Here is a 144179-nt window from a genome sequence, read left to right as displayed (position 1 = left end):
GGCGTAAATGATGCTTTTTACTTGTCATGATTTAAGTGTCCTTCTCTTCCTGTATAACGGTTCTTTCTGAGGATCTCTTTAATATTTAAATTGAGATCATCCTCATGCCAAATCATTTGAGAGTCAGAGTTAACTCTAGTATTCGCTAAACAGTCAACAACATTGTTTTGCTCTCTGAAGGCATGTTGTATAATAATTTCTTTGAAACTGGTGATGATCTCTCTAGCTTTCATGATGATATTCTCAATAGACCAAGAAGGCTCTGATTCCCCCTTTAAGCACTTAATAATATTAAGTGAATCCCCCTCAAGCCATATTTTATCATAATTAAGATTTTTGGCTATAATTAAGGTATTTAAGGTAGCAGAGGCTTCAGCAAAATGGCTAGTTTGATTCCCCAGAGGACCAACCACCGCCTTAAGACAACTTCCAGCAAAATTTCTGACAATGCCCCCATATCCAGGTTTACCTGGATTCCCTTTAGAAGCCCCATCGAAGTTAGCCTTAATCCATCCCTGCGGGGGAAAACACCAGACAAGACCTTCTTTGCCTTTCTCCTTGCTAGTAGTAGTAGTAGAAAGGTTCCACCTGTCTTTGAAATCATCTTTAGGAGAAAGTCCCTGATCAGTACAATAGAGGCATTCAAAAATACTCCTAAAGATTTTATTTGCAACCACTTCAGGAATAACCCTTTTATCTCTGAAAAACCTATTGTTGCGCTCTTTCCATATATTCCAAATAACAATCGGCAGAGTAAGTCTCCAGGTCTCCACAATTTTATGATTAGAGTTAGGACAATGTCATTGAAGCCAGGTGTCACTAAGAGTGTTCGGGAAGACCCAACTCAGGTTCCACCTGGAAAGGATGATTTTCTAGATATCCTGGCTAAAAGAGCATTGATTGAGAATATAGCAAGCAGTCTCTTCTTCCCTGCAACAAAGAGAACACCTATTAGGAAAAATAATGCCTCTTTTATGAAGATTATCCAGGGTTAATATCTTGTTTTGGATGAAAATCCAAAAGAAGATGTTGACTTTGGGAACTAATTTCTTATTCCAAACTTTAGCCCAGATGGGAATATCTTCCACCGGGACATTGTGAATAGCCACAACAGAGGAAACAAAGTATTTCCCATCCAGAGTTTCCCCCCATATCAGTATGTCATCTTTGTTGTCTCTAGGGATTTTGGCAGAGAGAGCAATCTGAAGGAACTTGAGATCCGGACACTGCTGGCTAAAGTCAATCCAGTCCCCATTTCTCCAGTAATCTCTTACCATTTCACCATACCTGCATTTGAAACTGTCTTTCCAATCTTTGAGGATAGGAATTTCCTCCAGAGGTTTATCCAAGATCCATCTATCTTCCCAAAATCTTATTTTCCTCCCATCCCCAAGGTTTCAGGTTTTGCTAGCAGCAGCCCAGCCTTTAGCAGATTGCACGACATTCCAAATGGCAGATCCATCAACAGAGAAAGAGTTGTCAAAGAATTCTTCCTCAGAAGGTTGCATATAGAGATATTTGTTTTTCCAAATAGAGTACCATTCTCTTTCCTCCCCTTTGAATCTCCATATTTGCTTGGCTAATAAAGCTTTATTCATAGAACCAATGTTCCTTAAGCCCAGCCCACCTGAGGCCTTAGGGGAACAAATGTTATTCTAGGCAATAAGGGGGATTCTGTTTTTAACTTCCACACCCGACCAAAGGAACTTTTTTTGGATTCTTTCAATAGCTTTTGCAAACTTTGAGGGGATTTTGAACAAGCTAAGAGCATACACAGGAAGATTTTGGAGAGTGGCTTTGAGCAGAGTGACTTTACCAGCTTGACTAAGGACAACCCCTTTCCAGCCAACAAGTTTCAAGTTAAGTCTGTCTATTAACTTATTCCAGAAGGAATCCTCGGGCTTGAGACATAGAGGAAGCCCCAAATAGGTAGAAGGAAACTCAGATATGTTGCAGCCAAGAATCCTACCAATCCTTAATTGCCTTTGGGCTGGGGTGTTGATGAAAAACAGAGAGCTTTTATCTCAGTTAATTTTTTGACCAGAGGCAGATTCATAGGTATTCAGAATAATCTTCATATTTTTGGCTTCCAAGATGGTGGCTTCCCCCATGGTGATGGAGTCATCAACGAATTGTTCATGGGAGCAGATAACATAGGATGAAGAAGGTTTTAGACCCTTAATATTACCTTCTTCCACATTTTTAAGGATGAATCTACCCAGGCATTCAACAAGAATGGTGAACAGGATAGGGGAGATGGGGTCTCCCTGTCTGAGACCTCTGGAGCTTTTGAAGAAACTAGATGGGGAGCCATTAACAATAACAACAAAGGAGGAAGTTTCAATGTGTTGAGAACAAAGCTGGATAACTTTGTCACCAAAACCAAACAATTTCATGATCCTAAGGAGAAATTGCCAGTTCACTCTATCAAAAGCTTTAGCCATGTCTAACTTAAGGAAGAATCCCTGGTTATTCGCCACTTTCAGGGAGTGGATATTTTCATGAACGAAGATAATAGAGTCCAAAATCTGTCTTCCGGGGACAAAGCCATTCTGTTGGATAGAGATAATCCTTGGGAGAACATCCAACAATCTGGAAGTCAAAACCTTGGAAAGGATCTTGTAGACAGAGTTACACAAACTGATGGGTCTAAACTTGTTAATAGTATTAGCTTCGGGGTTCTTTGGGATTAGGACAATGAAGGTGGCATTCAGTTCCTTAAGAAGTCTTCTGGAGCCAAAGAATTCCTTAACACCATTGCATATTTCAAATAAATGTTAATCTATACATATTCGTAATATATTAACGCTTTCTTGAATGTTCTTCATATTCTCACACAAGTCTTATAGTCTTTTATTCTTTTACCTTTTCACTTGTGGATCCTCTACCATTGCTAAACCATATTTGAAAACATTTCTTTTAGAGGCAGATTTAAGATTATAGTTATATTGGACATATTTATCAACATCAAACTTAACTATGATCATCCATAACCATTTTGTCAATTATTATCAAGTATTATTTTTATTTCGTTTATTATTATTATTTATAATATTTAATTAAAAAATTATTATTATCATAATATCATTTTTATTATTATATTATCATTATTATTATATAATTAATATATTTTACTTATTTTTATACTATTAATATTATAATTATATTAATCTTTTTATTATTAATTCTATACTCTATCAAAATAAGCATTTTGTGAATAAATTTAATCAATTTAAATGAAAGGAGGATATATGAGGACATCTTAAATGATTAAATTTAATATTTTGTATATTTATTCTAATTATAGATATTGAGTGATAATCTTTGTTTTGTTGTTAATTATTAATAATATCACATTATTAATTTTACACTCCTCTTAAGGAAATACACATTTTGTCAATAGATATTGAGTGATAATCTTTGTTTTGTCAATATATCATTATTAACTATACAATAACTTTTAATATATCTTAATAAACACGTTGCATCTAATATGTTAAATAGTGTTTTAGATTTGATAAATAATAATAAATATCTTTTCCAAAATCTTAAATTTTATACACATTTTACAATTACATTATATTTTTTGTAACATCATAATGTATTATTTGTAAGATATTTGAACTAACTTAAATATATGTTTTATTTAAACTGAGCATACAACATAATATGATAATATGATAAGTCTAAAAAAATTGTTATACTTGCATTAAAATTGTAAATATATCGATTTTTCTCAGTAAAATTACACAATACTCTACTTCTAAGAGATAAATAGATCTAATAAATTGTTCAATTATATAAAAAATGTATAAATATTAAATTAAATAATAACATATATTTGCCCATGCATTTGCAAGAGATGTCGTTAGGAACGCGAGTGCAGACAATGGCCATGTCTTTGGATGAAAAAGAGGAAGCACAAGATTCCAATACCGTAGTGGAAATGGACACAATGGTTTAATATTACTTGCAAATGGAATGTTTCTTACTTTTTTATTTTTCTCTACTTACAAGTGACTTTGTGAGTGCTCAACGACAAATTAAATTTTCGAGATTAATTTTGTTATCTTGGGCAATTTTTTCTTGGCATAAAATAGTCTTAGTTTACCCAGATGTATATAGTCATTGATGTATATCTGGGTAAACTAGTCTTAGTTTAATAGTCTTAGCTTATAAGAGACATGCTTGTAATGACTGTCCAAACAAGGATTAGATTATATACATTTGGAAGGAAATGATGTTAATGCGTTGCTAATCAACCTATTTTTTATTAGTCGCTCACATCATCAAGTTTGGTGATAAAATAAAGTTTATGGGGGGTGTTAAAAATATAGCCTATATTTTAATCACAGTCATTACAAGCATGTCTCTTGTAAGAGACATCTCTCTATTGATGTACCTATTTAAGGATATTTGGATCCACCTATTTGAAATATACTAAAAATATTATTATATTGTTCACCATTATCCATAACAAATGTTTCCTATATATTTCTTTGTGCATTCTCTTGTCTGAAACCCCCTTAATTACTATTGTTTGTCATTATCCATAACAAGATGTCTTTCATGGTTATTCCATAAGGAAGGTAAAGCATTTCCAAAGATCTTTATGATCAAAAAATTCATAGGAATCAACAAAATATAGTGAAACATTTAATAAGATCTTTGTGATTAGCAACTTCATGAATATCAACAAAGAAAGCAAAATGTTTACAAAGAGTTTTGCAATCAAAACCTTCACAAATATCACTAAAGAAAGTGAAGTGTTTCCAAAGATATTTATGATCAAAACCTTCATAGATATCAACAAAATAAGATAATATATACTCCTGTGCATCATGTATACGAAATTGTGTCACACATGGTAGCAATTCCTGTGTTTCACATCACCACCTATGTGATCCATTTAGTTTTAAAAAAAAGTAAGTTATTTCTGGTGAGTTTTGCATGGTTATGTATAGACATTATTATAGATAAACCAAAATAACCTTTTTCAAAGTAAGAAGTAAACATGAATTATTCCAATCAATTCAAACAAACTAACCATGTAAGTCTCCTTTATCATTTTGATCTATGGGATTAGTACAAACAAACAAGTCAACAAAGTTAATTCTCTAAATAATGTCTTTATTATAAGTTTTATTTCATTATTTATATAGGCATGCATTTTGCCTAACATATTAATTCTTCTCTTGTCTAATTTTTCAAGATCATGTTTGATAGTTCTGATACTTAATGTTAAGTATAGATGCCAAGCTAATAAGATGAGGGGGGGGGGTGTGTGAATCATACAAACTTAATCTTCCATAAAAACAACAGATTCGACCTCGGTAACATATGCTTCAGCAATATAACCAAAACTACTAAACATGCAAACTCATAAGCATATAAACATCATAACACTCATAACACCAAATTTAACGTGGAAACCCATATAGGGAAAAACCACAGTGGGATTTCAGACCCACTAAGAAATATACTCTTCTAGAGTATGCTCGATTAAAAGCAAATCCTGTTAAAGATTACAAACACATTGCTAGATGTGACCCGGTTAAGGGATTTCCCTCAGATCCGTTAGGATCTTCACCTTGTTATAAGTGACCTTGTTAAAGGATTTCAAACACTCAATCAGAATGTCACCTTGCTAGAGGGTTTTACAAATAAGACTGTTAAGTCCACTCGGTTAAGAGATTTTCTGTCACTTCACAAAATAACAGTAATAAAAATCTATCTGCAACTTCACATCTAAAAATGCTAAAGCAGATTCTTATTTGTTCAATACAATCTAGACATAGAACTAATCTTGTCCATCTGCTGGGCTCTATACTTTGTTATTCAAACAGGTCTTCAAGCTTTTGTGCTCAGTAATCACTATGTAGCATCCCTGTGCATACACTTGCCCGCATACATTGTTTATCAACAGTTCCTTATTTATAAACAATTTGCCAACCGCTTAATCTCCTTGATCACATATCCCATGATCAATCATAGCCATCAGATCTTCAAACTTGACCAGGTTCAATGTATCCTTCGATCTGAAAATGTTTTACCCCGTCTTGGAACTTGCATACATTTCTTGGAACTTGTGCTAGGGTATTGCGGTTCAATCCGAGTTGCAGATCTTCCTGCCGATTTTCCTTTGCCATAGATTCTTAACAAACTTCATTCACGACATACCAATCATTTAATCATAACCAGCTCATCAGCTTCCTTCATTAAATAATGCTTTTATTCATTCAATGCATTCTATTATTACTCGGTTGCAACTCGGTAAATACTAAACTTCACTCAGTAGACATTCTGCCTTCATTAATCGATAGCGATAACCTTAGGGTTTACCGATTAGGTTCTTTAGGGTTTACCGACTAGGTTCTTTGCTCGGTAACATAGTATAGTATTAACCTTACAATCAATAACATATGTAGGATATCAAAAACAATCTAAACATCATGATCTCATCATTGTCTAACTCAGTAATAGTTGCCCATTGAATAACTTATTCCTCCCCTTATTCATCACATTCTTTCAGTGTCTTTTACCGACATCTTTATACTCATCAAATCATACTTCTTAAGATATGGCAACATCATATTGAATTAGAAAATCAATTTCTTGACATCAATGACAAAATAATAATAGTAAGACAGTAAACATCCTTTAGTAGTTATATCCATAATCATCAACAACCTTCTCAATATCCTTATTGAAATGCCAACAATCTCTCTTGTTTGTTATAATGCCAACAATCTCTCTTTGTCTGTTATAATGCCAACAATGTTATATTTCCTCTCTATATCCAATGGAATTAATAATGCCACAAAAAGAAATATACAATGAAGGAATCTCTAGTTCAAGAGGCATAATGGCCTTAGTACATAAACCGACGAATAATGAATTTTTTATGATACATATAAGTGTGATAATCAAATATTTACAACTACCTTATGGATGTGAATACATGTTTTTTAGAACAATTAGGGGGAAATGCCTCTAAATCAAGATAAGTATCATGAAACCACTCCTCTTAAGCTAGGATAGTACAAACCAATAACATAATATCTTTAGCAAATGATTATTGTAATATATGAATAAGCAATGTAAAGTGGAGACAATTGTCATCCATAATTATTAAGTGGCACTACTAATAGAAACTACATGTCTATTTTCCTTGTGAGGAAGAGCATCAATAGTAAATAAATCAAAAGAATCAAGTAATTGTACAACAACCAAACGATGATGTGAAAGTGTAATTGTAATAGAGGAAATCTAACTCTAGAGAAGGAAAACTATGTTTCTTTGAGAGCCAATTTCACAACATAAATTCAAATATCTCCAACTCATTAAATTAGAGGAAATATCTAATTATAGAAATGAAATTAAGTTCTTGAATACAAAAATGGAAAGTGTGGATGATAGGGAGTCTTCAGCCAAAATATGATCGTCTCGACCAAGGATAATAGCAAGGTGCATAAATGTATATGTGGTGCATTGTCGTCTCATACAGACTGTGATAGAAAATATCCAACTCTATGCTTCAACTAACCTGCAAAACCCAAAAGTCAAAAATGCAACAACAAATACCACATAAAAGAGATAAATAGAAATGAAATAAATAGACACAAGTTGCATTTAGATGCCTCTAATAAACATGCACACATAGAAAAGGAAAAATGTGTGGGATTTTTTGTAGACTTGCCTCAGTCAAGTCCCTACCTCAGTGTTTCCACCTCCACAACAACTAGTTAGATAGTAGATAAAAAGACAAATAAAAAAATAAATTATTTGTAGACAAGAGATGTGATCAATCTAATAATTATCAAAGGCACCAAAGAGATATTACCAAATGGGCTTGAGGAAGCCAAGAGTGTTGCAAAGATTATTGTGAGAGATTGATACCCTCTCTCTATTGTGAGAGAGTGGGAGCTATGAGATTTCAAGAGATACCAATGTAACCTTAAAGTTAGATTGTAAGGACTAAAAGGATAGATTTAAAAGTGATAAGGGCAAGGAAAGAAAGAGTCGTCAAGTTGTTACTAGTCATTTTGGGCATATTTCACTAACCCAAGTAGGTGACAAGTGGTGGAAAACTCAAAAATGACAATTGAACATTAAAATGTAACAAGACACTAGCGTGATGTGCAAATGTCCACACAAGATACTAGTGTCCAAATAAATGACAAGAGATGAGAAAATTGCATAGTTAACACAAAACTAACATAAGAATGTAGTTGTTGAAAAGTGACCTTGAGCATCCTAAGAGGCAAAAGGTTGATGCAAGGGTTGAATTGAGCCTGCAAAAATGCTAGAGGAATGGACACTAAAGTAACTTCAAAAGTGTAAGTGAAATTGCAAAGGTTACGCAATTTTTGACTTTATTGTAATATATTTGGTCTTATACTCAAAAATAATTTGTCCAACCATCAACTATGAATCACCGTGAATGCCAATAGATTTAAATTTTAAAGAAACGGTGACATGTAATCTTGTAACCAATGCCTCATGCTAAACCATATTCTTAGAACCCAGAAAGTCTAACAAAAAAGATAAAGGGATCAAATCACATGAGGGTGGTATCAATTTCACACCACCCTAAATTAGTCACACATATAGTGTTGGAATCCAAGAACACTGAGAGGGGGGGTGAATCAGTGTTCTACCAGAATGGAGAAATTTAACCTTATTAATACAACAACTCAACAACTGGTAAACATAAAAGCATATAACAATAAGCAATAATGCAACCACAAAGATGAACACCATAACACCATAGAGTTATACGTGGAAAACCTCAAAGAGGAAAAACCACGATGGGATTCGAAAACCATGGTGGGATTCGAGACCCACAATATCTATCCACTGATCAGATGAATAAATATTACAATAAGGGGCCTGCACATGCAGGAAGGCACATTGTCTAGAGCACACTGCTCATCACAATGGAGTCTCACTGGCTACAAAAGAGGTTAACCACCTCAAAATATTTGGACAACAATCCGGAAAGAAGAACTGCCCATGATAGCATCAAACATGCCAGATTACAGTTCTGGTTAATCTCAATACCGGAGGTCTAAAACCTCTTGCATAAACCCAACTTGATCACCTATGATCAACCAAATCCTCTGCTCAAATGATTATTACATTATTCACTTTTTGCATATGATCTACAATGAGATCTTACAAATATTTATACAAACCCTGGACCTAAAAAATTAGGTCAGTCACCCAAATGATAATTCAATAGATCCATTACATAATCCTGAAATAAAATCATAAAACATGTCAGCCTAAGGCCAAACAAACACCATCCAATCAATAAAACATCCTGGAAGTGCATCAGAAGGATCCATCAACACGTTTCATGAAACCGATCCATAACCTAGATAGCACCAGACCTAAATTAGATCCACACACACCAAACAAATGACACCAATCAGTCGAGGCACGAACACAATCACCATCAGCATCCTGAATCCCTTCTAGAAGCTGCACCAATACCACTTATTGGATTCATCAAAAGATCTTCAACAAAGCGTTGTCAGTAAAACCCTTACCAGTAACCAAAAGGCTTACTAGAACATAAGATAGCATCTGATCATCAAGTCAATACCAACCGAATGTGATATGCATCATAACACATGAATAACCAATCCAAACCAATTTCACAAACCAGAGTATACTGGATCAATGTTGTAATCCAACCACTCTACCGGAACCAACTGGAAACCAGTAAACAACCAAAACAGTCAGTGTTTCCATCAATGACAAAACATCAATGCAACGCATAATCAATTCCTCCAAATTTCCAACATATAGAACCATAAAATAACATAGTACAAAGGAGTGAAGAATCAATATGTAGTGTATGTTATTCATATGTATACGAAAATGATCAGAATATGTTGTTGCAACTAATCAACTACTACTTGTTTGTTAAGAGATTTTGAGAAATAAAGTTGAGATCAACCTCTAAGTAGCATGAACCATCATTTTTCATGACCAAAATAATTAGTCGTAGAGAGCATATATTTCAATGGACCTTCCTTTACTATCACAAGTGTCTTAATATGCAACATATAGTGCCTCAACTTCTATGAAAGAAAAGACCATAGCCAAGCATATATTTTCCACAAAAGTATATCATGAATCAAACCAATAAAGTGGCATATATAAGCAAACACGTGGTTCATTATTCTTGATATTGTATGCTTAGACTCAATAGTAGATACATATAATAATAAATATGTTTACTATCAATAATAGGCATACAGACTAGTATTCAAAAAATAACATTCTTGATTTTATTTATATTTCATTAAGAAATTAATGATTTAAGTGAAAGGTAGAGTGGCATCTGATAACTATAAAATTAAGTGTCAAATAAGTCTATTATTTGGAGAATATAATGTTGTGTAAGATTTCAAGGTTGAGGCATCCCAACAATCCACCTTAGTACCTTGTCTATGTACAATAACTCCCAAAAGGTGACCATTGTTTATACCAAATATGAATGTACTAGGATTCAAGCAAACTAGATAGTGTATTAAAATTTAAAAGTTGTTCCCTAAGTATCATAAACGATCAAATTCATTTCTTAGATTTAGCCAAAACATCATCCAGGTAATATTTTAAGATATACACCAAATTATGAAAAAATTAAAGTCATTTCTCTTTAACAAGTAGTACTAGCATTTTTAGTAAAATTAGTCTTATATTGATCTTAGGGATGGGATTCTAATAACAACCTGATAATTCATTCATAGATGACATCACGCGTCCTAAGGTAGAATCAACAATTATACAATATTAAAAATATAAAATCATCTTTAAGCAATGCAGTGGATCTCTAAAATCAATACATATGCTAATGTGTTCAAGTTTGGTCACAATCACTGTTTTTTAAATCTGTGGAGAGTAGCCACTAGGTCTAATGAAAACCTATTAATTCATCTTTGATCATAAAATAATCTTTTGGATGCATCTTTCTATTTTTTATTTATAGATTTAGCATTTAGATCTAGAACAATATTATATATAATAATATCACTAAAGATTTTTAGCACATCCTTATAAGACCACGCAATCAAGTCGCTATAATCATGAAATAGCACAAAAAGATGTGGCATTCAAATATGTTCAAACATTTATCAATTTTTAAACACTTATAGTGTCACCAATAACAAGTGTATTTCTAGCCCCAATGAATGGTCTAGTAAGTAAACCCTTTAGTTAATTCTAGAAAATCTTCTAGTGTAAGGGAGGCTTGACCCATATAAGAATGAATCTCAAGAGCATATGGGAAACCTCTATCATGATGGAATTAGAATGAATTATTCACTAAAAGTAGTTAGGGATTTATCTCTACCTAGTACAAATCTTGTTTCAAATGATTTTCGACTTTGGCAGATTGTGTTCCTTTGATTTTATAATTTTGTGGCACAAAGTGACAATTAACTATAAATTTTAGTTAGTGTACACTATCTATTCCATGTCAACCTCATTCAATGATATGTGGGGTTCCTTCATACAATAATTTAGGTATTGGTTTTGAACCTTGGTATTGGTCCATGTCATTCAATAAATTGATTTTCTTTTATGATAAGTACTATTTGTTAACCCTTGAGTATCATATTGTATTCATGTCCAATTTCCTCTCTATTGTTTGTATCTTGACAATTCACTTACCTTGTATTGACTTGTGTAATGCTAGAAGATATGAGATTCATTATGTGAGGTAACTTTCACTCGTTTTAAGGTATTCCAACTATCAACAAGCCCATTCAAGGAATCAAACTTGTAATTGGTTCTTTCCTCCCATTGATTTCAAGTTCAAATCCAAACTTTTTGTAGGTTCAAATCTTTTTATGGGTTAGGTATTCTACCATCCATATTGTCTAGTGTGCCCATTTTTAGATAAGGTTCTATTTTATGTGGATGAGCTATTGAGATTTATGTGTAAAACCTTTTCTTCCAAGAGATCCTAGTGTTAGTAATATTAGATTGTATGTAATTGTTTAACACTATTAAATGTATTAATCTAAGAGATTATTATCCTTAAAGTTCTAACTCTTGATTATGTGTATGAATTTGTCTAATGCATGGCTTATTTTTGTTTACTATTACACCATGAGTTGTAATTTTTTTTCCATTATAAAAGAAAATACATTTAACATCAATCTTTTTATTTCATGTTGTTTACTTTCTTGCATCTCTTACTTGGAATAGATATTAATCTATCCTTGCAATCTATAAATTGACTCAAAAACATAACATTGATGAAGCTTTCCATGTTTGATGGTCATGCATTATGTTGTTATTCTAAACAAACATTTAGGGTCATTAATAGAAACCTGGGTAAATCTAAGTAAACACCAAAGAATTCAACAAAAGGTTCATCATTAGTAAAATTGTATAGAAGAGTAGAATTTGGTATGTTTGTATAAATTAACATAGAATGTATCAATATTAAGTCTATATCATGATTAATTGTACAAGTTGACGAAAGATTATTTGTTGTGAACCTTCGTGTTGTTATCCATAGTAGGGTAATAACCCAAACAACTAGTAATGTGCATTTGTGATTGTTGAATGGGTTCTACCTGTAGACACCCCAAATTCAACACTAATTTTCATCATACCAATATCTCATTATTAATAATATAATTTATTACTTAATTAAATATATTTTGAACTCACAATTGGTTAACCTCTCCATTCTAACATTAACCAATTAAAGCTAATTAACCAATCTTTACCAATTAACCTTACTTATTGATTCCTCCAACTCGATAAATTAAGTAATTCATGATTAGTTAACTAATAAGGCTTATTAATCATGCTTGTCATTTTCTTCTCTTTTAATTATAACTCATCGTATGACAAAATAATTTGTCATTTAATCCTAACCCTCCAATCTAGTCATATGGATCAATTTAAAGTCCCCAATCATCTAACATGTGTCCTTATCCTCTCCATGTGGAGTGTGCTTAATCGTCCTACTCTTTGCTTACACATGTGAGTATGCATGTCCTTTCACCATATTCCACTCACTCAAATCTCTTTCAGTCTTGTGATTTGATCATATCTTTTTGATAAAAAAAACCTTTGTTCCTTGTGAGAGTTGTCACAAAGCTATGAATCCTCTCCATGCAAATGCTTTAGATACATGATTAAAAGCACCCTCATTTTTAGTAATATCCTCATGAAAAGTTAGGCAGTTAACAATATATAGTGGGATCCATAATCAACCTGAGCACATAATGTTGTGAAACCAAGGGAAACATAATCAACCTGAGATCTAGATGGAGGAGAACTTCTTAATGATAATTTAATTGTAATCAATCAGTAAGAACAAACTAAGATATTTTATTTTCCAACCACTTAATAATACTAATTAAAATGATCATTTGTTATGAATATACACCTCATTTTACTACAAATAAACTTTTAAGTCCAATAAAGTGTATAAAGTATAGCACTTGTGGTATTGACCAAGAACTGTCCAAAAGAATATTATACACTAAATGACCAATCATCACACAAAACAAAATATTAAGTGTAATAGGTAATGGACAAAGTAACAATACTGAATTAGATTTGATCCAAATGTCCCCATACTTAACAATAATGTATAACAATTAATGCTCCTAAATAATATGGGGAGGAAACTCATGAGTTGAAAATGACATCTTCAAATTATTTTTGACAAATAGTTTCAAAGATGGTAACTACATTTCTAGGACTATCATCAAATAGAACAATGAATTTCGCTAAAGCTTGCCTAAGGACATTTATGTCTCAAATAAATACAATGAATCCCAGGATAATGTTTTAAGTAGAATACTTTTAAGTTGATCAAGTAATTCATATTGTGTGCAAATAAAATTCACGTTAATAAAATATCAATTAGAAGAAAAGAGAAATCACGAATCCCTATCTAATCAAAGAATTCTAACAAACAAATAATGAAATAATGCAATAAAAAACAAATAGGAATTAAAATCATTCAATGAAACTCCCTATTCCAAGATCGCATATAGCTTACATTGCTCTTCTCTTCTCTGAGCCATGCGCTGGTAACTTGCAAGTGACACAAAGATTCGAAGTTCGTGATTATTGAAAATGGAGATTGAATGCTCAATTTATAGATCTTTGGAGAAGATTGATTGAAAGGTGGAACATATTGATCAATAGGTGGAACTCAGGTGAGCTCTCATGTTGATTGATAGTTGAACTGCTAACTTGGAGGTGAAAGAGAATAGATTGAATAGATCAATTGAGTCAATTGATTGAGAAAAAGCTAACTGAGGGAAGAAAAATGACAATTGGAGGAAATAAAGAGGATGACAAAGAGAACTAGAAGATGGAAATAGAGACTGGAGAGATAAATGATTTAATTAATTAATTGATTTAATTAATTAATTTAGCATGTGCTTGCATTTTAACTTAGATTTTCAATTTAATCTTTGCATGATATTTATTCAAATAATTGAATTTATTAATTGAATTTAGCATTTGAATATATTTAGAACTTGACTTTGATTTTCAATTTGGTTTTTGAAATCATGCACATTTAATTGAATTTGGAAGAATTTAGAAGAATTAATTAGTTAATTAAATGAAATTAGAATTTAGGGATTTGGAATTGAAGAATTAATTAGTTAACTAAATAATTTAAAGAAACTATTTAATTATGCTAAAAATGGACTTTAATTAAATAATAAAGATTATTTATTTTAAAGGATAAAATCACAATTAATTAAATAATAAATATTTAATTAATATTTAGAAGAGGGTTGAATGATTAGATGATTAGAGATAAAAATTGAGAATTGATTTATTTAAATAATAAAGATTATTTAAATTAGGGAATTAACCATAATTAATTAAATAATAAATATTTAATTAACATTAGAAAATAGTTAAATGATTAAATGATGATAGAAATAGAAAATAGAATAATTAGTAAGATGATGAGGAAATATGAAATTAGAAGAATAAGATTAATTAACTTAATTAAAGAATTAAAGAATTATTTAATCAATTAGAGGAATAATTAGTACATGATCAATGAGATATTTTTAGGTGTCTACATTTGCCCCTCTTTGAGACAATGTCTTAATGACGTTGTTTCAAAGAAAATGAATTTTTTTTTGCCCCAGTATGCCTTGGTATTGTTGTATAGTGTAAAGATGCCCCCTCAAAAAAGGTGGTCGGAAAATTGAAAGATTGAGACCATGTTTTCGATACCAGTGTAACGAGCAAGCGTGTGAAATTTCATGCGATTTCGAGATCGTTTGAGTAGGTTACAAGTTGTTTGAAGCTGGCGAGGACCATGGGCATCGAGGTGTCAAAAAACCCTAATTTTGAGTTATAAATAGAGATTTTAGGTTTTCATTTGCTCATTTGATATTTGGTAAGTTCTTGGTTTTCTCTGCAATTTTTGTGCTTTCTTCCGAGTATTTGATCATCATGGCTGGTTATAGAGCTTGATTGCACCTGTCTGACCGAGTACGTTCATATCAGAGACCTCTTGGGACTGGCGGCATAGTATTTTTCCAAATTTTTCTTGATATTTTTGCCTGTTTTGTGCTATTTTCCAAAAAAAAAATCAGTGATAATTTTCCTTTGCGTCACGCATTAGCATATCGATGTTCATGCATTCGCTTTAAGTGTAAAGCAAACGCTTTAACTGTTACGCAATCACCTTAATTGTTACGCATTAGTGTAAAATGTGTCGCATTCGTTCATATCATCACGTATAAATGTTTAATGTTACACGTGCGCTCATATCATTACGCATCAGCTCTTAATGTCACACAAAAGCTAAAAGTATATCGCATTAGTAATAACTATCACACATTCGTTGTATGTGTAAATTTTGTCATGCATTTGAAAATATTTTTGTTTTTTGTGATCCGATATCTGATATTTTCAATATTTTCTCATTGCAGGAGAACATTGGAGTGTTATACTGCCGACAGAGCAGACCCAGTGGACTTGATCTTCGTGCTGACTTACTTGATGAGGAGATTGAGTATATTCGCCAGCTCGGTTTATATCATGTATTACACTTACCAAAGGTTACGACCAACAGGGCCATGATTATAACTTTGATAGAGCGGTGGCATTCTGAGACTTGTTCATTCCATCTTCCGATTGGGGATGCATCCATCACTTTAGAGGATGTATGGTGTATATTGCGTATTCCGATTCATGGTGAGAGAGTTGTGTATGACCATGACGATGGCATTGCGAGATTGTGTGCGTTTTTTGAGTGTGAGATACAGGACTTGCAGATCAGTGGCCGATATGACATCCCTTGGGCCCGGTCAGATTATGATGACATGACTATTGTACTATGCGGTGTTGCAGCCGTTTGTTGATACCTAACAAACGAGGTCACAGATTTCTAGTTGGATGGGGCAGAGTGTTCCATGATATGATTGTTCATCGACGAGTGTATGCATGGGGTCCATGTCTATTGGTCATGTTGTATTATCAGATGCATGGGATTGTATATCTTGGGTATCGGTCTATCAGTTGTGGTGTGACACTGCTCCAGACTTGGGCATGGGAGCATATTTCTATCTCGAGGCTTGTTATTCCTGTTGATTTGCAGCTTGGTGAGCCTTATACTTTTAGGTACACAACAGGTATTAGACACAGGGGTTCAGGTAACACCTTGTATTGGAGACATCAGTTGGACATACTGCAACATTTCATTTAGAGACCATACTTAGATTGCCCCTATTGGGCGGATGACGCAGTGCACTTGCCTTTTTAGCGACAACAGAGATATCTGATTGGTAAGACTTTCGAAACCCAACGGATTATTGAGATGTATCTTCCAGGGCAGGTACCGAGACAGTTTGGTGAGGTACAGATGACACCAGTGGTTACCACTTACTTTGCTCGTGTATCTCGAGAGGTATCTGATTGGGGGGTGTGCATACAACCACATGTTGCTTCTGTTGAGTTTGATGCTCTTCAGCCTTTACTCTGGAGTTGGGGTAAAGGTGTAGTGGACCCAGGGACAATGTCGGAGTATGATGCATGGCTTGTCAGACACAGGCCGATCTTGCTGTTTCGATTACAACACATCAGATTCGCCATCCCAGACAACGCTTGAGGATAGACGCAGGGGAGAGAGTCGAAGGAGGAGAGGAGGGTAGAGCCGAGGGAGGAGGTGAGGGAGATGAGGGAGAGGATGTAGACATTGGTGGAGACACTGATTCTATCAGCAGTGGGGATAGCGATTATTCTTCATAGTCATATAGCAACGAGGATGGAGATGATGATGATGATATGCCAGAGCTAGAGGATGTGCCTGTTGCAGAGGGTGGGAGAGGACAGGTGGGTGATGAGGACGATCCACAGATTCTTAGAGCGCGGATCCAAAGTTTGGAGGAGGAGGTCGCTAGATGATATGTCGAGCGAGAGGCCTATCGTGCAAATTATGGTGCGCTTGAGGCTGAGAGGGATCGTCTCCAGAGGGAGAGAGATAAGGTAGTCCGGAGAGGTCAAATTACCATGGATGCATTTGATCAACTTTTTAGACCAGGTACAAATGCGCGTGACCAGGCAGATAGATATTTCACTGCTGCATAGGAGGCTATATACTATCGGCAGGCTTATGAGAGATTTGTCTCTGAGGATCAGAGAGAGCCTAATTTTAGTGCCTTTATGGGGAGGAGATCGAGTAGATCTACTTCTCGATGAACTAGTAGTGGTGGTGTTATGGGACCACCTCAACATCCTGGGGCAAGATCTAGTGGACAGGATCCACCTGCTGACAGAGGCAGTGTTGGTTGAGACATTTTTTGATCATGTTAGCTGAGCCTTCTAGCCTGTTTATTGTATTCATACACATTATCATTTTTGAGTTATATATATATGATATGCAAGTTTTGGTAGTGATCTATTTATGTTTTGTTTTCTACATATGCTTATATCATGCTATGAGTTTTATGATGCATATCTATTTGATTCTATGTGATTCATAAATGCAATGGTAGTTATGTATGTATCAATGATGCTAATGAATGCAATGGTAGTTTAACTAATATTTATGAATGCAATGGAATCTATATGAATGTTTAATGAAATCTATATGGAATCATTTTTTTGTTTTTATATGATAATGCCAGAACAAATTTTTTAACTCAGATACACCATGAAGAAATGTTAGTCAGATGATAGATAGAATGTTAGAAAGAATGAGATTCAGAGAGAAGATGATAAATCAACAAACTATCAATAAATAAATGAGATGAGAATGAAATTGAAAGAATCACGAACCCGTGTCACATATTTTATTGCGCAATATATATTCATCACTGAGCCTTATTATTGAACAATGAAGCTTAGCACATCAGGGTATAAGGAACCAAGATGTAAAGATATCTCATTGTAGAAAGAAACACGTAGCAGACAAGGAGTGAACCCTCCATTCTGGGAATTACACTAGGGGTCGAGGTATGTGTGGCATCCAATAGCTGAATGCTCCTATCATAGACACCCACTAGAGCAATTTCCCTATAATTTCATCGGTTCACACCACAAATAGCAAACAAAGAAAAGATAATGCCCATCATAGCTCCTCTAGTCACTTGTGGACATAGCATAGGAACAATATTTGTCGCCAAATGATAAAAGATAAAGACTGACCCAGACGAAATTCAACAGCTATACTGATCTTGTGCCTTCGTTCTCAATTGCTTCATGTGATGGTTGATAATGTCTGATCTCAGAAAGTTGCGGACCCCGTTTAAGACTGACCTATCTAATTTTGAGTGTATCCTCTTCTGTTTAAAACAAGATAATGATCACTTTGATATGGATATGATACAATTGATAAGACAGTTTGATCAGTTGATTGCAGATGTTTGACTGGATAGTCGTATCCTTTGTCAACTTCGTGCGAAGTGTTTGCTGGATATCTGCTAGGGTATTTGTTTCTCACAATACATTTTATTGCAAGTTTTTTTGATTGATTGATTTTCGATTTTTAGTTCTTTTCCAAGAGTTTTTTCGATGTTTTTGGATTATGTAGATCGATATTTGAATGTTTTTGATTGATTTTTTCATGACTTTTTGCATATGTTTTTGGTGTTTTTTTAGGACATTATATGGATGTTTTTGGATTTTTTCAGGACTTTATATGGATGTTTTTGGTATTTCAATGGTTTGTCACTATTTTTGGATTTTTGAGTTTTTTCAATGTTTTTGGATTTTGTGTTTTTCAATGTTTTTGGATTTTGAGTTTTTCAATGTTTTTGGATTTTGAGTTTTTTAATGTTTTTTGGATTTTGTGTTTTTCAATGTTTTTGGATTTTGAGTTTTCTAATGTTTTTGGATTTTTTCAAGACTTTATCTAATTTTTAGGATTTTTTCAGGACTTTATATGATTTTTTGGATTTTTTCAGTTATGCCCCCAGTGTGCAGACCTGTATGACATGATGATCTGCAGAATGCATGTGGAGACAAATGAATTTTTGACATGACCTATGTTAATGCAATATGCATGATGAAGATGTATTTCCTATTCGAACAAGGTCGAGTGTGTTTGTTATAGCATTTGTAATACACCAATTGAAATGGAGGTGCAAAACATTTCATAGATAAGTAGTCAATCGATCCCTAAGGCCCTTTGGAACATTCAACTCAACACACTTAGTGACTAGGATTTACAAATGGAGACGTAGAAAACTTCTCCATTGGTTCTTGAAACTTTGATCTTCTTTTGCCCATGTGTGTGCGGATGAGTTAATTCCTGCTCTTGTGTTCACTAAAGATCCTTAGCATCCTATATGACTGGCTACATGGATTATCCTAACTTCAAAAGCATCCCGAATAGAGCCTCGTTGCCAGAAAGGTTTTAGAGCTCTGACAAGGTTATAGACTGTAATTTCTTAAATATTGCTCCATTGCTAGTAGGCATTCATAGCCCCGATGGAGTTACTTGCATGTTCCTATAGTCAAGCTTTTTATCGCATTTGCATGCGTGATATTTCAGTTATATATCATTGCTCTTTTTGCCTTAAGATGGATATTTGGCAGAGCTCTTTTTCTTTTTATTTTCTTGCCTTGACTTGTAAGTAATGAAACCTACTTGGGTGTGACAATTATAGCGGCGTTGAAGTAGAATTTTAGTTTTTTCACTAGTCATATGATCAACTAGGTGTCTAGAATGAATTAGAGATTTTCTTAATATGCTTGAGATATAGCAATTGATAGATTTTGGGTCAACAAGTCTCAAATAGTGAAATCAGTATCCAACCATAAGTAAAGCATCGTCACAGGGTAATGTTGAAAATGAATGACCTTAGGACCTCGAAGACTTCATGTCTGAATATCTAAGAAAGTAGATGACCCTTGTTTCTCTTGGATGCAAACGAATGATAAACTTGAACAATTGCCTTGTTTTATTGATGTTGCTATATGAAAATGCAGAAACTTTGAGAATGCGATACATTTAAAAAAGAAACTATATGTGATGAAATGCTTTGAATAATATGATATGCAATGCGGAAAATAAAACCTAAACTATACAACCCTTAGGTATAATATCCTTTAAGATGCATGTTGTTCATAGGGTCAGAGAGTGGATCTCCGTCCATGGTAGCCAAATTATATGCTCCATTGCCTATAACTTTTGTTATGATGAAAGGACCTAGCCAGTTAGGTTCGAATTTCCCTGGCTTTTCTCGTTCCGCTAGGTTCCTTTGATTCTCTTTAAGGACTAGATCTCCCACTTCAAAAGTTCATAGGCCGACTCTTTTATTATAAATTCATCTCAGTATATTTTGATATCATTGTAGATGATTGAACATTGTTTGTCTTTTTTCATCAAGCGTTTCTAGTTCTTGTAACCTTGCTACCCGGTATTCTTCTTCTAATATGATGTTCTATAAGGAAACTCTTAGAGACAGTATTTATATTTCAATAGGGATTATTGCTTCTGTACCATAGACCAAGGAATATGGTGTTGCTCCTGTAGGTGTGCATACTCTTGTTTTGTAAGCCCAAAGAGTGAGATTTAACTAGAGATGCCAGTCCCGTCTTGTGTCAGTGACAAATTTCTTAAGAATTTTCAATATTGTTTTATTTGTTGCCTTTGCTTGTCCATTGCTTTGTGGATAATATGGCGTGACAAATCTCTATTGTATGTGAAATTTGTCACACAACTCTTTCACTTCCTGGTTTTTAAATGGACATCCATTATCTATCACGAAGCACAATGGAATCCCGTATCTACATATAATGTAGTTGAGCATGAATTTTGATATCTGTTTTCCAGTGGTGTATGTAAGAGGAATTGCCTCAACCCATTTGGTAAATTACTCAGTGGCCGTCAAGATGAACTTGTGCCCATTGGAAGAAGTAGGGTTGATTTTACCTACTAGATCTAATCCCCATTGTGAAAATGGCCATGGTGATGTAATGGGTTGAAGATCTTGTGTTGGTGCATGAATGCGATCTCCATGAATTTGGCATTGTTTACATTTCTGTACATACTTATAAGTGTCCTTTTCCATAGTTGGCCAGTAATAACCCGTTCTCAACAATTTCTTTGACAATGGTGGACCACTTTGGTGAGCCCCACAAATTCCACCATGGACTTCCTTCAAAGCAAGGTGTGCTTCATTCTCATTGAGACATCGGAGAAGAGTTCCATCGAAGCCCTTTCTGTACAAAGTATCATCTATAATGGTGTATCTAGATGCCTGACAAATAAAGGTCTTCTTTTGATTTCTGGATAGATCCGTTGACATGTATTGAGTATGTAAATAAGTATATATTTCATTGTACCAAGGTGATTCTGGACCCACAATTGTACATACATATTCTGTTGGGGGAGTCTCATATGCAGGTAGCATCAACTGTTCTATGATGAACTCAAATCGAGTTTCGTTAGCAGGCATATTCATAAGAGATCATATGGTAGCCATTGCATCTATTGCCTTGTTTTGTATCCTTGGGATCTGTTCGAAGGTAATTTTTCTGAAGTGCTCTTTGTAATCTTCTACTAGCTTCTTATAAGGCATGAGTTTTTCATCCTTTGTGTTGTAATCATCATTGACCTGGTTTACAATCAATTGTGAATCACCATAGACCTGTAAGATTCATAGACCTATAATTCTTGTATTCTCCACTATATGGCTGTACGAAGTCCTATGAGAAGAGCTTCATATTCAGCTATATTGTTTGTGCATGGAAAATTTATCCTAAATGATTTAGGTATAGAATCCCCTTGGGGAGTAATGAAGAGAATCCCTGCTCCAAATCCATGACTTGTATATGACCCACCAAAGTATAATTTCTACATTAAAGATGTTGTCAATGTAAACACTAATTCGTCTGGAAAGTCTATGAGTAATGGATGACTGTCTTGTAAAGGAGCCTCTGCTATGATTTGTCCTTTAATGGCTTTTCTGTCTATGTACTCTATATCAAACTCACTCAAGATCATGACCCACTTGGCCAATCGCCCGATCAATATTGCTCTACTCAATAGGTACTTGAGTGGGTCAAAGCATGCAATGAGTTGTACCTTATGACTTAGCATGTAATGCCTGAGCTTTTGGGATGCAAAGATTACTGCTAAGCATGCTTGCTCTATAGGGGTATAATTAAGCTCATAGCCAATTAGAGTCCTACTTATGTAATAAATGGCTCTTTCTTTTCCTTTTTTGTCATGTTGTGCCAACAGAGCTCCTAGAGATGAGTTTGTTGCTGATAAGTATAACAATAGAGGTTTTCCTGGAGTAGGTGATACTAACACTGGTGTGTTTAAAAGATAATCTTTCAGAGCTTGGAAAGCTTCTTGGCATTGTTCTGTCCATTTAAAAGTAACTCCTTTCCTGAGTAAATATTGGAGTGGGTGACACTTATCTGCCAACTGTGCTATGAATCTCCTTATGGATTGCAGTCTTCCTTGTAACCCTCTCAGTTGTTTAAGTGTTGATGGAGGTTGCATATCAATTATTGCCTTGACCTTGGCAGGATCTACTTCAATTCCTCTATTTGACACTATAAACCCTAATAGTTTACCTGTCGTTACACCGAACACACACTTCTTCGGGTTTAATCTGACATTATACTGCTCCAACCGATCGAATATCTGTACAAGGACCATAAGGTGACCTTCTCTTGTTTGTGATTTAGCCAATATGTCATCCACCTAATCTTCCATTATGTTGTGGATCATGTCATGAAACAACGTTGTCATGGCTCTTTGGTATGTTGCTCCGATATTTTTGAGACCAAATGGCATCACATTCCAGCAGTATGTTCCCCATGGGCATGTAAAGGTCGTTTTATGTTGATCTTCTGGTGCAATTTTAATCTGGTTGTATCCTGAAAAACCATCCATTAAGGATGGCATTTCATTTCCAGCTATTAGGTCAACTATCATATCGATATTGGGTAGCACGAAGTCATCCTTAGGACAAGATTTATTTAGATCCCGGAAATCAGTACAAATTCTTATTCCTCCTGTGGGCTTAGTCACAAGTACCAGGTTGGATATCCATTCATCGTAATCAATAGGTGTAATGAAACCTACATCCAACAACTTTTGTAGTTCTATTTTAACCAATAACGCAATACTTGGATGCATTTTTCTCAAATTTTTCTTGTAAGGTTTAACTCCTGGTATCAAAGGTAAATGATGCAACACTAATTCAGAGTCTAAGCTTGGCATATCTGCATAGGACCAAGCAAATTTGATAGGTCGTTGCTTGAAAAAATGAATGAATCTTTCTTTTTCTTCTTTGCTTAGTGATTTTGCTAGATGGATGTTATGTACAACCTCTCCTTCTGCTATGTTTACTTCTTTTGTTTCTTCTATAAACAATGCTAAACTTTCTCTTTCAATAGGAAGGTTACCCAACTCGCTCTTGCCATTATGGCTAGTTTGATCTTTATCTTCTGTTGTAGAAGCACTTTCTTCTCCAAAGTATGTTGTTCTATCTAGGTCTACAACAAACCCTGCTTTGTGATCACCTTGTGGAAACCCTTCTCTGCCTCCGAGAAATTCTGCATTTGCTTCGTCGTTTTCAAACCAATCCAGCGTTGGTTTTCCATCTTGCCCCCAATCAATCAAGTGTGAATGTACCAGGGGTAAATCATTACTCCCTTGTATAGTAGACTCTGATAACATGAAGACTTGATTATTTGAATGACTTTGTGTATTTCATATTGTATAGGTTTTATTTGATACCTTAATATTACACTTGTTGGTGGGCTAGAATCATGGAGTGATAAGAACTCATAGTCATGAGATTTTGTCTCACTTTCAATGTATGTTTCATCATGTGAGCTATCATCACTTATTTCTTCTTGTTCTTGCCGTTGATTCTGTTGTAGATTGACTGGTCTTCTTTGGACATTAGTTACCCTTCTTAAGCCTAGTATAATCCTTTGCAATCTTTCTTCATCTGATTCGTTAGGTTGAGCGTCAGTCGTTTCTCATGGCAGAAATAGTGATAATAACCAAGGATGAGATTCAGCTGGTGGTGGTGAACCTACATCTATTGCAACATTAGCATGTACTGTTATATCAACAACTGCATCATTTTGTGACTCAGTGCTAGGTTCTTGTAGGAGTTGTCTCGTGTCTTCTCCATCTGATTCTGCACTAGGTGATGTGGGTACTTGATTATGTGTTTGAGATGAATATGGAAGCACCTGCATGGACAAATCTTTTTGTGGTATGTAGTCTGACAATTTGATTGGTCGATTTAGTATATCAAGGGTACGTTGTCTTTCTTCTGTGATATGTTGTACATGCTTATATCCTAATCCTTGATTCCCTGGATTATCATTATGAACAATAGGCTCTATTCTTCCTTGTTTATGTAACCCCAGGCCTGTGGTACCATCATATCCATGTCTCTGGAGCATTTTGAATCCATTGCCATTCTGATCTGTGGGTATTTTGGATATTGTCATATGATCTTCTTCTCTATATATCCAATGATTAACATCTTTGTTCAGGGATTCTTCTTGTAAGTCACCCCATCTAATGAAAGAGCATGAATCTGTGTATCTGATAGTTTCTTTTCCTTTGTTTTGTTTTTGTACCGTATTACGAGGTTTCCCAAAAGACTTAGGAGAAAGAGACAAATGTTTCCCACTTAAAGTATTTGCAATAGAATACTCTCCACAACCCATATCTTTTATTTGTAGGGAGGATGTTGTAGGCATATCCTTTTTTGTTTATGTGATTTTTAATGTCTCCAGTTGTGTAGTGAGAGGTGTTGCTTGATTAATAGGTACCCGATTATCCACACTTTCTTTCAAGTTATTGCAATGTTGGAAGGGATTTGGATCACCCCCTATGGCGATTTCAATACCATTATATGGGAATTTGACACACTCATGAAATGTGGATGGTACTGCTTGCATGGTGTGGATCCATGGTCGGCCCAATAACATGTTATATCTCAATTCTCTGTCCAAGACTTGAAAAGTGACTTCTATTGTTATAGGTCCCACTTGTACGGGTAATGTTACAATGCCTTTCGATGGGCGTTCTTCATTGTATGCCTTGATATTTATCCTCTTGGAAGAATCAATATGAAGTTTAGAATATCCTAGTGCCTTAACCAGTTTTAAAGTACAAATGTTAAGACTGGCTCCTCCATCTATGAGTACTCTTTTGATTCTTCTCTTATGGATGTAAGCTTCCAGATGTAGTGGGTCGTTATGAAGTAGTCTATCACTAGGAATATCTTGTTCTGTGAATGCAATACGTGTGCCTTGTGTCAAATTTCCTACCATAGACTGGAAGGCATTTTCATCTATATCTTTGTCCACTACTGAATCTTGAAGTGCTTTGTCCAGTATAGCTCTATGAGTGGGTGAAATACGCAAAAGTTCGAATAATGATATTTGTGCCAGAGTTTTCTTAAGTTGGTCAACAACATTATAGGTCCCTACTGCTGGTGGATGATTTTTTGGTATTCCTTGTAAAGTTACCTTTGATTTGCGAGTAACTACTGCACAGTCTCTGTCTCTGGGAGTTATGGTGATCGTAGCTACTATATCATTTGATTTACAGGTTTTGTTGGTATCATATGTTGTTTTATCAAGATTTATGTTAAATCCCTCTTCATAGTCTTTATGTGTATGTTTGACATCCATGATGTGTTCTATGAGTTCTTCAAACCAACCTGAATGAGATGGTTGATCATACCCCCAGTCTCTGAGACAAATATTTCTATCATCATCGTACTTTGGTGCCTCTGATATCATGCAAAGTTGGTTATCATCTATGTGAGTGTCTTGATATTGCTCATCTTGATCAAGTGTTTCTTGTGAATCATTGTTTGCTATATCTCCTGAGCTAATGGCATGAATAGTGTAGTCGTATGAGACCTTTGTGTAGTTAGTTGTATTGTCTTGGGTACCTGATGTGGTAGCTTTCCCTTTGTCATGCTTAACAAATGGATCCTTAAAAATTGTATGATTTGTGTTTGTTGAGGTTTTATCGATATCGATTTTGATGTCCCCTTGGTCTATCATATCTTGGACCAAGTTTTTCAATTTGTAGCAACTTGTTGTTTTATGACCTTTAGTCGGATGATAATCACATAAATCATTATCATTCCACCATGTGGGTTTGAAAGGACCTGGTTCATATACTCTTATTTCAGGTAAAGTGATCATGTTTGTCTGTATTAACTTTTTTAGTGCTGACTCGATAGGTTCTCCTAGAGGTGTGTAATTTCATCTTGGAGCATTTACCCTGGGGTATCTTGTGTTCATGTTTTGTGTGGCGTTTACATTTGTGGATGTCGTGTTATTCCCTATATGTGGATTATATGACTGACTCATTCCCAAAGATAAAACCGGTTGAGTTCGGTTTACCGTTTTGGCGTCTACAGTACCATCATTGGTCACATTTTTGTTTTTCGACCAAAACTTAGATTTGTCATTGTTGTTGGTGTTGCCATACTTAATAAGACCTTGTTCTACTAGTCCCTTCTCACATTTTAGATCTTTTTCCGTGATTTGTTTGAATGTGGTTAAACATTGCATTTGTATCGGATATTTAATCTTGGGAATCGAGTTTTCTGTGAACATGTCCACTTGCTTTGTTTCTGGGATAACTATCTTGCACCTCCTATAGAGATCCCTCCATCATTGTATGAAGGATGCAAATGTTTCATTCTCATATTGTTTAGCGACACACAAGTTCATCAAAGTAACCAGGGTGTCAATGTTATGCGAGAAGTTTGCAATAAATTGTTCAGCTAATTTTCCCCATGATGTGATGTTTGGTGGTAAATGTGAAAACCACTATAAAGTTGGACCTCCCAAACTCTTAGGAAATAGTCTCATTAAGTAAGTATCTTTTGTGGCAACCTCTATACATGCCGTAAAAAACTCTCTGATATGATCTCTAGGATCACCCTTCCCTCGATATCTATCAAATTTAGGCGTTTCAAAATGTTGTGGGAAAGGCGGCATGTATAATGTGTGATCGAATGAATAAGGATGTAAGTCCTTCATTGTGTAGCTCTTTTTATCGTTACCGGTCTGCATGGTCGTCATTTGTTGTTGCAAATTTTGTAATTATTGTGTCAGAATATATGTTTGTGTCAAAGGTATACCTTGTGTTTGTGTATGTCCCACAAAAGGATTCGTGGTTGCATAACTAGGAGGTTGTTGGAAGGTACCATGATTATAAGTTTGTGTGTTGTGCGTTCCACTAGGTACTGTGAAATAAGTGAGATGTGAACCCTTGTTTGGTTGAGTTGTACTTGTTGTATTGGTAAGACCTAGATTTGCATTTTGATGACCATATGTTGATCCTATAGAATAGGAAACTGGAGGTTGGGTTGCACTTGTTGCTTGTGTTTGAATAGGTGTTGAGACACTTGATATTATCGGTATGCTTTGTGTTGGTATACTAACATTGATCGCGGAAGATGACGCACTTGTTTGAAAGTTTGATTTTGTGTTGACATTTGTTTGGATAGGTACGTTTTGAGGAAAACTGGAGGTCGTTGCTTGTATTTGTGTTATGGGCGGTGTTTGACTGTTATCTTGACCTAAAGTTTTTCCCAGTGGTAAGATCTTTGTGACATCAAAATCTTCAGGTAGTTTCACCCCATTTTGTAATAACAACGATAGATATTTGTCCCTATCACTATGTATAAGTGCATCTAAGATCATAAGGACATGTGGATCTTGTTGAGCTGACTTAATTTCTTCTTTTGTTAAATGTTGTTGTAATTCATTTAGGGTAGACATTGTCTGAGAACCTGATTGTTGACTAGTTGATATGTCCATATTCCAAGTTGGGTTTATAGACTGGGCGTTGTTTGGGTCCATTATACCTTTTTCCTTTTGTGACCTCATGACAGACATTTAAGACTACTATATGAGGGTGGTTTTATGCAAGACGACGACTAATGCTAGATTGTAGATGTAGGTATGAGGTATGCAAAACTAGACTAGACTCTCTATTGAGGATTTTGACGCGAGACTTGTTGAGTATTTCTGGATTTCTCTAATGCAAGTTTTTCCATGTGTTCTCTTAGATGTTCTGCAAGAATTTCTCTGTCAATCCTACGAGCAATTTTAAACTCGATATTAATCTCGAACTCGACTCCTATATACTGAGGTGTGTTTCTCCTTGAGTCCCAAGCTAAGTTAGCTAGACCATCAATGATTTCTTGCATACCATTGTTTGGCACTAGATTAGGTTGCTCGAAGGGGAGCAAACCATCACTTGGGAGACCCATTACGACACATGCTATGACTCTGTAACTGATAATGGACTAAGACATACACATATGAAATCTAGATGAAGACGTATATGAGGATGATAATGCGGACTCAAAATTAGGACTATGCAACGACAATGGATGATAATGAATACGTGAATGAGGACTATGCAAGGACTTAGGACGATAATGAGGATGTAAGTGGGGACTATGCAAGGACTTAGGACGATAATGAGGACATAAGTGAGGACTATGCAAGGACTTAGGACGATAATGAGGATGTAAGTGAGGACTATGCAAGGACTTAGGATGATAATGAGGAAGTAAGTGGGGAATATGCAAGGACTTCCTAGGGTCACAAGTATGTAAAACTTTGAGTTTTTTTGTTTCAAAATGGACTTTGTTTTCAGTAATTCTGTGTGTATGACAAGTTTTGTGGTTTTCAAGTCTGAGAGCAATTGTTTGGAGGTAGATATAGCTGACTGAACTTGTTTCTTCAAACAATCTCAGAAAATTCAGAGATACGTAGGATAGCGCCTGAAATAGCCCAAAGGACTGACTCAATACTAGTCTGACACAACAATACATAAAAAAACACATAATACAATCTTAGGCTGGAAAGTGGATACCATTCAATGAGGCCCCCGTAGCAAAATATCGAAACAAGATGGATAGATAGAGAGTCTGGTAGCACTGGCTCTACTCTACGACACACACTTCTCGAGCATGTCAGCCTCTCTTACCCCGAAGATCTTATCACCGAGGGATTTCTATCTCATAATGTAAGGTACATGAGAGGTATCTATGGGGTATGATCCGCACTCCCAGAATCACTAAATGTAGGATTTTGGGCAACTAAATTGGTTCGTATATAAGGTTTCGAGGGGTCCTGATCCAACGATGGATTCTTAGAGCAAGCCACTTAAGACTTTAGTTGAATTTATCGGTGCAGGGAAGGCCCTCACATACATCGAATTCACTCAACACCCTAGTCGCATGACCAATATATTTATATATTGGCTCGAAAAATCCGCTCGAGAGTACGCTGGGAGAGATGATATCCCCAACGCATCCCAATTTGAAGTACCTCTGTGGGGTGATGAATTCCCCAGTCAAAGATACCACTCACTACGTGGAATAAAATAAAATTGGATGTCGTTGTCACCTCCTTCCTTTCTCCCAAGACCTCGAAGACGGGTGGAAAGTTAGTTAATGCAACTGTAGGTCCACCCCAAACACGATAAAAATTCTTTACCTTAAGAAAACCAAATATGATTTAATCTAATGCAGCCTGATTCACGTTCGCTTTATAGCCCAAATTGAGGTGTTGAATATGCATGTGCATGTCCATTTTAAACACCAAATTGAAATATGAAGGCATGCATGTCAATTTTAACCATTGTTGATTTTAAGCCCCAAAAGGCGAAGTGTGAGATACACGCACGTCAATTTTAGCCAATGTTAATTTTAAGCACCAAACGACAAAGTGTGAGATTATGCATGCATGTCCATTTTAACCGTTGTTGATTTTAAGCGCCAAAAGATGAAGTGTGAGATTATGCATGCAATTGATCTAATACTAATCCGATCCTTTCTGTAAACTCGCCACAAGCTGTAAATAGAAGATTAGTAGTAAAATCAAATCAACAGAAGACAAAAAAATCAAAATTTGACAGAAGCGAAAGCGTGACAATACTTGCGTGTTTGTGTGACAATGACAGATCAAATGCGTGAATATAACATATCATGTGCGTAATCCTGACAGCCCGAATGCGTGACAATAATAGATCGATTGCGTAATCTAAACAGGACGATTGTGTGACAGACAGGCATACAACACAAAAAAAATAAGAAATTAAGCTAAACCCGATCAGAAACCTGCAAAACCAATTGTGAAGCCCTAGCCAAATCTCTCATCATCCATTCAATATTGATTAGATCACATTTAACTTGATATGAAAGAAATAAGCTGTTATATCTATCAAAGGCGAGTTGATCTTCTGAATCTTGTATATGTTTTTCTGCTTGGAGAACCCTTTGATAGCGTTTGGCCTGTCTTCTTTGTTCCTTTGTCCTTCTTGCACCTGGAATCCTGAATTGTACCTTTCGTGCCATAAACTGTTATAATAAAATCATGCAATAGAAGTAATCTGTTTCCAGATTTACTCAATTTTAGAAAGAATTAAGTAGATCAGAGAACAAAAAGGATATGAGACTAGAAATAATCAAACAACAATTTCCCCCGCGAATGCATGATCTGGAAAGGGTGATTGCGTGATCTGGGAAGGGCGATTGTGTGACCCTGTCAGATCGAATGCGTGACCCCGAGGGGTTGAATGCGTAGCGCTGTCTATGCAATTGCGTGAAGATGTAAGTGCGATTGTGTGATGAAAAAATTATTCTCGAAATCCGTGCAAAATCTGTAAAAAAAATGAAAGATCCCTACGACCTGCAAAAATTACACAGAGAACAGAGAAGGTAAATTAGTTGTTGTTCATGTCGGGTTCACCAAAATGTGTGCAAGTAAAATTTATCTTAATAAAATATCAATTAGAAGAAAAGGAAAATCACGAATCCCTATCTAATAAAAAATTCTAACAAACAGACAATGAAATAATGCAATATCAAACAAATAGGAATTAAAATCATTCAATGAAACTCCCTATTCCAAAATCTCATATAGCTTCCATTTCTCTTCTCTTCTCTGTGGTATGATGGCTCTTAGATATTGCACTGGTAACCTACAAGTGACACAAAGATTCAAAGTTCGTGATTATTGAAAATGGAGATTGAATGCTCAATTTATAGATTTTTGGAGAAGATTGATTGAAAGGTGGAACAGATTGATCAATAGGTGGAACTCAGGTGAGCTCTCATGTTGATTGATAGTTGAATTGCTGACTTGAAGGTGAAACAAAATAGATTGAATAGATCAATTGAGTCAACTGATTGAGAAAAAGCTAACTGAGGGAAGAAAAATGATGATTGGAGGAAATAAAAAGGATGACAAAGAGAACTAGAAGATGGAAATAGAGACTGGAGAGATAAATGATTTAATTAATTAATTTAGCATGTGCTTGCATTTTAACTTAGATTTTCAATTTAATCTTTGCATGATATTTATTCAAATAACTGAATTTATTAATTCAATTTAGTATTTGAATATATTTAGAACTTGACTTTGATTTTCAATTTGGTTTTTGAAATCATGCACATATAATTGAATTTGGAAGAATTTAGAAGAATTAATTAGTTAATTAAATGAAATTAGAATTTAAGGATTTGGAATTGAAGAATTAATTAGTTAATTAAATAATTTAAAGAAACTATTTAATTATGCTAGAAATGGACTTTAATTAAATAATAAAGATTATTTAATTTAAAGGATAAAATCACAATTAATTAAATAATAAATATTTAATTAATATTTAGAAAAGGGTTGAATGATTAGATGATTAGAGATAGAAATTGAGAATTAATTTATTTAAATAATAAAAGATTATTTAAATTGGGGAATTAACCATAATTAATTAAATAATAAATATTTAATTAACATTAGAAAATAGTTAAATGATTAAAGGATGATAGAAATAGAAAATAGAATAATTAGTAAAATGATGAGGAAATATGAAATTAGAAGAATAAGATTAATTAACTTAATTAAAGAATTAAAGAATTATTTAATCAATTAGAGGAATAATTAGGACATGATCAATGAGACATTTTTAGGTGCCTACACATATCCCTTGCCCTTTTTTAATAAGCTTGTTCGCTTTTATGATAACTCAATGGTGTATTTAAGGCATGAGAAGTAGGAATGTATGAATGTTCTTGAGAAGAGATGGTGTAAGATGAAAGATTTGACATGACGATGAATAAACTAAATGAAAAAAAGGAAAAACTTATGCAACAATAAAATCACTGAAACATAAGAACATTGTTAAAAGATACCTAAAACATCATGGAAGGATGGAAAAGCGTCAAAAGAAGTAGCACATGCAATGATAGGGAGGACTCCCTCAGGTGCTCAAAGATATAGCCACTACAACAATAAATAATGAGCACCAAAGTAGATAGATAGCATATCATACAATCATATGAAACATCACATTTGATAGAAACTTAACAAGAGAAACATCTTTAGTTAGTTCATGGAAGCTCGCCCATTGTTCATGTCTCCTTTGTTTTAAGCATTTTGGGGGCCATTGATCTGTCTAGTGCATGCTTTTCCCTACTTATAATGAAAGTTGTTTCTCTGCCACGAGTCGGTGGTTTAGATTATTTGAGGTCTTCTGTGGTGTTTGTGGTGTCACGTTGCCCTCCCTTATGGATACCAGCAACGATCTGCCCCCGACTCGTGATGTTTTTGGTTACTGCGACTTTTGGGGTCATTAATGTTGCCACAAAGCTACAAATCCATGTTCCAATGCTTGGAGTTACTTCTACTAACCATGCTATTGTAATGTGAAGTCTATTGTTATGGGTTTTGGATGTCAACATTCCTATGCAACCATTGCAAGTTCTCGAGATGCTACTTGCCCTCAATGAGCTAAACTTCAACCCTATTATGTTCAGGCATTCTGCAAGTCCAATGAAGAAATCTTGATGAATGTTATAGTCCGCTAACATTTTATCATTTTCAAGCACCCTATTACCAAACAAGAGTGTCTGCTTTTCAGGGGGAATTCCCCCCTCCTGAATCTTTGCCTTCACCAGCATCATCATGAGGAGGAGGGAATTCCCAATGATGAAACGTTAGCGGACTATAACATTCGGAAGAATTTCTTCATCCGTCTTATGCAGGATTCACAGAATGCTCTGAACATAATATGGTGTCAGAGCCAAAATAAAGAATTTTGAAATTCTTTTTTAGACTTTCGGCCCTGTTGAAATTTTTGAAAAAAGGGGTTTTTTTTGTATATGCAGAGTTTCCAAAATAATGTTTCTACACATCGTGTTCGAGGGTTTTCATGAAGAATCGCAGGTCTATAAATTCTCATGCTTTGTTTCTCTTCGCATCGCATCAGGCTTGATTTTTTTTACCACGCGATTTTTATGATCGCGGCTTGTTGTCCGTATGCAACAACTTTTCTTATGCCTGCGACCCATAACGACTTGCATCGACTCTTCCACACTTGCAACGCGATTTCGCGTTTTATCTATGGTTTTCGTGTTTGTCGGTGATCTCTTTTTTTGTTGTGTTCTGCTTTTTTCATGACGGCACCAATTGTGCGAAGGGTTTTGGCGCCTTCTGTCTTCGTTCTTTGTTGGGTTTTTTCTCACGTGATTTCTGCATACTGTGGTTCTTTATGCAATTCGCGGCCTCTTTTTTCCGCGACCCGTCTTTGCCCTCTTTGTGCCTTGAACTTGAGATTTTTTTTTTTAATTTCGAAATTTAGTGGGCTTTTTTTAATTTGCGCATGACCTAGGGTTTTGTAGCATTCTCTCAGATTTTTTTTTGCTGGAATTAAGTTTTCATTGCAGATTCCTTGTGGGTTTCTCCCACATTATTTTGGGTCTACGAAAATTGTACCTTGGGCTTCGTGTCAATCATACTTCCCATTTGTTTAAAGTATATACCCGATCTGCCTTTATTTCTGCATTGGGATCTATACCTTAGATTTTGACTTCAGTGTTTTGCCTTTTTTAAATTTATCATTTTTCGTGCTTTGAAAAGTGTGCATGATGGCATCTTTGACCAACTTAATGTTGGAAGGCAGCCAGAGATTCAACGACACGAATTATAACACCTAGAAGCAGCGCATGCTGACGATTTTTGAATATCATCATCTTGATGAGATCATCCTGGGTACAAAACTTTGTCCTACTGCAGCTAGACGTTGTTGGTATTATGTTGTCATTGATGTCAATTGGTATAGGAAGGCTATCAGTACAAGAGATGTATGTGTAGCACTGTCATTGATGCATACTGGATGTGATGTCTTTGATACCACCTAGCTTTGTAGACCACCGATAAGGGAGAGAATGTCATTAAGCATAATGGCCGGAGGAGTCACCGGTACACAAATTAGTGTTTGACTTGTATGGAAGATATGGACAAGAGACCGGTATGATATAACAACCGGTAAATGATGACATCTACAAGAGAGCAAGATGTTGGTCGGTTGATTGTGATGAAGAGGGGGAATGTTATCTAAATCACATCAACACCGGAAGAGAAGGATGTACAGGTCACCGGTATGTTGTGTGGATGTCAAACAACAAGACTCCCATCGGATAAGGATGCAGTCACCATATGAAGAGAAGACTGACAGTGAATGTGCCCCAACTGGATCACATGTGTCTATTTAAAGATATGATGCACAAACAGGGAAGCCACATGAGTGCATTACAGGATGCAGATGACAAGGATCCACTCCCACTGGTAAGTGGAGCTTATCTCCTATTATGCATCTTAGTTATGTGAGATAAGATAGAAGTAGAAGGCAGGTGATTGAAGGCGCACACCAGATCTATCGGTGAAACAAAAAGGATGCCTCGGGTGCATGTAATCAGAGATGTGCACCGAATCAGAAAGGGTTGGCATATTGTGCCATCGGGACAAAAAATGACGAGTAAAGAAGTGATGGGTTTGTCACCTTGACAAACTGGCTAAGATGATGTTCGGTTTGATGATGAAGAAGGCAAAGTTGAGGAACTGCAGATAGAGAGTGCAACCAACATGTAGATGCCTCAGATGGAAACAACTGAAGGTTGATGACATGGTGTCATCAAGGTGCCTACCGATAAGTATGAGAACCAGTAAGAGAGCAAAGAGGCTAAGTGATGTGCTCCTACTTGATGAGAATGAGCATGCTATGGATAGGCATGTCTGGCGACCGGTTAAGGTGTTCCATCAGCAGAGCAACAAAGTGCAAACACGATGGTTAACCGGTAAAGTGTGCGATACTGGCAAGGTTAGATAACCAACAAAATAAAAGGATCGGTTGTGTGTTGATTGTCGGTGACCCGAGTCTAGCCGACACAAAGATCTTTGTTGAGGTGGATATTGACAAGGATGCCATGTGGAGTTGAAGTGGCAAGCTCGCAGAGGTCGACGAAGTGTCGTTTCGATGAGGTTGTTGGTATTTGGTCGACAATTAATGTTGACTGCAAAAATCATGGGAGGCATTGCAGAGGTGTGTGGCTCGAGGAAGGTCGAACAGAGGTGATCGAAGGGAGGCATCAATCAATGCGAAATGTCTAGGTGCAGAACGAGGTTGGTGATGCAATCTGATGAACCATTTATGGTGAGTGGCCAAGTGCCTTTCCGAAAGACTGTCTATGTTTGCTAAACTTAGCAAACGTGTATTAGAAGTCTCGAGATTGGCGGAGCTTGATTGATTTGTTGCAGGTGATCGATCTCTGGAAGGAGATCTGATTGGATTTGATGTTCCTTGTGATCAGTGGAAGAAACCCTAAGGCGCCAAGTTTGAATTTTGCTTTTGGCGGGAAAGTCTAATTATAAATATGCAGGTCGAAGACAGAATTTGATGATGCCTCAAAGAGAGATGTTGCCAAGTAATGCCAAAGGCCAAATAGTGATCCAACATAAAGAAAAAGAGAGGCAAAGTGACAGGAAGAGTAGAGAACTGGTAAGGTAGAGAAGGGGTGATACCGGTAGAGAGATTATATGCAGTGGTTGTAAGATTCACTTGTAACAGGTTATTACTTTTGTAATTGATGATATATTTTGTAGATCACTGAGTTGTAACTCGGTGCAAGGGTTGGTGCTCCTTGGGTTGGTGCCCTAAACTTTGTAATTAGAAATTCATTACGAGGCTCATTGGAGCAGTAGACTCCAGCAGCATTTCTCACCGAGGTTTTTCCCATCTTGGGTTTTCCTCGTATATGCTAGTGTTATGTGATTTCCCCTTGTGTGTGATTACATTAAGTAACCTCTCCTTATCATACTAGCAAGTTACCTTAGCTTTAGTATGTTAACCGGTACACATACTTAGGAGTTTAAGGGAAAAGAAATTGAGTACCACTGATTCACCCCCCTCTTAGTGGCACATTGTGTCTAACGGACATGACCAGGAAAATTTTGATGAGCAGAATCGAGAAGTTGTCATGCTCCTCAAGCTCTCCATCACAGATGACCAATTGTCTCAAATTCCCTCTAGCAAGTCACCATTAGATATATGGAAGCACCTGAAGGAATTGCATGAGACATCCGACAAGAGTCTAGCATTCTTCCTAAAGAACCAGTTGTTCTCCATCATGATGGATGAACATATGTCCCTATAGGAGTATCTCATGAAGATTAAGGACATTTGAGATCAGGTGGAAGCCATTGGTCGGAAAATGGAGGAAAAGGATATGATAGTTATAACTTTGAAAAGTCTACCTAAATCATATGTGTACTTCATAGAAAATCTCAACATTACTTCAACAAATGTTGATCTAAAATTTCCGGAGTTGTGCACCAAACTTCTCCAGCAAGACTGTTGGAAACAACAGTTTGGTAGCAATGCCATTTCGTAAGGATAAAGACAAAGCTCAATCATCTCGGCAGAAAGGCCCTAGTCAGTCTCAAGATAGCACCAAAAGAAGAAAGTGCAATGTAATTATTGTCACAAATATGGCCACATGATCAAGGATTGCCGTAATCGTTTAGCTTCCGAACAACAGAAGCAAGGAGGGTCTCAGCCTAAAGCCAATGTCGTTGAGCGCACAGAGCAGAAAGAGTATGCGTTTTACGCCTTCATGGCTAAAAGACCTGCAGACCATGTGAAGTCTTATGCCTGGTATATAGATTTTGGTGCATCTCGACATTTTACTCATCGACATGATTGGGTTATAGAATTATCTCCCTTTACTGATTCAATCATTTTTGGAGGAGGTGAAGAGTATATCGTTGTCGACAAGGGCAACATTCAGATACAATCTAGTGGGAGCAATCTCATTTTCCTCAATGTACACTATGTTCTTGCAATGGAACTCGATCTTCTCTTAGTGAGTCAAATTATGTGGCATTCTCTTCAGCTTGATGTGATCTTCAGTTCACACAAGTGTTCAAATGTTGATTGTGCATCTCGCACTACTATAGCTATTCACATCGAGGATCATGGTCTATATATACTTGTGGATACTAGTGATTCTCTTGAGCATGCTTTTGCAGTTAAATCCTCCTCTATTAGCAGTCTCTGGCATCATCGATATGGTCACCTAAAAATTCACTACCTTGCTCAACTTGTTCAGGAAGAAAGCTTGTCAGGCTGGGAAGCAACATAGGACATTGTTCAAGGATGGTGACTCATGGTGAGCCTCAAAGATACTACAATTGGTCCACGCTGATGTATGTGATCCAATGAATACACCTTTTGTTACTGGGTGCAAGTATTTCTTGCTTTTTGTTGATTATAAAAGTCGTAAAATGTGGGTGTACTTTCTTAGACAAAAATCAGATGTGTTTCCTGTATTTCAGAAATTTAAGGCCTTGGTAGAAAAAGAGTTTGGTTGTTCTATTATTACTCTTAGGTCTGATAATGGGGGGAGTTTTGTTTTACTACTTTCTCCACTTTATGTGATACACGTGGCATAAAACGTCAGTTAACCAGACCATACACCCCTCAACAAAATGACATTGTAGAACATCACAACCGCAACATTACAAAAATGGCTAGGTCAATGTTGGAACACAAGAATGTTCGTAAAAAATATTGGGCAAAAGCAATATTTACTGCAATCTATCTTCTTAATTGGTCTCCTACACATGTTGTTAAGGAGAAGCCTCATGAGGAAGCATGGACTGGTCGTAAACCCAGGATCAGTCATTTGAAAGTTTTTGGCTCTTTAGCATATGTTTGGATTCCAAATGCCAAGCGCTCCAAATTGGATTCCAAGAGTTAGAAGCCTATGTTTACAGGGTACAGCGATGACCACAAGGCTTACCAACTAATTGATGTAGACATTGATCATCTTATCTCCAGTCGTGATGTTGTCTTTGATGAAGAACGAGGACCATTTCAGCTTTCCTCGTCTGAGCAGAATTATAAGGATCACCCTTTGAAGGCTTCTGATTTAGGTGTCGATCTTCCATTTGATTCACCTGATGGGAGAGATAATGCAAATTCTGAATTTGATGATGCACTACCTAAATTTCCTCTGAATGATGCTAATCTTCCACATGTTCCACCTCTAGTTCCAGTTATTACTTATGTATCTAATGTTGGCACTTCTACTCTTCGGTCTAAATGGTGGGCTAAGACCATCAAGGATCTTCGTCCTGATGAGCTCATTGAGGGCAGACCTTCCAGAAACAAGAGAAAACAACAAAATACAGTCAACTTTGCTCTCATGGCAAACATTCATAGTATTTTTTAGCTTCAAATATATTCTGAGGCTAAAGGGATTCCTAAGTGGGAAAAGGCTATGGAAGATGAACACCAAAGTCTTTTGAAGAATAACACTTGGGTCCTCTCCGATCTTCCACGAGGGAAGAAAACCATTAGCTGCAAATGGGTGTATAAAGTTAAGTACAAAGCTAACAAAACCCTTGACAAGTACAAAGCTCATCTCGTTGCTCAGGGTTTCTCACATAAGGAAGGCATTGACCATGAGGAGACTTTTGCTCCTACAACCAAAATGAGTACCGTACAACTCGTTCTTTCCTTAGCAGCTCAACTTGGTTGGAAAGTCCATCAGATGGATGTTAAGAGTACATTCCTCCTCGGTGAGTTTCAGGAAGAGGTCTACATGACGTAGCCTCTAGGGTTTAAGGTTGTTGCAAAAGAACATCAGGTGTGCAGACTGGTGAAAGCACTCTATGGCCTGAAACAGGCTCTTCGAACTTGGTACATCAAGATTGACAAGTACCTAATAGACAACGGTTTTCAGAGGAGTCCACTTGATTCTAATATATATGTCAAAAACAGTGGTGATGATATTCTTATTCTTGTTGTCTATGTTGATGACCTAATTATCATTAGTAGTTCTACAACTTTGATCAATCAAATCAAACAGAGTTTGTGCCAATCCTTTGACATGACAGACTTGGGACTTTTTCACTATTGTTTAGGTGTTTAAGTTTGGCAGACTGAGGGTAGTATCTTCATATCTCTGTCAAAGTATGCTCGCAGTTTATTGGACAAATTTTGGATGCAAGATTGCAAACTTGCATCCACACCTATGGAGAAAGACCTAAAGCTGACAACCAAATCGGACTCACCTGTGGTGAACGAATCAACATTCAAGCAACTAGTGGGCAGTCTCATCTATCTTACTACTACTAGATCTGATCTCATTTTTGCAGTGAGCTACATTTCACGCTTCATGACAGCTCCAAACACGAATCATTAGGTAGCAACAAAGTGTGTGCTGCATTATGTGAAGGGTACTTCTAATTTTGGAGTCATGTACAACGGAAGTCACGATCCTAGAATCTCTGGTTACTCAAAACTTGGATTGGGCAGGTTCGGTTGATGAGAAAAAATCAACTTCTAGGTATGTTTTCAATTTGCAATCACTTGGACTAGTAAGAAGTAGCAGGCAGTGGTTCTTTCCTTGACAAAAGTTGAGTATCGAGGAACAGTTAAGGCAACTTGTGAGGCAATTTGGCATTGACGGATGCTTTCAGACATCCAAATGTCTCAAGCAGGTCCTACTTCCCTTTACTATGATAATCAGGGGGTGCTCAAAATAGCCAAAAATTTGGTCTTCCACGAGAGAACCAAACATATTGAACTTCATTGTCATTTCATTTGAAAGTTGGTTGAAGACGGATCAGTTTAGTTGTTGTATGTTCCGACGACGGATCAAACATCATATATCCTCACCAAATCTCTAAGCCCAGACAAGTTTGTCAAATTTAGGGGGCAACTTGGTGTAGTTGATAGACTTACCATTAAGGGAGGGTATTAGAATAAATATCTTTTATTATTTGTTAATGGTCAATCATGTAATATATTGTAAATATTTAATAAATTTCTATTTACAATTGTTTATTTTTAGAAACATTGTTTTGTAATCTTTATAATGATCTTTCGATCATTCATTTTAATACATTGAATTTTTTACCAATTACTCATCGTAATAAACCCCTCCCCTGTGCACATCTTCCCCAATGGTTGTTTTTGGACATGGTGTGCATAAAATTAACTATTTAATCTATGTAAGGGTTTGGCTGGAATATTAAACGATTCTTAGTCCACCCTTTTCAATTTATACAAATGAATCTAGGATACATGGAAGCCTCACATCTAATAGTGAGATTGAGCTCTTCCTTTGTGTCGAGGGCTTCTTTGTTGCACCTTTTAACTCTTCTAAAGATAGAGATTTGGTGCTTGAGGAAAGATTATGGATATAGGTCAAGCACTTTAACTCAATCAAGCCCTTGTCTATCTCATTCAACCCTCTCTTTGAACCTCTCAATGTTCAAACTTGGTGTGTTTGGCTTCCAAATCTCCAATTTTGATAAGACTCATGCTATGAGACCATTAGGAATACTTTTAGTTGTTTTTTGGAAATTGACTCTTCTACTTCCTACATGTGTCACTCTACATTATGAGCCCATACGCCGGTGGACATCAACATCTCTAAGTCTTTACAAAAACGTGTTTTTGATGGTGGGGAACAAACCTAGAACTTAACCAGTAAATTATGAGGGTCTTCCCTTCAGAAGTAAACAAAGCTTTGCCATTAACCACCTGAATTTTTATAGTCCTCCCTCCCCACACAAGGGTGCAACATCGTGGTGGAAGAATGCTTGCTAAGATCACTGGACTACTACTCCTGACTCTGTGATTGATGCTTTGGATAATGATGCTTCTCAAGATATTAAATCTTCTCTTCTTGTACACCATGTGGGCTACAAGGAGTCTCTTGTAATTGATGTGACTTTAATCGGTCTCATTCCTTTTGCACCATCAACTCCTATTGGTGAATCTCACTCATCTTTTGACCCAATTACTCAATCTCTTGTAATTGATGTGACTTTAATCAATCTCATTCCTTTTGCACCATCAACTCCTATTGGTGAATCCCACTTGCCTTTTGACCCAATTACTCAATCTCTTCTTGCTCCATTAGCTTTACTTCGGCCACAATCTGCTCTTGAAGTGGTTGTTCAACTTTTGGCTTCTCAAGCTCGACATTATATTCAAACCATGAACAAGGCCCTATGTGGAGGAATCCTCCAGCTTCCGCAAGATCTAAGGATTTTTGGAAGATCATATTTCCTAAACAATTATGCAGAGAAATAAAGGTTTTATTAAAATCCATCTCCCAAACTCATTCTAGAGTGAAGGGTGTGAGATTGAACATGGTTGGGTCTAGCATTGTTTAGACTAGTTTTGTAGGTTTTCCTTACCTATGGGCTTGCTTTATCACAAGATTGGGGCCCTTGTTTTAAAATCCAAAGTGTGGGGAGTATGGACCAAAGAGATCCCACAACAAAGTTCAAACATTAAAAAGTAGATGAAGTAATAATCAACAGACTACAGTGAATCACTAAACCCTAATCAAACTTAAAATCAATGTAAGACAATCAAAAGCATCATCTACTTCATAACTATGCTCACTATCGTATAATACACCACTCTCTCCACCGTATAATACACCACTGGTTTTGCCAACCTCGCTATTTCATAACTATGCTCACTATATAAAAACATATTGATCAATTTCTGTACAGAATTTTCAAATAATCGAGGCATACAAAGCAAAACATGATATACATATGCATTAAAAAATAAATAAACTATGAGCTCAAATAGGACATCCTAATCAATACCATTGGTGTTCAAATAGAACATCCTAATCAATACCATTGTTGCTCAATTAGAACATATACCTAGAATAAGTGATGAGATCGTTACAAAATAGCACGGCTCTTGCCATAAGCATACCTATATTATAATGTCATCGTACATTCAAAAGGCCATCCATTCACAACTTGTTCGCCCATATACGCAAATTACATCAAATATGGAATCCTTTACACATATCAGTCTCTCCAGAAGGCATTTCCATTTTAAGACTGAAAAATATGTACAGCCAATCTTGCAAAATGCATCGGCACAAGGCACATTTTAAGTTTTGAACATTTACCACCGGACTTGCAAAAAGTCCAGGCTAGCAATGCCAACAAAGGCAGCTATATCCTTATACTCTTATTGCACTTTAATAACGTTCTTTAAAATGTATGAGCCAGTCTTATGACCACTACTTTCATGTATTTTTTACCCATTTAAGCATCATATGCAAGACCTGAATCTTTCATGGCGATCTCTTATTTATGACGTCTGTTACAGGAAATTAATTTTGGCTCAAAATCCTTGGGCACACTATTGAAACAAGATTGATGTTCTTATCTTGTTAAACATTTGTATCGCAACTACCCTCTTGTGGTTGTATTTAACAGACTAGCAACAAGAAAGTTTATTGGATTCAAGTAAATAAATATTACACCCAAACGTCATTCTCATTACGACAAATTGTAATAAGCACAAGTCTGGTTTATTTGTAGTCTTATCAATGCAAATAGTGGTGTATCATTATAACCTTTTAATTAAGTTACCTAGGCATCAACACTTGTATTGCTTCAAAAGGCACCCACTAGGCTTCTGGCTTCAATTCGAAGTCAATAGTTACTGCACCCAGACATCATTGGCATCACGAGCGATTCTAATAAGCGTACATTTGTTATATCTGTAGTCCTTCCAATGCAAAGACCGGTACCATCATAGCCTTTCAACTATGTTACCAAGGTATCAACACTGTATCACTTGGGAAGACACCCATTAGGCTTCTGCCTTGCAGATTTACATTTAGTTAACATATGATCGATGTGGCAATAATGCAAATCGTATGATGTAAAATTTGGCATGCACCTACTGGCATGGCTAATAAGCTTTGCTAGAGGCTAGAGGCCATATGCATGAAGGATAGAAATTACAAAACACTACAGACCTCGGATAATTTGACCAGGGTAAATATTCAACCTATATCATGCAAAATTGTCCGGGCTATAAAGCCTTTCCAGGATAACATAGCAAACAAACTTTATGAAGCTTCTTGTCATTTTTCATCTTTGTTTTGTATTATTAGCAATATTCATCTAATTAACACTTGTACAATATTAAATACTGTCAATATGAGAGTTCAAATTGCCCAAATATCAGAAAGATTCAGAGGAAATTTTGCATTGTTATATTTCTATTATCATGGCTATCGTACATAGGCACATGGAGTACAATGGGTAAGCCATACAACCAAGACAACATACTTTGCATTGGGAGCAAGTAATGAGAAATGTGCAAAAATATCATACATCAGAGGTATAAGATGGTAAAGCTTCGAATTGGTCCTATCAGGCATAGAAATAGCTATGATGTTAGACATCATAGAAACCACCATGTCAATTTACCTTGCGAAGAAAGTTGTTTCTCAGGTAAGCAATGCCGATAACAATTGTCGCCCACTCACAGACACTAATTAACTCCTCTATCCTTTTGTCATCCGCAATCAACGTACTATAGAAAAATCTCCATACTAAAATGTGCCGATCTCTGAACTTATCACCTGTAATGCAGCTCTTGTTAACTCAGCCTTGACGTATCTGTCAATATTTGCACTGAAATTGTAGCACAAACCAATACCTACCAGCCACAATTATATGTGAAAGAATGGCAAAACACCACACTGGTCAGTATCTTCAGTAACATCAGCACTACTCTGTAAAACAGAATTTCTGCAGTGAAGATTACAGTTCAAAATATAATTGATCACGGGTTAGAAAATAAACATTAATCCAAGGTAACATCTTGCTGAGTAAGACAGGCTATATATAGAAAAAACTTACCGTAATTACAGCCTGGCTTAGTTCTTTTTTTTAGAAATTATATTCTTGCGCTTGACATCATCAACCTCTGATGCTTCTTGCTGTCAAAAGGTGCATTGTTACAATTAATTTTGATTCTTCTAGTGGCGCAAAACCAAAATAAATCAATCATCATTGTAATAGAAATCAAAATTTGCAACCTTAAATAACTCATTCCACCAACGCTCAGACTTTTCTTGTAGAAGACGCCATTCCATGGCCATTTCATATTCAATTGTATTTGGTTGAGAACAATGTGATGTTGAAACTGCTTTTTTCTGTTGACAATAGAAATTTGATCGCATTAGATATTGCAAAAGCAGAGACACTAAACAATTGCCACCTCTCAAATGCAGAAGAAAATTAGAATCCAGGATTCCTCGAAATGTAGTTTGATGTATTTTCCATTCAGAATTAGTGTTTTTTTTAACATTAAGCTTAATGTGGTTTATAAAGTCATTATCAAGAAACCAAAAACTAGTCTAACAACTTTAACTACTAACAATACCAAATCCAAATTTTAATATTTGGGCTCATATTGCTGTTTAAATTTTTATCAATGAATTATAACAACGTTGCTGCCAGTTTTACTTAAATTGTTTGTCTGAATTAATGGAAAAGTAGCATACCATATCCTCAGACTTATGTGCCCTTTGCATTAGGAGTTTATGCTTCTCTATACTAATATGCCCAGCAAATTTTTGTTTTCCAGACATCACAGGAGTTGCTCTTGTAGCGATGAGGGATCTGCAAAAAAGTCAGATTGATAAGAAAGTGGGTTCGGATACTTTGCTCGACAAATATAAACCACATCCAATAAAAATGGAATGAACAAGCGCTTCATAAATCAAAACAAGCAAAGTGATTTCCTCATACACAGCAATGATATACAGACTACTTATGTTAAACTGACAACATCATTTCTGGTTACCCATATGCAAAAATCTCCCTAACAACGAAATATTTTCAGACTAAGATACGTATATGCTAGTGCTGGTACAGAGCTCAGGTATGTTGTTACAACAAAATGTTTTGCCCCAAGTTTAGTATGGCTGGATGCAGCCATACCAAATATATATTAAGTATTAAAAACATAAAAATTATAGCCAAATGAGCAAAATCAACCACATAGTCCAAGGGGTTGAGCTCAGTTGGCTAAAACATTGGGTTTTCATTGTAGAAACATAAGTTCAATTCCCCATAGGGACATCTAAAGTGTAATTCTAAGTTGTGACTCTTGGTCTTCCATTGTTGGCTTCCAATATGGAGGCAGTTTCTAAATAAAATTGTTGGTATCATGTTGATGCTCGAACAAGCAAGATACTTGTAATAGATATAAAGTTCAAAAAAATAACCACATAAGATAAGAAGAGTAAACAATTAAGTTAAATAGTCAAAAAGAGTTATAAACACTAGAGATAATTGATAATTCAAATCCAAATGTCATGAAAAATGCAAATGGATTAATATTCAGTCGTAAAAGTACAAGTTGCATGTGACAAAATGATAAATTCAAATAAACTAATAATTTAATGGACAGGGATAAAACTACGAGTAGCACAACACAAAATGCAAACTCAATATAAATCTTATAATTCTCTCACTAGGCTGATGGTCTCAAATGTTGATGAAAATTAAATGTGCACAGTGTTTTCCAGAAGATTTTAAACTATAAAAATCATATCATTGTATTGTTCTTCATTGAAAGCATCAACATCATCATGTGGTTGATTTATAGCCATAGGCACTAGCAATTGTGGTGCCTCTCACTAACTGCAGGATGCCCCTTTGCTGCAAGCTCCTCAATCTCCTTGATGTCCAATGAACACATGTAGTTGTGTAGGATTGAGGAGTTTCTTGCAGGGCATTTCTCATCATGGCTGCCAAACACTTCTTGACCACCACCTCCACTTGCCCCACTGCCCCACTGCCCCACCACTCCCTGCCTGCAAAAAATATGGATACACATATCTGTGTATCAGATAACAGATACAGATATGATACCCCCAGATACAACATGGATAATGTATCCAGACGTATCCATATGCAAGCCTGTATTTAAGCATTATCCAACGTGTTTAAATACAGCCCCTATCATCCAGTGCCATATCCAGTTTAGGTTTCATGAAAGTGCACTCAAAATTACAAATAGGAAGAAAAAAAATCGTACAATTGTTCATACATGCACCAAAGTCACTACAGACACTAATTATAACACAAAGAGTTGAATATATTTATTTTTTAAATATTAATTGTCAAATAAACTAATACTGCATATATGCATGTTTTTATAAGTGTCATATCCAGCTGTATCTATATCAAGGGGTACTGAATACTCACCACATAAGTATCAGATCCCTAGAATGAATGGCTCCCTCCAAGGTTACTGTTGACGTGTTTTTTGTGACGGCGTCCAACACAAAATAAAGTTGCCCAACGGTCACTTCACTCTCTCTTGATCAAAGTACGATTGCATGCTGATATTGTAGGAAGATCAGACAAATCGACTCCAAGGTTCCTTTATATTACGGGTGTGACTCAGTTGGCGGATGTAATTGCTGGTAATCCAAGGGGCCTTACGTATGTCGGAGAAATTTATGTAAGCTCAAGACTTTGTTGACACGGATGATTTGCAATGAAGTTCTAAGTTTTAGATTTTCGGATTATGAAATATGCAGAAAGTAAATAGGAACAGGGTAGAGGGGAACTAAACTAAAGGTATTCCAATCCTAGGAACAAGGAGACGGGACAAACTTGTCCAAAATCCAACCGTGCTTCGCTTCGCTAGCAAAGCACAACTTACACGAAGGCGGTGCAATCTTTAGGGGGAGTGCTAAAGATTTTCAAATAGTCAAAAGAAACCATCAGATAGAATAATCTCTTCTAACAATCGAAGTTGAACATACACTTATAACGAGGCTCAGACTAACTTTGCACGGTATGCAACAATCAGCTGCATACCAAAAGTATGAGCACGAATTTGGCAACAAGCGATCCTATCAAATCCAGTTCATTTAATTGCATGAAAAACAAATCTAATCTATGAAGAGAACGAGACCATGCGAATTCCAAAACAACACAAGAACACACCAACAATTGAACAATGTATTAAGTGTTTGCTTCGAAAACTCTTAGCAACAATCTCTGACGATAGTCTCTCCTCCTTACAAATGAGGGGGTCACCCCCTTATATAGGCCTCAAGCCCATATTACATGCAAAACCCTAATTAGGGTTTGCCCAAAAGATTCTCCACACATGATGCAACAAGGTGGGAATCTGCATTAAATAACCCATTATGCCCACTTACAATAAATTTAAAAGGGCCTAAAATAGTGCCCATGATGATGATCATGCCTGGAATATAACTAACGTCGTCATAAATGCCCATCACTCTCCAAGCGACGGCGGCATGCAAGAAGAATCCGTCATAAAACCATTATGAGAGGACGACATGCAAGAAGATTCCCTTATCCTGTGGTGGCATGTGTTGACCGGTCCCGCGCCTAGTCAATGTTCCCTTCAGCCATAAATATGCCATCATGGTTCAGTCAAAAGACTTTCGTCCAAAAACGAACGAACATTATCTCGCTCATTAATGGCGTAAGTAATGAACCTACCGACGACGGCTTCCAATTCTCCGATGGAGACACTTGGCACATTCTCGATGTTGAATTCCATCAAGGCAATCTCCTCTTTGCTTCTGGAAAAGAAACCTTCCCAATCTGCCATGGCCTCCTGTGTTTTCTTCATCATACCGGAGAATGAAGAAACATTTGCAAAATGTTCCTTGGGAAACAAACCGACGAAGAAGAAATCATGTAACTGGGATTTCAAGGAATTCACTGTTGTTCCCCCATCGCCGAGTTTCCTTGGCACTGAGGATTTCTTCCTGTATCCCTTTGATGGATTCCTTCAAGGTGACGGAATCAATGCTGAATTTATCAAGGGTGTTCTTCCCTGAATAGATGGCGTAGAACCATCGGGGAAAGTCGTAGGCTTCATTCTCCTGGATTACTTTCCCGTCTACCAGTGTTTGTCTTGGAGTCCTCATCAGAGCCCTGAGTCGGGAAATGGTTAAGTCTTGGTAGACATCAACATCTTCCCATAGTTCTTCCGCCGTTTCCAACCTACTTAGGAGGGCCACGAACCTCGAATGGAGCTGAGCTAGATCTTCTACAAATTTCCCTGCCTCAGCATAAACATCCTCTACCCATTCTCAGGAATTTTGTGCCATTGCCTTTGTAAGTTCCGCATCATCAATTACTTCCTTGGGAAGGAAGGGAGGGGGAGTGGATGAAGGACCTGCTTCCCTGAGGGGTTTCTTGAAACTCTTGACATACTCGCATAGAAGTCCGTTTTCCTCCTTCAGCCACTTACACTTTGCTTTTGACTTCAGCAATTTCTCCTTCATGGCAAAGGAAGAATCGTCGAAATCTCCCATTACTTGACTGGTGGAAGCATGGCCAAGATCCACCTGTCCGATGACGTAATCTTCCTGCTTGATCTCACTCCTATCCTTATCCACCGCAGGTTCAGCAATGTGCAAGGTCCGGGCTCCGGATTCTTCCTTGACTACCTTGGAAAACTTCCGGGGGGCCTTTCTTTCCGGTGGTTGATCCATCCTCTTCAATAATTCTTCTAATTCCTGAGCAGGATTGGGCTCCCCTCCTGCTTCATTTCCCAATCTGCCTATCAACCAATCCGACACGGGGATGGAATGGCTGTAATCCTCTGCATGCTCCCGTTCTTGAGATTCCTCTTCCATTTCGCCAAGGATAGTCTCTATGAAATTATCCTGGCGAACTTCTTCCAGGTGCGGGGAAACCTCTTGCCTCAGACTTCTTGGCTGATGACGGCCCTGTGAAGCATTGATCCTGAGTATATCAGGTGCTGGAACGTTTCTTGGAAGTGGGCCTGCGGGATGTGGGAACATTTCTACTTCTTGTACGCTCGCGGAGTTGACTGGTGAATGTTCCCTTCCTGTCCTCGTTCTCTTTTGTGGAGGCTCCTCCTGCTGGGCTTCTTGCTGAACCTCGCGCGGGATTTCCTGTTGGGCATCCTTCGTCTTTGTTATCCTTGGCCTCTTTGGGGCACTTTTTCGTTTGTCTATCCGGGCCTCTCTTCCTGCCTGACCTTGTGAAGAGTCTTCAGTTGCATTGTTGTGAGAATCCAGATTTCCCATCAGCTGGTATGTCAGAGGGACATGGTTTTCAATCAACTTTCTTGTCTGCCTGTCAATCCAGTGCTTAGTGAATTTTAGCACTGGCCTAGCCAAAATGTTCAAATCATCTACCTCAGGCTCCGACCAATATGGCAACAGGATAGGTTGATCTTTTATCCTCTCGAATTCGGGTTGCATCAAATCTGAGTCTTCCTTCACCTGGTGGATCTCACTTATTCTGATGGTGTCGAGGGGCAGTCTGGAGTGCATTCTTCTTCGGATCTCAAAGTCATCCTCAGCACCGGCCCAGTAATCCTCCAAGTGAAATCTATGTATGAATTTGACACCGGCAACCTTCCTGATCTGGCTGTAAGGATCATATTGGGCCCTAGAAGTGTAAAATGGTAGTCGGTAGAATGCCAACTTGCTTGCTGCACTTTCAGCGGCCTCCAATCCTGGGCATATCTCCATGAAATCCCCCAAGACAACTGGAAATTCAATAGATTGCTTCTTCTTCTTCTTCTGCAGCTGATCGTAGGCAGTCAATTGCCTCATGAGCTTGAGCAATATAAGCTTATCTGACGGATATCTAGGCAATTTGTAAGATTGGAAGGAGAAACCCTGTGTCCTGATGTAGGTGAACTTGGGGAACTGCAGGAATGCGGCGCCATACTTCTGGACCAAAGCACTTGCTTGCGGAGACAACCTCATGTGCAACTTATTTTGCATAAGTCGTGTCAGGTACATGGTGAAGGTGTCATTCGCCAACTTGTAAGAATTCACGTTGTGGAGATGTAGCTGAGGATAACATTCATGCACCTTTAGCTGAGCTGGCCCGCAGCCCATGATTCCTCTTGCTGGCAACCCATCGAATCCACCCCTTCGTGCCAACATATAGAATAGGTGGGAACTCATGAAAAAGGACTGAGACTTTTTCTCCTGCAGGTTCTTCAATTGTTTGTGCAAGTAGTGGCTAATCAATCTAGCCCAGTCAATCAATGTATTAGAATTCATGATCTTGCCAATGTAGAAGAACATCCAAGGCTCGAAGTTCACCGTGTGTGAGCATCCCATTACTCTGCTCAGCATTTTTATCATGTCTACATATTCCTGCTTGAACTCGAAGATTGTGAGAGTTTTGGGCATCTTGGAAACGTGTACTCTAGGTTTCAGCAACCATTGCTTGTTGATCAAATCAGCACACCTGGTGGGGCCTGCTTCATAGACTGCTTGGGCTCCGCTGCTGGTCCTGTATGTCATGGAGTAATGTGAAGGGATTCCGAAGGCTTCACCAATCGCCTCTGGAGTCAATGTTGCCAGTAACTTGCCGTCTGGCGTTGAGATCGTCTTCCGCTCCAGATTGTAACGTGCTGCACATTCCAAGACTAGATTTGGGCATTGAATGGCGGGAGGAAAGCCAGCTGCTGCAACTATTCCACTTCTCACAATCTTGACAACTGTCGGAGATGGATTGTGTCCTGCAGTTCCGAACATTCTTATCTTGAATGCAGCCCAGTTGAACGTGCCGAAGTTGGTATCACTGATCTCTTCCCATCTTGACTTCAATCGAGAATGGGGAAGAAAACCCTTCGTCTCTGCTTTGATCATTGCCTGCTTGGAGATAGTAGCTGTCCTGCTAGGTTCCGCCATCTTGGGAATACTTCAAAATGATGAAATAGAGACTAAGTATAAAAAACTTTTCACTTCTTCACTCCTCCTTTCCTGAATCTCGCAAGTGAAAAATGAAATGTTTTATCCAACTTATATAGAATTCTCAAGAGGCATCAAATTAGTAATTGTATTTATGGCGTGTCATACTTCCCTTAATCACTACGACATGCACGGCAGTTTCCCATGCATGTGAGTTCAAATTTAGAACCTTCCTTAAATGCTCCTAGTCATGCGTCATACTTGGAAGATTCCTCCTGCCAACCCGTTGATTCCATACTTTCTAATTTTGGAGGGAGATTGCAGGATTTTTCTCAGGATTTGCTCAATTCCACTCCGACTTGTCATCTCGTGCCATCGAAGGAACTTTCCCGGCTTTTCTCCATATCCCTATTTTTTAGGGATCTTCCTAAATTTTAGGAGTTAGGTTCATTGGATGGGGAATTTCGTCCTGATTTAGAATCTATAAAAGTTTCCATATTTGGCCGGGATTTGATGTCTAAAAGTAGCATAATTGAAAATTCGCTCGAGGGGAATTTCTGCTTTTTATTCTTCCTTGACTCCTTGGAATCCGTGCCTTAAGCAAAATTTCAAAATTTCTGTTTGGGTGAAATTTTACCATGCCAAGGATTCATGAATTTTCCACTTGTGAATGCCTTCATGGTTTCAGCGCCCCAGATCAGACCTGGGCGCATTTTGGCTCTGTCCATGGAGAGGCGGAAAATTGTACTTATGAATGCCTTCTTGATTTCAGCACCCCAGGCCTGACCTGGGCGCATTTTTGCCATGTCCATGGAGAGGCGGAAAATTGCTCTTGTGAATGTCTTCTTGATTTCAGCGCCCCAGGCCTGACCTGGGCGCATTTTTGCCATGTCCATGGAGAGGCGGAAAATTGCTCTTGTGAATGTCTTCTTGATTTCAGCGCCCCAGACCTGACCTGGGTGCATTTTGCACATGTCCATGGAGAGGTGGAAAATTCCACTTGTGAATGTCTTCTTGATTTCAGCGCCCCAGGCCTGACTTGGGCGCATTTTCACCCTGTCCATAGAGAGGCAGAAAATTGCTCTTGTGAATGACTCCTTGGTTTCAGTGCCCCAGGCCTGACCTGGGCGCATTTTCACACTGTCCATGGAGAGGCGAAAAATTGTACTTGTGAATGCCTTCTTGATTTCAGCGCCCCAGGCCTGACCTGGGCGCATTTTTGCCATGTCCATGGAGAGGCGGAAAATTGTACTTGTGAATGCCTTCTTGATTTCAGCGCCCTAGACCTGACTTGGGCGCATTTTCACCCTGTCCATGGAGAGGCGGAAAATTGCAGTTGTGAATGACTTCCAGACTTAGCCTATTTTGACCTTTTGTGCGTTTGGAGTGTTTTCCCAAGCTTTCCATTTTAGGCATGGATTTCCAACACTTGACCCATTTCTGGCCACCTTCGTTTGCTATCTGACTTTTCGGAAATAGAAATGCCTGTGAATGCCTGATCCTTGTCGCTCTGGCTGACTGACCCTGCCTATAATAACTTTCCAAGTGTCAGCGTTAGATCCCTAAACCAGGTGCAATAATGACTTACTATAAATAGAAACTTACTAAAAATAGAAATTACTAAAAATAGTAAGTTTGATTTTTGGCAAAATGGCGACATTCCGAGACTTGAAAAAATCCCTAAAAAATGGGGACTTTCTAAAAATAGAAAGTTGTTCCGTTCGGGCTCAAATTTTGCTGGGAGGTGCCCTGAAGGGTCCTGACTCCAGTTGTATGCTCAGTTTTCCCGAAACCCTAACAGGAACCCCTAAAATCTAGGACAAAAGGCAAAACCCTAGAAAAAGAACAAAACAGGCTTTAGACCTCACAGTACTCGCTTGACAGAGAAGCAGATTAGCACTAACTGACCCCCGAACATCCCAATAGGAGGGATTGAAGAGACTGCTACCAAACGCACACAAAAAACCAAGACCAAACAACCGAAAGGGCCTAACAGCTAGGGGGGTCCTTATCTGGGATGGGGTGATGTGTGATTAGGTCACAACAGTTACTACTCTGAGGTTAGAAACAGTGTTACAAGAAACGCCTAGACTCGGCAAGTCCTGAGGCAAGTGACCCTCAGTGAGTTTGGGAGACTCGGCTGCTGGGAGTCTCGGCTGCCAAGTACTTCCAAAACTCGCTGAGTCTAGGAGACTCACCAAAGTCACCTATTCTAGGCAAGTCCAACAAAGTAGACTTGGCCATTTTAGGTACTTTTAGAAAACAAATTACAACCTTTCAATATGAAAATGGTGTGTGCCATGAAGGTCTATGTGGTTTTGAAGGTCTCCATTTGGGCTTTGGTGGTAGGGGCTTTTGCCCCAGAACCCTACCCTATACCACGTCAAGGGACGTGTCAAGGGTGCTACCCCTTGACCCTACCAAGGGGCGTTGCACCTCAATTGCCCCCAAACCCCCATCAAACTATTAGTCTAAACAAAAAATAGGCCAATGATGAATCGTGATAAAAAAATCTACAAAATACATATCCCTGTTGCAAATCTCTGCATCTCCATGGTCAAAGCCACAAAGTATTATCTTGTTGCATACATTGGACAACTTGTTTAGTATACAAGGACTGCCATAAGCAAAGTTGGCATGCTACAAAGTTACAAACATTGTATTTCTAAATACAAGTTAAGTCATAGTGGTGCAGTCAAGGTAGGGAGGTCCAACGAAGGATAGCCCCGCCTTGCAGCCTAAAACATAAACACCGTGAATAATAGAGGAACCGGTTTACACAAGTTACAACCGGGGAAAACAGGGAAAAGGAGCAATCTTTTAAAATAATTTGATGAATTACATATGCCCTCAGGCTTTATAGATGCTAGGTTGCAGCCCAGGATAGCAAAATGATTCAGACAACTCAATTTCCTGATCCGGTAGATCATCTATCTTTTGCTCTGTCTGCTGATCCGGACCTCAGTCTGCCGTACCAAAACACCTCTGCACCTCCGGAATCTACATCTTTCCGGAATCTTATCTTTTGCGGATCTCCCCCCCTTCAAACGAATCTCCATCTTCCCCTTTATACCTTCTGCAAGCCTCAACAACTTAATCAAGTCGGCCAAAATGCTCCGGTTTATGAAGAAACGTGTAAACACAAGCTCGTCGGCCAAATCACCAAGAACACCTCCAAAAATGTTTAGAGCTTTGAATGGGACCTCCACAAACATAGGCCAGGTCCAAGACAATACTCCCATGTGATCTACACATCACGGAAACGATTTGCAACCCAATACCGCACCAATACCGGAATCGATATCTGTAAGAACACGGCAAGGACAAACCACACCGGAACAATACCAGAATCAAATCCAAATGCCATGAAATTCGAATATGTTTAAGTCAAGGGTCTCTAGATGCTAAATCTAGATCTGCAGCTTTAAATTCACAAATATGAAGAAACGCAACAATCTTCAAGGTCACCTCCTCGATAATCAACAACTCCATAGTCAACTACTCCAACCGGATGAATTTCCTGGATGCCCCTACATCACATAGTTGGCAAGAAATGTCATTTCCATGATGAAAAAATGTATCAATCTTGCCCTGCACAGACAACTCATAGAACAACCCCATTTATTAGTATCCTTGCTTATGTCAAACTGTAACATAACTATTTATCTTCTAACTTAACCATTCCTCTTTGAATGAGTTTGACGACAAAACATCCAATCTTGAAGGCTTGAATCAAATAGCATGGTTGCATCATCATCTGGGACCTATCTTCGACGCCAACGCATGACTCGTTGTGATGTTGCGATGAGTAATGCAAGCTCCTCTAAAGCAAGGTTACCAGGAGACAGGGGTACTTGGAGACTTTGGAGACTGGTACCGGTACTGGTACAGCTAATTTTCAAAAATAGGAGACGGGGGTACTTGGAGACGCCGATTTTTTTTTAAATATAATTTAATAATTTCTGAAACATATCATGACAGAGAACTTTGAAACAGGAACAATGGTAAAGTTTAACATTAACTTTAAAATTGAACAAAAATTGAAATTAAAATTGTTTATACTGTTAATAGCCGGTCTAAATTGTTTAGTGAAAGTAAGGTAATATAGATGTTGAGCACACTCAATATTGTTTGCTAAATAGTTAAGGCAATTTCTATTTAGACTATTACAATGATAAGAAATCAGTCCTCACAAAAAGTCTATGCTATCAATAGATCCGATCACTATAACTTTGCATGGATTTTTGTCAATCTACGAAACAATTTCCTTATTAGTTATTTCCCTACGGCTTCGCTTTGCTGTAAGCTTCTCTTATTTATTTTTTATATTTTTTTTTTGCCTTTTTATTGCATTTTGCCCCAAGTTTTTTAGGAGACTTCATTTTTTGGTCGGGAGACTTTGGAGACGGCAGGACACGGCAGGAGACGGCAGTCAAAAGAACCTTATGCATCAAGAAGTTTCCGGAGACGGGTCTTCGATACTAGTACGCGTCTCCAGGGGTAGGAGACGGGTCTCCTGGTAACGTTGCTCTAAAGCCATAGACTTATATTTTTAATTTTAATATTTGTTTTGATGCCATGGAATTCATATTCCATGAATTCTATATACATTTCAAAGTAATTATATATCTAAAACGTGTTATTTCCTTCAACTAAAATTTGTTTTTATACTTATATGTTTCAAAAAAATGTGAGCAAATTTGGCACACAAAGTAATATTTTAATTCAATTCACTTCCCATCATTCAATGCATATTACATCTTTATAGGATTCCAATATCCTATTTTATAGGAAACCCTCTAAACGAATTTCCTAATTATAATGAGTTGTTTTAACAACTCTAAATACAAACAAACAAACTTCAACAAATAACTATTCTCACATACGTAATAGCTACCTTAGTTGTGTTGATAACTCACATTATTAAATTATATGAACACTAACAATTAATTTCCCAACATTACACTCCATCTACAGTAAGCCCAACTCTTATGATCTTGATTCAAAATAAAGGCATCTCCCATCAACCTTTCATGGTTTTCACACATGCTTAATACAAACCTGGACATGAATAGGACCCATCAACTGTCCATCTCGTGTGATTTTTTGGATCCTCCCACAAACCCTTTCAAGATGCATGAACTAACTTACTTTGTTGCTTTTGTTCACCACTATGCGTGTACACCAAAGAAGTTACTTAGAAATCAACAGACATATCACAAATCTAAAAAACCCATACTAGAAAAACATTACATTCCAAAAGATTACAATGTTCTTAATTGTAGTCACTGTTATCAATCGCTGCCACTCAATCTTGAACAACATAGACAACTACCACTACCACTGGAAGATGCCCTCGACTTTAGTCATTTGGCACGAAATGGGAATGGAACACTGGTTATATCCCCCCCCCTCCCCACACACAACGTGAAATTCCACTTATTCACACAACTAGGAGCACTGAAAACCCAATCATATCATGTTGCATACAAGAAAATAAAATGCCACCAAAGCTGATGAGCAGCCTCATCGTTGGTGACTGATGAGAGGACGTAGAGTGTCCTCCAGCCTCCTATGCCTCCGACTTCCAGTCTTGAATTTATCTAAAGCACGTATTCTTCATCACTAGGACACGATAGCTCTTCATCATTGCCATGGTTTTCCCAAACAGTTTCTTCAGCTAAGGAAACATGATGATCTAGTTTATCATCTAGTAGATCTTGTGCCTTCTTCTTACAATTCAAAATTAAATGTCTTATTTCATTACAATAAAAGCATTTGATTTTTCCTTTTGAAGGAATATGCTTGGATTTATACATACCTTTTCTTGCTTTGTTATGTACAAATAAAGACTAATGGTCAAGTAGAGTAGATATTACCCCTTCAAGACTAATGGTCAAGTAGAGTAGATATTACCCCTTCAAGACTAATGGTTACCTTGCTTAATGTGAACACCATCCCAGACATATTTTTAGGCAAACTATTCAAAAGTATTGCTTTGGCATCATATTTTTTTACTTTCTCATTAATCCCAACTAGCTAATTTAGGAGAGAGTGAAACTTACTAATATGATCTGCCATTTTTGTACCTTTTTTCCATCTTTAATCCATGCAATCTCTGCTTCAATGTTGTCTTGGCACTTTCTACTTCACATTTGAAGAGCTTGTTTAATGACTCCCAAATCTCTTTTGCTGACTTCACAAAATCCACATGCTGTAAATATGTTTTTGATAAGCCGAGACCAATAGTTCCCAAAGCTTTCTAATTTTTTATTTTCCACTTAGCAAGTTCACCTGCATCAGTTGGTGTGACTAAGTTCAGTTTGACAACATCCCAAAGATCTTTTTCTATCAAGTGTAGCTACATCTCTATCTACCATGTATGTAAGTCTCTACCATCGAATTTCTCGATGAAACTTAATTTATCCATGACTACTCTTTTAATCAAAGGTGTCAAACTCAACCAATAATACACCTTGACTATAACACTTTGACACAAAGACAATTGGTTTTCTAGGATGACAATAATCAAATCCCTAAATATGCCAGAAGAGAATGAACACAAGTCGATAGGGACAAGAAAACTGATCTACCATAAGCCACAATATATGCTATAAATCCAATGGCTGACAAAAGTAGAAGATATTGACAAATCAAAGGCCCAAAGGAAAGAAAAAATCTAGCAAGGAAGAATAGAAAATCAAAACTCCTTTTTTTTAGGAAGACACTATTTAACTTTGAAGAGAGAACATGTTGACGTGTATTTTGTACACAACCAAACACAGAATAAAATACCCAAATGGTACCTTATCCTCTCTTGATTAAAGCCTCTGAATGCTGAAGATATCGCGAAAAGGATCAATCAAGGTGACTTCAAGGTTCTTCGTTGTAGGATCTCTACGTGTGGATAAAAACCAGTGGTCGTTGTAAATGCTGTTTCTTCAAGGGGTCTTACGCACTTTCTGAGAAAGCTTGTCCGTGTCACGCTCTTTTTGATTGCAGGAACAGGATTTTCCTAATACTAACAGATTCTCAAAAAAGATCAAAAGATAAGGGTTTTAAGAGATGAATACTAATCTAATCCTAAGAATGACTCAATGTAAGCTGGACTTGGTAAGATTCTACCAATTTCAGTATTGCCAAGGAATTACAACTCTGCTGGAATTGATGTGATCTTCTAAGGTGATTTAGTGATTTTGAAATCATCAAGGATATAGATACTATCATAAAGATACATATCAATATTTCAACAATGATTGAATGTTTAAGCAATCTCAATATCTCCAGTTGACCACACAAGGCGTCCTTACAATCAGTAAGAAGCTAGTGGTTTGGAACATGAATCTCACCAAAGATCAAGCACAACACTTAGTCTTTCAAACTTAAACTTAAATACTACTTCGACTGAGAATGATTCAAGAAGATAAACGATCATGAAGATAGCCACAAGTATTGCAATAAAACACCATAACTTCAATATTTTATTGATCTCAAAGCCAAATGGACAACAATTGTTCAAAATTCTTTCTTCACTACTCAATCTTGCTACACAATAACTTTCTTCTCTAAGCTCTCTCTCTTCTCTAACTTCTAACTCTTATTCTATATCAAAATGAAAATGAGTGAGGGTATATATAGCATCCTCAATTACAATGAACGGCCCAGATCGAAAGAAGATCAATGGCTAGGACTTTGACACCTAAACCCTAATTAGGGTTTGTTACAAAAAAGGTCCCCATTTAGATGAACATTATTAAATGCATAGCCAAATATTTAATTGGCACAAATATCGAGGAAACATAGACCAATAGTAAATAAGCTGCCACATCATCCTATAACAACTTTTCTTCTAGAACTTTATTCCCTTTCCTATGCTCCTTCTTAGCATATCCAACGAATTTGGACACAATTCCTTCAATCTTAGCAATAGGAATCTCAGGAAGATTCTTCATTCATTCTTCCAAGTGAATGACCTGATCAAAAGCAGTGAGAAGAGTTGTCTCCCATCCAGGCTCAAGTTCTTTGATCTTATCAATCAGGAACATGGTAGTGAACATCAGGTCTCGTTGCTCATCTGTGATGACGTTCTCCTCTTTGCAAAAGATGACCTTGACTCTCTCCTCCAATTCTTGGATGTCCACATCTGTATCAATCTCGATCCGCCTGCCAAGGATGGTACACAACACCTCGAACACCTTATCTTGAATTGGATGGATGATACCTTCAACTTGACTTCATTTGGTGCTGATGTCTTCAAAAAGGACCTCTTTCATCTGGTGCAGAGTTGACCACTATAGGAGGTTATGAGTTCCTCCATCCATTATCTTTTCTTGTGCTAGGATCCGTCTTGGTGTTTGTCTTATTACTTGCAGGACAGGAATGATGACATCTCTAGTGTGAGCGAAAGCGGCTACAGTTATCATGAGATTATGGACAATCTCAAGGACCTGGATAGCTCGATGAATTGTCTTCATCATTCTTGTTGCAAATTCAACGGCTACCGTGTGGGATTTATCAATCCAAGAGCTCATAAGCTGAACTAAGCTCTTGACCCTTTCTGCCTCGCCAACTGATTCAAGAGGAAGTGCTTGTAAAGGAGATATTGCTGGATCCTGATGTCTCAAAGGCTGATTGAGATGACTAAAATAGCCTCTCCAAGCACCGACCTCTCTCTCAAGCTTCCTATTCTTTTCCATTTCTTCCTTAAGTTTGTCTTTAAGTGCTTCAAATGAATCAGTTGCTTCTTCCATCACTTGTTCGGTAGTGAGTGGACCAAGCTCAAATGTTTCTAAGTCATACTCATCTGCAAGAACCAAGCTCAAATGTTTCTAAGTCATACTCATCTGCAAGAATCTCACCTTCATACTTGTCTACTACTGGTGTAGCTATTTGCAATTTCCTGGATCCTGTCTCATCTCTTATCACCTTGGACATCTTGGTGGCCACCTTCTTTTCCATTACCTCTTGAGAATTTCCTATGAGGCTTTCTAAATCAAATACATCTTCTTCCTCTTCAACCACAATCACTCTTGTCAGTCTCTCTTTTAACCAATCCGGAATGACAGATCTTGTCTCTCTTACTTGTATTTCTTTAGGCAGTGGTTCATCTTCTCGGAGAGGAGATGTCACTTCATCATCATTCTTCTCTTCATGTAGCTCATCAACTTGGGGAGATTGACCTGATGAATGTTGAGGTGTCTGTCCCTTTTCTGGCTTGTCATTTTGTATCATAGATTCCATAGATTCATCAACTTCAGGTACCATCTTCCCTTGACCTTCCCCTTGGCTTGCCCTCTTTTCATGTCGAGAAGATGTGCTTGATGGGTGATCACGATTGGCCTCTTGTTTCCTCTTGGAAGATTCCCTTTTCTCAGGTCTTTCTTTCCTCTTTGCACCTCTAGGATGGGAAGTGTTCTCACTCATGCTTGCTTCTCCTTCTTCTGGTCTTGCCTCCAAAGTAAAAGTCATTGATACATTCTGCTCCCTCAACTTTTGATGCTGTACATCCACCCATCTGCGAGTACATGATAAAACAGGAGCCATCAAAGCTCTCAAGTCTAAAACTTTAGGCTCATTCCAATCTATCTTCACTGCTTTGTCTTCTTTGTCATAAGACGACTGGAGATGTCTACCATTATCCTGAGCTTGATCAGCTACTCTATAAACTAAACTTTGCATTTCTTGATGAAATCTAAGGGTAGCCTGCAATGCATCTTCCTTCTAACCTCTAAATCACTTGGGAGATTCATCCAAAAGTCCTCCACCTGAAACTCATGTTTGTACTTCTTACCGGCTATCTCCTCCATATAACCGTAAAGATCAAAATTCTCCCGCAAGGCAAAGGATGTGAATGAATATAAAGATAATTCCTTCTCTGCATCTTTCGAGGCTTGAGTGTTAGGACACACTTCAAGTGAATTCCCTAGTATGATGGGCACGGGAATTCCATTTCCATGCTTGTGTCTTGATGCCTTCGCATAAGCTGCCAACTGTCTAGTTACCTCAAGTAGCACTATCCTGTCTGTCGGATACCTCGGCAACATGTAAGGAGGTGAAGGACACCCATGAACTCTGATGTATGTAAACTTTTGAAACTGGATGAACCATGCACCATACTTCTTCACAAGTTCTTGTGCATCCAGAGACAGTCGATTATGAATCCCACCTTGCAATATCCTAGTGATGTTCATCGTGAAGGTATCATTGACTAACTTGTAGTCACTTCTAGGCGGATAATGCAAATGAACATAAGAGTCACAAACTCTCACCTCTCCAGGTCCTCTTCCGATCACTCCTCTGTGAGGTAGCCCTGCATACTCGAAACTCCTGATCAAGGCATATATAACATATGAGCTCATGTGGAATGATTTGGTAGGTCTTAGCCTTCTCAACTGCACATCCAGACTATTACTAATAATTCTGGCCCAATGAAGCATTCCTTTTCCTTGGACTATCACCTGAATGAAGAAAAACATCCACTTTTCGAAGTAGAAGGCTTGAGGAGCCCCTGTAACTCGATTGAGCAAAGTTATCAAATCTCTGTACTCCTCCTGGAAGTCGATCCTATGCGGTGTGTTAAGAATCTTGTTCAGGCGAGGCCGACTTTTGAGCAACCAATTCTTATTGATGAGATTTAGACATGTGTCGGGATCATCCTCATACATTGACCTGGCTCCTTCTAAGCTTTTGTAAATCATATCTTTATGCTCTGGAAGATGAAGAGCTTCAGTTATAGCATCCTCTGAAAGGTAAGCTAAGGTGTTCCCTTCCTTGGATACGATCGACCTTGATTGTAAGTCATAGTGGCGGGCACACTCGATCATCAACTCATGACACTTGACTGCTGGAGGGAATCCTGCCGCCTTGATGATGACACTTTCAATTATCTTCTTCGCAACAGGTGATGGCTTGCCAATGTAGGGGACCTCTCGAAACTTCTTCACATTGAAGTTTCCCAAGTTGGTGTCTTCGATATTACTCCATTTGGACACGATCCTGGTCTCCAATTCGTCATTCTTTTGATCTTCCAAATTATCTTCAATGGGTAAATCATGCCTTTTCACATCCATTCCAACCATAAAAATCATTTTGACCTTGCAAGGAAAATGTGTTTTTGAGAATTTCGCCTTGGACCTTCAGAGAGGGTCAGGAGCGAACTTTGCCATCTAGACCAAAATGCTTCACTTTTCACCTTGAAATTTCTTTGCTCAGGAAGATTTCATCTTGCATTGTGCTAAGAATAGGTTTTCATGTCCAAGAAAAGGTCAAAAAATGCTTTTATAGAGAATTTCGCCCTGGACCCTCAGCAAATGTCAGGAGCGATTTTGACTTTCCTGGGCAAAACTTCTTCATCTTTGATCTTCAAACAAGTTAGGAGGCTTCATCATGCTCATTTCACCCTTCATCATGCCTTTGATATCTCAATTTGACCAAACAAGGCTAGAAATGACTCAAATAGGAATTTTCACCCTGGACCCTCAACAAGGGTCAAGAGCGATTTTGAGGTTTTCAACAAGATCCTTCATCATTTCAAGTTAAAACTCTTTCAGGCGGGTGGAGGGAGTTGTTCATTTTCCATTCATGATCAAAACTTGGTCTTTTTTCACTGCAAAATGAGGAAAATCAAAATTTCGCCCTGGGCCCTCAACAAGGGTCAGGAGTGAATTTGCCCTTAGTCCCCAAAATTCATCATTTTTCATGTCTTCAAACCTTCAATTGCCTCAAGTGATGCCCATTCCTCTTCTAGGAGACCCTGCACAAAACAAGTTAGCCAAAATCAATGCCAAATAAGCTTAAACAACATTTTCGCCCTGGACCCTCAGCAAGGGTCAGGAGCGAAATCCTCATTTTAGGCTAAACTGCTCAAAATTTAAGTCTCAAACCACCTCACAAGGCAAAGTCAGGTCACTTTCAAGGCCAGGAACCAGTTAGCAAGTCCATCAAAAACAAGAAATTGTGTTTAGGGTGAAGTTCGCCCTGGACCCTCAGAAAGGGTCAGGAGCGACTTTTCTGTTTCAGGCATCATCTTACTTTCCAAAAATTGATCAAAAACCTCTCTAGGCAAGAACACACAATTTCACCCTCAAGCATGCTAACACTTAGTCAAAGTTGTGAAGGAAGTCTAGTCTACAAGGAGTTTCGCCCTGGACCCTCAGCAAGGGTCAGGAGCGAATTCGACATTATTAGGCTCTTGATCTATTCCATTCCCTGTTTAACTTAGCCCACTAGACTCCTCTTTCCTCACTGACCACGCTTAACTGACTCAGACCTGGAAACAAACTGGACTTTACCCTAAAAACCTTCAATCTAGACCTAACCTGAGACCTATTTGACTCCCCTGAAAGGTTTACCTTATTTCAACAATCACAATTCTTCAGGAAGACACTTCACAACTTTTCAAAATTTGACTGGACTTAGCTTGAATGATGCCAAAAAGGAACCCTTAAGGTTTAGCCCTAGTCCAGACAAACAACTCACTCACTCAAAACCCTAAAAGCAGAGAGAAGAACAAACAGAAAGAAAGCAAAACAAACGCAAAAAGAGGGGGTCCCCATTCTAATGGGGCGATGTGTGAAATGGTCACAACAGAACATTTGGTGCAAAAGAGAATATATTGTCTCACGTCTCCAACAAAAATCTTCACAGGAAGACTCCAGGCTGCTCGACTTCCAAGACTTTCTTGGCTTCAAGGTTTTGAATTTAAACTCTAAATGCAATAGAACTTAAGAAAACAAAACACTACACATTCCTGACTTGACATTTTTCATACAAAAACAACATTCTCTGATATCAATGTGTTAAGTACCTTTTCATTAGCAACGACTTCTAAACCATAGCAGACATTTACACTTGAATGCGCTGGCAAAAAATTAAATGCCAATCAGTGATGGGCAGCCAAAAACAAGAAACTGGTGCTGATCCAAAGAATGCCAATCTCCCTCACAGTTCCGTGGATGGGACTCGATCTAGGAAGAAGGTTCTTCAAAAACAACTGCCAACCTCCTAAAACGATCATAGAAGGAGTGCAGTAAAATCCCAGCGAACCTGATCTGAAATCACCAAACGAAATGTCACAAAACGGCAGATCGAGCCTTCCAAGTGATATGAGCCTTTGCTGGTCAAGGATACATGTGAAACGCCTGTGAAGTCTGTTGGTTGTAATTAGGGATGGCGGATTCCAATTGCCTTGGGCAACATTGGAATCCGCCTAAGGGGGCCAGCCCCTTCTCCAACGTATAGGGCTGGGCCCTATACCTCTCGGCATCTCCTAAAGACTCCACGTTACATCTCCACGCTACATTCAAGCCTAACACACCATCATGATAGGGCCAACCCTATTCCAATACATTTCGCATTTAATAAGTTAAAAGGTTTTAATTTATAAAGCAAGCCGACATGTTTAAGAGTATTGCTACACATATAAATAAGTATAAACCTCACATCACAAATCACTCATTCAGTTTTCATTTCATGCAAAATTCATATGCCTGGCTAATGCGAACTTCAGGGAGATATATTGCATCTGCACTTACAGCAATTACATCTGCCACATCAGCAATTTACATCTGCCAGTTGAGGTGCGAAATTCATCATTAGGAGTCAGCGAACTCAGTGAATACACAACGAATTCCTTGAAGGTCTGCAATCTAGGTTAAAGGACCAGCAAAATGGCAGCAATCATCACTCATGTGACAGCAAGCTAATCTTGAAGGCAGCTACCTCAATCAGCCATACGTCTTGTGATAACAACATCTGAAACTTGAGATAAGTGTTGCAATGATTGCATAACTATAATCCATAATCAGATCTAAGGATCTTTTCTGGCTGGGTTTTTCCTCCTAGGAGGTTTTCCTAGGGTAACTGTGTCTTGTTCTCAATTTGTTCATTTCTATGTTGTCACTAATTCCAACTTCTTTCAGTTAATCAAACTAATTAGAAACTAAATATAAATTCTGAGTTTATATCAATCTGAAAGTGTTAAAATCAACAAAGTCATCATCCACATTACAATCTCCACATGCTTCGACCAATCAGCCAAGGAATCTCAAACACATTAAGGATGGCACGCTAGAAGGATGGCAATGGCATTAATGTTTTGTACATGCCAACTGCTTCTACATAGCATTCTACAGTCCCTTATCGACTACTAAGTTGAGCATTCACAAAAACAAAAGGCATCCACCTTATGCGCTTGTGAACCAGTGCTTGATACCATTTCAGAAAAATGTGAGCAAATCTAGCACACAAAGTAATATTTTAATTCAATTCACTTCCCATCGTTCAATGCATATTACATCTTTATAGGATTCTAATATCCTATTTTATAGGAAATGCTCTATATGAATTTACTAATTATAATGAGTTGTTTTAACAACTCTAAATACAAACAAACTTCAACAAATAACTATTCTCACATCCGTAATAGCTACATGAGTTGTGTTAACAACTCACATTATTAACTTATGTGAACACTAACGATTAATTTCCCAACAATATGATCAATGAAAATAGTACAAATCCAAATTTTTCAGCAAATGGACACAAACATCAGAGGAAGCAGACAAATTGCTTCCAAATTTCTTAAATTTCTTAACTTTAATTTCTTAGTTGACTTGAAACTATGCAGTTAATCCTGTTCAATTAAGAGGTTTTCCAAGAAAATGACTTCAGCAACAACCTTCCATCTGAAAAAGTTAGGCATGCTTGATTCAATTTCTTTAGAGCCATTTCTGCTCCTTCTTTTGTTCTGAAAACAACCAGTGCATCACCTGTTCCAACATCGAAACAATTAGCCTCATCTCATTAAGAACATTATTACTTAGAACAGAATCACATAACAAAAAGAGGAACACAGCTTTCTATTAAATGATATCAGCTGTAAGCACTCAATAGAAAATAGACACTTGCAGCAGTATTTTAGAATTCCTTCAAACAGACAGTCATTAATACAAGCATACCCTTCATTTCAATAGTCTTTCATGTGGATTTATCCAAACAATCTTCTATTGAAAAACATCCACATGTGATTATAGAAACTGAAAAGAATATTGCTAATGTACAAATTAAGCAAAGCCTTACCACTGTTTGGGTTGGAAAACATCGTTTGGGGCATGACTCGTGCAGTACATCGCTCCCCAACCATATGCCACATAATGTCCTGTAAAAAACAAACAAAAATTCATAAGCAAACTAAGCAGGTGATGAATATAATACTATAATGAATAAAGGTAACAGAGCTATGTTGCCAGTACGGGTACAGGTACGATAACCGTGTACGTGGCGACATGCAATATTTTTCACCCTTCAGTACATGGGTTTGGATATGTCCCCACACAAAATTTGAAGAAATATACAAACTTGTAAAACTAGATACATTTGATAGTACGATACTTCATCATTGATCAATGCCAAATGCCAAATTGGTAGTGATAAATATAAATATTAAATGCCAATTGATAGTTAAATATTTAATATTTATCTTTATCAATTGGCATTTAATAGTGATAATTTTAGTTGTGTAAGTTCTTGATTCTGGTCTCAAATCCTAAACCCCCTCATTGTAGTCAAATTTCTTATATGACAAGAGATCCCACTACATAGAGGGAGTTTGGTAGTGGAGACCCTAATGGGTTTGAGAAGCAGAAATGATAAGCTACAAAAGGTGTTAGATGTGAAAAAAACCCAACAACAAAAAACATTTAGCAAACAATGAGAAAAGAGTGAAGAGAGCACAAAATGATCTTTGTATTGGGTGAAATGATACTTTAGGGGCACTTAGGGTTTTGAATGCAAAAAAAAGGTTAAAAAGTGTTGTTTGTTACTTTTTGGTGCTCGAAAATCGTCAAAAGAAAGCTGTTATAAGACAACCACAATTTTTTTGAAAAATCGTCAAACCCTCAATGCGAGGCTGAAATCACACGACTTTCTGAAAAAATCACCAAAAGCCTTTGTTTTGAGAGAAAAATGTAAAAACCCTTCATTTTGTGGAAAACGGTAAAAACCCACACTTCATAAAAAAAATCAGCAAAATACAGCAAAATAAGACTACAATTTTTAGGAAAAAATAATGAAAAAACAAGCCACGATTTTTGGGAAAAAATCGTGCAAAAAACCCTCCACAACTTCTTTGGAAAAAAATCGTGCAAAAGACCCTCCACAACTTCTTTGGAAAAAAATCATGCAAAAACTCATCTGCAGAAAAAAAATCTGCAAAACCCATTGTGCATCTTAGAGACACAGCCAGAAGCCCTTCACACGGTATAAAGAACCTTCAGCAGACCACGTCTATGATTAAGCAAAGGAAGCCAAAATTTGAAAAAAAAAAAAAAAAAAAGTCATGCAAAAAAAAATTAGAGATGTCGCAGCCACTAGCAAAACCCTAGTTGTGCGGCAGGACAACAAAGACTTCGCATGCAAAGGAAAATCTCAATTGGCAGAACCTCGTTGACCAATGATCTGCAACAAACCCTCGTCACGCATGCAACACCCCCTTGTCACACGGTATAAAACCAGCAGCCATCACGCGGGAAAACATATCCCGTCACAGAAAACTTTGGAACCAGAAAAACACCTCACGTGAAATGAGAAAACATCACGACAACCAGAAAACCCTCACGCAAGACTTTAGACAAAGAACCTTTTGTCATACAGGAAAAAGAAACAACACCACGATTTTTATAAAAAAATCAATCAAAAAAACTTGTGAAAATTTCTTATGAAAAATTCAAAAATATAAACCACAAATTTTGTAAAACAAAAGGCCAAAAAACCCCATAATTTTTCTATAAAAAATCCGAGGAGATTTCTAGTTAAATGGACCACAAATTTATATTTTAAAAAAATTGCCTAAAAAGAACCTATGCTCTGATATCATGAAAAATACTAACTAAACTACTTACTTTAAATGAATTAAATGACCATTATACACTAAATATTACAATATTACTTTATAAATACATCATTAAATAATAATTGAGAATCAAGCCATTTCAAGGTGACAAAACACAATTTAACATGTGTTTATCATAGACTAAACACTAGCTGCTATATATATAGCCTACTTATGCCCTAGCTGCCACCCAAGCCAACTTAGTCACATAAATATAATACTTAGGATGACCCAAATATCTAAATAAGAATATATTAATAATTATGTAACTTAATCAAGAGTTAAGGTAGTTACAAGCCAACTACTAATAACCCTATGCACACTATATGATTAAGGGCATATCATGCCCCACTCCCTCAACGAAGTATTGTCCTCAATGCTAATCAACTATGGATCTTATTCACGAAGTCTCCTCCCACATGACATCTTCAACTAGTCATTTCCTCAACAAAAGGGAAAACTCCATCATTGTCCTAGTCCTCAATTTCTTTTGAGTGTCAGAAGAATTAACTCTAGCTCCAAGATGTTTTTTCCTTCTCCATCTAGCTCTAGTAATATTGTATGTGTAAGGATATTTGACTCAACTACTTTCTTTAAACAAGAAACATAAAAAATTGGATGTATCTTTATTACTAGAGGTATAAAGATACATTCACAAAAAGTCATCTTCTCAAAAATTTGGTATGGACCATAATAGGTTGGTGACAACTTCTTGTTCTTTGTTGGTTGCTTCAAACCAAATCAACCACGAGAAACTCCTTTCATTGTGGTGTTGGTCAGCCCGTTACTTCATTCTATGTTGTGCCATAGCTAAATTCTTTGAGTCCTAAAAGTACTTCTTGTCAATGATTCATGTGGTCCTCCACAACTTGAACTCTTGATGTCACCTTCAATGATGTTGTGATGTGTGGAGGACAATACCCATATAGTGCCATTAATGGAGACATTTTCAAAGAACTATGTAAGTGCTATACCACCATTTTGTTAGTGGTAACCAATCTACCCATTGAGACTACTCATTGGAAGTGCAACAATGTACATACCATTTGAAGAACTTATTGACAACTTATTGACGACCTATTGAATTCTAAAACAAGAGAATAAATCTGTCCAAAAGTTACTAATAAAGATGGGACAACAATCTACTTGCCCATTAATGGGCTTTCTAGGGCAAATCCTAGTGGTTATGGTGCCTTTAATACTATTTGGGTAAGACCGGAGAAAGGATGGGTGAAGATCAATTTTGATGGTATTTCAAGTACTGGTTGTGTGGCTTGAGATGAAGAAGGGAAAATTTTGTTTAAAGGTGCTCAAAGGTTGCAAGATGGGACAAACAATGAGGCCAAGGTTCAAGCGACGTTGTTGGCAATTGAGTTGGCTTGTAATCTTAAAATTTCTAACCTCCATCTCGAAGATGATTCCAAAATTGTTACGGATGCAATCTCGGGTGGATCCTCCCAATGTTGGCGTATTACCAAGTTTGTATCAGCTATTTGCTCAAAATTAAGCCCCTCCCAAGATTTCAAAATTTTGCATATCAAGCGGGAGAGTAATGGGGAGGCTGACACCTTGTCCAATGTGGCATGTCATTTGAACCCTCAAATGATCCGGTGGTGGGACAACTTAGGTGTTGAGGTGGCTTGGGATGCCTACTTGGTATTTGTCATGATTTTTTTCTGCTGAGTTCGTGGAATTGTAATTTTATTTCATCCCTCTGCGTTGCTCTCTATGTCGATCCTACTCTCTCATTATTAAGTTTGTGCCGCCACCTTAATTTGTCATTATGACTATGGTTTTTGGGATTGGTTGCAAATGGGGTGGCACGTTTTACTGCGTTTGAAGAGGCTGGATTCATTTATTTAGAAATTTTTAGATATTGTCGGCATTGTGAAGTTTTTTCTATTCATTGTGGGGGTGGGGTGTGTTGACGTGTATTTTGTACACCATCATACACAGAATAAAATACCTAAAGGCATCTTATCCTCTCTTGAATAAAGTCTCTAACTACTGAAGATTCGCATGAAGGATCAGTTAGGATGACTCCAATGTTCTGGTTAGTAGGGTCTCTACGTGTGGATAAACTCCAGTGGTATGATGTGATTTGCTGGAATCACAAGGGGACTTACATCTGATGATTGAACTTCCGATCTGCTTTGCTGGAACACAGGCTCTTACTGGCTTAGATTTGAAAAAAATGGAAAAAGGATGACGGCGAAGAGAAGATCTAATCCTAATACTAAGAATGTAGGAGCAATGATTTGATTTTTTTATGAAACTCTAACTAGGTCTTGTTTTGACATCAATGGACAATCTCCACAAGGCTAGTGCGATCTTCTAAGGGAAGCTTTATGATGTTCAGATCATCACCGCAGGCATAGACACCATCAAGTTGATGCATATCAATGAAGAAGCGACAAATTGAAATTGAGCTTAAGCTGAATGATTCCAGTTGACTACACAAGGCAAGTCTGCAATCAACAAACTGCTAGTAGTATGGATATACGAATTCCACCATTAATCAATTGCATTTCCTCCATTCATCTAATCATCTACCATCTAGGATTGAAGGCTCAACAAGAAACCATGCAAATTGCAAGAAACGACACACTTCACCATTACTTCAATGAAAATGGAGTTTGTTTACAATCAATGGCAACAATTTCTTGCCTTGTCCTCCTATTCTACTCTAATTACTATTCTATCAATTTCTAACTACTCTCTATCTACTAACTGCTTTCTATTATTTACAACTCTCTCTCATTATTGCTAATTACCCTTTACAAATGAAATGCCAGGGCTTATATAGTGCCTACAATACAATTCGATGGCTTAGATCAATTCGAGATCAATGGCCAAGATTTTACAATGAAAACCCTAATTAGGGTTTGTTACAACCATTACATAACATTTAATGCTTGACCAATGATAAAATTGTATTGCTTGGACACATGTCCCCTCTAGAAAAATCGACCAATGGATAGCCGAGGTAGGTACATCGGAGTTTGTGCCACCTTCCATGAGTTAAGTACATTGAATCTGGACATGCTGAGGTGGACCTCACTGATTGGAGACGTGATGACTAGGATGCCACCTCGTCTGACACTTGGTTGATACTCAATTTGGTAGCGTTGAGAAGTTATCTTTGATTAACTCTTCTAAAATTATTTGCTTCTTCAACGAGCCCTTGTCCTACCTCCATGTGTCCTTGATGTGCAGGACAATTGATGTACCTCGCCTTGGAACGCTGGATTGAAAGAGGTCGCCCCTGTCCTGGCTTGATCGTCCCGGCGAAGACCGTCCTTGATCCGGCTTGATTTTCCTTGATGAGATCTCCATTTGATGCCTACACAACATTTCAAAATTAGCAACATGATTTTGCAATGAATAACTAGATTAGAGATTAAATTTAGGAAACTTCATAATAAGTCCTTGAGTTATCATTTCCTAAACGACGATTGAGCTATTAGAATTCAAAATTTCAAAATTTAAGGCTATGATGATCAAAATTCGAAATTAAAACAAGGGATCTTGTCATACCTTACTTGAGAGCTAACTCTAGAATGCAAAACAAGGAATTTGCCCAGGCAAAATCAAAATTTGATGGCTTCAATGTGATCTCTCTCTCCAAATGAACGTCCACTTTAGCAATTCGCCACCTTGGGGGAGGAGTCTTCAATGTCTTGAAGATAACAAATTCGCCTTACTTGAAACAAACACGCACTCCTCTTTGATGATAATTTCGCACCTTGTCTTCTCCAAAATCGCATATGAAAGAGGATAAAATGATGATTTGAAAATGAAATAAACACCTCCCTTTATAGGCGCTCACCTTCACATTGACCCTAGGCCGACTTTGGTGAATAAGGCAAATTTAAAATAAACTTAAAGGCCGACCTTTGTAAAATGAAGCAAATTTTAAATCAAGCGCCCCATTTTATTTATAATTAATTAATTTAATGCCTATAATTTTAAATAAACTCGATTTTTAAAAGGCAAAAATTAATTAATAAAGACCCATGCGCTAATGTTAAATGCTAACTTTAATTGGATTTCAAATTTATCGATTTTTTCCTAGCATTTAATAAAATCTAAAGAATGTTTTAGCGCCAAATTTGGAAGAGGTAAGGACACAAACCTATCGCTCTGGTCCCTGACTAAGGGACAGGAGCGAATTTGATGTTTAGTCTTGATTCTCTTGCCTTTTATGTTCAAAACCTCCATCCTCACGTTGAGACTGGCATGTTTGCCAAAAAACTCGAGCTTGATCGTCTTGATTTGGTGGATGAATGCCCTCTAAGGTGGATATCGCCCTGGTCCCTTGGTGAGGGACAGGAGCGAACTTCATGCTCTGGCCAACATTTGCTATCTCTCAAGCTTTACTCCTTGTTCATCACCTTGCAAATGATATCCTTGATCTTGCGAACCTTGACTTTGACGTGATCTTGAAGGAAAACGAATGATTTAATGAAAATCGCCCTGGTCCCTTGATGAGGGACAGGAGCGATATAGCTTCCTTGTTCAAATTGATAGTCTTTTGACGTTTGAAACCTTTGCATATCATCATCTTAAGACGCCTTAGACCCTGTGCAACCATGTACAATCTTGACTTGGCATGAATTTTGAATGAATTGGCAAATATGGTGGATATCGCCCTGGTCCCTGACTGAGGGACAGGAGCGAACTTCAATGTCCTGGGCTCATGCTTGCTTTCATCAACTTGCCATTGCTTTCATCGTGTAAAATGAAGTCCCTTGGTCCCCTTTGGACACTTGAAACGTGATCAACATTCAAAATCTAAGCTTTCATGAAGATTTCGCTCTGGTCCCTGCCTGAGGGACAGGAGCGAATTTGTACTTTCAAGCTCAACTACACCTTGCCAACTTCCAAATTTATCTTCAACGGTCTAGTTTCACCCTCCTTTCTTTCACCTTTGGCTTGGAAATCATTCAAGCTTGGCAAGAAATTCATCTAAGACAAAAATCGCTCTGGTCCTTCAGTGAGGGACAGGAGCGCCCAGGCCAATATAGGTCTCATTTGGTGTCCTTCAATCTTCAATTTTGTCTTCAACGGATCCGTTACATCGTCCTTGCTTGCCTCAAACTTTAAACTTGCTTGCTTTTTGCCCAAAACATGCCTCATGAGGAATTTCGCTCTGGTCCCTGGGAGAGGGACGGGAGCTATCACTGAACTTCACCCTGGTCCCTGACTGAGGGACAGGAGCGATTTTTCATTTTGGTCCATTTTTCTTTCACGAAGGCACTTCAAGTTATATTCAACTGATGAAATGTATCCCCTTTGACCTCCTCAAATCGCGAAACCACTTAAATCTTGCAAGGATAATGCGAAATTGGAATTCAAGCTCCGGTCCTTCAGTGAGGGACAGGAGCGAATTTTGCTCTCTAGGCCAAATCGTTACAATTTTTATCAAAAAATGTCTTGGCTAAGGAAGATATCATCTTACTTCATGCTATGAATAAAAGTTAATGTCCAAAAAAGGTCTAAAATTATGCATATAAAGAAAATCGCTCTGGTCCTTCAGTGAGGGACAGGAGCGAATTTGACCTTCTAGGCAAAAACTTCATCATTTCATTGTTTTTGATCAAGTCTGGATGCTCTATCATGCTCATTTCGTCCTTCACCATGCCTTTGATGTCTCAATTCGTCCAAACACGGTCAGGAATGGCTCAAATAAGTATTATCGCCCTGGTCCCTTGGTGAGGGACAGGAGCGCTTCGCCTTGGTCCTCCTGAGAGGGACAGGAGCGCTTTTCGCTCTGGACCCTTGGAGAAGGACAGGAGCGAAATTTGACTTTTCGAACTCTCAATCAGGACAATTTTAATGGAATATAACATTTAAGTATAAGTGACATTTATACTTTAAGTTATATTCCATATATACTTTCAGGATGTTTGAGAGTGGTTTCAGACCTCCAGGAGTTATATTGCAAAATCTAGTTTTTTGAGGTTTTTCAGTTTCCAGACTTAGTCAAATTCAGGATCGGGACATTCCAGACTTAACCAAATTTCAGGATTAGGACATCACTCAAGCCGGACTTGCTTATCCATGTGATCACCTGGGCGACACTCAAAATGCAAAGGCTAACTAACAAAACCCTAAAAAACCTAAAGAACAAACCCTAAAAAGCAAAAAAGAGCAAGGGTCCCCATTTGCAATGGGGCGATGTGTGAAAACGTCACAACAGGGTGTTAATTGTTTTCCTCTGCTCTGGATGGAGTTAATTGTTTCTTCTGCTTTGGGTGGAAATGGAGGCCAATTTCACTCTCCATTCCACCAAGCAACAACTGTCTTTCCTTGGTGTCATCTTTGACAAGCGGTCGGGTGGCATTTTCCTTTGTGATGAGGCATTTCTTGAAATCATTAAGCATCTTCTTGGTCGGGAGTATCTAGTTTCTGAATTTCAATACAAAACCAACATGGATATTGTGTCGATGTTGTTGGCCTGGGATTTGTCGTTTGGGACTAAAGTAGAGATTGAATGGATGATGAAAGCTTGTGTTCCTACCCACTCACTTTGTGGATTGGTCTCTCTAATGTAGTGTTCCACGGGCGTTGGGGACGGGGGGACGCGGGGACGGGACGGGGGGACCAAGGGCCTAAGTTTGGGGACGGCGGCGGGGGGGGGGTGGCGGGGTGGTGGTGCTGATATAGTTATACATATACATATAGTACTTGAAAAACTAGTTTTGAAAAGATGTATGACAGTATTACAGTATAAGAATTACATTTCAAATGAGACTAGGAAATTTGAAATACTAAATCTAAATACCAAGATTTCTAAGTTGTGTTGTTATATGGAGCCTAATCAGACTCGGAGGTTAGATTGTCCCTACTTCTATCGGCGCGGTTTCCCCCTATATTTTTCAACTGGGGTTTGGGGGTAGTGCCCCCAAGTTGGGGTCAAGGGGCATCGCCCCTTGCGGGGTCAACGGGCAGCCCACATCCAATTAGAGTTACCCCTTAACCCTCAAAAAACTTAAGAAGTCACTTTTTTTTTAAATTTTAATTTTAAACATTGCATCTACGTGGGGGCGACAGGAGACGTCTGGGCGTCTCCCCGTCCCTTGAGAGACGCGAAGACGTCTCCTTGGGAGATGTCTCCAGGTCTCCCTGGGAGACACGGAGATGCGGAGACATCTCGGCGGTGCTTGGGTGGCGGTGGCGGGACAGCAGGGGATGTTGCGTCCCCGTCCCCCTGTCCCCGAGATGTTTCTTACGGGGAGACGTGGCCAAAAAGGGGGGGGGGACGCGTCCCCGTGGAACACTGCTCTAATGGGAAGGGTGATTCCTGGGCAAGGATTGAGGAGACCATTTAGGGAGGGTGTGATGTCGGACCGAGTGAATGTTGAATATCGGCCATTTCTATTGTGGAGGGATGGTGCGGATCATGTGAAAAGAACCAATGAGGCTCAAGAAGCATGGGAAGATTTGATGGAGTTTGTTCGCTCAATGAAAATTGAAAGAGAAATGGTGCGAGAAGCAAAGAAGAAACAAGACCACAGCAAGAAGACGAATGCGAGATTTGCAAAGGGACCAAGGTCTGTGTCTGGACAGAATATAAAATTCAAAGGCAGCGGGAGGTGATGGATGGCACCTTACTAGTGACGGTTCGAGTGGAGAACCATACTGAATGCCCTAGTTTTTGGAGGTGCACGGGCTTTAGGTGCTTTGTTTTTTCTGCCTTGTCTTGTTTTTTTTATTTTTATGGGGTTTTGTAATGGTTACTTTGGTTTTAAATGTAAATGCGTTAATGTATTATGGCTTCTGTGCTCGGGACTGTAGACATGTAAATGCGTTAATGTATTATGGCTTTTGTGCTCGGGACTGTAGACTGTGTAGGTTTGGTGGTCAAAAAGGGGTCACCATTTTGGTTTGCCGTTGTATGTATTCATGGATAGTTGTTAAGTTGGCAATTTGTTTAAGTGCCAACTAGTTGAAGGTTGTTATGGGGGTTGGCAGGGTTGCAGGTATTATGGGTATGGGGGTTGATCGCTTGTCTAATTCAGGCCTTCTGGAAACTTTTTGTTAAACTCTTTTATATTTCTGAATATTAATAAAATCTATATATTACGGATCAAAAAAAAATTGGGACCACAATCATTGACAATTGCCCTAGGTGCCCACATAATTTTTGTATATTCTCCATAAATGCTTTTGCATGTTTGGTAAGGCAATTACCTACTGCCAAGATGACACTCTTACCCTTAGATCTTGGAAGGCCTCTGATGAAATTCATGAACACCTCTTCCCAACACTAGCTAGGTATAACTAGTGGTTGCAAAAGACCAGTGTATTAATTGCCTTCCCTTTATTTCTTTGACGAACCAAGCATTCTCTAACAAATTTTTGACCGTCACCTTAAGCACTTCCCAAAAGAAATCTTGCTTGATCCAATCATAAATCTTCAAAACTCCTAAATGGCCCCCAACTAGAGAATAATGAAGTTCTTCAAGAATTCTTGTGTTTCAAAGTGGAATTCTTGCATCGATGTAAACTCTCTTTATACAACAAAGCATTTAAAACATTGTCAATGACTATAATAGGAGATTTATCTTTGATGGTGTGCACGTCAAGCTCTCTATTTTAATGTCACTTTTCTCCTAAGAATTTTCATCAAAATTAATACAATGGTTAATAATAGAGCTAACATGATTTGCAATATATAATGTTATCCAAAAATAGATATAAATAGCAAATGTATGCTATAGATAAATTATAAGAACTTTGAAGGAAATATCTAACAAGGTAAATTGAATAACACAACCATAAAAATGTATCATATTATCAGCAAATTCATATATTTCCAATACTTACCTAAATCTTCGGCGATTTGAATGGTCAGTCTCACTCTAGGAAAATATTAGTGATCTTGGTCCACAGATGCTTCCCAAGCATCAACGCAACATGCTCCAGAGTAATTACTCAACATGCAAAACCCCCCTGGCCAAGACAATCCCAAGTGTACGTTGTGCCCTAAGTTGGACACACATTGTGTGCCCCCTTCTCCAAGCCCATAGCCCACCAAGTCACCTTCTTCTTCTTCCTTAAGTGATCTTCTTGCCCCTCACAAGTTTCACATGAATGCTTTATATAACCTTTTAAGGGGTGGTTTCCAAACCACCACATCCTTTCAAAAAGGTTTCTTTTTAATTATATTAAATAAATAATTATTCCTCCAATTTTTTATAAGAGTTTTTATAAAAATTCTTTATTAGTTTCACTTTTAACCAAAGGATCATAAATCCTTTATTTGTATCTCCCTCTTGATTCTTAAGGGTTATTTCATAAATTTATCTTCTCTTGGGCAAAAGTCAAATAACATCTATGGTTAGGGCACATGCGCCAACTTTCATCCTTCTCACTTTTTTGTAAAGGTTACTGGTAAGGCCTATTGTTAGGTGGTTGGGTCCCTAGCATGAGTTGAATTGCATGATCATGATCCCTCTTAAGAGGGAATCCTTTAGGCATATCTCCAAAACACCTCAACAATGACTTATAATTGCATGTAGATGTGGATGGGTGGAAGCATTTGATTGATAGACTACTAATAGATATAATTGGGCCATAGATCCATCTACTGTCTTCTTCAGTATTTTTTTCACCTTATGAGAGCTTAACTTTTGTGGGTACTTTCAAAGCAACTGAGTTTAATTGTCTTCCCTTCTAAGTGAAATCTCATGAATAGCTCCTAGGTTTATATCAATTGTTCCTAAAGTAGTGAGCCATTGTACTCCCAGTATTACAACTACTACACCCATTGAAATATCAAACATCAAAGATTAAGTGCTTCCCAAGTCGATCAATTTTGTTACTCTATTTCTTCCAGAAACCCACTAGCCTAATAGTTTGTGAGGCACTAACACCAACAAGTGCATGACAAGGTTTGGTTGGATGAGTATTTCTCGATTCCTCCTCTAACACATTGTCAAGATGTAATATTGGTTCCTCCTCTTCTTCCTCACTTGGCCTCTCAGTATAGAATAAATTATTATCCATTCATGGGAGCTCTCAATTATATTTGTTCTCTTTTCATAAATTTGATGTGGTGTTAATCAAGTAGGCTAAGGAAGTGATTGAGCAAAAACGCCTTTCTATCCTAAATGTGATGTAGTGTTAATGTTGTTTATTGTAATTTATCTAATTGGCTAAAGCAATTGTTTTCTACACTATTACCATGCTATGATTGCAACTCTTTTGTAATGGGCATCCATGTGATAGTGACAATCTATTTCTTCATGAATTGCTCTCATTTTAGACATAACGAAGCCACTATCACTTTTTGCCTCCTTGAAGTTTGATGCATATTAAAAAAAATCTCCATTTGATTCATCCAAGTTAATGAATCCTTGCCACGAACTTGTGCATGCACATCTTTGCTAACCAGTTCCTAGTTCCCATTTGATTGTTAACATTTACATTTAGATTAGGTGACCTAAATGATCCCACTTGGTTGATTGAAACATCGACTTCTAGCTTATTTGATTCTAGATATAAGCACTTATATGAGCCAATCTGTTATGAATGCCAAACATATCTCCCACAAACCCTTTCGTTTGCTCCACCACATCCAACTTGATTTCATCCTTCTTTTTTTGGTTTCTTCCCATTTTCCCCTTATAAATTCATTATCTATGGAACCAATCTCCTCAATAAACCAAATCATCATTTTCCCCTTGTAGATTCATTATCTATGGAACCAATCTCCTCAATAAACCAAATCATCATTTCCTAGAAATTTTCCAACTTTGACAATTTATTTTGACCCTTGTTGCAACCTTGACATGATGGAGAAAAATGATTTTGCAATAAATCACACGAAACGAATCAAATTAATATAATTTTTTTCAATAACGAAAATTCCAAACAATTCACTGATTTGAAGCCTTAGAAAAAAAAAATTCATGAAAACCCAAATTTTGCAATAACTCCTTGAATTCTGCTCCAAATGACCTAAAATTTGGCCTATAGTAGTAGAAAAATGATTCTGATAAACTCACTACAAATCAGAAAAAAAATTCATTGATTTCAACTTCAATTCTGCACCAATTCATTCAAATATGTACATCAGTAACTTCAGTATGATCTTCAAAAACCTTTTAAAAACCCAGAAAAATTCGCCCAAATCATAAAATACACTTCCCATAATAACCTCTGAAATAAAATAAAATAAAAAGGCCTCACCTTTCCAGAGCCAAGATCATGCTTGATACCACTTGTAATGAAATAAATTGCACAAGATAAGAATATAATATGAAATATAATGCAATTATTCAATAATAACTGATAATAACAGACCACTTTGAGGGGGCAAACATCCCAAAATCTCCAATGAAAACACGATTATATGATGATCATGAACTAACCACTAGCTCCTATATATGGATTATTTATGCCCTAGTTGCCACCCAGGCCAACTTATATACATATGCATAACACCTGAAACAACCTAAATAGCTATATAAGAATATGATAATAATCACATAACTTAATCAAGAGTTAAGGTAGCCACAAGCCAACTACTCAACCCTATGCACACTCAACGAATATCAACAATGTCTTCATCTAAAGGGCATCTTCAAGCTGTAATGTTTTATATAATATTAGAATCATACTAGCGAAAACCTTTGTCCAGATAAAAAAAATTTAATAGGGAAAAAAAATGCTGAAAATTTATAAAAATGAAGGAAAAAACAGATATTTTTCAATTTCTAATAAAATCACAATTTTTTCATGATGTTGTCGTGCATAGGGAAGTATCTCCAAATCTACAAAACAAACTAACAATCCACTTCAGATTGAAGTACACTTTGCACACAGGATTTTATTGCTTATGATTAAATTACTCACAATAATTGGAGATTACTCATTTTTCTCTAGAAATTTGCTGCTATAGTTAGATTACACATTGTACACAAGCATTTACATTATAATTCTAATAATGTGGTTAACACCACGTCCAACAAGTAAATATCAATTAAGTTACAACTACCTTGTAATAATAGAAGCCAGACTCGTTGAAGTGTATGCCATCCAATTCTCTCAAACTCCATTAATCCATTCTTATAAAAATTGCTATCAAAGTAAGGAAGCCCTAGAAAGGGTGTGTTGATCTAGAGCGAGAAAGCTCTTCGAGATAGCACAATGATGCAGAAGAAATTGAAGAGAGATGAGAATAGTTGTCAAAGGAAGTCTATCCAATCTCCATCAAAATGTTGTCCAAAAATGAGATTGCTGTTAAAAGCAAAATAAATCTGCTCTTAAACCAGATGTCCAAGGAGACAAATTGTGGTATGGACAAACAGTACCACACAGATTGATGGTGAGAGAAGACCAGTTGTAATTTGCTCCTAAGGGGGGCTAATTGTATGTTGTCAAAGGCCGATTGAAGAAGATGAGACTGCTTTCAAGGGGTGATTATATTATTTTGTGAAAAATCTTGCATTATTCATTTTTTTTTTGACTGAAATTTTCTTGTAAACTTTAGGTTGCTTTGTCAGGGCCCATAAACAAAAGCTTGTTTTGCTCCATGGCCAAATTGACAAGGCAAAAATTTAATGTCTATAGTCGCAAAGTACTCACCATTGTTGAGCATTAACCAAAATAATTCAGATCTTGCACACTTTGATAATGACAATGATCTATAAGAAGTCTTGTTATTGATATTGTTTCTCTGATGAATTGTCCCAGAAGTTCAGAATATAACTTCCACAGTTTATCTTTGGAAGAGTCTAAAAAAGACATATTAAACTTTTTCTAAAATTAGTCTTGTATTTGAATCTATTGTTTTCCACAAAGTTGAGTGAGGCTCAGTGAAAAACCTAAAATGAATCAGTTTCTATTGTCAATAAACCAATAAATGAAGACATTATACTCGTTTTGATAATTCAGAACTTTTGAATTAAATTGTGTTGCTACAAGAGCTGAAACAAATTCAAATGGGAAAGAGTCTAAAAAACAAATATTAAACTTTTTAAAAATTAGTCTTGTATTTGAACCTATTGTTTTCCACAAAGTTGACTACGACTTGGTGAAAAAAATAAAACGAATCACTCTCTGTTGTCAATAAACCAATAAATAAGACAATATGCTTATTTTGACCATTAAGAACTAGTCAATTTAATTGTGTTGCTACAAGAGCAGAAACAAATTCAAATGTATGAGTCGTGGTCTGGCCAATCTAAAGGACCACAGCATTTGTTGCACGGTACAAGCGAAGAAAACTTCAACTTCTGATTCACAACCAAACACAATGCAAAATGATTTTATTGTTATGAGGCACTTCAAAACATGTTGAAAACATGTCTAACTCAAAAGAATCTGCCAACTTAAGCTAATGTGGCAGATGAGGCAGACCATTGCTCCGAGGAAGAGCATACCTTTATGGCATCTTGACAAGATAACGATAATGCGACCTGTTATTGATACTCTGATTCTGCTGCACATCTCAACATTTCACTGACCATTGAGAGTAGTAAATCAAATTTATTGTTGAATCTAGTATTGTACATGGTGATCGTAGAACACATGTAGTAGAAGGGATAGGGGATGTTCAGATTGTTCTCAATGATCCAAAGCATTCCCAGTCAGACATGTTATGTTTGTTCCAATATGAACAAATATCTATTGTCTCTCAATCAACTAAAATAAAAATAAGATATTGTTGTGAAATCTTGTGGAAAAAATGAATTAACACCAATTGAAGCAGGATAAAATAATTTCCCTACACATTGGGCAAGTTGGTTTGTACAGGCCAATCAATCTTGTCACAGTTAATTTGTGTGCCTTGATTGTGAACAACAAAAGTAGCATTTTGTAGCATAAGATATGGACATCTCAATTTTCAGTAGTTAGTCAAATTGAGCAAAATTGATATGGTCTACAGTTCAACAAGTGTGGCAGGTTTAGTTACCAAACAAAAACTGAAGTTGTTTCCTATTGAAGGTGCAAGGTGTGGAAAGAGAGCTTTGGATCTCATTCATTAATATTTATATAAACCATCACTTAAAAACATTATCAATCTTTGATGTGAGGTACCTTTCACTGCTAGTTGGACTTTCAAGAAAAATATGGGTATGCTTTCAAAAAAAGACAGATTGCTTTGGAACTTTTAATAAGTTCAAAGCATTAGTTCTAATAATGAGGCTGAGTTCACTTCCAAGTAGCTTCAGGTCTACGGCAAGAAAACATTCAAAGACAAATGATAGGAACATAGACCTCTCAACAAAATGGGGTAACCAAGAGGAGAAATAGAATTTTCATGAAGATGGCTCCAGGCATGGTGCACAATGACAGTCTTGTATAAATATTCAAAAGAAGTAATGAACAGAACAATACATATCCTAAAAAGTTCTTTAAATCCTCACAAGATATCACACTTAAAGAATCTTGATCCTGGCTCAAACCCAAGGTAACACATTTTTGTATTGTGATATTACTATCAGGGTTCAACTATGTAGTTTTCTAGTCAAACTCATTGACCCATGTTTCCTGAGTAGTGGTTCACAATAGCCCATCTCTCATGAGAATGATTGGCTCAACCTTCAGCAAGTGTTGTGACTTATGATTGGCTCAATTGCGCATGTTTTGTTCAATAATAACAAAAATAGTCAACAAGATTCTAAAAGTTTCAGGTATTTCTTTTTTGGGTATAGTGAAACTTTCTTTAATTGTAATCCTACCAACAGGTGATTAGTAATCAATCTAGAATTAGTGATCAATGGATGAGTCATTCAAGAGACAAATGGTGGAAAATTTAATTTATCTAGCATCCACACAAGATTGCTCATTCTAATCCACTCAAGGATTAGAATGACAACCTTGCCCTACCAGCCAACACAGAAATAGACACACCCACAATATTTGAATTTATAATCTTTGCACAACAATTTCAAGGATTAGCAAAAGCCAGCTAAACAAGCCAATATGACAAGATCAACATATGACTAGGTTTTGGCATATCATTTGCTAGCAGTTAAGTTCTTTTTCTGGATTCAAGGATTTTTGCAAAATTTTGACTAGGGGACTTTGTATTCTAGGAAAAAGTAGATTTATACAAAACAAACATCATGTACTACAAGCAAATATAGGAAGCAGTAAAAAAAAGAATGTGAGCTATGTATAAAGTGAAGAAAAAGACAAAACGAAACATGGTTACTGGGCGCAAGGAGGAATATAAATGCACACGGAAAGGAAATTGAATAGGAAAAAATTATGTAAAAATAAGAAAAAATACTTACATGAATAACTTCAGTTAAATTCCATACACTAACATTGCCAACATAGCTCCATCAGGTGTCGATAGCTCAAATACATTAGCCTATTTACAAGCTGTAATATCATATAGCCATCACCACAATGAACCCTTCTTCTCAAAAAGACCAGGTTTTTCCTTATTCCTATCAATCCTCTCTCTAGAAGCTAACTACAAGCATTATTTATAAGTTTCTACTCGTCTAAGCATTTTTTATTTATAAGCAATGTGACTTCTTAAAATATCATAAAGATATGTGACAAAGTTAGCATTGCATAAAAACTCATGAGTTATATCTTGGATCTAGAGAGTTGACAGTGGAACCCATTTCATGACAATATTTTCTCATTGCTACCCAGGCATATTGTAATTTTGTTTGTAATTCATCTTCTCTCCTTACAAATGTTCCAATATATTTGATAAAGATAATGGGTGTCCAGTTTATGAGCATGATATCAAAGCTAATTATTAATAGGACAAAACAAAATATTTCACTTTCTGAGATTGTCTGTGGCAGCATTAATGCCAGATTTTTTTTTTAAAAAAAAAGCAAGTATTTTACTTCAAAAACCATCCTTAACCCAGCATGTGTGAATGGGCGGTATGACCAAGCAATTTCCATGAAGGATTGAGATTCAATCCCACACAAGAATCACTTAGCCAAGCTCCCAATGATACAGCTGTTGTAACAGTGTGGTTGCTGCATGCTTGGGGAATGAGACCCCAGTTTGTGTCCCCAATCTGTAACAACAGAACCCTCCTTGTTTTTAATGAAGATGAACCAGTGTTTCAAAAATAGCATTTGATATATTTGTCTGCCATTTCAAAAACGATTTGATGCAGTTGTGGATTCCATATAAAGGATCATTGGTATGTTTCAATTTGCAATGGTCAGCTTAGAATCCATCTGTGTCAATTATTGAAGTTGAACATTCAATGTAATGTTATGTGGTCAACATGAATATTTTTATCAATCAAGAAATGACTTTTCTCAGTCCCAACAAGCTGCTAATTCCATCCAACAACCAGACAACACACAGTGGTTAACCAGAAATTCTGAATAACCTAAACAACCCCACATACAATATATTGTTAGAAAATACTTACATCTATTTCTGCCGATGTGTATGATGGATCAAAGTTTTGTACTCGGATCACTGCTCTCTGCTCATAACCTTTCTTAAGGCGCTCATCCCAGGGCTGGATATACAAAACTCACTATTCAGATTATTGCTGACAAAGAAAATGACTGATAACTTTCTACAAACATTAAATGTAAATAAATTCTTGATACAGTATTGTTAATTGCATTGTAACATAAGATGCAATTGAAATTATAGTGGTGCTTGATATGTTTTCAATGGCATGCAAATTGGCAGATGATCTGTAGAAAGCCTTCATGCATAACAAGATGACATTGACTGTCAGTTGACAATGATCGATACAAAATCTATTCTCTCACTACTACTTTGTCACATACCAGGCAATAATAATTTGAGATCTTGCACATAGATTACATAATCCTCTTAAAAAGTGATTTGCATTGGCGGTAAAAGGAAAGACCATGATGTTAGCAAGTGTGGTTAATTAAAGTCATACATAAGTATATAATCCAATATTTATTGTTCAATTCTCTGTGCAGCAGAAGCTCTAAATTAGTGATTCTAGAAAGCATAAAATATAAAAACAAAAACCCATATACAAAACAGTAATGAAAACACAAATATATCAAGACAAATTAACAGCATATTACAGCATTAGGATATTGGTAGGCTTAAGCTATTAGATAATCACACTCAACCCAATCCAGCAACCAATGGTGGGCTAAAATACTGAATTGGCCTGAAAACTGTTTATTTCCAAGTACAAGTTGTAACAGGATCAAACATGAATGTAATCAACCATTGGTTCACTCAGGGTTTGATTTAGAGATTCAACATGATTTTCCGGCTCTTTGAAAAGAAAGTTGAAAACCCTAAATGACTATTGCAGCAATCCAAAACAAAAAAATTGTAGCTGTATATTTGTAAAGATATATTCTGTGTGGCATTCAGTCGTGAATGTAGATTTATCAATTGCTGGATGAAGAAATATTGCTGAGTGGAGGCATTAGGTCGTGAATGTAGATTTATCGCTGGGTGAAGGAATTTTGCTAGGCAGAGGCATCCAATTCTCTAGTAGGTATCTAACCCTGTTATTGAGTGGTGCCATATTCTACATCAAAATTTTCAGGCTTAGGTTCTCCTCTATTAATTGAACCAAATCAGTTCAGCGGAGGAAATAAAAGATTCTCTTGAGGGAAAAAATAGTCTTTCCCAATCCTATCTCGAATAGTCGGGGGAACATCACTCTCGATCAGTAACATATTGTTAAAAATATTTATACTTTATACGTATTATAACATTTTAATTTTCTGTAGATGGATTAAATATTTAATACATTAGTCTATTATATTTCAAAAGTTTAAATATTTATAAAAAAAATTGTAATGCCTGTTAAAGGGCCTTAATGGGTTCATCCATCTTGCCGTAATGAGAAAACGACTGATTGGATTAAACCTGAAGAGGGTTGGATCAAAATAAATTTTGACGGGGCCCCCAAATGTAACTGAAGACCATCAGGGGTCATATGCATTGCTCGGGATTGCTCCGGGAACATTCTAGCATGGAGTGCTCAAAGGCTTGAAGACGGGACTAATAATGAAGAAGAAGTAAAAGCTGCTTTGCTCACCGTAAACATGGTGAGCAAACTATCAGTTTCCAAAATTCACTTTAAAGGTGAATAGCAAATAATTACCAATGCAATTATCAAAGGTGAAATGCAGGTATGGAAGTTAAATAAGCTTATTAAATTAATTAGAGGAAAACTCAATGCCTTTCAAAATTTCGCACACAATGCGTGAGGGGAACAAAGTGGCGGATGTTTTGTCCAAGTGAGCAACCACATTAATGAAAGGAATAACGTAGTGTTCAGGCTTAACCCTAATCCACCAAGTGGACTTACCACTTGCTTCCATATTACCACACTCGTGGATAGTCAACTTTTGACACTAGGATGTAAAGTGATCAATTGAGAAGCAATTTTTTCATAATCTACTTGCTACTTCCAACAAGGATCACCCACCTTCAATGAAATCTCTACAGAGATCCCTTTGGATAGATCCATTTCCACACATATATGTTAACATGTGGAACTCTAATAGTTAATTGTTTCTTGAGAGCTACAATGGTACTTCCCTATGTCATTGCCAATGGCCCACAAACAATCTAATTCCCACACCTATAAGGGAATATAGTGTAACCGTGCCCAAAAAACATGGAGGAGAAAGTCTTGATTTGCATATCAAAAGCAGGGTACCAAGGTTGCATGCACAAGAAGTCTCCCTAGAGAACCCAAGGGCTGTTTTCTAACACCCAATCCTTATCTGCAAGAGACTAAAATTGAAGGAGACTACACTTCAAGGATAAAAAACACCCTGGCACAACAAGGTACGCGTATTTCTTCCTTCATAAATTCCTTCCAATTTTCCAAAATGCAAGCAGGCAAGTCGCTTAGCTTCGGCCACAACTTTGTAAATCTACAAATTACGGCATGATTTTGTAAAAACTCCTCCCTATCATTGGCCAAACTAATCTTTGGGAGAATGGTGTAACAACTTATAAGAACAACATAAGTAAGCAAGGCAAAGTCACCACTCTCAACATAGGGTTTTGCCTAGAAAAGAAGATAATGATGGTAGCACATCCATGCATCCCTAAACAGACCCCTTACAACCATAGCATAGGGCTCGCCCGTTTTGTTGTCGCAGGTGAGGGTTATGACATCGAGCATGATACAACTAAGAACCATCACAAGCCCTAGCACTAGAACACGAGGCCTCCATAAAAGTATGCTTGCCACCACAGTGTGATGTAGACGCCACGCAACCAAAAGATTGACACCAAACCCTCCAACGCCATGAGAATGCTTTAACGAGTTGAGACATGCATCACCTATGGAGAGAGTAGAGTGAAGAGTTGCAAGAGCAAAATATAACATTGCAAGAGAAAAAATGAATAATATATTTAATTATATTTATATTTATATTTTTTTTTGATAATTGATAATTTATATTGGTATTTATTATTAAGCAAGTCGTAAATATTAGATTTAAACAAAAGTATCTCCAAATAGACCAACAAAACAAGTTTTAACACCATAGCAATAAACCTGCACCAACAACTACCAAGGCTGTAAATACCTACTAAGTGTTTACATTCAAAACTCAAAAGAGACAGACTGCAGAACCCTAAGAACCACCTACAATTACGAGTTCTTTGCCTCTAACTTCCGTGTCATTGTCGACACCCTTCTAATCTACCGAGTTGTCCACGTCGTCATGATCTTCAGGTGGAAATCCAATCCACAAGGTGCGTTGCACTGGCTTCTTCCTGGATCCCCTCGGATGACCTTTCTTCCTCTTAGAGGACCCCGACCCTGATTCTTCAATTATTGATTTGCATTCCTTTGAACCCCATTTTGTCAACTCCCTGCGTATCTCTTGTCTCTCCCATGCTCGGAGGTATTCTTCAACACCATGTAAACCATTTTGTGATGCTGCCCTTCGAACCTCTTTGTTGCTATCTGCACTCCATAGAAGATATGGTCGAAGTGGAGGCCAAAATTCATTCAAATGGAGCCAAGCTCCATTCCAGCAAACAAATCCATTGCCATCCCTCGACATGTTCAAAAAGCTCTCCAAGCCTCCACGCCACTCTTCCTTCATAGTATTTGTGACTATCCATCTCACCTTTTGTACACCAACCAGCTCAAAACACCATACCGTAAACATGGAGAAGATATCAACATTCGACTTGTATTTGAATTGAGCCTTAACGTATTCCTCCCCAAGCACCGTCTTGATGTGGGTCAAGAAGCCCTAATCATCAAAACGAAAGACATTGGACAATCTTTCGTCAGAGATTTGGCCCCAAAAGACCACCATTGGCCTCGCCGCCCTCAAAGAGAAATTAGGCTCCATCGCTACATAGGCTAAGCACTTCGCTATTCGATCTTCCACCACCACCATCGTCTCTATCTAGGTCTCTGTCAATATGTTTCGGCAACTTTAATCTTAACAATGAAGCCGCACGCACCTCTTTGTCGTAAATGACACATTGCATTCCAAGGTGGTATGTGTGTGGCGGGCATGTCATCATAAATGCTCGTGGTACTTCAGTTGTCCATGACCGCATGACTATCCTACTCTCATCGTCACCCTGCCCAAGGCAGACTTGGTTTGATATTCCTTAAAGGTCGAAGAGATTACAATCTCTGCCACCCTTCCACCTTACTGTCGATGGATCTCATCTAGGGTTTGAGTTATTAACTCCTTCCTATCTTTTGTCGGCCCGAAATTTGAAAACAATTAAGGCTAGTAGTTATTCCACCTCAAATACTACGTCTCCAACTTGGAGTACCAAGGCCTCGTTCGCACACCGATCTGCATCTGCATTGATTTCCCGCCTTACATGTGCGACTTTGAAATCCTGGAAAGATGCAAGTTTTTCCCTTATGTCTTTTATTTCCCTGTCTATTTTCCAATATTGTGATCCCCTTCACACTAAGGCATGGATGATAATTTGGGAGTCACCTTCCAGGTGTAGCTTCGACACTCCATTTCTTTTTGCAATTGAATGGGCAATGAAGCTGCGTGCACTTCTGCTTCATTATTCGTCCCTTGTGGTAAACGTTGTTTGCCTCTGGCAATCACTCTACCCTGAGAATCCTTAGCTACACACCCTGCACCTGAGGGGCTCAAATTACCTTCGCTGCTCCATCGAAGTTAATCTTAATCCATATTGATTCTGGTGGAATCCACATTGAGCTATTCACCCCTTGCTGGTTCAGATTAATCCTAGTACACCCATTAATGGGTGTATATTTATATATTTTATATGATATATATAAATATATATTATATATATTTTGTTCAGATGAACGCAACCCCCTCTTAAAATTTTAATAAGACACCCACCATATCGATCCCCTATTCATTTCAAGTTGTATACCATGAATAAGCATTGCCTTGTTGCTCCTAATATCCTAATTGCGTCCTTCATTTGTGAGTCTTCTGCCCCAAATGTAAACAAAAGTATGTCTTACTTCCTTATTCATAAGTGGTTTGATTGTGATCTTTGCTACAATCCAATCCAAATAATTGATGAACCATCAAAAATCTTCTAACCCTAGTAAAGACACTTCTTTGGGTTTATCCTTTGGTAAAGTTTCATACAATTTCCAACCACTAATTATCTACAAAGGCTTCCACATATCTCGTTGATAATTTCTAAATGCAGAATAAATATGTGATTTGATAGTAAAAAATAGAGAAACACATGAAGCAATGATAGATGGATTACTAAATCTCAGGAATATAACTTAACATCAAGCCAATTGAACTAGCCAAGTAAAGAGACTACAAAGCTGGTATTTTTCAGTCTTGAAATGATGTCTGTCATTGCCAACCTACTTAATATAAATCAACTCATGCAAAGGGCTAGCTCTATAGACAAATCTCATGAAGGCTACAATTAAGAGCTCACTGAGCTTTGTTCTAATTGTGATGAATGAAAAGCGAGTTGTCACCCTACATGCAAAATGTACTACAGTTTAATTGACAAGTTTCATCTAGGCATCAATATAAAAAAATAATGTGGACCAAACCATCTTCTAAACGATGTTAAGAAAGCACGAGTCCCTATCTAGAACAGTCAAAAAGGGTTTATGAGACTTACCCAGTAGTGAGTGCTGACCACAAATAACGGTCATGAGCAAAAAAATACAACATATTATTAAGGAGATGGACACAAATGACTCAAGATGATATGGTAGAATATTACACATTTTTTCTTTAGTGCGATTGAAGAATTATATTTCAGCCAGCATAGACCTTGCAAACTTGCATCTTATTTCAACTAGAAGATTAGAGACATAATATTTCCATTATCCATATTATTGATGATGTATGTTTCTGGATTTAACAGTGTAAAAAACTGAACATCAACATTTCTCATCACCCTACATGATCCATCATTAGGATGAAGAAAGAAATAGAGTAGTAAATTAGCTTACTAAATAGAGGAAAGAAAACAAGAGGCCCTATAAGACAAAATAAGAAAGGGGATTGTCAAGGATTCCTGAAATTAAGAAGAATGAAGAAAATACCACAAAATAATACAAAGGGATTTAAAAAGAGTTAAATTTAATAATGATACCAAAGTTTTTCTAAAATCGCATTAAATGAGTGAGATTACAAAATAAGGATAGACCCAGAATAGTGTAAAGTGTAAAGACTGTAGAGTTAACTTTTGAAAACTCTGTATAGATATTTGAAAATGTATATACATATATGGAATGAGAAAAATAGATGTGTTAAATATACATGAGAAAATTAATTCATAAAAACTTCTATCGTAGCGAGTATTTATATTGTTATGACATTGCCACACAAAACTGAGGAACATATAATAAGGTATAAGAAGCTAAACTAATAGGCCAAGCAATGCATGGAAAGCTAAGCAATGTTAATGACTTAAGAATTCATACAATGCATGACAAGCTTAAAAATAATTCCTAGACGATGTAAGTCAGCACTAGGTGGTTAGAAAATTGAAAACTATGTAAGGTATCGAGAACTAGTTAAGAATGGCATATCTTCTCTAAATCAAGTTTTAAACCATGCTTGACCATAACATTTGACCAAAATGATGCCTTCTCTATGTAGCAAACATACATTTGTGTGGGTGCAAAGCGTGGAATACCAAGTTCATGTGTTCAAGATGACTTTTAAAATTCCAGTAAATGAGAATGAACAATGAATGGTTTGATATTAGGAGCAATCATAAGGCCCACAAGGATAACCACCCACTCAAAACTACACTAAATAAGGAAATGTATGCCAACAACCAATCCTTGGTAACAAGAAAATATTATATAATGTCTTTAGCACTTACACTTGACCTTCAGAAAAAACTAAATACCTAAAACTTGGAGCAGAACTTCAAAAGTAATTGTTTGCTAAGTGCTTCAACGACCTTTTGAAGCCTTCAAGACTTTTGGGGAACTTAACAGCATAAATTGAGAGAAATGGTTACTTTCAAGGGAAGCATACACCTATAACGTCCATTCCACCAAACCTTTATCTCAACTACATAAAGTCTAAGTCTTCATTACAATGTCAATACAGTATGCTCTAGATTCCAACTTATTTAACTATTCCAATTGGTGCCCTTATAAGCTGAAAGGTTTACAAATTTATGCATCATAATGGCCGACTAAACCATGATTACAAAACTCATTGGAACTTCCACAACTCACAAGTATGCAAGAGCTTGAAGTATTCAATCATCATGCTGATGCAGGTCAATGGTTGAGAACCTAATCAAAGTCTAGCACAATAACAATCACATGGACAACAACACAGAGAAATAGATGGAACACAAGATCTGATTTGCAATCACATAATTAGCTTCATTACTCAAGGCACGGGGCCAGATTCTTACAAAAACAAAATAAATATGTTTGAAATCATAAACTTGCAAACCTTGTTGATCCAGCTATGATTTAAAATGCACAAGGAAAGTGTACCCCGTACATTCTCTCATGAAGCAAGATAATCCTCCAAATTTGAGGAAATCCAAGTAATCAATGCCTTGGATTCCTCTGTTCCCCAAGAATACCTCAAGTAGGGCACTGAAACAAAAAGATAATCCTCCTTCTGATCCCCAAAACACTCAGCAGCTAGCTCCCAAAAACATTCAAGTCAAAGTAGACAAAATTAGAAAAATTTGATCTCCACCAACCAAGGAATGGTAGATCAAGCCTTCATCAATGGTTCTAATTCAAAAATAAATTGAATGAATGATCCAATAATCGGATAATTACATTGAACGATATATAATCCTCCAAATTTGAGGAAATCCAAGTAATCAATGCCTTGGATTCCTCTGTTCCCCAAGAATACCTCAAGTAGGGCACTGAAACAAAAAGATAATCCTCCTTCTGATCCCCAAAACACTCAGCAGCTAGCTCCCAAAAACATTCAAGTCAAAGTAGACAAAATTAGAAAAATTTGATCTCCACCAACCAAGGAATGGTAGATCAAGCCTTCATCAATTGTTCTAATTCAAAAATAAATTGAATGAATGATCCAATAATCGGATAATTACATTGAACGATATGCACACGTATATATAGAGGTTACAAGACGATGTTCTATAAATAGAACTAGTCGTTAAAATGAAATCAAATAAGCTAAAAAGCTTAAAAAGCTAAATATAGCTTAAAAGGCTAAATAATAAAAAGCTAACTTACAAGCTAAATAAGTCGACTAAAAAGCTAAATAGCTAAATAAGTCGACAACTAAGATGACTGTTAAAAATAGAAGAAGACCATTATAGAAGAAATTAATATTATTTTAACACCCTCCCTAATGGTCATCGTACTCAATACCCTACAAAAGATAATGCAGGTGTTATGATCACAAATGCAAAGACCATCTGCTACTATGGAGACCCTCCTAGGATCTGCAGAATGTAAATGACCAAGAGTACCAAAAGCCATCCAAGCTAATGTAGCCTTCACATGCGAATTAGAGATCTGGCACACACAAATTACTAAAGCCTAAAACCATGATTTTGAGGAAAAAATCAGCAAACCCTTTTGCAAAAGAGTACCAACTCCAAAACTGACTGCAAGATACCACGGTTGCAGATGTTCGCCCTGGCAGGTGCGACCCAAACTGACTGCAACAAAGCTCGATTTTTGAGGAGAAATCGATCAAAACAAGAGAACTTTGCAAAATACAAATCCCATGCGAACTTCGTGTATTACAGATGATTTTTGAGGAAAAAATCGTAAAAACCTGCAAACAATTTTTCAAGAAAAAATCGTGAAAACTCTAGAAATCTGAGGTTACAAATCATCGTTTTTGTAGAAAAAAACAGTAAAACCCCCAAATAATGAAATCCCACGCAAACTATGCAGATTACAGATGAGAATTTTTAAGGAAAAAATTATAAACCCTGCAAACAATTTTTGAGGAAAAAAAAAAGTGAAACCCTGCCATTGATTTTTTGTGGAAAAAATCAGAAAACCGACACAATTTTTCAGGAAAAAACCGTGAAAACCTTGGGACCCGTAAGACAAGGTCTGGCCTAAATCAATCTGATAAAGGTAACGATATTCGGATATCGTGAACATGCATTGTTTCCAGGTGTTGTGGCAGCTATTGAACTTTTGACTGTGTTCCAACAAGATGTTGGTCAAAGATGCCATCACAAAAAATGGAGGTTGAACGAGGTCAACCTAGTGAAAGTATGAGACAGAAGAATCTGATTCAAAAATCAGAATAGAAGCAGTTGCAAAAAAAATCTGAAACCCTAGAGTGGAATTCGAGACATGAATCCCAAAGCGCGAATTTTGAGGTTTGGAAAAAACCCTGAAATTAAAATTTTCTGCAAACTTAAAACCTGAAATTTTTCCTGAAAATAATCAGAAAAAATAATAATTTGCAGAAAATAATAAAATACATCTGATTTTTTTTTACAAAACAGAAAAATATAGACGTTTTTTTTTCAAAAAAAACACAAAAAATAGGGGCAGAAACCCAAGGATCGGATGTACAGCATAAACAATGCCTAGAAGACACCAAAATTCTCGACGTCCATAGAATTAGTAGAAATCGTGGACTGTTTTTAAATTCCAAGGCAAATTTACTGGCACAAAATTTGAGGCACAAAGAATGAGGCACCCAGAAAAATCTGAGACCAACCCAGGAAAGCTCTCGAAAAACACACCAAGAATCTGAAATCAGAATGCAGATCCGACAACTCAAAAAATTGAGGCATAGTAAACGATGCACCCAGAAAAATCTAACGACGACGCAATTAAGGTCTCGAAAAACCCACCAAGAATCTGCAACCAGAATAAAATTTTGACTTGAACTGAAGGGTCAAAACCCTAGTTGAAAATTGCAGAAACCCTAGGAAAATTTTCAACCTACAAAAAACAAAATCTGCCCAAGAAGAGAAAAAGAACCTGCTCTTTAAAAAAAAAACGTTTTAAAAAAATCTCTTCAATAAAAACTTCGAAAAAATTTTATAACAAAAACTTTCAAAATTTTTAATTTCCATGCTCTGATACCATGAAAAATAAATTGAGTGAATGATTCAATAATCAGATAATTACATTGAACAATATACACATGTATATATAGAGGTTTCAAGACGATGTTCTATAAATAGAACTAGTCGATAAAGTGAAATCAAATAAGCTAAAAAGCTTAAAAAGCTAAATATAGCTTAAAAGGCTAAATAATAAAAAGCTAAATAAGTCGACTAAAATGCTAAATAGCTAAATAAGTCGACTAAAACGCTAAATAGCTAAATAAGTTGACAACTAAGATGACTGCTAAAAATAGAAGATGACCATTATAGAAGATATTAATATTATTTTAACACTAATCTCAACCTGGGGAACAAAGCCTTTGGTAAGGAAATGGTGCTCTCTTGTTGCTCAATTGCTTGTCTCCAAACTGTCTAAAAGTGATAAATGTGATTTTCGACCTTGACTATTTAAACAATAATGGCAATCAAAGTTCAAGAGGTTCCATTCTGAAAGATTTCAAACAAAATCTGAACATGGGAGTGCAAGATTGTGAATTACAGGAGTCTTGAAGTGTTGTTGCTAACCTTGACTTCAGAGTAGTTGGAGTATCAATAGGAGAAGGCAAAGCCTTTTCAATAAATGTCATAGTGAAAGGATAAGGTATAGCTAGTCATCTAGAGATCGATTTAAGACTCATGAATGCTATAGTGTTAGATAATGGAGCATGTGTGTGTTGGATAATATTATAAAGATATAAATTCGTAATGAAGGATTAGGTCATTTTACATCATAGAGATGTTTTAGAGGTCTCCAATGGATAATGATTAATCACAGGTGTAAAGATTAATGGGTTTGATAATGCTATAGACCCAATGTCATCTATGCTAAAGTCGATTAATGTCTTTTGAAATGAATTACATAATCGTTCCTTTGACAACTAGAAGACAGCTCCTCCAAATGTTGAAATGGAGAAATATGACATCTCTATATTGGATAGTTTGTGTTGATAAGTCTTTCAAAAAATTTGCAGTAAGTATTAGCTTCTGATTTATAGTATAGGCTAGTTTTAGTTACATGTTTCAAGATTTGTCTTATGTTGTTAATTCATGGTATGACTAAGGAGGCAAGATATTAAATGTTAATGCAAATGTTTTATTTAGTTATAATATATGCTTCCTCTTACCAGTTGTGTGGGGACCCCATTAATAGAAACCCTAAATTATATCTAAAAAATAGTTAAAATAATAACTCATTTTTATAGGTGACTTCAGCCTCTACTTTGTTGCATCTTTGCTCTCCTTTAGCCTCCATTCCTACCACACGTTTGCCTAGAGACCCAAGGGTAGGCACATAACATCACTCACAAGTTGACCCAAGCAACTATTCCTTCAACTTTCATTCCTCAGCCCAATCTTTGGCATCTAATGACACCCCAGTGAGAGTGGGTCATGATTTTCCTGCAAATTCTTTGCATATCTATTTTCGAACAAATTTCTTTAACAAGGTCAGGATCACTTTTGTACCAAAGTGAACAAAAGGAACCTTTGAAGATCTTCGAATTTAGAGATGAAGTGTTGGAAAAGGAACAATACCTTAAGGAACATGCTCTGACTTATAGATTCCATAAATTATGGCCAACCTTGGGAAAGCTTAATGATTAGATTTCAAATATCTTGGAAATCCTTTCTCAAAGAGAAATTCTTCGTTGGCCCTTTTGCCAAAGGCTTTTCCATTATTATTTGTAGATCAGTTATGGATATAGCTAAGGTCACTGAAGATGGTCTCTAGTCTTAGGGGTAAAGCACATCTATGTTCAAAACCATGATTTCCAGAATTCAATCCCCTCAAAGAGGACTTTTCCTATCATTCCAATCTGACTTAGGGAGACTCTTGCCTCCTCGCTATTGGCAATTCCTTAGGTAGACTGATTTTGAACCACAAGGAAGCTCAGCTCCACTGCTACCTTACCTTCACATGAATCCATATGAAAATGTGTGTCTCAGATTTTACACAAATAGATTGTAATAAAGGTTGCTGTTTGGAATCAACCCTTGAATCATTAAGGAATAGCTTTTAGGTGCAATTGATGTTTCACCCATTGGCATTCATTGGATGCCTGCACTCTTCTAAAGTCTTTGTCTGCTGCAAAAACAATCAGATTGTCTAAAGCAGGCTACATGGTGGAAGGACAGAATTGTGGCATCAGCATGTTATCCTGGATTCAGTCTTTGGTTCCCTTGGCTCCTGCATTGCCTTCTTCAATTAAGACCAAGCCTGCTTCAGGGGTCCTTCCAGCAGGCGGATGTTCCTCTCCCTTGAATATTGGGTCAATTTCCACCAAGTTCGTAAGCAGGATTGATTGTTCTCCTTCCTCTTGTAGGGAGCTTAAGTTGGAGGGCTTTCTTCCAGCCTCTGGGATTCATAATGAAGAAGTCCTCCTCTAGAAAGGAGGATGGTCAATTCAAGATGGTTCTTCATTCTCAATCCACGAAAAAGTAATTCTTAATTATCATTCCTCAGCTTGACAGGTACTGTTTAGGTTGTTAAATAGAAAAGCTTCTACAAGGAAAGAGCTGATCAATTTGTAGCTTTCATTTCTTTATTTTAATTTCATGTAAAGGGAGAGAGATCCACTTTCCTCACATAAATATCAGAAAAGAAAAAGCCGATAATAAGTCATAAAACATTCATATCTAAAACTCTTCTTGTAAACTCTCTGTTTTATGTGCTATGCTAAACTTGAGAAATGGGAACACACTTTTTCGAAAAGTTATATAACATTAACTTCAATCTTGCCATAATAAGTCATAAAACTTTAATGATTATGACTCGCCCAACTATTCCTTGTGCATTGATTTGTGTAAGAATGGGGGCATACTTAATTTTTTCCAAGGTTGCATGGGTACTCGTACCGGTGACTCGGACGCGTACCCCGCACCGGAAACTTGGTTGGAAACGTCTCCATAGAGAGGAGACTTCCCGCTAACGTATCCGCCTGTCTCCCACCGTCTCCAAGCCAAACAAAAAAAAAGGAAACGTTAAAATGTTAAAAAACAAACAAACACAGACAACAAAATAATCAAAATGTAGTACAAACTGAAGAAAAACAATGCTCAAAACAAATGCAGGTCACAAGGATTTCTTAAAACGTTGCAACAGCCATTACTAAATTATTATATTATATTTAATGTCATTATATTTAATGTTCAATGTCATTATATTTTCAGAATTTCTACAAATTATTAAATTATATTGAAAAGAAATTGGCATCTCCAATTACCCACGTCTCCTATTTTGAAAAAATAGTCGTACCAGTACCAGCACCAGTCTCCAAAGTCTCCAAGTACCCCCGTACCCGTGCAACCTTGATTTTTTCCATAAAATATTTTAAACTTCTTATCTTTTCTTAAATTTTATCTTCATTTGTCACATTTATAAGTTGGAACCTCATTTACATTTAAAAACTAAAGGCTAAAAGATTATCAAATTATAGAAAAATATTATATTGAAATATAAAGTGTACCCACGATTGCCTTTTTATGTTTTCAGGTTGCCAATAAAATAAAACAAAACAAGGAGAGAACGGAGATGGAAAATTAAAAACAAAAAATCAACTGGATTTTCAAATGATACCATATCTGCTTATGCAATCTGACATATATTTTTTCCAAAGAGACCGCTGAATATACATGTTAAACAATTCCCTCTAAAACATGGGGCATAATCAAAATGAAGTCTATCTTTGAACCAAGATTACCACTTGTATTCATAACAAAACAAAACGATATAAAAAAGCCATAAACAATTTTGAGACTAAAAAAATGTTGCTGAAACTTCAGATGGCAGCATTATTGTAAGATTCTTTCTCTATTTGAAAGCATGTGTTCTATTTATAAACAATTGAAATTGTTGGTATTCTTTAAGTGTTCCACTCCCATACCATACTAGACTAATCTTATAGAGGAATCCCAGGAATAAATCATACAAAGCACCTCCTCAACTTGTCTTAAGCTTCTTTTGTGCAATTTATTTGCTATCAAACTCATTGGCCATTGGCTAGTCTGTGAATCAGCTTCCCAATCATGCTGATAAAGTTTGAAAGAATACGTATTGCAACCCATGATATCAAAGAAAAAAGGAAACTAGAAAACACGTATATAAACAGCACTTGTTATATGCTATAACTATCTTAGATCTATACTTGACTGGTGGGTGTTAAACCTGAAAACGACCATTCTGGAAGAGAAGATCAGAGGAAAGTTGAGAAAACTCTTTTCTCATTTTATACAACCAAATTTCTACTTAACATTCTGATTAATCCTATCTTTAGATTTACAATTCCTGATTATTCCATACACATACACAAATACAACCAAAGCGAAGTTAATACTTACAAGCCCTTTGAACCATTTGTTACTTTCCTGCAAAATAACAGACAAAATAAAACATCAGCAAAACCCATTGTTACTTTACAGTTTACTGTGAAATAGAATAGGAACAAAAACCATTAATATTGATAACGTAAATCATCACCGAAACAATCACAAGTAATTGAAGACACGTACCACTTCCGGTCTCTTTGTAATCTCAATTATTTCACGACCAAGCTTTTTTTCCTTGATTAGCTCCTTTGGATGAGATGTCATCTTTGCCACTTCTTCGGAGGTTTTATTAAAGTTGTCACTCAGCTTGGCCTTCTTGACAACTCTATTTTCAGGTGCTGAAACTTCTTTCTTAGAATCTGTTTTTTTCCTGTTTGCATTTGCTGAACCACCCATTTCATCTGCCTCGTCATCAGAGTGCACTATTGCTCTTGCCCGCTTGAGCGGCTCTTTTTCATCTTTAAATGGCTCATTTTTACTGCTTTTTTTATCATTGGATCTTACTTCCAACCATGGAGATTGTTTTGGACTATCTATTTTACCAATACCCTTTGATGGTATTTCTAATTCAGCTTTTGTCAGTCCCTTAGTTGCAGTCTCCGACTTTTTCCGTTCATCATTTGAATTCTCATTCTTTTCGATTTCCTCTTTTCCAGTCTTGTTCTTTTTTGTTTCTTCCTTTGTAATCTCACCTTTTCTTAGCTCCTCATCAGGAATTCCATTCCCTTTCATTTCTTCCTTTATAGTCTCAATTATCTTAAATTCCTCCTTAGGAGTTTCATTTCCTTTCCCCTCGCCCTTTACTGTCATACTTACTTCCATTTCTTCCTTTTTGATTTCAATATCGTCTAGTTTTTTCTGTGATGCTTTATCCTTCTTTGGTTCCTCCTCCTTTGTACTTGTGTCTACCTTACTCTTAGTTAGTCCCTCTGAAATTCCCAGTTCAGTTCCTTCCTTCCTTGCAAACAGAGATCCATTTGCCATAGATTTATTTGCCTGGTTTTCATTAGCTCCATTTGCTTGTTGATCCAGTGATCGAACAGACTTACTAACCCAAGCCTGTTTGTTAAGAAAGGCCTCAGCTGCAACATGTATTCAAGCTTATGAGTGTACAATAATGCTCAAGAAAACCCCAGCAAAAAGCATTGAGGATAGAATCTTTAGAATTCCAGAAGCATCATTTAAGCATGTAAATCAACTCACCTTCAAGGCCCTCAAAGCTTTCTGAAACTATGCGTTTGCCACAATCAAATGTCCGATTAAAAAAATAATCTGCATTATTCAAGTCTTCTTCTGAAGGTTGTGGATTTCGTGGATCTGTGGATGTGCAAAGTACTTTGCACTTCCCAACAATCACCTCCTATAATTAGGAAACAATCAATGTTCAGCTTATCATCCATAAAGTTATTACATGTGTGACAAGTCAAATAAAGAATGGAACATTATTCATCTGGCTAAAACTATAGATAAGAAGCATTCACATGCTTTGCTGTCCGTGAATAACCCATATAGGTACACAAGACTTGAAAGCACATAAAGTGCCAATTGTAAATCGGGTATAGTATAAAACACCAGCCAGAAATAAGAGATCTAAAGCTAAATCTAGATTTAGATCTCAAGACAAAAAACCTGACAAGAGGGGTGAACATACAAGATAAAACCAAAAGAAACCGATTTATAAAAGGCATGTCATTCTAAGCAATCATGGAAAGAAACATTCCGTGCTAAAAAGAGAGCTCACAATAGAAGCAAAATAAGGGAGGCACTCGAATACAAGGCTATATGTGTCATAGTCTAGAGTAAAAGACAAACCAACATCATCTTCAACTAACGCAAGAGAGGTTATATAAAGTATGATGCACTTACAAGAAATGACGACCTTAGGAGAACGACTGCAATTACGATGCCACAATAAGCATTCTACTACTAAAATATATGCTAGAATCGATATTTGGCGATCCTCCAAACAAAAGAGAAGATATGGGTCAGTGTGGTTGTTCTTATCTCAACTTAATTGCCACCTCAAGCTTGCTTGTGTAATACTTCTTGCATTTAGGCTTTTGTTTCCCCTTCCTTTACACTTAGTTTTGTTGAGGGGAGCAAGACCACCAATAGCATATGAACGCCCACCCCTAGGAGTTCTACTATCACCCTATTAATTGCATATCCAGACTTAGAAGCATGCAATTCTCACTGACAACCTTTACCTACAAAGGGGTTGCCTTGTAAGTTGTAACACCTCATCCAAGGAGAAATGGAAGAAATGGAATTGGAAATGAAGAGGCCAAGATTCCCTTAGAAGGCCATCTCATTTCATTATCCCATTGAAATCCACCGTATAAGCTCCACACCTTCCAAAATTACGTATAACTAAGTCCCAAAGCCCATTATGTTGTTAAAGTGTTTCCTTGATAAATCGATAAACATTTCTTTAAATTAGTATGTTACATTCTAGTCTACTATATATTAAATACCCTTCAAATGATAGACCACCATACCACAAGTCACCTACTACAAAAACTTTGATTTAGTCCTAAACATTAGCATTTAAATTAGTTTTGAAGTAGCAGTTGGTTTGCTTAATTGTCACTCCATTTCAACTTCCATATCATCTGCTTTCTTTGCTTGGTTTGATCATATATACCAAACAAATACGAGGAATTTGGTTGTTGTCTATTCATGGAAATCACCTCAAACTCTTTAGAATCATCATTCAAAATGTTTTGCAAATATAGATCATATTTCCTTGGTTTGTTTGCATTTTTTACTTGTCTATAACCTTGTATTTCAAGTGTCAAACAAAATTTCTCTTCATCAACCTTTCATATTTCAATTTTGTAGAACAAGGTTCAAACACATAAGCTTTTAAGGCATTTTTAATAGTAAGGCCAAAAAGGCAAGAATGTGTACCAAAGAAGCTGATTTGGAATTTTTTATATTACTCTAGTCGTTCAATGTTATCAAGCCCAATCATACAAAACATTGAGGGTAGATATGGTTAATGAGGCAACAAAAAGGCATCACAAAAGTTGTTACCAAACATTGATTGGAGTGGGCAAAGACTAATCATTATTTTATTTGAATAGACAAATAGAAGAAAGCAAACTCTAATCAACTTACTCGCATTCTATGATCTTGGCATGTATCTTTTTAAAATCTATGGATGCATCAAATAGGGTCAAACCCATAGTTGCTTTGTTTGAATTGTTTGGGACGGTGATTGTTGATGTAGGGCCACAAATTTGTTGCCATTGGGAGATTCCTAATGGACAAGTATCCATGATTGTTTTTAGCCTACATAACACATTGCCTTGATCAAACCCTATAGAACATTAGAAAACATGAATGGATTAAGGAGGTATTGCAAAAGCCCTACACTATTATCAAGTTCATCTATAAACACACGAGTGAGTTATGTGTGTTGACAAAATGCTACTTGGGCCTAGCACAATAGTGGAAAAGCATTTTTTTCGACAAGTTTTTGGAATTAAATGCAACAAGTTGTAAAACTTTCTAAGCCTGTAGTATACGTTTTGAGTGTAGTGGAATGGAAAAAATGCCTCATGGGCTATTTGTACAAAGCTATGGATAGGGCCACGAAGGTGATGAGGGGTAGGATGGAAATAATTGGTACATGCACATGCCATTGTGAGACAATCAATAGCAAATGGAATCACCAAATGCATTCAGCTCTCTGTGTCATTAAATACTATCAGAGTCCACCATTGTTTTAGCATAGACAAAAAGACCTTCTAAACATGCACATCTCCAACCAACCATGTAATTTATCTACTTCTAAACATACTTGGAGCGACTTTGGTGACATACACTCCAAGAATCACAACCATCTAACAAAACAAAGAATGAATGACAAAGTTTATTCACCACAACCTCTATGTAAAACTAAAAAAACTCAAGGCAAGAAATTTGAAATACCTACATTGTGACTCTAAAATGTAATTATTATTTTATTTCAGTTGTCAAATCTAATTTCTATATGCTAAAAATCAATTGCAATTGAGGAAGACCAAATAATTGACCTCAATCCTAATTCTAAGTGGGTACAAATGATGAAGTAAACCCTCTTTCAAGTTTGAAGATTTTGATTTACATGATGAGACCAACATTAAAAATGATGTGGTCAAACAAATCAAGGGTGGCTCTAAACCTTCAGCAGCAAGACTTGTAGCCCTTTAGTGTAGTTTTCTTCATTGTAGCAAAAATCATTGGCTACATTAGATTTTTTGAAACTCTTTGCTCCGTATATCAGCTGACTTTGTACAAGATAGATTATAACAAAAAATTTGAAACTATTAGTATGCAGTTATCATTCATGCATTATATGATGCAATGTAATCAATGATATGAACATAAATTAAGAACCTTTATTCCAAAATTCATGGAGTAAATCTCATTTTTTATTTGCTCTCTATTTCTTTATGCAATTAAAATGCCTTTAAAATTAAAAAGGCAAAATTATGTACTCTCTCTTTTTGCTTTTTGAAAATCTGATTTTTTCCCAATTTTTTAAAAAGTTCTTTTGGTTTGCTGATCTATTCCCAGCAATGATGGTTTTGAAAAGTCTGATTTTTTTCCCGATTTCCTGAAAAACTCTTTTGGTTTGTTGATCTATTCCCAAGAATGATTTTTGCTGCTATGGGCTCAAGAAACAACCCAATCTTTGAATAACTTCATTTTGCCTCAAAGAAAATATAAGGCAACTTAATCTGAGGTACAATTCCAAACAAAAATATCTCCCCCTTACCAAAGCAAAACTACCAATTCTATGTTCGCTTATCCTTCTTGAACAAGCTCATTTAATTCTGCAAATCCTAGATACAAGTCTTCACTTTTGCTTTTCCTTTATATTCAGCAACGAGGGATTTGTTTTTCTTCCACTTCTACATCCATACCAAACTGTTTCTCTCCAACAAATATTTCAGCTTAGCTTTACAAAAACAAAACGTAACCTGCTAAGCTTCTAACTATCATAAAGAATTCCATGACTTCGATTTGTGACAGTTATTATTCACCTACCAACTACATGAGAAAAACCAATCTTCACACAAAGAGTTGCTCTACCCCTAATCATGAACTTGAATCTCTGATTGAAAATTTGACAATTAAAAATCAGGATTAGAGGGTTCTAAAAAATGCTAGGAATGCCTTCATCCAGAACAGGTGCTCACTCAGCAACTAAATCTTCACCAAAATGATATTAAATAAATAATCTTGTCTGCAAACTGACAACCACAGGTATATTATCTGTTATCATAAGCCGCACCCTATTCTTAAGTGCAAAAGGTTTGCTTTCAGATTCCTGTCGACACGATTTAATTTTGAATCCAGCTTTGAAAATCTTGAAGTAGGCTCAACTCTATTGCAATCACATTCTTTCTGTTCGAAAAATGTCAAAACCTTTTGAAAAATGAATAGTTAGACGTCAGATGAAATAATTCCTCACCGCTACAAATGTGAGTAAATTATGGAAACATGTGATTTAATTGGCTTCTACATTTGGAAAACATTTAAGCTAGCTCTCATAAAACATTTTCAAGGCACCATTCTAACTGGCCGCCATGATTAAGAAAGGCAGACAAACATTTCACTATAAGAACTCTACCTTGTTGTGGACACCGCAACTCATTCAAATTTGAGTTTTATCACTCACATTCTCTTACAAACTAAAGTACAGGTTCCTTTGGCTTGAAGTAAGAAATGCAAATTAAGTCTTTTCTTCCTTTGAACAAGAATTTAAAAGAAATATGTTAATCGTTTTTGTCATGGGGTTTCCTGTTCACTACAACATAGAGATGTCTCTGAAATCTGGCATTCATAGATACCAATTTCTAAATAGCTAATTTAAATTCAGATGAAGTGTATCATCCTCAACAATCTCTAATATTTGTTTCATGAAACATATCACTTTGCAAAACCATATCAATGGATGTAAAAAATCATATGCAAAAATCAGAATCTAAAACCAACATAAATCGTGGTAACTGTATTAGCTGGAACCAGAAAATGTTGGTAAGCAACATGAATAACAACTCACAACTTTTCTTGGCAAAACAAGTAGATATGTAAATTTTATTCTAGTAAGAGCTCTTAAAATTTAGCTGTTGGCAAATGCCTGAAAATTCTTGAAGATGTAAAGACAATAGTAACTAAAGCAGTAAAGTTAACCAATATAATTCACTTCCAAGTAAAAAAGCATTCGAGTCTTCCATTACCAGCAAATTCACATTAAAAAGACCTTGTCCTTCTCCAGATGCCAGAAAAAGCTCCCTATTAGCTGGGCTACAGTCACCTTCGTAGAAGTTCCGTATCTCAATAGGGCGAAAGAACCACCACACCTTAATCCTTTTCTTTTTCAATTTACGATCATCCCAGATTTTCATAATTTTCCCAATGTATGGTTCAGGCTCACCTTCCTTGTGAACATAAACACAGTCGTAACAAGAATATTCCACGCCATCGTAGGTGAAGGAATCATAAAACTGAATATCCTTTCCTTTTAATCCCTTTCCACGTTTCACCCCCCAACGAAATTCAACATTTGCCACTTCATCAATTATCGTATTCTCTGGCCCTTCTTCAGGAGGAGCCATATTTGGTAGCTTCCTCTTTATTTGCAGCCAAACACCCTAATCCTTCAAATCAGAAAAAACAGATATATTCAGTAAGGTTTAAAAAAAGGTCAAGTATTAGATCACCTGACAGAAGATAAATACTTATCTAATATCATTAAGCAAATAAAAAGTTAGAGATGCAGCAGAACTGCAAATGTCACATTAAGAATACAATTCCAAAATCAACTAAAATCAGTAACATGAACATCTTAATATCTATAAGAAAGGGACTTCGAACAAAACTTACAAACCCATGTTCTATCAAGTTTCCAGGATGAGACAGTACGGGATGGGAGTATGTGTATCAGGAGGGAATTTTTTAATTAAAGAAATTTCATATATTCATACGATAAAGCATTCATCATATAATTCTAGAACCTGATTACATAACATCAGAACTGAATAAAATTTCATTGATTTCATTGTCAATGAAAATATATGTAATATAAAAATTACAACAAAACATACAAAGGCTACAAGCCTCCACCACAAATACCACAAATTGTCAAGATACATGTAATTTCATAAATAATTACAAATGTGTACAGTCTTGGCCACTATTTTACTTATATGCCTTTTATTATTGTACAAAATAAGGTTGTTTCACCCCTCAACATTGAATTGGCAATTATCAACAAAGGCAACCATGCCTAGCCTACAAATAAAAAAAATCTAAGGTGAAAGAAATTGCTTATCTACGACATCCTAGACATGCACACTATGTTCATATGTAGGCACCATCTATGCCTTGAAGATCTAAAATAGTGATGATAAGACATGCCAAGTGGAATGCTCCAGAACCCCTACTTTTGCAGCCACACAAGCAAACACCAACTTAAAAGGGGTCAAAATGTTTCAAACTTTGAAAGCAGCAATAGTTTCACAAAAGAAAGAAAGGAAATGATATGATCTTGGCCAGCAATTGGACACGTCCCCCCCCCCCCAAAAAAAAAACCCATGTCACCTGTAGGGGGACGTTGTGAAACTTGGGAGAAACGTCCCCCCCCCCCAAATAAAAAACCCATGTCACCTATAGGGGGATGTTGTGAAACTTGGGAGAAACATCCCCCCACAGCACCACCACTTCTGCTACCTCTGTCTGGGATGTCGCTGGGTCACTTGCTATATGGCACATGCCATTACATACTGATTGCAACCTTTAACTTCATGAAAACTAGTTGGCCTTTCATGGGGCACTAACAGAGATGTTATATTGCAGATTTTGCCTTGAAGATTTCAACTAACCTCTATTTTTATATCAGCACCACCGCCACCCCCCCACCCCCCCCCCCAGCACCAATCCACCACCATCCCCTCATTGTCCCCAAATTTAGGCCCTTGGTCCCCATGTCCCCAAAACCTGCCCCCCATCAGGAGACTCCATGGACCTATGCAAAAAAGTCAACCTTGCCAACCCATATCCCAGCAATCAGCCTCTGTGTGTGTGTCTAAAGCCCATTGACTTTGACAACTAAAAACCCTAGCAACCAAAATCTACAAATCATGTTTGTGTTTTCTTTTAAATGATTTTTTGACTAGGTCATAGCCATCCCAAGGACTATCAAGGAGTGTCCAAGGTAGGTAGCATCCATCGATGTTTCCCAAAAATTGAAATCTCGAGGATGTTTTGAGATTTTTCATCAAATTGGAACAGCTAGGGGACATCTCTGACTTATCCCTACACCCTCAAAACATCTAGTGGGGGAGTCTAAAAATACAGGAGATGGGTTCCCAAGGCAAATATTTACAGCATTATGCATAATCATGATATATGCAATACTAGTATTTAAGAGAGCAATTACTAGTCAATTGTTGTGCATGTTAACTCCGATCAATTTTGGCAGCCTCGATGAGCCGCCCTTCTTAGCTTTCAAGATTGCACAATATGTTTGTTTAACAAGCATATTTCAACAGGCGGGGATACAAATTAAAAAGTTGGCCTAAAAATATATTAGCATAGCTAAATTAAAAATGAAATGCATCACTTCTTATAAAAAGATGGATTGTGTGATGGGAAACCAAAGCTCAAGAACCAGAGATATCTCTTGACCCAAAACTCTATCTTGAAGGTTGTTTTCAAGACATAACCAGGCTCCATGTCAACTATCAAGATGTTGATCATGGAAGAGCGTAGAAGTTCTTCAAACTAGTTTAAATCTACAAATACTATAAAAAAATTATAGCCAAAAGTGAAGGACAAAAAACATGAAACTTTGATGCCCTTTTGCAGCCAACAGTTTTTGTGAAAGCTAGCATAGACAGCCTTGTGGTCAATCATATGACACTTCACAATCAAAATGCAGCAACCACTGTAGTGACATCACAATGAACAGTTTCCCTCAACTACTCCATAAAAACATCACAAAACACTCGAGTGTCAAGTACCTGACATTCCCCTCCTTTATCCATCAACTATGTGAAATAAGGTTCTTTTAACTTTCACTATCAAGGATCAACTCAACCAATTTGCTCTTGATTTAAGGGTTATGACTAAGAGTAAATTAAGCTCCCAATTTTTTCCCAAAATAGTCACACACATGAAAATTGAGTGTTGGAATTAGATGCCTAAACCTCTAAACCTTGTACTTACAACTTCTACTCAATTCACCTAAAAGGCCTTGGCACTCCCTAATTTCAAGAAAGCAAGTTCTTGCATAGAATGTCCACTTAGTTATTTTAAGCACGATAGTTCTTCCTATTGTTGTAAGTTTGTAACCCTTATTGGAGCTACACTAGGAAAAAAATTAATCCTTGGACGTCTCGGATGACTTCAACGCATGTCTGTCAAATTGAAGAACACCAGTACAAGTCAAGGACACTAGAGCATTTCTAGGACATTGGCGCACATTGACGACTATGGTGCTTCACACCAGTGTCCTCAAGGCGTCCAGGTGTCCATTCTCAGAGTCTATGTCCAATCTGGGCGCATGTCTCTTGTTGTTCAATGTGGAGGGGTTTTCAAGAGCTTGAAGTGTAAGTTTGACTCTGTTTCAATTGTGTTACGAAGGTAATGGCATCTAGGAACTCTCAAAGGTGTTTTGGGTTGGTTTAGAGTGAGTTGGATGGTATCAAGGGCATTCGAGTGCGATTAGAGTTTTGCCAGAGCTAATCAATGACACCTAGGACCTAGTAGGTGGTCATGTTTGTTGAATCAAGTCTAACGAGCAAACTCGCCAAACTCGTCGAGTTGGCGAGTTTGGCAAAAACTCGCCAAACTCGGCGAGTCCCGAGCCTCAAACTCGGCCGACATTTAGCATAAAGAAAGTCAAAAAAAAAAAAATTAATAGATTTTTCAAGTTCTTTTTTTTTGTTCAGTTATCTCTAACCCCTAAAAGTGAACTTCATTTCATTCACTTGCAAAAATAGGAGGAGTAAAGTGAGTTGGGAAGAAAAACAAGGGTGCATAGAAGAAAAACTAGCAAGGAGGAAGCTCAAGTTTTCTTCAATTTATCACATTGGGGTTGCATTGTGTTTGGATTTGGTGCATCAAGAGTTGGATAGGAAGAGTTTGCAGCTCATTTCAAGCTTGTTGTAAGAGGAAAGATTGTTTTTTTGAAGATTTGTGTGTTTCTTGTATGCAAAAATTCCATTTTCTATTCATTTATTTTGAAAGTTTTACCTTTTCTTCCAAAATCTTTTGTATGTTTGTAACTTTGTATGTAGCATGTAGTATGTAGTTGTACTATGTAGGGTTGTATGTAGGGTTTGTAATTTTTTTTTTTTTAAGTAGGGTTTGAAAAACCCTACAATTTTTATTTATTTTTTAATTACAAACCCTACCTTAGTTTTTTTGAATGTATGTATTAATTTCATTTTGTATTTGTAATGTTTTATTGCAGCAAACTTCACTTTATTATTTGCCTCAACTTCAAGTTTCACAAAACTATCCTACAATGTCTACTTCAGCTTCTAGACCCCCCATTAGAAAGGACCCTGCTTGGAAATATCATGAGGATTTTCCAGGGCAAGGAAAGGGGCAAACAAAACGTACATTTTGCAAAATAATATTCGATGGAGGTATATATAGACTGAAATACCATATTTTTGGTGTGTGTGGACATGATTCCGAACCATGCCTAAAAGCACTCCCTAAGGCTGTACGTGATTGTTATGTAATGGTTGAGGAAATTGAAAGGAAAAAGAAACAAAAGGAGGATCAAGCGGCCATTGGGAGAGAGGCAACTTTAGGAAGAGGGACACAGTTAGGTTGTGTTGGAGGCCCTTCTTCCTTACCTTCATATCGTCCCACTCAGTTTGCTACTGTTGGTGCTTCCACTTCTACTTTTGTAAGTGGCAGTGCCACAGCCACTTCTCATGCTCCTAGCACTAGTAGTTGTAGTGGGAGTGTTAGCATTGGACCTAGGATTCGTAAATCTAGGTTGGATACCTTCTTTGTGTCTCACACTACTCCTGGGTCCCAACAGTCGCTTGAGGGCATGGGTTGGAACAAGGAGGTCCATGATGCCGCTAAAATGGCAATTGGCAGGTTTTGGACCTACAACGGTATTCCATTCTTTACAGCCAAGTGAATGTTTTATAATTTTTATGTTTGATTGTTTTAATTTGTATACTTTGATTCTCTTCATTTTCTTTTTTCTTGTACATACTACATAATACATAAAACATACATTATCTCATTGAATTTATTTGTGACAGGTCTCCTTATTGGCAAGAAATGGTTGATGCCCTTACCATATGCAGGGCGGGGTTCAAAGCCCCTACTGAGAGTGATTTGAGGGGACCCATTTTGTCTCAATTGGTGAATGATGTGAAGAAGGAATTAGATGAACAACGCCAGATATGGAGCACTAAAGGTTGCACCATCATGACTGATGGTTGGACGGATAACAGAAATAGAACTCTCCTTAATTTTCTTGTTTCTTCCACAGGTGATTGATTAATTTTAGTTTCATTTAGTCTTTTATTTTTTATTTAATGATTTATTCAATGATCATTGATCTAGCTTTATTTTTTTATTTCAGGGGGCACCGTTTTCATCAAGTCCATTGATGCCTCTGCCCATTGCAAGAATGCCACCTACCTATGTGAGCAGATAGAGGAGGTGATTGATGAGGTGGGTGAGGAGAACGTGGTACAGGTGGTGACCGACAATGCAGCAAATTATGTTGGTGCGGGTAAACTTTTGATTACAAACTAAATTTGTATGCAAATTAATTACTATTTTGTACCTCCATTAATTACAATGCAACAAATTATGTTGCTACAAGTAGACTATTGATGGAGAGGCACCCATCTATAGTTTGGACTCCATGTGCTGCCCATTTCATTGACCTCATGTTGGAGGATATTGGAAAATTCCCATGAGTCAAGAGATGTGTAGAAAGGGCGAGAAATGTGTGCAAATTTGTATATAATCATTCATGGGTGTTGGCTCTTATGAGACAGTACACAGAGTAGAAGGAGTTGGCTCGTCCAAGAATTCACAAGATTTGCCACAAACTTCATCACATTGTAGTCCATGCTTAGCTCTAAGTCGGCCTTGAAACGTATGATTGTTGGTGAGGAGTGTTCTTCCTCATCCTATGCTGCCACCCCTGTAGGGAAAGATATGGCAAACTGCATTTTTTATGAGCGAGACTTTTAGGTCCCTTGTGATGAGATAGTGAAGGTAAATTTTTTATAAATCCTACAATTTAACTTTTTGTTTTATAACTTATTATATATATTCTCTTATTTGCTCATTTTTCTAAATTACACAATATTTTCAATTTTGTAGTTTGTTAAGCCCTTGGTGGTTTTGTTGCGAGTTGCGGATGGAGAAAAGCCCGCAATGGGCTACATATATGAGGGCATGGATAGGGCGAATGAGGGCATCAAATCCGTCTATGGAGGAGATGAGAGCAAGTATGGTCCCGTTTGGGAGATCATTGATAGGAGATGGCATCATCAGCTCCATAGGCCCATCCATGCAGCAGCTTATTATCTGAATCGGGCATTCCATTTTATCCCTTCTTTCAAGGTTGATGTGGAGGTCCTTAATGGGCTATACTTGATCATGGAGAAGATGGGACCTGTTGGTACTACTCAGATAGAGGTTATTCGAGAGCTACAGTTGTTCTCGGATGCACAAGGGGAGACCATCTCTCGTCCTGTCGCCAAAGACGGTAGGACAACTATGATGCCAGGTAAAAATAAATTGTAAGGCTTCATTTTAGTTTTATTGTATATTGTAACTTGTTAAATGAGTTCATGAGTGAGACTGATTTTATTTATTTTTCTCATTTCAAACTCAGATCATTGGTGGAGCTTTTTTGGCCCAATGACACCAAATATTCAGAAGTTGGCCATTCACATCTTGAGCCAACCATGCAGCGCATCTGGTTGTGAGCGCAATTGGAGTATGTTTGAGCACATACACTCCAAAAGGCGCAATAGATTATTTGGGGAGAAGATGAATGATCTCGTCTTTGTTCACTACAACCTCCGCCTGAGAATGAGAAAGAATACATCAATTGACATCTCTCCTATCATTCTAGATGAGGTTGATCCTGAAGCAGAGTGGGTCAATGAGATTCAAATAGATCCTGTGGCTATCTTTAGTGATGAAGACACTGATTGGATCGACCAGGTAGATATAAAGGTTGAGGCTGTAGCCATGGCAAAGGAGGAGCAGAGAGCACGAGCAGAGACAAGAGATACTGATAGTGACACAAATGTTCCTGATGTTGGTGAGCATGGCATGGTGTCACGGGGAGTGACTATGGCTGCCGAATCATCCAAGACCTACCTTAAACGCCTTCGCAAGGGGCCGAGGCGAGAGGGTGCACGCTCCTCTGAGCCATAGGCTTGTAGTTGTATTTACCTTTGGTATTTGTGTGGAACGTTTGATGATGATCATATGATGACATGGATTTTTTATTCCATGAGTTTTGTAATATTGTATATATTTGACAATATTTATATATTTATGTTTGTTATTTCCTTGAGCTACAATTTGCGTTTATGCTTATGTGATTGATGTATACTTGTGTATGTAATAAAATGAGTCGAGTTTGATGATGTTATTGTGTCTTTAAGGTGTATTCAATAAAGGGTGCATGAAACAAGTTTTAAATCTTTAAAAATCTCTAAATGTCTTGAGTTTTTCACTTTCCCGAGTCCAACCAAGTCTGACTCCGAGTCCCGAGTCCGAATCTGATTCGGCCTTGCTGAGTTCGAGTCCCATTTCTTTGATCTTTAACCACCATCATCAATGATGCAACCTTACTCAAATCTGGTTTATGATGCATTTTGAAGATGTTTAACTGAGTTCCTGCAAGATTACTCCTCTAGTGTTTCATTCTTGAATATCATTGATGTTGAGAGTTCATCTATTTTCAGTCATGTCTGCATCTACGCTTGAAAATGTGAGTACTAACTTCTCAAATTTGAGTATATTTATATGATAAGGGTGATATTGGACTATAACCAGCTCTTTTCATTTGGGTCAATGCCATTCTAAATAAATTTGATGTTGTTTTCAGCCAATACATGATTTCAGTAACAAGTTCTATTAGTTTCAATTTTGATTCACTGTTTTAGTTGGTGCTTTACATATTAAAAAAAAAAAAAGAAAAAAAGTAACAAATCGGAATATCAACATAATCCTATAAAGCAGATATTACAACATGCAAGTCCTTTTAAAAAATATATTGGTTTTGAATGGCAACAGGCAAGGGACGTCATAGGGACCTCAGAGTCAGAAGCCCATCTCCTGCTGCCATTTCTGCAGGAGGATGCCCTTTGAAATGTCTCATCTAATTGAAGACAATACACCACATTCTATTAAATAAGACACCACGTTCTATTAAATAAGACTTTTATATATAAAATATAATAGACCATAATTGGCTAACAAAATTGAGCCCATTTGCAATACTTTTACAAGCACCAATTTAATATAAAAAACAACTTCAAAACAATTTAAATGTATCAGAACATTAAGCATTCACTAATTTGAATTACTTTAAACTCAAAAATATGCATCTGCAATTACGAACAAACTTTACAGATGATGTCATTCTAAATTACAAAAAAAAACTCAGAAATATAAATAACTGCACAACATCCACCAAAAAGGTCTTCAATCTTTAATACACATGGTGCTTAACCGCCCGCTGAAATGGCTGGACCATTCTTCAACCTCCAACACTATCATGCTAACAATTTCTCCCAATTGCTGATTGCAGAAGGCTAGAATGTCAAACATTTGCATGGTCTCTCACACATCATATCACCATCCCTCGCAGAACTTCATCTTAGTAGCTGCTCACGAATGGTGTTACATTCCTAGTTAGTAGACTTGTAAATTTACAACAAAGTCTTTGTATTGTTGTATGCCTTACAAGTTGATCAATGCCTCTGCCCTCTACTTTAAATTGTATGTTGTCATTGGCTCCCTTACCAAAAGCATCTCACTTGTTGCTAATGAAACAACATACATAAGATAGCACCACATCCACCGTGTGAACTTTCCCGATGTATAAATAATTCCTCCGTCACTCCCATCAATCTTTTTCAAGGGTTGACAAAGTAAATCTAGAGGCCTTACACATATCAAGTGTAGATTGGCAGGTCTACACAAATGCCAATAAGGCTTCTCAAACAGCAGCTTAAACTTGTTGAGATTCTCGATTAAAAAGCTAGGCCACAAATAAATTACCCAAAACGGATGTATTTGGAGGCAAATGGAAGACAATCACAATGATCTGCTGACTACACTTAGTAGATTACCAGATCAAGCAGTAGTTGCATAAAGTAAAACAATAAAATTTCAATATTTCCTTCCTGAATTCAGCGCAATAAAGTTGGCCCTACCCAGCTGGTCATCAACCAAAAGCCTATGACGTTAAAGGATCACGGAAATGTCAAATGAAAAGAAACTCCACAATGAAGTTATAAAACAAAACCAAGATTATCCGAGATGAACATATCCAATTAACAGCTCACGGTGAGCTAGTCTAAAGAAAAACCAAAAAAGGGGATTTGTTCAAAGGCCTCACATCAACATAGGATCCCAACGCACCATCTCCCCAACCATATGCTAACACCTTGTTTTACATGCCCGACCGAATATATTTATCAATTTAAATAATCTACTAATGCAGTGGTCTCACATTCTGAATAGATGTGCCAAGAAATATATCATTTTACATAATCATATATAATAACTGGAAAGAAGCTCTTAGCCAGTGCCCTTCTCTGCAGACCCTATATCTCCAACAAAAGAGGATTTAATCACTTCGCATACTCTAAATTATAAACCACACAAATAGAAAAATCAATCCCTTAGTCCAATTCAGTCTACCTTATCGAATTTTCTACACCAAAATTCCATTCAAAACCCTTCTATAATTTTTTTAAAAAGCAGCCCTAATCTTTTTCCACTCTCTCTCAAAAAAAAGAAGAAAACTTAAAAACAACCCAAGTCATCTAAAACAACACTCCTTATATAAAAAATTTAAAAAGGGCCCTAATATTTTTCCAATCTATCTCAAAAAAAACATGAAAACTTAAAAAGAAACCTATCAAAAACATATGATAATGAAACAAGGTAAATAGCAGTTATATTACAAATTCGCTATTTTATATTACAAAATCTTTTATCGTCACGCGCCTAATTTCTACCGATTACCCTAAAAACTCTCCAGCTTAAATTGAAAACCTAAACAACCTCGAGATTTTTTGAAATGTATACCAAGATACTTACCGCTTTCTTTTGTGGCAGCAAATGTATTATCCGGCGAAGCGATTGCCCACAAGAAAGTTTATGTGAGCCTTTGAACTGTGGAGGTTTGTGAATTTATTGGGAAGTGCGTGTGAGAGTAGCACTTGCAAATCCTAGAGGGTTTTCTTTTTTGGAGCCAAAACCAGCGAATTTATAGGCAAACATTTTTGCTAATCGTTAAAGAAGAAACAAGAGAAAAGTAGGAATGACCCCTAATTTATTCGAGAGGGATACAATCTAGTTGGATGAGGAGATTTCAAACCCTAACCCTTTTATTTCCTTCGAAAAGGGATTAAAAAAAATGTGTACTTGGCTAAAGGGAAATGAAGGTTAAAGGTCGGCTCTTCTATTTATCGTTTAAAAAAAGGTGTGAATGTTGTGAATGTTGCTGAAAATTAAAGGTTGAAGAAAATAAATTAGTTTTAGTAGTAAAATGTCCATCTACTTTTTATTATGGAATTAATGAGGTTTCAATTTAAAAATAATTGTTAAAGACTAATATAATCTAATTGTATGTAGCTTAACTTACATGGAGGAAAATATAATGTCAATCTATAGCTTAACTTACATGGAGGAAAATATAATGCCAATCTTTTTTTTTATTAGGTCGATTTTCAAGTTTACAAGAGATATTTTTTTCAATATAAATTGATATGCAGAGGTACACTCTTTGACATTAAAATCAAATTCGTTTGAATCTCATTTGCTACATATTTAGCATAACATATTATAAAAATATTTAGCTAACATATAATAAATAGATTTGTTAAAAAAGCTTTAGAAAATTTCAAGCAAATGCAATTAGCAGGTGTAAAGCGAAATTCGTTGCCTAATGCTTAACCACTTGACTCAAATAATCTTGAAATTAGGGGGAGTAGTCATGCCAACTCCCAATCAATCTCCACTCACTAATGATTTCAATGTAGTGGAAAATTGATGAAACTTATGATAGCAATAGGGAAGCTTATGTGGGCCTATTTAATAGGCTCTTAGTTCTCTTCAACAACACCTTTTTTCTCAAAATTTAGTTACTTTCCCTTCATAAAAGTATAATTTAAGTAACTCTCTTTATTTGTTTGTTTGTTTTAAACAATAATGTGAAGTTCTTATGTTGTCATTTAGCTAATTCAAAATTCAAAAAAGCTATTGTTCAAAATTCAATAATTTTTAATTATGTCTTTTCATATTATAAAGTAAATAAAAAAGACAAAAGACAAAAGCAAACCAAAAAAGAATTAATCAAACCTCATGACTACTCTAAACACCTACGTGAAAAGAGTAAACAACAAACTCTGGAATATTTCAAACCAAGCAAGTGGAATCGTTGAAGACATAAATGACTATCAATTTCCAAAATAAGATTTGTTCAAACACGAAGAATTTAATGAGATTTAACTGGTAGTGGTGAAAGGTTGTTTTATAATCTTCGAGCATAACATCCTACTACAATCGTCTATTGGTATTATAGTCTTCTGAAAATCTTTTTTGGGGAGTTACTACATATGAATAAAATATATGCCTTGCTCTAGGTAAAATTATATTTTCTAGTAACAACAATTTAAAAAGTAATAAAGGAAAGTTAAGGGATAAATAATACAAAGCAACTAAAACACAAGTTGAACTAATCAACATAGAGCTTCATCTCTTTCCATCAAATACTCAACAAAAAAAATATACACTCAAAAAGCAGACAAGACAATGAAAAGTAGTAACCACTGTCAATAAATATTCATTAAAAAAAAAACACAGTTTGCTTAAAATTAGAGTTGTTCCCGCCTCTTTAATGCTTTACTTAATGTTGTTCTACTAATGTTTAATGACTTACTTGTTTTGCTTATCAAACGATCTTTTTTTATTTTCTTGCTCATTATGGTTGATGTAATGACACGTCGAGTAGCATTAGAATCTTTACTACATGATTTTGAACCAATAGATTGATATGCATCAAATAGATTTCTCACAATAGTTCTTTCACCGTTACTGTCAGATGATCTTAGGCCTAGAATTTTCATTGTCTCTCTAAAATTCAAATTTTTAATCATTTGAACAATTAATTGACATCTTGCGGTTTGATTTAAGTTTTGAAAAGAAACAACCTGGAAATTGAATCTATCAAACAATGTTAACCAAAAGATCGTTTAAAGTGTGTGATGATTAGACCACATCAAAATAAACCATATTTGCACAAATTAGATTAACACAATTCATGAACATATGATACAATCATATGAGGAATAAAATTTAATAAAATAATTTTCAAAATTCATCTAACTATATGTCCATACCCATGCACACATACAAGACAAAATTCCTAATAAGCTCTCCAAAAATTTGATCCAGCCAAGTTATCCTTCGAAATTGGATCACCAAATAATTAATAATACAATCTAATAAGTTGTTTGGATCATTAACACATGCTGAAATATTGAAACATAAGTTTCTTTCACACTTCACAAATTCGATAAAAAATATCAAACCAAAGATGCATAAATATTTCACTATTATGTTTGCATTAATAATCCAAAGCCTTTACAATCAAATGAAGGGATTTTATAGAGTTTAAAACTGTCAATTTATAAGCCTAAAATTAGGGATTTTGGGCAAATTTGGCTTAAAATTTAATGAAAATAGTAAATAAACACCCTAAAACTACTCCAAAACTAAAGCTACGAATCCCTAGAACTCATGCAAGAGGTAGATGATGGATTTGGACGGTCAAATATGAAGAAAACTACTAATTTCTCCATTGTCTTGAGTGCCAAAATACCATTGTTTTATTTCTTATGTGTTTCCCCTTTCAAAATGTGGGCTTCCTTTCTCCTTCTTTGTTGCACTTGGATTGACTCTTGCTAGAGTGATTTGGATGTGAGAATGTAGATAAAAACACTCCACGTGCTACTCATTTGACCCATGTGAAAATTAGAGCTAACTAGAGTTGCAAGTCAAAACATTATTTTTTCTTTGTTGATTGTCGTTTATTTATGCTTTTTCAAGATTTGAAGTATCTTCACTTCAAAGACATGCTATTATCTCTAAAAAATTCTTATTGAAAGCAGCCATCATATTATGCTATGCAACTCCTCAACATTCGGTGTCTTTGTATATTTCAATTTGATAACTAGATTCTTCACAAAGTCCTCAATTTATTGTTCTTATCTTCAAATTGTGGGAGTTCCACTTGCATAATATTGAGATGTTGTTTTTTGGCCATCATTTATGTTACATCTCACTTGTGCTCTAGTTATTTTTATGTTATATTGCACCATGTTATATGTTCTTTAGTTGTTCTATTTTATGATTGTGAGATGTTTAATCGTGCCCTAGATGTTTTATGTTTAAATTGAATGATCGTGCCCTAGATGATTCATGTTTTAATTGAATGATGATGCCCTAGATGTTTCATGTATTATTGAATGATGTCAAATATGCTCAATATAATGAAATGATGACCATAATTGTTAAATTTATGTTTTGGTATCTAACATGAGGACATTTAAGATGTTTTATTTTTGTTAATAATATTTTTGAAATGCCAAAGTTATAACAAGATTTCAAGCTAACTGTTTGAACTGGTCAAGTGTGTGCAGAAGTTCGTCGTCCTTTGAGAAGGGAGGGGAAGTATCATTAGGTCGAGAGGTAAGGAAAGAGAACTCATGCCATCTAGAATCCCTAACTGTAAGTTGAGTTAGGTCATCTCATGTTGACCTTATCATTTGTCAGCCTGTCGCGTCAGGTAACCCTAATTTGGTCTTAATAAGAGTTTAGGGTTTCATGACTCTAAGTCATAGATTGGTACTTCAAATTAGTTTGTTATTATTATAATTAATTTATCTATTATTATTTATTTGAACAACCCTTGAAAACCCATTCTTTCCAACCTATCACCAGTAAGAGCCTTTGCTTTCATAACCAACCACGTGAAAGCCCTGGCCTTGGGGAGTATATTCTTATTCCAAACCATTTTAACCGACCAATCACACAACTCCTTATCAATCTTGGCAACCCAATATCCAAGCTTTGTAGAATACTCACCAGATTTGGCTGCGCACCAAACAATAGTGTCATCCTCATTACTTAAGAGTACTTCCCTTTTCTCTAGAATTTCCATTAAGCATTTCCTTTGACCTTCACTCAGGAAATCGAATGCTTTCCATTTCCACCTCGGCCCCGTTATGCCATCGTTAACTGTGAGATAGTCGCTTACTCTTGTACCATATATTTTTTCCACTTGTAGTTTAATTTCATGAAAGTTTCCATAGGCTGAGATAGATTCATGGTCACCCCACGAATCATCCCAGAAGCTATCTTTTTGTCCATTTCCTAATTTCCATAATAAGTGGTTCATCACCAAGGGCCTACATTTGCACATAAAATTCCATATCGATGAGCCCATCGGAGGGTTTGCAATTGTCAAGATCTGAGATGGGTCTTGTGAGTCAAGATACTTAGCTTACAACAATCTGCACCATAGAGCCTTCGGGTTCTTAAACATTCGGCATATTAGTTTCGCTCCTAGCGGCCTGTTCTATAGTATAATATCCCAAATGGCGAGACCACCGACCTCTTTACCTTTTGTAACATCAATCTAGGCAACGAGTGGGATTCTTTTGGTTTCATTGGCACCTTCCCATAGGAAGCGTCGTTGTTGAGCTGATAGTTTCTTGGCCATACTTGAGGTGACCTCGATGCATGAAAGCATGTAAATTAGGATCGCAGAGATGACAACCTTTAACATTGTTATTCTTCCATTCATGGTGATCCATTGACCCTTCCAACACCCCATTTTCTTTTCACGTCTTTCTAATACTTATTTCCAAATATTATCTCTTACTAATCTATTAAAGAGGGGAATGCCTAAATATGTTGTAGGCAACCTTTCAATCTGAAAGCCAAGGATTCCCAAATTTCTCCTTTGAATTATGTTGGATGTGTTGAAAAAGTATATTCTTGATTTATTTTCATTGATACATTTTCCACATGCATACGCATATTCCTCCAAGATCTTTCTTATAATAGAAGCTTCATCAAACATGGCCTTACCCATTAGTAGGGTATCATCCATGAAAAGTTGATGAGTAAAAGAACGTAGATCATTTATGACATTTATACCACTCCAACTTCCATTTGCCATCTCAACTCTTATAGAATGGCTCAGATCATCCACCATTACAACAAACATAAACAAAGATAGTGGATCACTTTGATACAATCCATTTGTCGCTTTAAAGAAACCACACAACTGTCTACTTATGAGGATCGAGTATCCCACAATGGAGATACATGCAAAAACCCATTCTAGCCACTCCTTACAGAAGCCAAGTGCATTCATAGTTTTTAAGAGAAAACTCCATTGAACATGATCATAAGATTTGCTAACATCTAGTTTTAAAAGGATACTTCTCATACCAGATTTTTTAATTGAGTGCAGTACCTCATGAGTAATGATGACTCCATCTGTGATGTTCCTTTTAGGCACAAATCCACTTTGTTCACCGATGATAATTCTGAGAAGAATCTTTTTCAGATGATTAGCCATGACCTTTGCTATGACTTTATAAATTGTATTACAAAGCAAAATTGGCTGAAAATTTGTGAAGGTGGCCACTTCCATACATTTTGGGATCAACGCAATATTTGTGCTATTTAGGTCTCTAAGAATTTTCCTCTTCCTCCTTGATTCCTCCACAACTTTGATGATGTCCTTGCTCATAAATGACCAACACCTTTGGAAGAAAGGTGCAGAAAAGTCATCAGGGCCAGGTGTCTTATCTAAATGCATTTGAAAGAATGTACATTTTACTTCTTCCTTTGTAACCTTATCATATAGCATATTGTTATTTTCCTTCGTCACCCTAGTTGGGATGTATTGAAGGCATCTTAGGTTAGCTATTTCCGTAGTGTTTTCTCTACCTAGTAACTTCTTGAAATAATCAATACCTTGATCCCGAATAATGTTTAAATCCGATGACCAGGACCCATCGAGCAGTTTGATCTGACTTATTTTGTTCCAAGATCTCTTCATTTTAGCCATATTATGAAAAAAGGTTGTATTATTGTCCCCCTCCAAAAGACAAGTTTACCTTAAATTACTCCACCCGTAACATTCCTCACATGCAAGGATCTCCTAATTTTCTTGCCAACAACCTCTTCTCTCCTTGGTACTCTGCAATTGCCATTCCATCATTGATTACTTTATTACTCAAAATCTCCATTTCCAGTTCGATCCTTTCTTTTTCCACAAAGACTTTCTTAAAAACAATCTTGTTCCATATTTTCAGATTTTCTTTTAGCATGCACAATCTCTTACTGAATCGGAACATTTGAGTTCCAGTGAAGATATCCGAGTCTACCCACTAGTTTTCCATTTTTTTAAATTATATTTAGGCATCTCAACCACATATTTTCAAAACGGAATTGTGAACAGAATGACTCCATAACTTCATTAATTGTTAATTCTACCAAAAAATGGTTCGAGATCAGAACAACACAGGTACGGGCGTTCCATCAACCTATCGTGGGAGATGAAAAACCGATCCAATTTCACTGATATATTTGTTAAACCAACCCTTCTATTGTTCTATTTATAAGCTTCATTTGGTGTATCTATTTCTATCAAACCATTTTCATGAACAAATTGCGCAAAATTCAATTGAGATTGACTTACCTGATTGAGCCCTCTCGATTTATCCATATTGGATAAAACTGCATTTAAATCCCTGACAATGATATATTTTCCATTTTGCCTGAGGAGATCGCTAGAAATTTCTTTCCATAGAAGTCTTTTATTTTCTATTTTAGTAGGGTTGTATATATTATATATCTTCATTTTAAAGTTTGAGGCTAAGCGGCTCACCTCAGCAAACATCCAATTATATGTCATGTAAACATCAATCACAGTGATTTTATTTTTCTTCCATATGAAACCAAGCTCTCTAGAGGCATTGTTTGCTTTGTTGAAAACACCTTCCAACCTTTGAAAACTCAAGTCTGGTTAGTTGCATTTCTTGAAAGTTTTGTTTCTTGCAAAAGAACTAAATCACATGATAAATTGTCCAATTGACTCTTTATAATGTGCTTCTTGTTGGGGCGTTTAATCCCCTAATGTTCCAGGTGAGGACCTTCATTGTCCTCCAAGGGAGGTCACCACTCCCTTGGATAAAGTGAGATAAGTTATGATAGAAGTCTGGTCTTTAACTTGTGCATCCTCTACCCTCTTTTGTTTATTCATTTTTTGGCCCCTGTGTTTCTTGGTTTGTTCTGTCTTTAAAATTTTTGTCGTCGATTGAGAAATAACCCTTAAATCCATAATGCCAAGTTCATCATCATCATATTTCTGCTCAGGTTCTTCATTGGTGAGGCATAGTTCCGTAAATGAAACAATTGCCAATTTTGGGCAGCTCTTCTCTTCATCTTCAATCGCTTGAGTAGTTTCAGAGGGTGACTCTTCCTTCAAAGCTTGATTCTTCGTTAATTCCTGCGTTAGGGTAGACTTTTTAGGAGTCCATAACTTTGTTATAGGTTTAGGGCATGATACTTCATAATGTTTTCGACTTCTACACCCTAGGTAAGAGAATTTTTCTTTTTCAACTTCCAGGTTTTGAACCCATTCACCATAAGAAGTTTTGAGGCAAATTTCATTTGGAATTACATTTATAGAGAGAATGTGAATTCGTGCATAGCGAATGGAATCCTCATCACCCATATCAATATTGACCACTCTACCAAGAGTGTTCCCAATTCGCATCAACACCTGTTCTGACCAGAATTCAAAAGGCAAGTTGTATAACCATATGGGTTGCTCATATGGATCAATGTTATTTGGATTAAAAATTGGAACCCATTTCTATATATTGATTGCCTGATCATCGATTTCCCATGAGCATCGATTTAGAATTGCGTCTCTGTCAGCCCCAAAGTTGAAATCCACCACAAAAATTGCTTTGGCAGAAAATAGGTTTCCATTTTGAAGTTGCCCCAATTTGCTTTAATCCATCTCCAAATTTCCTCCCGTGTGCAATATTTTTCCAGGATACGACCAATAATTGAGGTTTTTTCTAGATTTATTATATCATTATCTACAATGTCTGCTACACAATTTTTCAGAAGCTGCGAAGGTCCCTTCGTCTCCTGTGAGCCCGCAAATTTTGGCTGAGCCATTTATATGTATATGTATATGATGCTCTACAAAATGGACAATGTTAGACTAAAACTTTTGGTCGTATAACACATAAGAACACAAGAAACAAAGATAAATGTTAGTGTTAATCAACCAAAAACTAGTCTAAACAGGCATATCAAGAGAGACACTAAAAACATGATGAAGTATTTAACTATGAAAGCAAACACAACAAGGCATCTCCAAATGCCTTCTACCATGCTCATAACTCCTTCTCCCTTGTTCCTCTCCTCTCCAAGTTCCAAATTAGTGTAGCTCTCAACAAATTTTTGCACTATGGATGTCTTATGGAGGTTCAAGATTCACAAATGATTGTTCTCAAAATGATATGCAAATGTGAACAAAACTAATTAGATATGCTATGAAATGAACTAAGATTTATTTTAGTCCAAAATGACAATATATATTATTTATGCTAAATGATATTTCTCTAAAATTCACTATAATGTAAATGCATACAAGTTTTCAAGATTTGGATTATGAAGAAATGGGCTCTATTTATAGGAAAAATGGAGCAATGGATGGTTGAGATTGAGTAATCTCAACAAAGGTCATGATTGAATGATATTCAATCCATGTGAGGGCTTTCAACCTAATCCCAGAATGACAAGTGTCAACATGAGATGGGTTGAGAGAAGAGGGAATAAGCATTAAATACTTGACATGACCTGAGGGTTAACTTGGGAGTTAAGGTCAATGTTGGGTTGAGTGAATAAATTCATTATTCAAAGAATAATGCTTTTATCCAATGGATAAATTATTGTGCAAATGTTAAAGGGATAACCATGGTCAAAGCAATAAATGCTTGAGGAGACACATGGGTCACATGAGGGTTGAGTTTAGGGGTGAAAGTCCCTAACCATGGGTGCAAGTGGATTTAACCATTAATGGTCATGTAAGAGCCATAAGTGGTTTGGAAGACTTTAGAGGTTAAATTGTTGAACACACAAAGTATTTAATGCTTTTCAAAGACTTTGAAGTCTTTGAGAAGTGACTCCAAGTTGCTTAGGAATGTGACAATAATTAGGGGATGGATTTAGGCTAATTAAAAAGGGTTTAGAAGAATCTGGAAGGGGGTTAGGATTTGCAAGTGGGTTTGGTGGGTGAAGGAAAATAGGATTTTTATTGAAATAAAATTCATTTATTTCAACAAATAGGTGCAAGTTGCATTTTTAGGAGAATGCAAACAAGGGGGGATTTAATGATTTAAATAAATATTTTATTTAATTTATTTAAAAGAGGAAAGGGGATTAAATGAAATAAATAGAATTTATTTATTTAATTGATTGTGATTTTGGTTTAATGAATTAATTAAAATAATTGAATAATTTATTTAATTAATAGGAGAATGTTTGAAGATGAATTAATTAAATATTAATTTAATTAATTGATGGCTAGTGGATTTTTAATCAAATAAATGGCAAATATTCATTTAATTAAAATGGACAGATTTATGTGACTACATTTGCCCCTCTTTGAGACGGTGCAGTTTATCGCGTCGTTTCAAAGAAAGAAAAATGGGTGTGAAGAAATGTGCCTCATAAAATGTTAATTTAATAGGTGGTATGCCCCCTCGAGAGATGGGCTGAATTTTTTTGAAAAATCGGGCGATCTCTCGAAAAAGAATGAAAATTGGTAGGGTGGTAGAAGAGAAGAATTTAACAATACTGGTGAAAAAATAGAAGAAATCGGATATAAAATGGAGAAATAGGAGGCTCTGGAAGTTCACGGGGACCACGACGGTGAGCGGGAGAAAATTAGGGTTATGACGAAGGGTATATATGGGGAGAAAGGGGTGAAAACAAACTCATTTGCATTCGTGTCCATAGTGAAATTTGAGCTCCGATAGTGACATTTTGGAAGAGCAAGCAACAGTCAGAATGTCGGTTCCCATAACAGATCATTGGTTAGAGAGAGTCCGTCGATTCTAGCGGCCAAATGACTATAGACCAACGGTATGTGAATTTGAATTTTTGAATTTTATGCATTTTTGATATGTTTTTGCTTGGTCCAAGTTGACTCAACACAATAGCGCTAAAATTGTGTTTTGGTGGTGTTGTCAACTAAATTAGGATTACTATGCTGCTATTGCATAGTGGTTTTAGCGTTGTTGTCAAGGGTAGCGCTTTTGTATAGCTGATTTAGCGTTTTTGGGTTTTTAGCGCTATTGGGTATTTGATTGAGCGTTTTTGTGAGCATATTAGCGCTGTTGTGTGTAGAATAACGCTTTTGTTAGGAAAATAGATGCCCTAGTGTGTTTGAAAAAGAATCTCCTGATGCCAATGATGGATGGATGGAGATGTGAGTTGAGAGTTGTTTTGAACCATAGCAGCCCTGATGAGACTTAGGTCATTAGGATAAATGTCTGTTGTAGTCTAGGTGTGCCATGATTTCTTACCTATTGAGACCCAAAGATACTTGATTAAAGTATTTGTTGATAGTCTAGGTTCAAACTTAAGAAAGTTTGAAACAAAACAACTGATGATGATGGTTGATGCACGTGTGTAGGAGGACCTTCGCGTCTTATAGATGTGCGAGAGGCATCCCACCACACAGGTGTTGTGCGATCGATTGATAGAGGTCGAGATGGATTGCATTGTAGCAACAAGCCTGTATGATGTTATGTATATGCCCATGATTCAGACGAATCACGGTTTGATCACAGCATTGGCAGAGCGATGGCATAGTGAGACATGCATGTTTCACTTAGCGCAGGGGGAGATGACAGTTATACTGGAGGATGTATGGCGCATCCTGCACATTCCCATTCGAGGAGAGCTGGTGACATATGACCAAGCTTGGGGGACAACGGCAGTGCATAGATTCTTTGATGAGGATGTCTTCATTGATGATGGGTTGATAGCCTGGGAGGATATAGTCGCCTTGTATGAGCCATTACCATCAGTGCTATCAGGGATTCTTGGGGGACTGCTATGTCCAGATCGATGATCGTATGGACTTGTCATTGGTTGGGGGCAGGTGATTGAGCAGATGATGACAGAGGGGACCCAGTTTGCATGGAGACTATGCATGCTATTGCACTTATATCGGGATTTACATGAGGTAGCATACCGAGGGGTGGGCTCATTGGGAGCGGGGATCACTCTGCTTCATATTTGGGCATGGGAGCATCTACTTGTTATCCGACTAGTTAGTCTGAGATTCTGAGTGGTGGACCAGCCATATGTATACATGTATGGAGGTATGATGAGTCAACCCCACCTGGGGAAGATAGAGTTGTGGCAGTGGGCACTAGATGATTTGGATACAGTGATCTGGAGGTCGTACATTGAGTGTGAGTCGTGGGAGGATGATGCAGAGGCATTGCCGTATGTGTTTATGACATGATACCTCATTGGTAGGACAACCTACAATGTGGAGAGATAGCTTCTAGGTAGAGTTCTGAGATAGTTTGGGCGGCGACAAGGATTGCCTGGTGGATCGGGAGAGTATGCTAGGGTAGTCCGAGAGAGGCACCTATGGGGACCAGTGTTACCTTATGATCAAGCTTTGGCAGAGTTCCGCACGCTACAAGTGAGACCATGGCAGATGAGGCCGGGGGTGGTAGATGTTGGGGTGTCAGATGAGTACACTCAATACATTGCAGCACATCCGATTCCTCAGATATCAGATCCAGTGGAGCCTATTCCATCCTTTGAGGAGGAGAGGAGATAGGGATGAAGGAGGAGAGGAGGTCGTGTAGGTGGATGAGGGAGAGGAGATGGTGATGGTGGCGATGGAGGAGGAGGAGGAGGGGGTGGGGGTTTGGGAGGAGGTGGTGGATTCGAAGGTGGAGGTGGGGGTGGTGGACGATTACAACGGAGAGGGAGAGGTAGGAAACCATTATGGCTATCGCAGGGACCTTTGATGTAGGGAGGCGTGAGATTAGGTGGTAGGGATGCAGGTGAGGGACAGGTACCTATGGAAACAGGGGAGGGAGCCACTTGAGAGGTACCTATGGATACAGGGGAGGGAGCGACAGGGGGTGAAGATTTGTGGGATCATATGATATTATTCTTGTAGACTCGGCTCAAGGATATGGAGGCAAAGGTGGCAGCTAGAGATGTGCAGTTGTTTGCACGAGAGTCAGAGTTGACCGTAGTGCTACAGGAGAGGGATGATGTAGTGGAGAGATTAGTAGAGCTGCAGGAGAGAGTCCGGGTTGGAGTAGGAGCACAGGGTCCTACTGGGGAGGTGGTGAGGGAGATTCGACGAGCACAGGTTGAGATAGAGTATTGGTGGGGGTTATATGAGCAGGTGGTGCCAGCTAGTCAGCAAGCACTGAGCTATTCCCAAATGCAGCGGGCGAGATCAAAGCGATCTTAAAGGATGCAGAGTAGTGGGGGTGTTATGGGTTCTCCACGAAGAGATAGATCAGGTGGTGCAGGGGGTAGTGGGGGAGTAGGTGGTGATGGTGGTGCAGCATCCGGTTAGAGTGGCATCTAAGAGGGCATTCTTGTATTCTTTGATATTGTCATTTTGGACTGTGTCTTGGATGGCTCTTGGTAGCCGATATTTTGGACTTCATTGTACTCTGATACATGTATTTTTTTTGTCGATAGGATATGATATATGAGGAGATCCCATATTTTATGATGATATGCATGTTGATGATATGTATGGATGTTATGCAGGATGATGATCTTATGATGTATGCTTAGATGGATACTTGTACTTGCTATATGGATGCGTTGATGAGATGATTTATTCCTATATGATATCTATATGCATGTTTTATGAATGGGATGCTAACATGTGGATGCAGGTTGATATGCATGATTTGTTGACGTTAATGCTTTATGTATGTAAATGCTATGATGATTATGTATGCATAATGAAATGATGCTAATGATGATATAGATAGTACTTGTATTTTATGGCGATGCGATGATGAGATAGTAATATGAAATGATGTTGATGCCATGTATGATTTATTTATGTAAATGCATCTAGATGGTTAAAAATGAATGCAATATGGATAAACAAATGTAAAGGACAAATGTTTATACGATGATATCTAAATGAATGTATAAGTTTAATGTATAAACCAAGGTTTAAAACACCTGGTTTTTGTGTTATTAGCTAAATGGTGGTAAAATATGGCTAAGTGAAAATGGTAATGTAACGCATGGGTAATGAATACTTGCACCTTAATGCAATTTAAAAGGAGAATGAATGCATTATAATGAATCCTAAATAAAATAAAATGAAATGAATGAGTATAAGAATATACTAGATGTATAGATGAATGCACTTAATCTAAATGGATGGATATATAGATGCATGCAACTATGTGAATCTAAACAAATGTATGGTAAACAAGCTTTTAAATGATGGTAAATGATGATCGGTAAATGACACTAAATAAATGCACAGTAATGGATAATAATGATAGTAAATGCAATGTTATAAATGGATCTAAATGTCATGATTTGTGCAATAATGAAATGATATAATGATGTTAATTCCAATAAATGATAATGAACTATATGTATTTAAATGCAACTAAATGATATTAAATGCATTCTATGCAAATGCAACTAAATGTAATGAAATGATGATGTGATTATGATAGATGAATGCAAGGTTGTTTAGACTTTGCATGACGCACCGATGATGTATCAAAGAAATTTGTCGTGATTGTATCCAAGACCAACTCATTTTCCCATAACTTCTCATATTAATCTTGTTCACACTTGCAGACAAAACCATGCATATGAATAATGAATGATTAAATGGATGGGTGACATGCAACAGAATGCAATATAAACAAATGAGATGGAATGACGATCCATAGTGTTTTTATTTTCATCATTAAGCATGATAATATCAAACTTGGATGAGGCAGTAGGAACCAAGGATCGAGTATGGTACCTGCAAACAAACAACATAAATAAAGTATAAAGAATATGGACCCTCCATAATGGTTCATTCTCATATGGTCGAGGTATATACTGTAGTTAGCAAGCCATAGTGATCTATGAATGTATTTTGCATGAGATTACGCAGCTTAGTGAACTTCCCACGTAGACACCATTAGTACATGCCCCAGAACTTCATTGGAATAATTCACAGAAGACATCCAAACAATGTCGAGGAACCATCTCGGCCACTCTAATCACTTGTGGATATCCCAGAGTAGCATAGGAACCTGATATAAATGAATAAATAACTTACAAATCAACCAAGTACTTGATACCTTAAACAGATTTTTCTTGTCAAAGAAAATGTTATATTGTCTTTGTTTTGGTAAGGAAGGATGCATCCTTGTGAAGACAGTTTTGCATTTTGATGTTGATCGTTTGGTCGATGTGAGAAGTGGTCATCGTTTGAGTATTTCATAATGTTTGCTTTGGTATCTGCTTGGATGTGTATGTACAAATGCATTGCCATGTTTTTTATTGATTTTTGATGTTTTCTAAATGTTTTTGGATTGTGTGAGATAGTTTTCCAATGTTTTTGGATTTTGTGAGATAGTTTTCAAATGTTTTTTTGGTATTTTGTGAGACAGTTTTGAATGAAGAACTCAATGAATCACAAGTAATGCAGAATCCACTTCCATCAATAGGTTAAGGGCATTGCCCCCAGTTAGGTGTTGTTACGAAAAAGTGGGATGCAAGACGCATGAAGTACTATCCTTGATTGCAGATCAATAACAAGCCATGGTTTGGACGGATGGATGAATGGATGAAATGAATGTTATCACAATGAGTCTGAAAGACAATGGAGCCATAGCCATTACGAGTGGCGCCCGTTTGCCAGGTTTTCACCATTGCACTTACCCAAGGTGCCACCAGAGTGTTTGTTCATCGTTTGGATGCATGATTTTTCTTTATTATTTTGATTTTTTTGTATTTTCTTTAGGACATCTTGTAGCGTCCTAAAATTGTGACACTTGCAATTTCGACTGCATTTGGGTCTTCACGATGGCGGCGCAACGTTGAACCTGAATGGAGACCCCGAAACCTATTTATAACACCAAAAACTGCATTTTTTTGCACCTTGGCCTGATCCCTCCTTACACCCTGCTGTCCCGGGAGGTGGGACCATGGCGCCCAGTGCCCTGGTCCTTCAGGACTAGGACACCCAGCGCCCTGGTCCCCCAGGACCATGGCGCCCAACGCCCTGGTCCCTGGCCCTATTTTGGGCCCGGTCTCTTTTGGGCATCGGGTCTTTAAGTTTGCAATTTGGGAAATAATGTTTCCTGGTCGGCCTAAGGTCGGGAAAATCAGTCTATCAACCCTAATTGACAAGTATATAAACTAAATTTCCTCTTCCAAAAAGAGAGAGGAAGACATATGTGTGCAAAAGGCGGAAGCGATATTCAAACATTCAAACATTCAAGCATTCAAGCATTCCTTCAAACAATTGAGCATACTAAGTCTCCATTCAAGGCTAGGTGTTGCATTCAAGACAAGGATTCAACCATTGAAGAGGAGATCACATACAACATACAACATACTACATACATTACACCTTCGCATGTAAGAATACAAACATTCTTACAACAAGGTATCGGTACTTGTTTACATTACAAACATTTACATTTACAACATTCTCATTTCTTGGTTAATTCCAAAATCGGGGTTTGACCTAAAGGCAAACCCCTAATCCCTAACCCCCCAATCGTCCTCTCTTTTCTGTGTGTAGGTTGCAGGTACGCGGCTGTAATTGAAGATCTGGAATCCTTGTGCAGAGACGAACAGATCCCCCTTCGTTTCGCGGATTTTTCGGAGGATCGTGTGCACGCAGGGCACCATCATCCCGTCAACTTTCGCTCAAATTTGCAGGACAACACCGTCTCAACATTTTATTGCTAATTCCAGGTCCGCAGCTTCATCCCGTATCCCTATCTCTATTTATAAGTGAATCTTTCCTACTTTACATGCATTCCTAGTTCAATCATTCTATCTACATTCTTTACAAAAGAGGGTATCCTTGATGTCACAACCCTTGAATCTCATTTAGAATCCAATCTTGCATTGCGTGGGATTGGATCTGGTGGGTTTCAACCCCTCTTTTGAATGTAAAGTCTCTCCTAAGTGAAAACCATCAACCCTAGTGACTCTCCCTTCTCTCTCCTTGGAGTTGGGGAGGGGAGAACAACTAGGGTTCGATTTTTTCGCTTTACATTTTTTGGTGAACCCGACATGAACATCCTCATTCTGATTATTCATGGTTAGATCTGAAAATTTTGCTTCCTTAATTACATTTCCATGTTTGATCTTTTGCAAATTTTAGAGGCTAATTGCATAAAAACCCTAAAATTTTCTTTTTAGTAATTAAACTTGTGGAATGCTTAATTGTTAATGCTTGTTTCAGATCTACCCTTCTATTGTAAATTGTCAATTCATATTTGTGCCTTAATTTTGAAAATTAAGTGGTTAAGTGTCAAAACCCTCTTGATTCAACCTTTGATTGATAATTTCACTGATCAAAACACCTCCAAATTAGCTGTAACTTTGGATTCCGCAACAAAATCACAATATCTCTCATCCCTAAAAATTTGGAAAAAAGTTGCGAGGACCGTGTGCACCCCGAGCACCATTGTCCCCGACATTTTTTCCGAAATTTCAGGAGTTAGATCTTACTGTATTTTTCTGCTAAAATCCAGAATCTTGGCTGATTTTATCAATTTTAACACTTTCAAAATTAAAGTCAAAGTTGGTCTAGCGATTGCTTGGATAAAGGCTTCTAATCATTCAAAAATTGTTGAAATTAAAATTCATATCAAAATTGTGTTCCTTACTATACTAAATTTGAAAAGGGTGTTAGCATTCATTCGAAATTTCAGTGCTTTATTCAAATTTTTGCAGTTTGTGACTTTTGAAATTAAGTGTTTAATTGCGGCAACTTTGATTTCCGCTTTCAAATTTGAATTTTGCATGAAATTGAGTCAACTTTTAAATTTCAAAGCCTGCATTGCTTTTAGTATTCCCTCTAAAATCATAAAATTCAAAATTTCAGTTTCCCCCTCTTTTTCAAAATTCAAATTTTACATTTTTCAACAATCTTGGTAGGGTTCAATTTTGAGATTGCAACTTTAATTTGGCCTATCTACAGATCGTAAAATCACTCAATTTTTTCAGATTAGCTTTAAAAACATCATAACTTTCATCCCTGAAAATTTTGAAAAAAGTTGCGAGGACCGTGTGCACTCCGTTCGCCACGGTCCCTGACATTTTTTCCGAAATTTCGGGAGATTGTCCTGATTGCATTTAACAGCTTAAATCTAGGAGATTGGCTGATTTTTTTGAAATTTGTTACCTCTAAAATTCAAAATCTTCTCTCTCTCTTTAGTGCATGAGTTTTACAACAATAAGCCCTACTTACACTATTCCCGTTAGACGAAGCCTTAGAATTAAGTTTTTCCAAGGTTTAATTACTGAGGAGATGGAACCTAATTTGAATGGCCTTTTTAACGAGGACACGAGTAATTCCTCTAATCCTCTTAATGATGAAGAAGCTCTCCATGAGGTTTCTGTAGAACAACTTTCAAAATTGGATAACCAATTTGATGATTTTCGACAATGGATGTCTCAAGAATACCCCGATAGTCAAGCTCTTCCCTTAATTGAGCGTCTAAAACGTATGGTGCAAAGTGATAAGAATGGAATTGATATTTTGCATGGTATTGCACACATTGTGGATTCGAATGTGATGCCTATGAAGAGTTGTGCCGAAACTTTAGGTTATACACAACCTCCTACTCAAGTTAATCATTCTATTCCTTTGACAACTCCTATTGCTAGTATACCTACTTTTACATCAAACATAATGACTACTTCAATACAAGACATTCCTCCTATGATCACTAGTCATGGGGGCAATCCTTCTTCTTCAATCAACCCTCTTCCTTCATTCAATCCAACTTCTTCATTCATTCCTTCAATGAGTGTTCCTCTTATATCTCCACAAATGAACATGACGCAAGGGGGCAATTCATTTAACCATTCCATTCCTCCTTGTAGTGTTCCTCCTTTCCAATCATCTCCTATGATTAACTATCATAGTGTCCCACCACCTTACTCTCAATCAATACCTTCTTTCAATAACATAATACCTCCATCACAATCTAACACGTCTAATATGAACTCTTCGACTGAAGCGACCATTAACAATCTTGCACAAACTGTCTCTTCTTTACAGCAACAAATTGCCTCTATGAATCAATCTAAGTTTAGTGTGCCCACATTTGATGTTGCGAGCCCACTTTCTCTTGACATTGTTCGAGCTATTCCCCCTAAACATGTTGAAATTCTGCATTTGGAGCTTTATAATGGTAAGGGTGACCCTCTAACACATGTTAAGACCTTTCAAACAATATGTACTGATTTTGCTTATGACCAAAGGTTGCTTGCAAAACTGTTTACTAGAACATTAAGAGATAAAGCCCTACAATGGTATTGCTCGTTGCCTTCTTATTCTATTACTTATTTCGAACAACTTGCAAATGCTTTCATTCAACAATTTCAAAACAACATAAGTCCTAAAGTTACTTTGATTGATTTAATGCATTGTAAACAAGGTGTTAAAGAAAAAGTGACTGATTTCATTGGTAGATATAAGCATTTGTATGCTCAAATTTCCTTTCCAGTACCTGACAATGATATTCAAAGAATCTTTATTTCTAATTTACAAAAAGATATTAGAGAAAAACTTCTGTTTTTTGAGTTTACTTCTTTCCAACAGTTGTGCGCAACTCTTCACAATTATCAACTGACTGTGAGTCAAATGGAACAAGCAAATCCTATGGCTCCGAGTGATAAGGGTGATAGTAGTCAACAACCATTTGGGAAGTTTAAACCGAACAGAGAGTCAATTAAATTCAATGAAAACATCATCAACAACAATGTGAATGCAGCATCAGGTGTGCCTCCTATTTCTAAGTTTTTCAAGAAAGAAAGAAAGTTTACTCCTTTGAATGAATCATTGCATAGTATTATGAATATGTTATTGGAACAAAATGTGCTTACTCTTCCTCCTATAAAACAAATAGATCCCGCAAAGATTAATTCACCCTATTTTGATAACAAATCTTTTTGTCAATTTCATCGTCATCCTGGGCATGATATTGAAAAATGTTTTGCTTTAAAGGGTAAAATTCAAGATTTGATTGATAATAATACTATCTCTGTTTCTGGTGTGAATGATAAAGGCAGCACATCTGTAGCTCCTCCTAACCAAAATCTTAAGATTTTTACTAATCCATTGCCTTCTCACACCTCTAATGTGATTGATACTAATGATTCCTCTGTCTCACCTGATGATCTTGTGTCTATGACTCTGAATGTGATTAACTTTGTGGAACAGCAGAAAATCCCTAAAGAACCTTCCATCACATTTGATTCCAGTGAAACTATCAGGGCACCTGATGGTCCTTTATATATAGTTGCAAAAGTCAAGAATACACCTTGCCATGGAGTGCTTATTGATCCTTCTTGTATGGTTAATATCATTACTGAAGAATTTCTTTTTACTTTGCAATTAAATCAAGTGATCTATGATGAAACAAATGTGGTTGTGAAATTATTTGATGCATTTTCTTCTCCTGCAATTGGTTCTATTACATTACCTATTGAGGTCCATAACAAATCCCTTGATATGAGCTTTGCTATTATTCCATCATCTGAACAATTTCGTGTGAAGCTAGGCTATCCTTGGATATCTTCCATGAAAGCTATTGCTTCTCCTATTCACAAGTGTTTGAAATTTCCCCATAATGGTGAAGTTGTTACTATCAACCATAGCCTCTTTAAACCAGCTAAAAGAACTTCTAGCGTTCCTATTGATTACTTTTGGCCTAAACAATTCCAATCTCTTCCTTTGCGAAGTGATCATCTTTTCAAATCTTATCAAAGGTGGAAAAAAGATATGATTCTATCTCTAAGTGAACCTGGAACACCCAAACTTGATATTCCTATCGTTCTTGAGAAGGAAGTTCTTCCTTTGAAAGATAAAACTAATGTCTTTCCTCAAGAAGATTCCCAACCCATCCCTATGCATGTGACTATGTCTATGACTAATAAACTTCCTAAAAATAGACCTATACCTCCTTGTCATGATGGACTTGGTCTCCTTCCTAAACCAAATATTCCTCCCTTATATGGAGTTGTTCCTCCTCCTTCCTCTTATGGAGAGAAGAGACCTTCCTCTTTTCCTATTATTCAACCTAAGAGACCACAACCTAAACACCCAAGTGATAAGGATGAGAACATTCCTCCTCCTCAATCTTCTCAACTTCCTACTAAGACTAGATGAAATCGTTCTGCACGTGAACGCCGATGAAAGCGTCGTCTTAGAGCTCAGGCAGCTGCTTCTCAAACTTTGCAATCCCCAAAAACACCTTCAGCCAGCATTATTCCATTTTCTCCTCAGCCGAAAATTGAGCCAAAATCTCCTAAACATAAGATGCATGATGGTCTTGATCCTGTGCGAGTTAAAGATCCTATTTTTATAAATCTTGATGATGATATAGATGAAAATGTTATTCATGATGAAAATGTTACTCCTCTCCATTCTGATCGTGAATATGAATATGTTGATGTTGATAACCATTTATCTAACGAATTTTCTAAAGCACTTATCCTAGCTCCTAGACAAGAACAACGTGGCTTGGGACATGAACATAGCCCTTGTTTGGATCTTGTGATAGCTCCATTTGTTGTGTTGGATGTTCCTCCTCTAGCGTGTTTCCTTCCTTCCCGAAATATTGATCAGCAAGATCGGGGGGTAGATGACGTGCTAGACTAGTTTCATTAGCATAGCAGACTCTCTCCTCCTCTCTTGATCTCTTTTGTTACTTCTTCTATGTGTTATTCTCGTTCTTCTATTTGTTGTCCTTAGTGTTGTCTACTTGAGGACAATGCAAAACATTGAGATCTCTTTTGGTCTCTCTCATGTTGACTCAAAAGACACATGTGTTCCCTTCTTCTAGGTGACCTTCCTTGATTGGGGAATGAAGAACAATTATGCATACATACATATGATATACATGAATTATCATACAACATACTGACCCCGAGGAAAGCGAAGTCACCTTGTGCTTTGTGTTTTGTGTCTATTATCCTTGGGCTTATCTCACACTTGGGGGCTAAATCCTTGTGATAACGTGCTCCTTTCCCTTTTTCATTTTCTTATATGTATCACTACGTTAAAGCAATCACCCCCAATGGGGCGTGTGTGATCGCTTTAACGTAGGGGGCATACATCCCGTTCATATCTTTTCAAGATACTGGAAATTTCTTGACAAATTTAGCTTTGCCTTGAAAATTTTTGATATCTTTCTTGCATGACTCATAGTGAGGGAACCTTACTACTGACAGTCATGGTTCTCCCTCGTGATCTTCCCTTTTACTTTGTCAATCGAAGTCGTAAGATCCTTAGTCCACTGGGGGCTTGGTATATCTTGCCTCCTTGACGTGGTGAAAGTTTTTCAATGTTGTTTCCTTGTACTTTACCGGAAGTATGAGCGTACGCTTATACTCTCGCTAAACTGGGGGCTAAATGTAGCATCCTAAAATTGTGACACTTGCAATTTCGACTGCATTTGGGTCTTCACGATGGCGGCACAACGTTGAACCTGAATGGAGACCCCGAAACCTGTTTATAACACCAAAAACTGCATTTTTCTGCACCTTGGCCTGATCCCTCCTTGCACCCTGCTGTCCCGTGAGGTGGGACCATGGCGCCCAACGCCGTGGTCCTTCAAGACTAGGGCACCTAGCGCCCTGGTCCCTGGCCCTATTTTGGGCCCGGTCTCTTTTGGGCATCGGGTCTTTAAGTTTGCAATTTGGGAAATAATGTTTCCTGGTTGGCCTAAGGTCGGGAAAATCAGTCTATCAACCCTAATTGACAAGTATATAAACTACATTTCCTCTTCCAAAAAGAGAGAGGAAGACATATGTGTGCAAAAGGCGGAAGCGATATTCAAACATTCAAACATTCAAGCATTCAAGCATTCCTTCAAACAATTGAGCATACTAAGTCTCCATTCAAGGCTAGGTGTTGCATTCAAGACAAGGATTCAACCATGGAAGAGGAGATCACATACAACATACAACATACTACATACATTACACCTTCACATGTAAGAATACAAACATTCTTACAACAAGGTATCAGTACTTGTTTACATTACAAACATTTACATTTACAGCATTCTCATTTCTTGGTTAATTCCAAAACCGGGGTTTGACCTAAAGGCAAACCCCTAATCCCTAACCCCCCAATCATCCTCTCTTTTCTGTGTGTAGGTTGTAGGTACGTGGCTGTAATTGAAGATCTGGAATCCTTGTGCAGAGACGAACAGATCCCCCTTCATTTCGCGGATTTTTCGGAGGATCGTGTGCACGCCGGGCGCCATTGTCCCATCAACTTTCGCTCAAATTTGCAGGACAACACCGTCTTGACATTTTATTGCTAATTCTAGGTCCGCAGCTTCATCCTGTATCCCTATCTCTATTTATAAGTGAATCTTTCCTACTTTACATGCATTCCTAGTTCAATCATTCTATCTACATTCTTTACAAAAGAGGGTATCCTTGACGTCACAACCCTTGAAACTCATTTAGAATCCAATCTTGAATTGCGTGGGATTGGATCTGGTGGGTTTCAACCCCTCTTTTGAATGTAAAGTCTCTCCTAAGTGAAAACCATCAACCCTAGTGACTCTCCCTTCTCTCTCCTTGGAGTTGGGGAGGGGAGAACAACTAGGGTTCGATTTTTCCGCTTTACACATCTATCTAAATGTTTTTGGTGTTTTTATGGTATGTAGGGGAGCCTGATGCTCTGCACAGCTTATGTATAAAACTGTTTGAGGTGCATGTTGTTGATCGGATCTGCTACCAGTTCTCCTTCTAAAGTAGACAACTGATATGCCCCGGACCCAAATACAACAGTGATAACATATGGACCCAACTAGTTTGATTCAAACTTTCCCTGATGTTCTTTGTTTAGTTGGTTACAAGGATTCTCTTTAAGAACAAGATCACCCACCTCAAATGTATGAGATCTAACTCGATGATTATAGCTTCTACTCATACGTTGCTGATAGGATTTGAGGTGATTATATGCAGCTTGTCGTTTCTCATCAAGTAGCTCCAAGTCTTGAAGACGTGATACCCAGTATGCTTCGTCATCTATGAGATTATGAAAGAAAACCTGTAGAGATGTTATCTCAACTTCAATAGGAAGGATGGCTTTTGCGCCATAGACCAATGAGTAGGGAGTTGCGCTTGTAGGGGTTTGAATGCTAGTTCGATACGCCCATAGTGTTGGATTCAATTGAACATGCCAATCACGATCGACATCATTGACTGTCTTCTTGAGGATTCTTAATATGTTTTTGTTTGATGCTTCAGCCTGACCATTTCCTTGTGGGTAATAGGGAGTGGAAAAGCGATGTTGGATGTGAAACTTCTCATAGAGCTCACGAACATCCTGTTTTTTGAATGGGATCCCGTTATCTATGATGATGGACATGGGTACACCATACCGGCAGATGATGTAATTTAGGATGAATGAGGCGATCTGCTTGCCGGTGACTTGGGTGAGTGGAACAACTTCGATCCACTTTGTGAAATATTCGGTGGCTGTAATGATGAATTTACGATCGTTGGATGAAGATGGATGAATCTTACCCACAAGGTCAAGGCCCCATTGACAAAAGGGCCATGGTGTTGTGATTGGTTGCAATTCCTATGCTGTTGCATGTATCAGGTCTCCATGAACTTGGCATTTCTTGCATTTTCTGACAAAATAGTAGGAGTCTTTTTCCATGGATGGTCAATAGTATCCCGTGTGCATGAGTTTCCTGGCTAGTGATGGACTGCTTGCATGAGTTCCACAAATTCCTTCATGTATCTCTTCCAAGGCCTTTGTTATCTCATCCTGTTCTAGACATCGAAGGAGAGTACCATCAAGACTGCGTTGGTATAGGGTTTCAACAATAATGGTATATCGAGCGGTTTGGTGAATGAAGGTTTTACGTTGGTTATTCAATTGGTTGGGAGGAAGTGTGTGATCATGGAGATAGGTGTAGAACTCACCATGCCATGGGGATTCAGAACCGATAAGGTGACATATCATCTTAGATTCAAGGATATCATAAGCGAGAATCCAAAGTTGTTCTACCAAGACCTCATAGCGTGTTGAATTATGTGGAAGATCTAGGAGAGATGCGATGGTAGCCATAGCATCAACAACTCGATTCTAATCTTTGGGTATCTGATCAAAGGTGATAGTAGTGAATGACGCCTTTAAATTGTCCACCATTTGTTTGTATGGCATGAGTTTCTCATCCTTGGTTTGATATTCATCTATTACTTGTTGGATGACCAGTTGGGAGTCGCCATATATCTGTAACTCTTTCAATTTTCATTGTATGGTCAGTCTGAGTCTTGTGATTAGGGCCTCATACTCTGCTATATTGTTTGTGCATGGAAATGTGAGCCTGTAAGACTTCAGGATGCTGTCACCTTGAGGTGTGATAAACAAAATGCCTGCCCCCGAGCCATGCCTAGTGTATGAACCATCAAAGTATAGTTTCCATGGTTGTGCTTCTGTGATCATGAATATCTCTTCATCTAAAAAATTGGAAATGAGAGGATGATCTCCTATGAGGGGTGCATCGGCCAACTGATCTGCAATAACTTGACCCTTGATAGCCTTACGGTCCACATACTTGATGTCAAATTTGCTTAGAATCATTTCCCATTTGGCCAAGCGGCCAGTCAACGTTGCTTTGCTGAGTAAATACTTTAGTGGATTAATCTTTGGAATAGGTTGTACTTTATGTGTTAATAGGTAATGCCTTAGTTTAGTGGCTGCCAAGATTACTGATAGGCAAGCTCGCTCAATAGGTGTGTAATTGAGTTCATAACCAACCAATGTACGAGAGATGTAGTAAACAACACACTCTTTCCCTTTTGCATTATGTTGAGCCAGTAGTACTCCCAATGTTGTACTTGTTGCTGAAATATAAGCAATAGAGGTCTTCTTGGATCTGGTGGAACCAACAATGGTGTATTCATGAGATAGTCTTTAAGCATCTGGAATACTTGCTGGCATCTGGTATCCCATTAAAAACATATGTTTTTGTGTAATAAGTGTGTAAATGGGTGACACTTATCCGCTAGTTATGCAATGAATCTTCTGATGGATTGTAGTTGTCCTTGTAATGTCCTTAGCTGACTGATGTTCCATGGAGATGGCATGTCCATGATTGCTTTGACCTTGGTTGAGTCGACCTCAATGCCTTTGCTTGAGACAATGTATCCTAGAAGTTTCCCCGAGGTTACTCCAAAGACACATTTCTTTGGGTTGAGTCGAACATGATATTGTTCTAGTCTATCAAAGATTTTATCTAATATTTCCAGATGACCTTCTCTTGTTAGTGATTTTGCCAATAAGTCATCAACATAATCTTCCATTATAGTATGCATCATGTCATGAAAGATGGTGGTCATTGCTCTTTGATAGGTCACTCCTGCATTCTTAGACCAAAAGGCATTACATTCCAGCAGTATGTTCCCCATGGACATGTGAAGGTCATCTTATGCTGATCCTCTGGCACAATCTTTATTTGGTTGTATCCTAAAAATCCATCCATGAGAGAAAGCATGACATGTCCTGCTATTCGGTCCACTATTATGTCGATGTTTGGTAGGGGGAAGTCATCTTTAGGACATGCTTTGTTCAAATCTCTAAAGTCAGTACAGATATAGATGCCCTCATTTGGTTTGCTGACATGCACGATATTGGAGATCCAATCTGCATAATTAGTTGGTCTAATGAAACCAACATCCAGGAGTTTCTTAAGTTCTACTTTGACTAGTACCGCGATCTAGGGATGCATCTTGCGAAGTTTCTGCTTGACAAGCTTGGCTCCTTCTGCTATGGCGAGATGATGCATGACTGAATCAAGATCAACCCTAGGCATATCTATAAATGACCATGCGAAGTTGATCTGACGCTTTTTGAAGAATTCGACAAACTTGGGTTGTTCCTCTGGAGTCAAAAGAGATGCCAGATGTATGTGGTCAGGAGTTTCAGGAGTCCCCACATTGTATTCTTTGGTTTCCTCGATGAGAATCGTTGATCATTCTTGCTATGTATTAGAGAGGAGAATGTCAAACCTTTCATCCTTAGGTGCCTCAGAGAGGTTTCCACCATTGGATACGCTCTTTCTTTTTACTTTTGTGGGATCAAATAGTGCCACAGTGTGGTTTTCACTGGAAGATCCATGTTTTATTGTTATATTTTTGCAGCTGAAAGGTTTGGCATCTACCCCAAAGTATGTTGCACTATTAAGTTCAATGGCGAATCCAACTTTGTGATCCCTGTTTGGTATATTATTCCATAGTTCCAAAAAGTCAATGATCACCTCATCATTTTGGAAATGGTCAAGGCATGGGGGATTAGGTTGGTTCCATCGATGAGCTCAGGATGGATAATGGGAATTGCTTCATCGATTAGGTTAAGTTCGTTAGATGTGTTAGTGAGGGTCAAGACATTGTGGTGAAGGTCGTTGATGGTACTCTCCCTGTTAGAATCAGGCATAGGATGTGACGTAGGATCTGTGGAAGAAGTTTCCAATTCAGGAATCCAAGAGGTCTTTATCTGTGCTTCTCCGTAAACAGGGATGTCTTTGCGAGGTGGAGGTAGTGATGCATCTTTCTCATCTGAAGTATTAAGGTGGATGGAATCAAATTCCCACTCATGTGAGTTGGTCTTTAAGTCTCTCTCCAGTATCTGGTTGCTATACCATATTGGAATATCCTTTGAGTTAAACATTGTAGGTGTGATTGGCTGATGTACCAGGATAGATGGAATGATTGGTGCTGCAGGAAGAATTATAGGGATCAAAGAATCCGATATGAGGAGTATTGGCGTTGTTGAATGTGCTTCTTCTGTTGGAGTTGCTAGTGTTGTTGATACTCCTGGGGATTCTGATAGTGCTAGTGGTGTTGTTGATGCGGTTGCTACGGTTGATGGGATTGTTGGTTTGATTGGTAGGATGATTGGTGTTGTGGATTCTATTGCTGGGATGTTTAGCCTCAATGGGGCAGTTGCTATGGTGCACAATGCTGCTGATATAATCAAAGGTGACTTCTTTGTAGTAGGCTGATATAGAGGTTTGCTGGGTTTCCCTTTGAATCTAAGCTTAGGAAGGATCTCCTTTTGAAAGTCTAGTCCTGTGTTATCTTTGGGCTTTAATTCCGGCTGTAGCGGTTCATGTCTTCCTTTCTTGCAAGGTCCCAAAGCACTTTGACCATTATAACCCATTCTTTTCATAATGAGAAGGCCTTTTCCATACTGATCCGTGGGAAGCTTAGCTTTTGGAGTGTCCGTGGTGATGGGATCTTTATAGATCCATTCTGTTAAGTCCTCATCTCTGGTCTCTTCTTCTTGACTCTTTCCAAGGATGAAAGGCGTCAAGGTGCATGTTGGCTTGACCAGGGGCATTTGAAGTAACCATTGAGGTTTACCATGAGTTCTAGGAGAAGTAGGCATTTGTCCAACATAAAAGAGTTGGCTTATATTATACTCTCGAGGACCTTCATCTGCTATTTTCATCTTGAGCTTCTCTTGCTCGGGTATAGTGGTGTTTTAACTGGAAAGAGAGGCTAGACTTATATATGATGTGGATGAGATGGCTTCTCTATTGTTGGGATCAGTAATCTTTGGTTGATGATTGATATTGTGACAATATGCAAAGGGGTTTGCATCACCCAAGATTGTAATTTCTACACCATTATGAGGGAACTTGATACACTGATGGTAGGTGGATGGAACAACTTGCATGGCATGTATCCAAGGTCTTCCTAACAACAAATTATATGATAGAGGAAAGTCCAGAATTTGACAGATGATGTGTTTCACCACTGGGCCCACTTAGATCGGTAGTACAACTGCCCTTTTGGATGAACGCTCTGCATCATCATAGGCTTTGATTGTTATCTTCTTACAGGGATCCACTGATTCAATCGTATATCCCAATGCTATGACCAATTGTAGTGTACAGATATTCAGGCCTGCTCCATTATCGATCAAGACTCGCTTGATCCTATGTTGGTTGATAAACCCTTCAATGTGGAGTGAGGCGTTATGAGGTTGTTGGAAGTATGCGTTGTCACTTTCAGAGAAAGTGAGACAAGGTGATGATCTTAGGTTTCCAACCATAGCTTGGAACTGATCTGTATTTAGGTTTGCAGGGACTGACGCCTCTTGGAGAGCTCGATCCAAGATTGTTTTATGAGATGGGGATAGGTGCAATATCTCTAAGATAGATATTAGTGCGGGCATTTTATCTAACTGTTCCACAAGGTTATACTACTTTGGGATAGATGGGGTGCCTTGTGGAGGTGCTTTTATGGTGATCTTGCCGCGACGTGTAACAAGATTGCAAGTGGAGCTGGTATTTTTGATGGTAATAGTTGCAATTTGTTCACTGGCATCAAATAGGTGATTCACAGTGTAATTATACGTGGCTTGTGTATAATTAGTGGTATTTGTGTTTCTTCCTGAAGTGGAAGGACCCCTTTGATCTTGTGATGGAAGTGGATTTTTGAACATGAGA

At 37.1% G+C, this 144179-nt stretch overlaps 1 protein-coding gene across 14 annotated transcripts; it reads right to left on the bottom strand.

Moving 5' to 3' along the window:
• Positions 1-43872: 43872 nt before the first annotated feature.
• On the bottom strand, positions 43873-115589 carry LOC131072807 (protein ANTI-SILENCING 1). Of its 14 annotated transcripts, none has more exons than XR_009112765.2 (13): positions 114698-114961; positions 105297-105716; positions 100267-100423; positions 99247-100145; positions 99076-99102; positions 84641-84733; positions 66456-66534; positions 66055-66145; positions 45195-45312; positions 44727-44843; positions 44548-44627; positions 44349-44436; positions 43873-44267 (listed from the first exon to the last, which is right to left on the bottom strand). XR_009112765.2 is itself a non-coding variant. In XM_058009072.2 (12 exons), the coding sequence occupies exons 2-11, from the start codon at positions 105672-105674 to the stop codon at positions 44565-44567; spliced, it is 2022 nt and encodes a 673-aa protein (XP_057865055.2). In that variant the 5' UTR covers positions 105675-105716; positions 115405-115589; the 3' UTR covers positions 43873-44436; positions 44548-44564. The 14 variants fall into 14 exon arrangements, 12 of the variants coding, with proteins under 12 accessions (XP_057865055.2, XP_057865057.2, XP_057865061.2 ...); XR_009112766.2 differs by having other exon boundaries at positions 44349-44420; XM_058009072.2 differs by lacking the exon at positions 114698-114961 and adding an exon at positions 115405-115589 and having other exon boundaries at positions 43873-44436.
• Positions 115590-144179: the final 28590 nt, after the last annotated feature.

Source organism: Cryptomeria japonica, chromosome 2, assembly GCF_030272615.1.
Source record: "Cryptomeria japonica chromosome 2, Sugi_1.0, whole genome shotgun sequence".
Lineage (NCBI taxonomy): Eukaryota > Viridiplantae > Streptophyta > Pinopsida > Cupressales > Cupressaceae > Cryptomeria > Cryptomeria japonica.
Note: the sequence above shows the minus strand (reverse complement) of the source record. Positions and strands in the feature narration are given on the sequence as shown.

Excerpts from the sequence above, each read along its gene's own strand:
- LOC131072807 (XM_058009072.2), bottom strand. The coding sequence starts at position 105,674 with ATGGCTCCTCCTGAAGAAGGGCCAGAGAATACGATAATTGATGAAGTG. Across the intron at positions 100,146-100,266 it reads AAGCTTTGAGGGCCTTGAAG|CTGAGGCCTTTCTTAACAAA; the intron begins GTGAGTTGATTT and ends TACATGTTGCAG. Across the intron at positions 66,146-66,455 it reads GTTTTCCAACCCAAACAGTG|GTGATGCACTGGTTGTTTTC; the intron begins GTAAGGCTTTGC and ends ATGTTGGAACAG.